Consider the following 118,353-nt stretch of genomic DNA (forward strand, 5'->3'; position numbering starts at 1 on the left):
CAAAATATCATTTATATTTAATTTTAATTTGATGAATTTCTGGATCTCAGTCCTAAATCCCTCTCTCGCAAGTCAATCCAATTTGTTTCAGAAGGAACTACTTTTGGGTAGGAAGATAATGATACTGTATACAATGAATAGATTAGTTTTGTCCAAATACAAACCATGCCATTCAGCCTAAGTTATGCACTTTTAAGAACCTTCAACTTCAAAGGAGAATTAAAAGCCGTCTAGACCACCTATGTCCTCCCATTTAAATTAATCAATTTACAAAGTCTTTTACTTGGACTCCTGATGATGAGAACATGAATTGATCAGCATACAGCATCCAGAAATGAATGATAGTGACACAGAGAGAACCCTGCTTAATGTGCAGGTCAATGTTGTATGTATGTATTTATTTAGAAGTATGTCTGGGGCTCCGTACCCAGTACACTATGCAAAGACATTGCAGACTTAAACTCTGCTCTTAAATACATCTCCATTTAGATAAGAACCTCTGGCCACATTAAGTAAAGTCCAGATACTATGCTCCTTACATAAACATACCTAATAATACTTGGCAGTTCTATCATGTTTTATAAGGGTTTCAAGCACTCGTATGCATCAACTGAGTCATCCTCACGAGAAGTCATGTTGCAGTGGGAGGGAGGGCTGTGAAACTGGTGATGCCTTGCCCAAGACCACCTCTCTGGCCTGCAGCAGAGGCAAATCAGAGACCAGACATTTCCACAACTTTTCCAGTCTTGTACAACAGCTTGAGAGGAAACCCCATTAAACTCAAGGGTGGTTTGAGAAAGGTTATCTAGGAACAGCAAAAACATCTTACAACCAAAAGCAACTTAAACAGCTAATCTTTCTGTTTCATTTCACTTTTCATGTAAGTTTTTATTTAAATAAACCATGCATCAATCAAAAGGCACTAAGGCAAATATTTAAAAAAAACACATTATTTTAAGATATGAACTTTGAAACAGACATATTCAAATTTCAGACCAAAAGATGGAGGTAATCTGTTAAGAACTGCTTTGTTAATGCAAATAAAAAGAAGTATGTAAAACATTCTGATTAAAGAAAATAATAAGATGTAAAATATTTTGATTAATGATTTTGCATGGCCACTGACCAACAATTCATTATTAGCAGCTGAATATTAAACTTTGTTAATAGCTACATCTGATCTTCTTTTCCAATAGTTTTGTGTAAGCTGATACATCATTCACGTCCACATTTTTTTATCTCCACAACTTTGTGGGATAGACTAAGGAGAAATACAGGCTAAATTTCAACAACATGTTAGATTAAAATAAAATGGGTGATTTAGATTCAGAAGCAAAAAGATGTTATAGACTGCAAGGGACCACATGACTTTTGCAATTTTTTGTTTGTTTGCTTCCAAATCAATGCTTAACCTTGTAGTTGATGGATTAAGTAGGTTGTGAAAATCTAATCATTGTCTCAACATATCAAGTGAACCAGGAATCACTATATGGTTATTTGAGCATTCTATATGAACAGTATGCAGTATGCAGCAGTATGTAGCAACTATATTGTAATAATCCAGGTTCAAGATTTTTTGTGCTGTATGAATGAAATCTATGACTGGCCCAAAATGATCATTGATTGGCAGGAGACATTACTTTGGGCCCTCAAATCTTAGTTACAGAAATTGGCTATTGCACATTGATTTGGAAATGAAATATTTGGGGTTTACTGTTGAACAGGATTTTAAAAAATCACTCATTTATTGTGTTCATGTATGTCACAAAAGGCTAAAATGAAGAGATTATTTGAGATTTGTTATAGGAGTCCAAGTATTATCTTAACATTTTGTGTGAACCAGGACATCACGTTATGTCACATTCAGGTTTATTTGTTTATGTGAGCGAGTATGATACCACAGCAAATATTTTTGTTAACTGGGATTAATGCTTAGTACATTGTGTGGCCTCAGCCACTGCTTTTGTGCTTTTGTATGTCAGTTGTTCCAATTGCATATGTTTTGTATTATAAAGGCTGAGTTTTGTTTCTGATTCATATAGAAATTCAATTCACATAGGAATATCTTCAGTACGGGGCTGACCCTCCACCATTCCCTAATTCCATGTTAGTGCAGTATAATGGATCATGTTTGGTGAAGGCTGCACTAGAGGTCAATGCAACATATGGATGTTTTATTCTCTATAGGTTCATTCTTTTTTCTTCTTTCTTTGACATGCACATTATATAAAACCTTTCCTTATCTGGTACCAACTTTTGCAAGAGGACAACCTATATCATATTCATTGATCACTCAGTACAGTAGAGTACATGTCATTATCATAAATAGATTATATTATTCCCACAAAAATCCTTCCCTTTTAATTCCTGCTGCCTTTATTTCCTACTCTTTTCTCTTTTGCTTTGGTTGTAATTTTAGATTGTAAGCTCTTTGGGACAGGAAAAAGTACTGTTCTGGTACTTGTGAACTAGATAGGGCTGTCAAAATTGTTTGCTTTATTTATTTATTTATTTAGATGGAGTTTCTGCCTGACTCCAGAAGGATTCTGGGTAGCTGACAATATCAAACAAACAAGATAAAAAACACAATACATTATAAATAAACAAGATAGCTTCCATCCGAACAATGCATTCAATGTACAAAGACTTATCTAAGGGGGTGGTGGGGGGAATGTGCCCTACCCCAAGGTCTGGGAGAAATATGTACATTTCTTGACTATACATTATGTGAACACTAAGCAGTAACTTTTCGTTGTCAGGGCACAGGAACTAATAAACCACTAGCAGTATATGAATTTTAGTAGTGGATAGATATATGTGGATTTTTGTCTCTTTTACTCTGCATAATTCCTTCCACAGATAATAACTTTTTCAGAAAGTGAAAATGGTGCTGGTAATTGTCTGTCTGTCTGCCTATCCATCCATCCATCCATCCATCCATGGTAGATCCTAGGCTAAAGAAAAAGGAGATCTGGACTATGCAGAATGTTGGTATAGGATTGCCAGGAAATCCACTGGATGACTTTGGATTAGGTATGACTGTCTTGAAACAGTCATGATAGATGTTACTTCTCTCTTAGCAATTTTAAATCCAGGAGTAGGCAACTCACATGTGCAACATAGTCCATTCCACTTTGCATCCCCGCCATTAAAATGTTGCTCCTTCCTATTTTGATTAAAATAGCTGAAATGTTGCTTTATTTTATTTTTGTGCTTGCCTTGCAGATTTTGATATATTAATCCCAAAGGCTTTCTTTAAATTAACTGACTTTTTACTATTCAGTATTATTTTCACTATTATTTTTAATAGGGAGAACAAATCAACAGTTTTATTGAGGCTGAAAGTCTCTACTTTACCTTCAGCAGGATATAAAGGTAATAATGAAATAAAGTAAAATAAATGAATATTACTATACCCAATAGATGTTATCAAACCAATTTTTCTAACGCTCATCACAAACTCTGCATTCTTTTAAAATCTGGGACAAGGACATATATTTTCTACATATGACAAGCCAATGCATATGGACTCCTTTCTACTATGGAAAGAAGCTGTCCATTTGAATGAGGAAGCAACATTTTCTTCAGCCTTTTAGGGAAATGGAATGGAATTGAATTGAATTGAATTGGAAATAGGCTGATCACATAGCAAGAAGAACTGATGGCAGATGGACCAAGGTAATCATAGAATGGATCCTGCTTGATAAAAAGTGTCCACAAAAGAGACCTAAAACAAGAGGGATCAACAGCACCAGCAAATTGTGGGCCCAATTGGCGAAAGAAAGTTCAGGACCATATTAGTTGGAAACATGAGGAAGAGGCGTTCATCCTATAGTAGATAGACAATGGCTAGAATGATGATGATTCAGAGAGCACAACCACCATCCCGCTTTTATTATGTGCAACATGTTCTTCAAGTCACCATGCTAAAATGACACATATTTTTAATCTTAGCAACCAAATTAGCAACCAACATCTTTCAGTTGAGTGGAATCCCCAAAGCAAGAAATCCAGGGCAAATTGAGCAAGAATGTGTGGGTTGCTAGCTGACCCTTGGATCTCAGAGTCAACAGAGGGGAGAGAAAATGCCATGGAGGATCTTGGAAAGGGCTTAAAAGGCTAGCTCACAAATATGATGCATTGCTACATGCTGTGATGAATTGTCAGAGCATTTGATTTCATGAATAAAAACAAATTGTCCCAAAAGTTCTGGCAAAATAAATTAGGAATAAAGAGGAATTTTGAGGGATGTGGGAATAGCAAACATGTGGAACAAAGACATTCAGCAGCCTGGACATAGTCCTGGGACATCTTTGCTACACGAATGCTAGGTTCTGATGTATCCTCAGCCTGAGTATTTTGGTTGGGAAGTCTGTCTGTTTCTATAAGCTCATCTGCCTCAAATAATCCAATTCCTCTGGATTCTCTCCTGCTTGGAAGTTCCAAATTCATTAAATTTGTGAGTAGCATGACTGATTCTGATGTACTCATTGACTAAGCGCACTTTATGTTTAAACCAATCATCATGGCCAAGGCCAGCCTGAGACCAAATGGCGCCCCAGCACAAAGGGTCTTTGGTAGTTCCCTTTCCATTTGTTCATTGTTTGTATAACTTGTTTATTTAATTTCATTTGTCATCCCTTGCACAACTTTGATGTGTCCCTGATTAGTTACATGCACACTTTTGGTGATAGGGCATCCGTTTTGCACGTCTTGTGCTTCATAAAGTTAATTTTAAAAGAAAAGAAAAAGAGCAACAATGCCAATCTCAACAACCACAAAAAAGATGTTAGTTTGGGACACTGAACAGAAAATTGAAAGCTAATGCTAATCCCACTTCCCTTAAACATGGCACATTCCAACTCCAATTATCCAGTTTTTGCTGAGAACCTTTGCTCTTACATGCAACCCTAATGACTGAACATAATTAATTGTTCGGTTATGTTAAATTAGGAGATGAGATATTAATGTTGAAATGAAATGCTCTTAGGGAACACTTAGGGCTATCAGATCTGTGTTGCAAAAATCCAGATAATCTTAGGAGGCAGCAAAGAGGTCAAGAAAACTCTATGCAACCATCTAGTAACCATTTGGAATTTTACAGCCCAGTTTTTACAGTCCTAGAAGCCTTACCTAATGAACTATTGACACATGTCAATGTGTGTCAGTTGTTGATAGAAATAGATTTGCTTACCAGTGTAAAGGTCTATTGGAATATAAGTGAGCATGTCAGTGGAAAAAAGTAAAGACCCTGCATCCTTCTGCATGAGTGCATATATTATTACAGATATGGATTTAGGGATCTTTCCAAACTTTCCTGTCACACAAAATGGCTATTTTGTTTTAATGTATTTATCCATTTACAGTATTTGTAGAATGTCTTAGTAATGGGACTCTGGGTTGTGAACAATAAAGTAGAAAAAAGGCAAAGACCAAATTAAAGAAAACAAGACAGAGATATGCATATCATGATGGAAGACACACAATCAGTCAGTTAGGGCCAAAGGCACAATGGAAAACAATATGTTAAATAATTTGCATAATGTACCTGGGGGGGGGTCATTTCCAGGCTGGGGGCATGTTTCTAAGGAGGCTGATACCTGACCCAAATCTGATGTACTGTGTTTGAAGGAAGGAGGCTTAGAAGGCACACATAAATGTTCAGACTAGGTGGCCAGAAATGATTTTGACCAGATAGCTATTACTTGTTTTCTTACAGCAGCCTATGCTGCCCATTGCAAAATGGCTAATTGCCAGTTGATTCCTCTCCCAGCTTGCTGAACCAAGCTCAACTTGAAGAGATGAAGTACAGCTTTATGGGTAATGGGGTCCATATTTATAAGCCTGTGTCTTAGGGCAAAATGTTTTCACATTTGGTGGAGTTGTAATGGAGACAAAACAGTAACACGGAAAATCTGCAAGGATCTGTTAGATGAGTTTCAAAAGTTGAAAGATGTGGCTATTCCAGAATTCCTCAAGTAACTTTCCTGAGAAATGTTGGATTACAATTTCCATCTCCTTCAACCATCATTACTAATGATATAAAACTTCAGAAGTCTAGTCTATTCTAATGACATTTTCTCCTAACAAAAACAATGAAATGAAGATACTTAGGAGCACTGAGTGATCTACAGTACCCAAAGAGAATGTCTTCCATCCTGAATTCCATCATTGATGATTACATCTCCTTAATGTCCTTTCTGATCAGACATATTCCATAACCTCATTTAAAAGAAAAAAAGATCATTGTATGCAACCAGCTGTGTGGAATGAAGTAATACAAATAAATTGTAATATATGGCTTTATTTTTTCCATAGCACAGAAAGAACCTTTTGGAAAGCCATAGCTTGCATCCTCTTTGAGTAGAGTGTCAAACAAGGCTACAAGTGGCTCCTAATTTGGTTGGGACTCTTAAGGCAACTCCAGAAATGTCATTAATTAACGTGACAGATATAGAACATTAATAAATGCATATGAAATAGTCAGCTTAGTTGTATGGAGGAAGCATACCAATTTTAGAATTATATTTAATTAAATTATATTCAAATTAGTTTTTCTTCTGCCACATCTACTTTTTGGATCAAAATGTTCATGCTGTTCAAAGGCTACATATTCCTGCCCCTGAAGATAATCTGCTACTAGAAGTATCCTGGTGGGCACAAGGTCAGAGCTAGTGATGGGTGGGATCAGAGCAATAAATTAAGGAGGTCATTCCTCCCTTTTCTTTCTCCCTCTTTCTTTCTCCCATGCTTACTATCCCTTCTTTCTCAAAGTCTCCTTTTTTCTGCTACCACTACCCTCTCTGGCTGGGTTTGCATACAATCTAGGCTAAAAAAAGGTTGACTAATTTGTGGTTTAGTGCATTGTACTGACCCACAAAGTAAATCATGGTTTATTTAATGAGTGAAGGAATATGACCCTCTCTTCCTCTTCCTCTGTCTTTCTCTCTATCCAATCTTTTGCCAAGCAATAGAGAGAACCCTCTTACTAAAGTTTTTCATTGACCACTTGTGAAAGTCAATGTCACAAAATCACTGAGTCATGGCACTTAAGATGGCATGGCACTTAAGATCTTCTTTATATTACACTGATCACTTAATATGGTACCTATTATAACCACTAGGTTTATTGTCCCCCTTATATTTATTATCGCTTTGTTTTTTCTCTTTTACATTTTTGAATCTCTCTTCTTCCTTGACCCAAACTGACCATCTGGAATGTTACTAAACAAAGAAATAGGCTCCAGTGCCTTCTTTTCTAAGAATGTCATTGGGCTCATATGAACCCTAAACAATAGTAGCTGGATGCCACGGCAGTAAGTCAGACAGGAGAGTCTCCAACTACCCAGAGAAAAAGAAAAAGGTGATGCCAGAAGGCCAGCTCCTGATAAGGGTCTGTTTTGCCTGTAAGGATGGGTATCTTTCGCCTGGTGAGTTTTAATGTTGCGTCTGCCTGTGAATCTCACCAAATTGTTTTGGAATTGTCTTTGATACAGATATGGGACTTTTGCATCCTTGAAAATGGCTTTCTTGCAGCTGGCACTTTGCAATCAGTAGGCAAACCTCCTCATGGCAGCCATTTTTTGAGATGTTTTTGACAATTTCACAACATTTTAAAGAAGTCCTTTGGCTCAGAATAATTGCAGTCCCACATACCAACTTTTCTCTAAATGTCATCTAAAATCTGACCTCCACCATTTTGCCTGTTACCTCCTGCTTTGTAGCAGTGGGTTCCAGAAGTTGTTTATAGCTCGGATCCAAATTTTATAGAACAGAATTTGCATAAAACTTCAGTTTGTTGATTAATTTATTGAATATATTTTGAGCATTTACATTTTGCAGGACAATCAATCAGGATCCAGGTTATGTTCACAGAACATGGTGTTAAAACAAAACAAAAACAAAAACACTACCAGTACTCACACAGAATACTACATTTGGTTAGTTTTAAAAAGTAATGTTTACCTAGCAGGCAATGTATAACATTTATGGTGAGTCTGTACAACGAGTTAAATTTGACTCATTGCTTGCAGTTTTCTCTTTATGGAAGCAGATGTAATTCCTCCTCCAGTTATCTCCTAATTAAAATCTCTATCTTTATGCTACTCATGTTAATAAATAAAGTGAGGTCCCAATTTGATGTTCTTCAGATGTTTCTGACTACAGTATATTTTCCATCATTCTTGATCCTTGGCCATGATAACTGGGCTGATGGGAATCATAATTAAAAATGGAAGGCACCAGGTTGGAGATGAATTAGAAGCTTTCTAACCAAGCTGCCCTTCCAGAGATAGCCTCCATCCAGAAGCAGAGATAAACCATACCAACCAAACTTATCTGATTGACTCAAGGAAGAGAGACCAAGGTCTATTCTTCAAGGATAGCTAGTGTAGGTAGTATTGCAGCACAGAACAATTAAATTGAGCTGACTTTGGGAGTTCTATGTTCAGCTTCCCTCAGTCATGTAACTTAGTGATTGAATTCTTAGTGTAATATCCTGTAAATCCAAATTAATAAAATATGCCCACCTACTGTATGCCACATACACACCATGGTTTACATACAATGGCTGAATGAAATTAGCCTAGTTCATTTCTCAGAATATGCTGGACCTCAAAATTATCAATTCCATTTCAGCCCAGTGTGACCCATTGTATGAATGTGATTAGTGAGTGAATCTGAGCCACCAGAGAGTTTCCATGAATAGAGGAGTTTCCTTCTTTCTTAAGTTCACCTTCCCATTCACAAATTGGAGAATGCAAATGGAGAGAAAGCAGAGCTGGGGGAATGCGGGGACAGAATGCTTTCATTTTTTTTTCTGACATAAGGAAAGCAATTACCAAAGCGAATTCAGAGTGTTGGCTGAAGCTGAGAAGGTGCAACTTCAAATCCCCCCACCTAGTCTTGAACCCCGCCAGTTGATTCTCAACTCAGTAGTCATTTCTTGTGGTAGTGAATATTATCTTGGGGGAAGGTAGGGATTGCAGCCACCAAAGCAATTGTGCAAAGTGGATTGGATCATATCACACTCCTAGCTGGATCAGGATTTTCAACAGGAGGAGAAGGGGATTTTTGTTTTGGTGACCATTAAATGTTTCTGACCTCAGAATAGTGGAAGCTGGTTTAGGCAGTTGGAGATTGAGGAGGCTGTACAAAAAAAGTTTAGGAGCTGCTTCATAGGGTTGCAGAAGGAATTAAATGAGAGGAAAGTTATGGATAGGCTGCTTTCAGAGCTTTGAAGGAAAGCCTGAAATATAAACAGAAGACAAGTTACTAACTTAAAGGGAGCCCTGTATGTTGTATCATCCAATCTTACTCCTCCTCTTTGATGCAGCATTTCCAAAACCGGCTATCCTGTCAGTGTGAAAACTCCAGCAAGAGAGAATTGACCATTGCCTTGTTAAACTGGACCTATTACAAAATTCCTGTTCTGAAGTTTCTCAGAACACTTCACCTAAATTTACTTTCCTTCCTTCCTTTAAATCCAGCAGTTCTATATGTCCAAATACATTTGCAAAATGGAGTTCGCTCCCGTGCACTTCTACCCACTTGATCATTTGATCACATGGATGAGTTTCTCCGCAACAGTAAGTCACCTGACCAAAACCTACAGTGATTTGAATTGCCCCTAAGTGCAGCCCTGTTTTGTAGAGCCTGCAGCTGTCAGTCTTCTAGTTGTGGACGTTCCTGCTCTTTCATCCTTCTCAGTAAATGAATCAGAAAAGGATTCCAGAGGGAAATCTGCATAGCAGCAGAACAACTCACTGCTAAAGATAGGTAACAACACCCCTGACGTGGAAGCAATAAAAGGTATGCATGGGATAATTAAGGGAAGGACCTCTCTTTCTGTAAGGCCTCCTGCTGCTCCTCTGACACGGAGCCTACTACCGACTACAGGCTGGGATACGGTGGCAGTGATGATGGCACTTGAGAAACACATCTGGAGGGTACCAAATCAGCAAAGGAAGCTGAGGCAGAAATAGTTAAAGCCCTACTCCTGTTGTTTGGGGGTATAAGTTGAAGCTGGGTTTCGCCCACTCTGAGCTTACAGCTGCACCTAGTTGCCCACAAACGTGCGTACCTAAGTTCTCTCTCTCTCTCTCTCTCTCTCTCTCTCGCTCTCCCTCTCTCTCCCCCCCAACATACCGTGCCTGTCTATACGCGTGTGCGTGTATGTATATGTGTATGTATACGTATATATCCCCCCACAGGAATGAAGCTTGGCGCCGGCTGATGGTGCAACAGATACCCTCGTTCCCCCCCTCCCCCGCAGCTCATCCCGTCCCTCGCCACGTGGTGTGGAGAGGCCAGTCACCAGGGTGGAGACAAGAAAGGAAGAGTTAGGGAAAGAGGGACGAAGCGGGGGGTGGGGGGGTTAGAGAAAGAGAAAAGCCGGAGAGGGAAAGCAAAGCGCCCCATCCGTGGCTGCCCAGGCTCAGAACAGCGGCGGTGGCGGCGGCGGCGTTAGCGGGACCGAGGCGGGCCAGGCAACTCACCGCCTCATCGTGCCCGCTTCCCGGGCGTCCAGGCAGGGCGGACTCGGCTCCGCGCCCGGGGCACCCAGGAGGCCTGGCCTGGGCGGGCGGGGGCGCTTTCCGCTCCCGGCGTCTCCGTGGCCTAGAGGTGGCGGCGGGCGGAGGCGCGGGCAGCCGAGCTCAGCCTCAGCGGCCAAAGCCGTCCGGGCGATTCTTTCCCTTCGTCGCGGCTGCTCCTGTTTCTCTGACAGGCGCCCTTCCAGGGTTCCGTCGGGGGCTCCGGCTAGGAAGAAGCCGAAGACGGCGAGCGGAGACGTTTGAAGCAGGTCGGTTTGGCTTTGCGGGCAACTTGAAGTGATTCTTGGCTCCTTTCTAGTTCCGGAACTCCAACGCACCTTTTCGTCACTGTGTTCCTTCTTTGCCCTTCCCGGCTCCCGGTGTTTGTCCGAGGTTATCGTCCGAGCAGCCCTTCCCCGGGAGAAATGTCGCAAGGCGGCTCCCCTCCCCAAGGTCGCGAGTGGGTTTTCTTGTCCGTTTCATTCCGGGCGCGCCCGCGGGAGTAAAGGAAACCCCGGTTGGAGCGAACCTCGCAGATGTTCTTGCCCAGGTTTTCCTCTCCCGGCCCCCGGCATCGCTCCTTCCTTCACTGCTGGGCACAGTAGTCTCTTCTGGGCACAGACATCTCGAAAACAGACCCTTTATCTACCAGCATAAGAAATCATAACGAATGTAGTTTTTTTAAAAAAGGATCGGGCGTAGTGTTCAACGTCCCTTTATTTATTGAACTTGAAAAATAATACTGCAATAATACTTTCTCGATAGTTTTGGCAATCTTCCTGGCGGGAATCCTATACTGTATTCCGGATTTTAGGTGTGCAAATTATTTTATTTGGTTTGAATAGCGTTAGTTGTTTTTGAAGCAGCGTTCACAATTCGATCAGAGGTAAAGAGGTTTTAAAATTCCGTGATCTCAGTTCGATTTCTATTTGCGCTAAATTGGTAAGAAGACATAGCGCCGAACTTTCTTTGGGTATTATTATTATTATTACCCTTGTTCCTTTTCTGTCATTGATTACTTCAAGTCTGCAAGATATTTTGAGATTTAAAAAATTGCTTGTCTTTCCTGTTTATCTTAGTTAAAAGGAGACCCGTCTATTGAGCTCCTGTCCATTTGTTTTTTTTTTCCTAAGAGAATGAAGGGGATTTCTCAGAGAAAATCTGCCGGGGCCTCATAGTATATTCTTTGGTTCAAAAAGAACAGAATTCTGGTTTTCAAAAGGAGTTGTGAAAAGATTAGAAACATTAAAAAAACAGGAGGAGAGATTACAAATATAGGCCTCCATTTTTTTATATTGCCCCTTTCAGAATGGGTGAATGTACTATGCCGTTTTATTATTATTATTATTCTATCATGTCCTTTCTTATTCTGTTGTGATTATTTTAAAACAGTATTGCGAAGTAATATATTATTTTAACCTGAGCAGGTAAAAATTGCCGGAGGGAAACAGTAGATCTGTTTCAACTATTTATTACAATCAGTTATTTCTTCTTGAAATAGTTTCAAATATTAACACAGTTTTCTCTTATTTCTCTTCAAATCTGCTTTGAAACTACATTAGTAAAATGGTTGCACACCTTCGTGTAAATATTTCTAGAAAATGATGGGTGGAAATAATGCTTTTGGGTGTAATTCGGGTATCTTTATGCTACTTTGATTTTACTTTTAAAATTATTAATTCTTCTTCTCTATTTACTTATAACAAAGAGATAATGAAATTAGTGTTAAGAGTTCATATTTGCATTCCTTAGATCTATATTTTGAATTAATTGAATCCATTATCCAGTAGAAATCACTTTCAAGTCCATTAATTTTGATGGGAAGATTAATACATATTAGGTAGGAAGTAGGTAAACGGTTGTGTAACTTAAAACCTGATCATCCTTTGGTGGATTGTGCCCGTATTCCAGGAGTAGTAACTACTTTATTGATATGTATGAAAGGTGCAAATGCTGTCTAGATACAACTATTCTGTTTTATAAAGTAGTATTTTACAAATGCTTTTCCAACTTCTCTTGAGCGATTGCTTTATAGGCATTTATGAGCCATTTAAGATTTGCTTGCTTATCATCAAATAATTTCACTGGGATATAAAAATAGACATATTTTCTCAAGTACATTAGTAATTGATATCAAGATGATTTTAAGGGATTTGGGTTAGGTGATATTTCACTGGAAATAAATTAAAACCTGCAGGGGAGGGGACACTAGCTTTTTCTAGTTTTGTCCTAGATGTCTTTCAACAGTTTTCTTTTACACTTCTTTTACATTTTGATTCTTTCTTTCTTTCTTTCTTTCTTTCTTTCTTTCTTTCTTTCTTTCTTTCTTTCTATGATTCTTTCTCCCTCCCTCCCTCCCTCCCTCCCTGTATATGACAGAATCTGATGAATATGGTTTTGCTTGAGGCATTGAAGAGTGGGATGGGATGGAAAAGGATGGGAGAGAGGGAAGAGAAGGAGGCAGTCTGAATTCACACTTAAAAATCCATAGCTGAAATACAGCTCTGCCCACATTTCACTTTTAGAAAAAGCGCCAAGCTCCTGTTGCATATTTGAGAGAAACAGTGAGAGAGGTTGGTAAGCCTGTTCTTCAAAACAGATCCCTTTCCATGGTAAAAATAGTGAGTCCTGCAGGTTGTGGTCTTAGGCCTGCTTCCCAGGGAGTAAGACTCATTAAATGCAGCAGGATCACCCTCAGTCTAGGCCTGCACAGGATAGCCCTATGAACAGAAAAGGGTGATTCTTTGTAGAGCGAAGCAACCCTTCGTCTCCTCTGCAATCCTTTATGGAGAGCACCCCTTCCCCCACACAAATGCTCCTGATGGTGAAAGAGTGTCCTCAACTTTAATGCTCTGTTCTTTGCTGTGAAATAGCTTCGCTTTCTAGGCAGTCTTGTCAGCTCAGGTTGTGTAATCTGTTCTTGTCTGCTGGGGTCTAGAAGACGATGGGGAAAGGAAAGATTTGGGGAAGGATGACAATATGCACTGGTTGGATATGATGCAACCTGGGGTCTCCAGAAGCATAGGTTTTAGTAGTTTAACTGGAACGTGCATTGGTGCATGTAGGAGACTGCTAGCCCCTGAATCTCACTCTGGCTTCCCTTGTTTGGTGAGTAGGAATTTTGTCCAAATCTACAATGTATGCATAGCTCAATCAGTTTCTTGATCATAGATCCTTTTTCAAAACCACGAGTTTGTCTTATAAAAAGGAAGTAATGAACAGAAATGTAACTTCTGAGACTCTTTGGCACTGAATGGCCAAAGTCTGTCTATACACATTTGATTTATAGGTCACCTGGTAGACATATTCCAGGTACATTTGAGTTTTTCTCTTGCACTTTCTCTCTCATTGGTTTGATCTCAAAACCATATTATATATGGATTGGCATAAGACCACACTAAAGCAGGATTAAGCATTTTATGATGTAGTGTGTTGTCAGAACTCAGCTGTTGTTTTAGCATGGTTATATAAAACAGGCAATTATATTAAGCAAATATTTGTTTTAGCATAGTATATATGTGAGCACACACATTTTGTTTTGTTAACCTGTATACTATATATTGTGTGAATGCAATCCATAAGGAACAATTTGTTTGCTTTAAAGTAGTATTTTAAAAATGGTTAAACTGGCTATAGCTGTTTGAAACTGCTATAGTTTTATATAAAACTGTCACACACTAGAGTAATTAGAAAACAGATCACAAATAGACTTTTATGGCTGATCAGGATGATGAGAATTGCACTTCGATACCTCCAGAGGACATACATTTTTTTGGGGGGGGGGGGGGATAGGATTTAAGTTAAGAATAGGCTTGAGATCTAATAGTTGTGTATTCACTAAGATTAGGGAGAAATTTTTAATATCCCTATAATGGCAGCTCTGATGGAAGGAAAACGTTGCCATTTTTTGTCCTATTTAGAAAATTCCACTTGGTGACAGTGGTATGTGTGAGTCTGTGTGTCTGTGTATACACGTGCATGCAATTAATGTATCCTTAAATGCAGACCAAGCCAATGCTTGCAAACAACACTCAATTCTTTCTATTCTTCATCATTTACTTAGAGTAGCCAGAGATCATTAAGTGCTAGGCAACAGTGTAGTCAACCATCATGGCCATATAGATTGTATGTCAGGAATGTTCTTGCCAAAATGCTAAATGCTAAAGTTTTGGGGATGTGCAGCTAAATGTATATTCAGCAAAGCATTTTTGTATTTTGTTAAACTAGGCCAGCCGCAATTTATGTTGGGGCATAAAAGTTTTCAAATAATTTATCAGGACAACTGGAAGGGCAAGTCTTGTTCTCATCTGGAAATGAACAAGCTCACTTTGTTCCTGCATGAACAGAAGTAAGAACAGCCTTCTCCAACCTGATGCTCTCTAGATATGAATATTGTTAATTGAATATTTGTTTAGTTGAAGTCCAACATATCTAGCAAGTTTCAAATTGGGAAAGGCTGTGCTGAAAGGCTACATTTCCTTCTGTTTTTGCAGGTGCAAACATTTCTTCCTATTCTGATATGTTTAGCTGTTTATGAATTCATTGGTGAAAACTTTTCATTGATATGTGTGTGTGTGAAAATTAATGCTGCTATGTGAATCCAGATCATGGTCAGTCTTAGTCCACTGGAACCTATATTTATGGTGTAAATTCCTGTATTTTGAATCTCTGATATATTTTCAAATTTTGAACTAAAAATATTTTTGAAGAAGGAAGCTCTACTGACCAATCATTTGTAGAATTTATTTCCATTATACTGACCTCCAGAAAGCATTGGGCTTCTGTGAATGTTTTTTATTCATGTAACCTAGGATTTTTGGGAGTTGTATTCCAACAAATCTGGAAGGCATCAAATGGGAAAAAACCCTAACAGTAGTATACACCTGACTTCACCATTACTCATCCCTATGCCCAACTTTTTTCATTTTCCTGCATGAATAAGATGTTACTATCACTCTTGCCTTTTGATTTTCTCTCCCTCCCTCTCTGCTTAGCAGGTAGAAAAATTGACCTTAGCTTAGAAGCTAATAAGGATTGGAGCTGATTAACTGCATGATTATGTCCGTGTAATCACTAAGATCTCAGCTCCTTTAAAATTCTGCTTCACATTTCCTGAATTCAGATACTGATTTTGAATCTCCTAATGTGATTTAATTAAATAATAGCCTTGAATTTAACTAAAACAAAAGGAGTAAGTTATCTGAAGGAAAAGGATTGATTTCAGAAGAGGCGTTTGGTTAAGGAATACAGATAGTCTCAGTTCATCTAGTAAAGTGTTCAAAGTTACAACGACATTGAAAAAAGTGACTTATGACTATTGCAGTTTGGCAGCTGACTCATATTTATGATGGTTGCAGCATCCCAGAGTCATGTGATCACCTTTTGTGACCTTCTGACAAGCAAAGTCAATGGGGAAGCCAGATTCACTTTGTTGCTAACTTAACAATTGCAGTAATTCATTTAACAGCTGGGGGAAGGAAGGTTGTAAAATGGGGCAAAATTCACTTAAGAAATGTCTCACTTAACAACAGAAATTTTGGGTTCAATTGTGGTTGAAAGGGAAGACTACCTGTATCTATTTTAAACATTGGTCTTCCCTAACCTTACTGAAAATACTTTTAATGGGGAGGTCTTTCTGCTTTCTGACTGCCTTTTCTCTTCTTCATTCTGTATACAATCTTATTTTATTTTTACCTCTGTTGTAGGTGTGAGCTGTGTGAAGATTCTACCATCCCTGATGACTCAAATAAGTCAGGAAACATCTAAAGTGGAACACAGGCAGTTCTGTTAGGGATTTTCTGGATTGGAAACCCCCTCGCTGGATCTGAGTTGAACTGCATGGTCCATCCTGCCCTTTGTGGAGGAAGGTGCCTTCATACTTGTCTTCAAACCTGGATCTCTGGAGATAACTTGTCTGTGTGATTGGGTTGCAAATCAAAGCCCAGTCTGCACCTTCAGAGATGTACCAGAGCTTAGCCATGGCAGCCAACCATGGCCCACCAGCATATGAAGGGACCAGTAGTTTTATGCACACCGCAGCTGCTGCTTCTCCTGTCTACATACCCACCACAAGGGTCACTACTATGATTCCCAGCCTGCCTTACCTCCAAGGGAGTGGTTCATCCCAGCAAGGCAGTCCAGTCTCCAGCCACTCCATTTGGACTCAGCCTGGAGCTGAGAGTGTTGCTTACAACCCTGGATCTTCTCATCCATCAGTATCCCCAAGGTTCTCCTTTGCTACCAGCACCCCCATCCCAGCAACTACTTCCAGAGAAGCATCTGCTTATAACAGTTCTCTTAGTATCTCGGCCAACAGCAGGGACCAATATGCTCGGAGTTTCAGTGGGTCCTATTCCAGTCCATATCCAGCAAGTTATATGACCCCAGAATTGGGCACCAGCTGGACTTCATCTCCATTTGATAGCCCCATGCTCCACAACCTTCAGAATCGGGGTACTCCAGGAGTTTCAAGGCATACTAACATAGGTAAGAATGAATCTTCTAAACTTTATTATGCCAAGAAAGGTAATATTATTTTCAGTCTGGGATGGATTGCATGATATTGATTAAATTTTAAAAGATAAAGAAAATGCTGGGCTGCTCATCAGTAAATTTAACAGTTGTATAGGTAATTATCAATAAAATGCATTTTTCACATTTTGTCAGTGAGGTAGTCTTTTGAGGATCCCTTTTTTCAGAAATTTCATGTGACAAGTCTTTTACTTCCTTCAGTGAGAATTAATTTAGCAGCTATCATAAACAAAATAACTCAGGGAGATAGTATCTACAATTTCTTCATCAGCTTTAGGAGACAGCAATATTGGTCCCAATAACATAAATATTAAATGTGTCTTTTAAAGGGAGACAAGTCCAAGAATCAACAGTATTGTGATGGAGCTGTATTTTAAAAAGTGCACCTGAGATTAATGACAGGGAAATTCTGTAACTTCCAATTCCACATAGTTCTTGTTTTTACCCTATTTATAATTTACTGCACTGGTATGTGACCTGCTTCCTATTAGCTTTATTCCTTTGCAATTGCAGTTCTGTCACATTAGGACTGGGAGGAAGTCCTTATGAATACATTGGGAATTGTTTCTGGTTATGTCTTCTTGTCCCCATGATCTTCCTCCATCCTATAATTCTGAACTGAAAAAGATCTGCTATTTACTTAGCTTAGGGTACAAGCAGCAAAAGTGTGGTGGCTTTGTTTATTACTTTGTATCATTTGATGCCAAAGGAAGGTGTTGGCTAACCTTTGAGGTCTTTGCAACATTAAGCAATTTTTAATCTACTATTAAAAATTGTATTGCATAAAAATCTTAACTTTAAAGCTTTAGTTCGTGTGGATTAAACAATTAAGGCTCAAAGTACTAACCTATACAGTATACTTTGTTAGCAGTACAAAGTTGCCGGTTATTTGGGGGAAGGCATATTCTTTGGGACAGTGTTTCTCAACCTTGGCAACTTTCAGATGTGTAGGCTTCAAATCCCAGAAGTCCCCAGCTAGCCAAGGTTGAGAAACACTATTTTGGAAGATAGGCAGAAGGGCGCTGCCTCTTGGGAGCAAAATTATTCCTAGACCACCCACTGCCTGTTCAGGTGTAAATAGGTTAAAGTGCTTCATGTTTATTTGCCTAGGAATCCTTTTTTTAGAAAAAATAAATAAATTAGAAATTATTATACGTACACATTCAGTAATAAATTTGTAACCTATGGACTGTTAGAAGCACGGCCATTCTAATCTCCCAGTCAGCCAGGCTCTGTGTGTTCCTTTAGCTTTTTTTTTCTTTGATCATCTGTAATGTTGATACCCAATAGTATGTTTTTCTGCCAAAATTTATTCCATTGATGTTTTAAAAACTGAATAGGATGTGTATGAGAATCTTCTTAGAAGAAGCTGGCCACAGGTATAGATATTCTAAGGAAAAATAAATTGAGAGTTTTGAGCAATCCATTACTTGGTATGATGTGCTTAGTATTTTGCAAGGGTGTGTGTATATATGTGTGTATATGTATATGTATATATATCACAAGATTTTGCCTCTATATATGTATATATATAGGTAATACCTGTGAAATCTTGTTGTAATCTAATTTCAACACTCTTTAGTTATGAGATGAGATTTTACTTTGGTTTCAGTTCAGAGTTATCAAGGTTTGCTTACTGATTAAACACAATTGTAGAGCAGAGGGAGTAAATGTAAATCTGAAATTTAAATTAGCCCATGGACAAGGACCAGGAAGGATATGCAAATTACAACACAGAGTTTTCAAACTGTGTTCTGCAGAAAGAGTAAGGGAGAAAAGGATAGTTCACTCAGATACAACCATGGTTGGCCAAGGAATAGTGGAAAAGGTGGGGCTTCTCGTCTGACATTCAAAACACTCACACAGTGTCACGTCACTCTGTGTGAGCCTGAGAGACAAACAGTGGCAGGGTGAAAATGATTACCACAGTTTTTCCCTGAGAAAATGCCTCAGCCATGCAGCTCTGGCCATCTTTTGGTGAATGCATAGGCTGCTTTCTGCAAAGTCATCCTGTCCCAGCTCTGCTTCCTTTCCCCCTTCCCTGAGAAAGGTGAAATGGAAGTTTTGGGGTGAATCTGTATGATTCAGATAACTTCAGTAAATACATATGTATATCTTGATTAGATTGAGCACAAGTTTGATTCATAAATTTGATTTTTTGATTAATTTGATTAATAAATAATTTTCATTTTATTGCCCATTTTCTGTCACTAGAGGTTTGCCCCTTGATTAGAATTTCAGGAAATTTATTTTTTAATTAACAGGATCCATAGCCTAAAAAATTTGAAAATCTCACAACACTACATAGTAAATTTTAGCATCTTTGTTGTATTTAATTAATATTAGTAGCTTGTTCACACTTTTGCTTTAATAGTGCAATACGGTTATTGTATAAAACACTTAAATCCTCCTGGACTTTCACTTTATAGATTTGCAATTTATTATCACTAAGGCCAAAAAATGAATCAATCATCATACTTTTTCATCTCTTTCCCTCCCTCCCTCTCTTCTGATTCAAGTATTTAGTAATGTTTCTGCTCCTATTCATAGAGAAGATGAGAGAGAGGGAAGTGAGGAGAAAGAAAAAGGAAGTTAGGATTTGTTTGATTAGGTTACCGTCCTATAAGGTAGAATTTCCCAGCCTTTCAGATGCATTGGACTTTGAATCCCATAATCCTCTTCCAACCTGTGGGCAGCAGAATGAGAAAGGCTTCTAGAAATATTTTCTTGTGATGATGCAGTCAATTTTCCTATTAGTTTCTTTTCTTCTGCTTTTCTTTTAAGAAGGTCAGGAGACAAGATAATTAACTGCCTTTCTGCTTTTTCAAAACATTATAATAACCCTAAGAGGTTGGTTAGAATAATTGGCTGTGGAATTCTGGGAGTTGAAGTCCACACGCCTTTAAATTGTCAAGGTTGAGAAACACTGGGTTAGATTGAAACAGAAATGGCTAAGGGTGGTTCAAGGTTAACCAAAGTTACTCATCATAAGGTGGAAAGTTGAATTTTAATTTCCTGAAATTGGCCTGTTATTCTGACCAGTAGATCACACTGGAATTTGATGTGAGTTCAGTTCAGCCATCCTTTGATGGATAGTTTTATGTACCTCTAAATCAATTTGCCTCAGTGATTTTTTTTTTCCATCCAGGCCCTCCTCTGGAAATGGAACAAAATTAAGGATCTAAAATTGGGACAAGATTATTATTGATTGGAGGCAATAATTCTAAAGGGTGGAGAGGAGTGAAAAATTGAGCTCTCATTTTCCTTGAGATTCTTTTGATCTTTACATAAGTCTGTTTTTACATGAATAAACAAATTGCATTAAACTTCTATTACATTTACCTTATCTTTTAAAAGATTTGATTCATTTAATTAAATTAATTTTCCTAAATATTTTAATTTTATTTTTCACCAGGAACAGGAATTAGAATGATTTATAGAATAGGTCAATATAAAATTGTATTTTTGAAATAAATACAGAAACAATCTGGCAGCTTAGTAAAACTCAGTATAAAGAAGCATAGATTGTCAGCAATTAAACCATACTGAAAGTTGCTTAAATCTACATGCTGGCATGCCTACTGGGGCAAGAAAAGATAATGTTGATAGGTGCCAAATGGACATCACAGTTGGCCTTTAAGGTGAACCCTTTGAAAGTACACATGCTGTAACTTGGGAAGGAGGGGGCAGGTCAGGGCTGGGTTTTCTTTGAATCTTCTCTCTCAATTAAATTTTTAGATAGTGGATTGGAGATTTTTACAGTTGTCTCTGAGTGAGACTAAACTACAATTTCAGCTTTTGGTCAGGTCGGTGTTATAAATGGTCTTTTAGAGATCAGAGCAGCACAATATTAGGTAGTGGGGAACATAAACATTGGGGGGGATGTATAATTAGTTCATTCCCTAATTAAGAAGCATCTGGTTGGCTTTCCCGGGGACAGGATGATGGTTTAGATAGGTCTTTGATTTGATCTAATATGCTGTTCTTTGTGTTCAGCGATTCTTGCCCAAAACTGCTGAAAGTGTTGAACTTAGATGAGTAGAAATCAAGGACTGCATTTAATGCAATGAAATTAAGTTCTGATGAGATTTGAGTTCAGAAACAACTGCAATAGGAAGAATCAATTAAGTTTTTCAATGGAAGATTTTCAAGAAATACTACAATTATAGGCTAAGTTGGAAAGTGAAAAAAAAAACATAAGACAAATCATTTCTATATTGCTACTAAGTAAACTACATAGCTGTGTCCACAAAATCACCAGGAATTGAACTTAATTTGAAAGAGATTTTTATTCCTTTTCACCTTACTATTGGTGTTCCTTGGTCTGTCTCTAATCAGTAGGCAATATCTGTGACTTTGTACTTTGCTGTGTGATATAGTAGGTCAAATTTTCCATTCACACCCAGCCAGGGACCTCTGAAAAAGAAAATTGTCTTTTTTTGTGACTGGGGCACTATATTGGTCTTCAAATGAGGCTGAGCTTTGCAAAAGTTACACACGTGTGTTTGTTTTTGCAAGCTGAGAAGAATAGGGAAATTTCTGTGGAAAAGCTTCCTTTTCTTCCTCACTTACACATATTTAAATGAAACACCAGGAGCCCCTGGGCAGGCAGGCAGAGGTGTAAATAAGATCATAGGCTTTTCTTCAGTAAGGATTTAAGGGGAAGAGAATAAAGATTAGGGGTTTGCTTTGTTTTTTGTATGGGAAGATTTAAATAGAATTTTGCAATTTTATGAATTATTTGCATTTTAAGAGATTTATCAGTGACAATGAGAACTTCATCTTGGATAGAATTTGGTCTCTCTCTCCACTTCATTATTAAGTCAGATTAAATTTGACATTATCTTTGTCAGATTTTTTAAAATAAGAATGAATCAGAATGTTAAGCTTCAGTTTCTATTAGTAGCACAATCTAAATCAGACCTGGGCATTTTAGGGTCTGTGGATCACTTCCAACCCATTGTCTGTCTCTGTCCAGCCTGAGGGGGGAGGGGGAGGGGCGGTCACGTTGGTGGGGTCCTCCACAACAGCCCCAATTTCTCATGTGGCTCTTTGGGAAAATTAATTGCCCACCCTGATCTAAATCCTGCTGAATGACCATGGAGACTTGGTCCATCTCACACAATCCCTTGATGCTGGAGTAATGGCTACATGATCTTGGATATCACTGTTCTCAGGTAGTACTCAGTTTACATGAATGGCTCTGACATCAGACCCCTGTGTACATTAGCAAAAGAAAAACAAAAACAAAAACAAAAAGGAGGTTAAAAAGAAATCTTAACATGAATAGCATTCAATAAGGAATTGAATTTGTTTCATGATGTTATCCTTTGTCTTGGAGATCTAATTATTGATCCCAGATGGTTTGTGAATCATGCAGTGACTAAAGGATGCATTTTGTATCCGCTAGAGCAGTGGTTCTCAACCTTTTTAATGCCGTGACCCCCAACCGGTCATAAGTCGAGGACTAAACAACTGGTTGTAAGTCGAGGACTAAACCGGTCGTAAGTCAAGGACTATCCAACCAGTCGTAAGTCGAGGACTTTCCCTGCCCGGGAGCGCCGCACATGCATGGTGCTGCCCTCTGCACCGGCCGAGGCGTAGCTGGCAAGCGGCAGAGACGGCGCAGGCCGACCACCGGCTGGGCCACCAGCTGGCCGAGCCCAAGGGAGGTAAAGCACCTGCCGGGCCCCACGCACGCCAGCAACCCTCCCTGCGTCTGCTGGCTTCCCACCTCCCACCCCTGGCCCTCTTTTACTTACATTTTTAGTAGTTGCTCAACAGGGAGGGGTGGAAACTTCCAGACAGCTCGCCTTCGCTGCAGACAACTTGCAGCACCCTTTGCAGAATGGGACTTTTGGCGGGCTCAGCAGGGCAGAGACAGCCTGGACAATTCCTATTGGCTTTGGAAAGCCAATAGAATTAGACTCTATTCAAGAGAGTCTATTCTATTGGCTTTCAAAAGCCAATAGAATAAAAGGGAGTAGCACAGCTAAGGAAAAGGGGGAAAAAATGGCGGACTGCATTGTTTGGTGACCCCCATGAAATGGTCGTTCGACCCCAAATGGGGTCCTGACCCACAGGTTGAAAATCGCTGCACTAGAGGTGCTGCCTTATTTTATTCCTCTTTTCCTGGCATTTCAAAGTAGGGTAAAAAAGGCCCAGTTCAGATCATGTACAGGTAGTCCTCAACCTACGACCACAATTGAGCCCAAAATTTATATTACTAAGTGAGAAATTTGTTAAAGAGAATTTTGCACCATTCTATGGCCATTCTTGTCACATTTGTTAAGTGAATCTGGTTTCCCCGTTGACTTTGCTTGGCAGAAGGTCCCAAAAGGTGATCACATGATCCCTGAACACTGCAACCATCATAAATGTGAGTCATTTGTCAAGCAGTTGAATGTAAATCATGTGACCATGGGGATGCTGAAATGGTCATAAGTGTGAAAAACTGGTCATAACTCACTTTTTTCAGTGTCGTTGTAACTTTTAACAGTCACTAAGTGTGTTGTAATTTGAGGACTACCTGCATATACTTTAGATCACGGTTGTCAAAATTGATCGTGTCACATGACGTATTGTGACATACCGCGATGTTCTTTGCCTTTGTGGAGCCAGGATGGGCGTGGTTTGCATGTGACGCATCCAGCCTGTGGGCCACCAATTTGATATCCCTGCTTTAGATCAATGTATGAATTTATTTCCACAAAACATTTAACATATAGAAGTGTGTCTTACAAAAACATGTGGTTCAAAAATTGTTAATTTTTAATCTTAATCCAAGTGCCTTTTGACTTGGATTTTACATTTTTAAAAATTTATTTATCATACAGATATTTAATATATATTGTAAACTGCCCAGAGTTGTTTAGGAGTTGGGCAATCCATAAAACAGACAAATAAATACAATACAGCCAATAAATTAATTGTTCCAAATACAATATCCCTCAGAGATTCCTACTCTTTATACTCTGTTCTGTATCCATAGATCCTCAGCACTACGTGCCCAGTTCTATTTTTGCTGGTTTGCAAACAAGTGGTTTTCCATATTACTTATGGTTGGAAATTGTTTCTTTTAGGAATGTTCAGCCTTGCAAATAATGTAAACAAAGCTCAATTGCTTTCTGTTGCAAATGTTCCCCCCCCCCCTTTTCTTTGCAGTTGCCAACTTTTTTAAACCTAATATGTGAAAACAAAACTGCACTAGAAGCAAACAATACAAAGCAAATCAAGGAGGATACAATATGTTATTTTAATGTTAAATCCATACATTTATACAAGACTGGTCCCATTGGAACATTCCATATAGTTGGAATTTGGCAGTGATTTTTCAAAATCCTTGTTCTTTTAAAAAGGACAGTAATTTATATATCTGAATCAGTAGTGATCTTTTTAAGCACAAGTTATATTCACTGAGCAGTATCAGTCTTCAGAATTATATTTGTGCATGAAGGACATATTTTTTTCTTACCTTGTAAAATGTATAGTTTCAAATTTGGCAGTAAATAGACCCTTCGCTATTCAAAATATTGTCAAACAATAGATTTTGAATGTCTTCTGGTTTGTGTGTGTATATTGCCAATTTTGCTTCGATGCTCTTTTTAAAAAACTGATGTATCAATTGTTTTCTTATATTGTTAATATGTATCAATGTGTAGTGTGTGTGTTTTGACTGCATTTAAGCAACTACAAATAATGGCATAATTAGCTAAATAGTTCCTTAATCCTATGCATCTGCCAAAGGAAAGGGTATAAGTTAATACTGCATTAGATTCATGCAGTGTAAATGAAAAGAAATTATATGTTAGTATTTTTAACTGTAGTAGCAATGACTGCAGGAATGAATAAAGCAAATATTTTTAATGTGAGAACAGTATCAGAGTGTTTTAAGTATATGAAAAGCTTGGATTGTATAATGTGCAAATCGCTACCTGTCTGTCTATATATCACTGGAAAAATGTGCTTTTTCAAATGTTATGATTTCCAAATTAAGAATTACCTCAGAACAGGGAAACAATTTTTTCCAGGTGAAGGACATGCTTTCCCAAAAATAATAGCTAGAGTGAAGATAAGATATATTCACTGATTTAAAAGATACTTTATTGAACATATATTTTAAAAAACATCTTGGACTTGTGGTGACTTCAGGTAGATTAGAATCACAAAAACAATCACAGTTTGTGGTTTCATTCTCCTTGAATTGCTATAAGCCTAGCTATATTTTTCAATCCCTAAGGCCTTCTACAACTGAGTCTCAAGATATTGCATGGAGCATGTCAACAGAGAAGACAGGAAGAATGAGAGACTGTAGCAGCTATGCTGAATGAAAGGTGCCAAGCACTTCTCCAAAGATTTCAGAAAGTCCAGTGCAGGAAATATGTGGAGAAAAATGCCTTCATTTAATATGTTGGTTTATTTTCTCCAAAATTGGTGTCTTAAGGCACCATGATGAAAATATAAATTAGTTTGCCAGTTCAACAGACAAATTTTGTAGCTACATATAAAAGGGCCTTGATGCCTGTTTGCAAATGTATAGAAAGGTTGGAAGAATTCCTCTATGTATGAAAGCTCTTTCTATACATATAAGATTAGTTATCCCAAAGGAAAATTGCCCCCTCTAACATAAACCCAACTCTCATCTGTAATGTAATGATATGATTAGCTTTTTCTTTTCCCTCCATGACTCTTTTTCTTTTTTGCATTTTTCCTTTTAATCAGTGTGCCCCAGTCTGGAGCTCTATAGTGTTGGACTATACTCCTATCATCCTCCAACAGCATGATTATTTGGGAGTTGTGGTCTAACACTTTTTTTAAAAAAACTTCATATTGGGAGTATACATGGAGATTCTCAATCATCCACATCATGGTTGTCCCAAAGGTGCGCTTTCAAAAGACAACTGGATTTTGTTTTTCTTTGAAAACATTTTGTTTCTCATCCAAGAAGCTTCTTCAATTCTGACTGAATTGGGAGGAGAGTTAGGAGATTGGGAGGAGGGAGTTGGTTTAAATTGGGGGCTTTTTTTCATTGTATTGGAAGAGCAAGAGCGTATATATAAGATTGAAAAATCTAACACTATACATGTTGGCTAACTAATTTATTTACTTCAAATCTGCACTTTCTGTTTTGCTGATTTATTGTTTTTCAAAAGACTGTTTTCATTTTCTAATTCATAACTTATTTCATTTTTAGAATGTAAGTAGCATGTTATATCTTCTGACTCATGTATCCTTCAGAACTCCATGGAATAAATTGATCCAATAGCATATCTAGAATCAGTGTATTAGAAACCTAGATCATTAGATGCCCAGAATTATTGTAAGGCAATGAGATGAAGGACTTTAAGAAACCAATGATATGTTGATAACATCTTAAATGGGTTACATTGATATGTATATGGAATGGTATGGAGAGTTATTCAAATACCTTGACCTTCTGGTAGGTGACTAAAGTTTGGAACAACTTGACTTCAGAAGTCAAGATCCTGAGCGCTGTGCCTTTCAAGGAAGATCATTAATCTGAGTCTGTTCAACAAGAGCAGTTTCTTAAAACAAAGAAGGAATTGCTGTAAATGTCTATCTGGTTCAGGCACTCTGCAGCACCAGAGCTGAGTTTAGTCACTTTAGTTTTCTGACCCATCTTTCCTGGAAATTTCAAGGTGCCTATATAGAATTTCTTAATTCAGTTTTATTCTGGCAATGAGAAGTTTTGAGATAGTTTGATTTGTCTGATAAATTATCCAGGCAGAATCTCTAAATCTCCCTGTTCCTTCTCCAATATACTCTTAATACCAACTAGCTTTCATAAATGTTCAAGAGCTTTTTAGTTACCCTCTTTTCATTCATTCATTTTCTGTTGCTGTTCAAGGCACACACATACTCCCCAGATTACCAGGCATTTCAAAATCATAGTTTAAAACTTAAGCTAAAAACAGGAGTTATAAATACAAGCATATACAACATACCCATTCCCCAGCAGTAACCTTACAGAGATAACATTAACAAAGAAGTCCACATGTTTTGTGGGAGTTAATATTATATTAATATTTTACAGGGAAAAATCTCCTTTGAGTTGAGAGTGTTTCCTTATGAATCAACCATTTGGGAACAATACCAAGTAGTTTGCCATTGCTTTCTTCAGATGCTTTGTGTGTCTCTGTGTGTGTGTTTTATCCTCATATAATCACAGATATACTGTAGTACTATGGCATAAAAAGTCATCAAATGTAGCTTCCATGGTAAGTTCCATGTTACCAAAGCAATTTAAGTGGGAGAGATTGGAAAGCTAGACAAGAGGTGACCTTCTCCTCAGGGCTTGAATATGTATGTGTGTGTGTGTGTGTATGGGGGTGTGGTGTGGTGTGTGTGTGTGTGTGTGTGTGTGTGTAACCATATTTTTGCTGTTTGTTAAGCAGACTCTCCCCTCTGCATTTCCCTGCACGTTTCTGCTCCTTTTACAATATTGGTGAACCCTAGCCATTCTACAAGCAGCAGGGGAGCAGTGGCTCCTGTAGCTTGTATTTCCATGGATTGTGACATTTATATGGCTTCAACCCTTTGCCATAAACCAGAAGACAATGGGAGGGATTTTGACACTGTGCTAATAGCAGGGTTTGATGTTAATGTGTTAATGAACAGTTGAACCCTTAAGCTTTATGGAACCAAAGGTGGACGTTTGAGATCAAGGTGCCAGCCAGATTTAATACTCAGGTGCCAACTGTTCTGAGTCCTGCTTCATTAGCATCCTTTCACCTAGGAGCCTTAAAAGTAAACTGCTAATGAGTACATAGTAAGTCTTCATCTGTAAAAAGAGAGAATGCTGGGACATCTATTCTTTCTTTTGTTGTATAAGTTATTTGAATAAATGGTTTAGTGGTGAAAAAAAGCATCTGTTACATCTTTAGTTTTATTTATAGTGACCTCAGCTTCAAGAGTTAAACCTTGATACTGAAATTAGATTTGGGAGGGGATAAATTCTACTGAGCTATAACTCAAACTAAATGTTGGAAATTGGCAACAGGAAACTAGACCTGATAGGTGGACCCATGCTGTGACCCAGTATACTCCTCTTGATAAAAAAATGGGAGGAGGTTCTCAGGTCAAATGAGCAGTGATCACTGCTGCTTATGGCAAAAATGTGCATCTATCTTAGGATAACAGGGGAAAAGATTCTTCACCCACCTTGATATACGACTATAGAGTTCCTCAATGTAAGAATGATAACTGCAGAAATCTTGTCATTTCATGCATGGAGATATTTTAGTCTATATGTGGATGTAGGGATGCAGCAAATTTAATGCCCCAAATAGGCAGATAGTAGAGATGTTTGCTGGCTGTGTGACAATGGAATTGAATGATGGAGAATAGGAATAACTTGTGTTCCTGAATTTTTTTGATACTTGAAAAATGATCATGTTAACCATCCTATATTTAGTCATGATTGCTGAATATAATGTTCTTGTTCAGGGGTAATATGTTTTTGAGTAGGAGAAGCCTGGGACCAACAGGGGGTGGCTCTTCCTTTGTGCCTTTTTTGTGATCCTCTTGGAATGTTTTGATAGATTCTGTCTAGATCCAGCAGGGCTTTTTTTTTTCTGTTCTTCAAGAAAGCAGACTCTGACTTGCAAATGGAAAGTCTTAATCTCAGTAGTTAAAGGGAGCTTCAGAATTTACACCTCCCAGCTAAGGAGCTTTTGTTAGTCTTTCCCCAGCCTTTTTAATTTCTCCAACTTCTACTCCCCAACCCCTTATTGAAAGATCTGCCTTTTCAATACTTTCTTTTTAGAAATTGCTTTTAAATGTTTTAAAACAGCATTCTAATTGAACTGGGTGTGGGAGCCTTTGAAATTACGTCAAAGGTACATTAACAGAATGAGCCATTTTAGGGAACATTATCAAAGAATTTAAAGAATATAAAGAATATGAGGGGAGGAGTAAATAAGAAGTTCCAGCACTTAAATTGAATGGTATCAACTATGCGCAGGCCAAGAGTCTCTTACTTGTTTGCATTCCACTACCACCGAGTTAGGCATGGTTCAATTGGGAGCACTGACTTTTACCTTCCTTAATCCATTCTTTCTTCATGTTGCTGTTGTCTCCTATTGGGGTTTTGTGCTTGGTATAAAATCTGGGTTGCAAAAATCTGGATAACTACTGACCATGTAGCAAAGAGATGGAGCCCCTGAACTGTTCTTCCATCCAGTGCTTGTCAGGATTTTTGCAGGCCAGATAGCATAGCCCTACTGAATAACTATCTAATACTTATCTAACACATAGAAACCAGGAGACCTTGAATTTTAGCTCTACCTTAGGCACAAAGCCACTGGATGACTTTGGACCAGTCATTTTCTCTCAGGCCTAGGAAGGAGGCAATGGCAAACCTCTTCTGAAAAACCTTCCCAGGAAAACTGCAGCAACTTCTCCAGGCAGCTTCCGAGAATCGGACACAATGGAAGGAGGGATCCCTAATGCTACCTACCGAAGCAAGTTTTTTCAAAGCTCAGTGGTAAGGGTGAGCCTAGTGGCATTGCCAGTTCTTGTGGACCCCAAAGTTGTTGTTTCCCTTGCCACCACTGCCCTCCTTCCCCACCCCAGGCCACCCTACCCCAGCTTCTGGAATGGAAAGCTATAGGGAAATCTGTCTGGCATGTTCACTGCCTTCGTTAAGGTGATTGGCTTAGACCTCCTTCTTTCATTAAGCAATTAGCTGTAATATTTAATTTTAACATTAATGTTGAAATACTAATACTTAATACTTTAATACTTAAATATTTGTATTAAACAAAACATGTACACATTATTTGAGATTATTACTATTGTTACTGATTATTGCTTAATACTTAGTATTAGGGTATTATTAGTATTATTAGTATAATATTAATACTATTGTCTACTGACCTGTAAACTTTTGTATTGGCTGTTATTTGAGATTATTACTGTTAGTGCTGCTTATTGCTTAACATTAGTATTACTGCAGTAGAATTAATATTGTTATCTGCTGACCTGTAAACTTTTATATTGGCTTTATTATTGGTTCCTATAAGTGGTTCTTAGTTTGTAAATTATTTGTAAATTACCCTCAGGAAGTTCTTCAGTTGAGTTGTATATAAATTAACTAATTTATAAATAAATCCATTAGCAGCAGTGAGATCCCCAATTAATTCAGTTTAATTGATTACCAATGAGCTAAAAGTAACAGCAAATGATACTAAATTTTTTAAGAAGCAGCAGCCCTCCAGGACTCAAAGGGCTTCCCAGACAAATGGCCAGTGAAGTTCACTGTAACTTCAGATATGACTGATATCCTTTGAAATGCATGCTAGGAACCAGGAAGGACAACTGATGGATACAGTGAATACAGTAGCTACATTAAGATATTGTGGGATATTGGAAACTTGATTCTATGTTTAGGATTGGAAACTGGGACATAATATTGGGATTACTTAGCTTGGTAGTAAGAGAAGTTTGAGAGTAAGAAGAAAGAGTATTAGATATGTTTAAACAGACAGACAGACAGACTTGGAAGGTGAACATTTTTCTTTGGAAGCTTTTAATGTGAGATGAAATAACCAGATCAGTTCTCTGATTGTATTCTTCCATGTCTGTGAAGTTTTGATTTAGCAAAGTTTAAAACACCCACACTGTATCTCCAAATATAGTGGGCATATAATTTTGAATTAGAGTGTTGAGGACTAACCATTTGAAATAAGTTGCTAGATGGCCATTAGTCTCCTCCATCCAGGCTTATCTTACATTCTTAGATTTTGCTTTGCTATAAGGTTTCTGCATATTGTAATATTTCTTGTATCAAATTAGCATTGCAGAAGATTTTATTACAAATCCCCATCCAGCCATAACCTTTTTCCAATGATCTTAGGTCAGTCACCATTTATCATTTAAAATTATCTATCAGAGTTTTGAGGATAGATCAGCTTTGAAAGAACTATAGGTTGCATGTAATTGCATGAAATTAAGACAGCAATCACAACAACCATACATAGCTGGCTCTGATTTACACAAATCCAGTGGCCTCCACATTTGCCAGGGCACAAATATTGAACCCACCCACTTGCCTGCTCTGCTTCTGGCATAGTAATTCATTTTATCTCCATTTCCAAAACATTGGCATACCAGTTTATACATGGCTAAGAATTATACTAAAATAGCTCTTAAAATGTGCAGAAGAGCCTTGGGGAAAATTGGCTAACAGTGAATATTTTTCACCCAGAATATCTGATGGTTTTGCAGGTAAAGACTCAGGGACCCCTTGATAGTGGGTAGGGGCATGATGAGAAATTTTAAAAAGTGTGATATGTTCTAAGCACATATAGTAATTGAAAAGTGAACTTGTGGATGGCTCATGCTAACTTCTACCCCTCCTCCATATATGCAAGAATTTGTGTATGTACGTGTGTCTGTCTGTGACTTCTATCCCCCTCCATATATATGCAAGAATGTGTGTGTATGTGTGTCTGTCTGTCTGAAACCATTCACAGAGATAAACAACTAAGTTGTCTTATGAAAAATCATTGATCAGTTTCTGAGAAATCCTGAAATTCCTTGTAACCACTATATAGCAGGGATGATCTGAAAAAGTTGGGTTCCACTATGCATAGTGTTTGATATTCAGGAAGCTAAATATTTGTCCTTACTTTGTTTTTTAATAGCCTTAGTTGTTGAAAAGGAAAGCACAATATGAAACATTTTTCAAATATAAAAGGTGATATATTATCTTGAAATCTTCAGCCAAAGGCCTATCTCCTTCAAAATATAACCTGCTTTTAATTGTGCAATTTCTAGAATTAGTCAGTTCTATTTCTTGCCATTTTCTCTTCCCATCAGTTATCTTTCTCCTCCTAAGCTATTGATTTTAGCCTTTTCTTATCATCTCTTCATTCAGTTTCTTGTTCCAAAACTGTAGTTCCTCTGTCCCTTAGCTTCCATTGAGCAAGGTAAGAGGGATCACTTGAGATTCAGGTTTATCTTGTATGTTTGCTCATTTATAAATCTTTTCCTTTCCATGTTATTTCTGCATCAGTCTTCTGATTGTCATAGCAATCAGCCAGCTATCAATCTTGGCCATTTATTACAATGAGATTTGAAGTGATCAATCCCATGTTTCACTGCTTTCCAACATTTTTTCTCCTCCCTCTCTCTCCATCTCAGCTGTTTTTCTTTCTTCTAAATTATTCAAATTTTGTCACTTCCAATCTGAGCCTTGATCAATAGACAAAGTTAATGATAATCACAAAATAAACTCTGAGGTTTCAAAGTTCATCAGGCTTCAGCCCCTCCCCCCCTATCCTGGGACCACGTCAGAGGCTTTCATTGATTGTTGTGGAGGGAGAGCAGGAGTTTGAACCTGGCCTCTCTCCTCTCAACAAACTGATCTGGATTCAAGACTGCTTCAATTCTCTTCCTTATCTGGAACTTTTTGCCTATCTTATAATGTCTGTTATTTTAGATAAAAAGCCCAATCAATTGATTTAGAAAGCAGGCAAGTTCTATTCCTCTCTGATAACTTTGCTCCCTGCTATTTTATCAGATAGGTCAGGGTTTTTGTATGACTCTGCTGAGTTTTGGAAATGACCTCTGCAGATATTTTATCAATGGCTGTTAAAAAATCTCTGGTCATGGTAGTGATGGTTGTAATAATGCTTTCTCCAAGAACTGTGACTTGTGTAATAGTTTCTGTCACATCCAGTTTTAGATTTTCAGCTCCAAATAGGCAGCAGAAATGATTTATACATGTATATATGCATGAGATCTTTTCATCACCTAATATAACTTTACACAACTGTGTTTTGCTTGGAGATCCTTTATGCAAGCTCAACAAGAGTGTTAAATGTATTGTGACTTACGATATTTCATGTGATTTTGGACAGTACTCATTCATTGCTATTTAAAGGAAGCAAAAGCTCTACACAAATAGAAAAGCCACAAGGTCTGCCTTAGAAAGAGTAAGAACTTTAGAAAAATACATGGACACCATGGACGGAAAGCATCATCTGTTTAAGAATTTTGAAGTATTTGTATGGTCTTTGCTCTCAAATAACCCAATAGTGGTTTCTCCCTTTCAAATGAGTTGGAAATAAACCACAAGTAATCTTTCACTTACAACCACAATGGAGTCCAAAATTTCCATTGCTAAGCTAGACAGTTGTTAAGTAAATTTTGCATCATTTTATAACCTTTCTTGCCATAGTTGTTAAGTGAATCACTGCAATTGTTAAGTTAGCAACACAGTTGTTAAATGAATCTGGTTTCCTCACTGACTTTGCTTGTCAGAAAGTCACAAATGACCCCGGGACACTGCAACTGTCATAAATAGGAGCCAGTTGCCAAGTAGCCAAATTTTGAGCATGTGACTGTGGGGATAATAATAACAGTAGTAAAGTTGGAAGGGACCTTGGAGGTCATCTAGTCCAACCCCCTGCTCAGGCAGGAAATCCTACACCATTTCGGACAAATGGCTGTCCAGTCTCTTCTTAAAAACTTCCAGTGTTGGAGCATTTACTGCTTCTGGAGGCAGGCTGTTCCACTGATTAATTGTTCTCACTGTCAGGAAGTTTCTCCTTAGTTCTAGGTTGCTTCTCTCCTTGATTAGTTTCCGCCCATTGCTTCTTGTCCTGCCTTCAGGTGCTTTGGAAAATAGCTTGATTCCCTCTTCTTTATGGCAGTCCCTGAGATATTGGAATACTGCTATCATGTCCCCCCTTGTCCTTCTCTTCGTTAAACTAGACATACCCAATTCTAGCAACTGTTCCTTATATGTTTTAGCCTCTAGTCCCCTAATCATCTTTGTTGCTCTTCTCTGTACTCTTTTTAGAGTCTCAACATCTTTTTTACATCGTGGTGACCAAAACTGGATGCAGTATTCCAAGTGTGGCCTTACCAAGGCATTGTAGAGTGGTATTAATACTTCACGTGATCTTGATTTTATCCCTCTGTTAATGCAGCCTAGCACTGTGTTGGCCTTTTTGGCAGCTGCAGCACACTACTGGCTCATATTTAGGTGATTGTCTACTAGGACTTCGAGGTCCCCCTCACAGTTACTACTATTGAGCATGGTGCCACCTATGCTGTACTTGTGCATTTGGTTTTTCTTGCCTAAATGTAGAACCTTGCTTTTTTCACCATTGAATTTAATTTTGTTAGTGCCCAGTGTTCAAGTCTGTCCAGATCCTTCTGTATCTTAAGCCTGTCTTCTGGAGTGTTGGCTATTCCTGCCAGCTTGGTGTCGTCTGCAAATTTGATGAGTTCCCTATCTATCCCTTCGTCCAAATCGTTGATGAAGATGTTGAAGAGCATTGGACCCAGAACAGAGCCCTGGGGCACCCCACTACACACTTCCCTCCATATAGATGCAGTTCCATTGATGACCATTCGCTGAGTACGGCCGATCAGCCAGCTACGGATCCATCTGGTGGTGATTCTGTCTACCCCACATTTTTCTATCTTATCAAGTAGTAGGTTGTGATCTACTTTATCAAATGCCTTACTGAAGTCCAAGTAAATTATGTCCACAGCATTCCTCTGATCCACTAATTTTGTCACTAGGTCAAAGAATGCAATAAGATTTGTCTGGCATGATCTATTTTTGACAAACCCATGTTGGCTTTTAGTAATGACTTTGGTTGCCTCTAGGTGTTCGTTGATTCGTTGTTTGATTATCTTTTCCAGGATCTTCCCAGGTATTGAGGTCAGGCTGATAGGTCTGTAATTTCCTGGATCCATTTTTTTTCCTTTTTTGAAGATGGGAACTACATCAGCTCTTTTCTAGTCCTCTGGTAGTTCCCCTGTGTTCCAGGATCTTTGAAAAATATAGTTCAGTGGTTCCGATATCACATCTGCCAGTTCCTTGAGAACCTTGGGGTGTAATCCATCTGGTCCTGGTGATTTGTACTCATCTAGGCTGGACAGATGTTGTAGTGGTTGTAAGTGTGAAGAATGGTCATAAGCCATTTTTTTCTAATCATGTTTTTTCAAAACATTGAATGGTCACTAAACAAATGCTTGTAAGTACCTGTATTCATAACATGCTTGAATTTATATAACAATTCTGTTTCTGTTGCTGTCAAAATGTTCCTACAATTGGAACATATCCATATCAATTTAAGACATCTGTTGGAATACCATGGGGTGATTGCTAGAGCCTCTGTGTCTATAAAAAAGGATTAGAAAATTTGAGAAAAGATCATATGTGAGGCTCTAGTGAAATCTCCACAAGAAGGAAAATCTCAAAATAAATGTATCATTGGCAATAGCAGCAAACAAGTATTGACTTCAAATGCTATTATAGGAATTAAAGTAATAATCATGTCAACAAGATTGAGCAAAACATCGGAAGAAGCAAAGGATGCCCATGGGCGATGGACATGCCAATTTATCTACCTTGAAGCACCTAATTGCATTTTTTTTCAAGCAACTAAATGTAAATAGTAAGAGAGCAATTTAAAATGTTAGGAGATAGGCAAGTTGAATTCCTCTGTAATATTGTGTTGCCCTTTCTCTGCAAGTCTTGTCTACATTCTAAAGTATAAAAATTATTTTATTATTTATTCTAAATCTTACACAGGAAATGCTCCAGAAGGCTGTCAGAGTTCATGGGCAGGCACAAGATGGATTTCCTTAAAAATGTTTTTTCCTCCCATTACAGGAAGTCAACAGGATATGTCTTTTGCCTAGATCTGTAAGACCTAGTTCTTTGACTGTGCATTGTAGGAAAATTTTTGCATATATTTGTATTTTGCTGTTGTCCACCATTTTGTAAAAGATGGAGATTTTTGCAACCATGATGCCTGCTTTAATGTAGTCAAGACAGCCAGATACTTGTTACCCCCAAAAAAGGGGACACAGATTTGTTAAATTCTTCAATACACTAATGTATATGCAGGTATTTAAATTTGAGTGAAATTCTGTACATTGTAGAATTGTAGGGATGAATTGGCTTAACCTTTTGCTATCCTTGATTTTTAACTGTGGGTGGGTGGCTTCAAAATCTTTCCTATGTCTTCAAACTAGATTTCAGCCAGTCTACCTTTCAAAAGGAGGATTGCTGTCTGAAGCATGAGATACCATCATTCTATTAATTACACTTCTAAATAAACATTAATTTGGACAAAATGTTCAGCACCAACCCCAAACAAACACACTGGGGAGTAAATTCCACTCCTTTCTCTAAATTGTATTAAATCTCAGATTATCTTAATGAACTCAAAAGGTACACTCAATCATTTTAGCTGCATATTTAAAAATAATACATGTAATGCAAATCTAAATATTGCAAATGGCAAATGCTAACCCCACAATCATTTTGTTTTGTTTTTTAATCTTAGGGCCTCATTTTAGATATTTCCTTTCTATTACACTAAACTTAGTTCATTCACTATAAGTAAACACCTATAGTGTCTTTAACTTCAGAACAACTGCTGTGAACCATGCCCATTAAGATTTTCCTAATTGTTTGGACAATTTAATTATAAAATGGAGAAAACTCATAAATTCTTCTTTTAAAATGGTGCTGGACTCGATGGAACTAATTACTGTCATCCACTGAGGCCATCAAATACACATACAGAGAGGGGGGGCAGGTAGGGAATGAGAGGTATCATATGATTGCAAGATATATGCAAAATGCCTCAAGAAATACTGGAATGTTCTTTACTAGAGATAATTAAACAGTGGCTAGACAATCATTTGAAGATACTTGCCTGAATGAAGATTGGATTAGATGACCTCAAAAAACTTTTCAAACTGAAATTCTGGGTTTTAATGGATGAGCATCCAATATATCTTTATGAGTGAGCAGTGCATACTAGAAGTAAACATGTGAACTATTCCTGATAAGATAGTCAAAGACAGGCCCTGCTGAAAATAATTATATTTGCTTTATACACAAAGGCTGAAGAGCCTTCCAGAAATGTTGCTATCAAAGAACTCTCACATATGGAGCCAGCTTCTCTCTTATTGCTCCTAAGCAGTGACTTTGATGGGCTTTGGCTTAGGGAGGGAATCACATTTGTTGCTGCTAGTTAAATTTCAACTGCTGAAGCCTCTGAACCATAGTCTGCGCTCTCAACCCCTACTATCCCCCTGCACCCTGCCCGATTGACTGGTAGGAATCTGGCCAAGGAGCTTTGCATAAGCAGTTGATTTGGATAAAGGGCTCCTCACTTGAAATGCTGTCCTACAGACTTTTCAGATGCTAGTCTCTTACTCAACCCACCCCCAGCCAAAGTCCCATGATTACATGATTGCATTGTTGCTTTCATCTATCTTTTTTCCACTCAGTGCAGTCAGAAGGACAAAGCTTAAAGGATGGCTTAAAATCTATTGACTTAGAAACTTAAAAGCATTCTTTAAATAATTAAAAAAAACCCTAATGATTTGAAAACCAGGCTGGAGACTTGTCGAATACCTATGTTGGAAATTAATGGATAATTGGTATGTGCTATTAACCTCTGTGAGATGAAGCTATAGCAGTTAAATATAGGTGCTCTCAATTAGAGCCAAAACAAATGAGATTCTCAAAATGTTAGTTGATAAATGTTTCAAATGAACCAGGAGCTTTTAAAAAGATTATCAAGATTCCAGAGTAGAGAAAGTATGAGTTTACCCAGTGAACCTGAAACTTTAAATTATTTATATTATATATATTATATATATATATATTATATTTCTTTTATGTATTCAAATAAGTTTATTTCATTTTTCCATTTATTTCATTTTTACATACTATTTATATTGAAAACAGTATCCTTATGCTGTAATTGTGCTATGTACTTAGAACAGTAATGGGATTTTTTTTTTCAGTAAATGAAACATCTACAAAATTATTTTCTAGATTTGTATTATTTCTGTCACAATAACAACTTCAATTATTCTTTAATATATATATGTATGCATGTATGTATGTATGTATGTATATATGTAGGTCTTTGGTGATTCGGGTTTTCTCCCGCGTAAAATTGGAAGTGTCTTGGCGACGTTTCGATGAAGTCCCATTCGTCATCTTCAGGCTGGTGTTTTCAGCTTCGTGCTTCGAGGAGCACGAAGCTGAAAACACCAGCCTGAAGATGATGAATGGGACTTCGGCGAAACGTCGCCCAGACACTTCCAGTTTTACGCGGGAGAAAACCCGAATAACCAAAGACCTACATACAAACACCTGCGAAAACCTCATATATATATATATATATATATATATATATATATATATATATATATATATATATATATAGTTTTTATACTTTAAAGCAATCCAAATAACTTTTTAAAATTTTATTTTCTTTATTTTTTTATTTCCTTGCTTCAGCTTCCTAGCTTTAAATGGAGATGCCACCTTTGAATTTTTAATGTTTCCAAAGCAAATCATAATAAAGATAGGTAAAATAAAATTTACATTCAGATCCTCCCTCCACATTTGCAAGATTTTGTAAGAGTTGCACTGGAAATGTTAGCAACACTTACAAATGGCCATATTGCCAACAAGCAAAGGCAGGGGTTTGCCTCAATAGCCTTTGGTGCTACTGTATAACCCAGGGGTTCTCAACCTTGGCAACTTTAAGACTTGTGGACTTCAAGCTGGCTGAGGAATTCTGGGAGTTGAAGTCCACAAGTCTTAAAGTTGCCAAGGTTGAGAACCCCTGGTATAACCATTGCATTGCAGAAAAATAATATTCTCCATCTTTTTCCTGCTCTCTATTAGCCTTCCAGGTTTTTGTAGCTCATAGAGAGAGCTATTTGGTCTAGTGCAGTGGTGGTGAACCTATGGCATGGGTGCCAGAGGCGGCACTCAGAGTCTTCTCTGTGGGCACGCGCACCATCGCCCCAGTCCTAGGCCTTCAGCTGGGTTTTATAAAACCTTTTCGCTTTAGGCCTCCGCCGCCGTGTGCAAAAAAAAAAAGGTTCAATCAGTCAATTTCAACTTCTCGCAGGGAAAAAAAAGATCTTGCAAAGTTGGAATTGATTGATTGAACTTTTAGTCCCACCCAGTCTGCCGTTACCACCGCAGCCATGCCCACCCAATGGGCCATGCCCACCCAATTCACCACACCCAGCCAATGGGCCACACCCACCCGGCACTTGACGATACATAAGTGGGTTTTGGATTGCAGTTTGGGCACTCAGTCTCTAAAAGGTTCGCCATCACTGGTCTAGTGGTTAAGGCACCAGGCTAGAAGCTAAGCAGACTGTTCTACTTCTAGTTCCGCCTTAGGCAGGAAATCTAGGTGGGTGACTTTCACTCTCTCTCACTCCAGCTAACCAAATAGAGTTGTTGTGAGGAGGAGGAAGTTCTGCTGGATATGTACACTGCCCTGAATTATTTGTTCAGATAGTAAAGGTGGGATACAAATAATTAAATAAATAACTCAGCAGTACTATCTAATGACAGATAAGTAGTTCTAATGATAGAACCTGGAATTTGTTTCCTTTCTATTTTGTTGCACAGACAGTGGAAAATGGGAACCATGAGGTTTTATTTTTTCCAATAAAGGGAAAATAAGAGGTGGAAGAAATATTAGGCATGTTCACCATTTTGAGCTATTTATAAAAATAATAAAGCAGAATAGATAGATAGATAGATAGATAGATAGATAGATAGATAGATAGATAGATAGATATAGTTGTATTATTTTGTCATTTGTGTTAACAATCTTTAGATATTTGCAAAACATAAGAAGTCTGATGGAACGGGCCAATGGCCACTTGTCCCAATTCTTTGTCTAATAATGATGCGTTCTGGAAGTTTGAGCATGGAACAACATTTTATTTCATTGTTGCTCCTTAGCAGTGGATACTTAAAGTGAATAAGTAGTATATAAATGTTTCTAAATAAATGTATAAACTCTAGATTTAGATACTTCCATCCAATCTAGAAGGTATTGATTGATAAGCCTCTCTTCAGTGAATTTGTCTTTTAAATTGGTAAATATCACTTAAAATGGCAACAAATGCTGACATTCAACTATATGATGTGTTATATTAATTCTCAATCTCCTTACACTTCATTTTAATGAATAGCCTTGAGTTCTAATTTTATTAGCCAAAGGGATAAACTTCTTTTTATTCAACTTTTCTCTGCTTCTAAGCAACCTTCATGTTAATCATAATCTGCTAACATTTTAAGCTGAAGGCACCCAGAAAGGACATCTGATACATAGACCTGGGGTGGGGAAGGCTATAATAGATAAAGAACTAGTTAAATCTGATGTAACTGTATTATCACAAACAACATTTCATAAATAAATAATAAAAAAACTTCACATACTGTTGCTTATGCCAAGGTTGTCATTCAAGGTCTTAATCACTGCTATTACATAATCTAAGTATCTGGTTACCTTAAATTGTCATTCAGTTTTCTTTACTAGATGCTGTCCAGATGTTTTGGCTTTCAGTTTCCACAATCCTCAAACAATTGTCAGTACAGGTCATAGAAGAGTGGAGCAGAAGTCCCATACAAATATAATGTAGCAGTGCAGCAAAAAACCAATGTTTTGGAGCTATCTCCAAAATCATGCATACAAGTTTATATACATATGTATCCTACACACAAAACCCATTTTTTTCTGCCCAGTACCATACTGCAATAAAAGATAGGAAAGGAGACTTAAGACTGAACAATATTGCAACTAAAAAGCCTTTTTGTTTTTTAAGAAAATATTTATTAACATTTACCATGCTTGACATTCAAATTAAAGCATATTGAACTTTTTTTTAAAAAAAAATGTTAACAATAACAATAACAACAACAATAATAATAAAGTTGGAAGGGACCTTGGAAGTCACCTAGTCCAACTCCCTGCTCAGGCAGGAAACCCTATACAATTTCAGACAAATGGCTGTCCAATCTCTTCTTAAAGACTTCCAGTGTTGGATTATTCACAGCTTCTGGAGGCAGGTTGTTCCACTGATTAATTGTTCTAACTGTCAGGAAGTTTCTCTTTAGTTCTATGTTGCTTCTCTCTTTGGTTAGTTTCCATCCGTTGTTTCTTGTCTTGCCTTCAGGTGCTTTGGGGAATAGCTTGACTCCCTCTTCTTTGTGGCAACCCCTGAGATATTGGAACACTGCTATCATGTCCCCTCTTGTCCTTCTCTTCATTAAACTAGACATATCCAATTCCAGCAACCGTTCCTTGTAAGTTTTAGCCTTCAGTCCCCTAATCATGTTTGTCGCTCTTCTCTGTAGAGTCTCTTCTTTTTCTAGAGTCTCAACATCTTTTTTACATCGTGGTGACCAAAACTGGATGCAGTATTCCAAGTGTGGCCTTACCAAGGCATAGTAAAGTGGTATTAACACTTCACGTGATCTTGATTCTATCACTCTATTAATGCAGCCTAGCACTGTGTTGGCTTTTTTGGCAGCTGCAGCACACTGCTGGCTCATATTTAAGTGATTGTCCACTCACAATTACTACTATTGAGTAAGGTACTATACCTGTGCATTTGGTTTTTCTTGCCTATATAATATAATTTATAAAATTTATACAGGATCCTATTTTGTATTAAATGGTCACTGACCTTAAAATCCTACAAGCTAGGCTCCAGCAGTATGTGGATCGAGAACTACCAGAAGTACAGGCAGGATTTCGAAGAGGCAGAGGAACTAGAGATCAAATTGCCAACATACGCTGGATCATGGAGAAAGCTAGGGAGTTCCAGAAAAACATCTACTTCTGCTTCATTGACTATGCTAAAGCCTTTGATTGTGTGGATCACAACAAATTGTGGCAAGTTCTTAAAGAGATGGGAGTACCAGACCATCTCATTTGTCTCTTGAGAAACCTATATGCGGATCAAGAAGCAACAGTGAGAACTGGACATGGAACCACTGATTGGTTCAAAATTGGAAAAGGAGTCCAGCAAGGCTGTATACTGTCACCCTGCCTATTTAACTTATATGCAGAGCACATCATGAGAAAGGCAGGGCTAGATGAATCAAAAGTTGGAATTAAGATTGCCGGGAGAAATATCAACAACCTCAGATATGCAGATGATCCCACTCTAATGGCAGAAAGTGAAGAGGAACTAAAGAGCCTCTTGATGCGGGTGAAGAAGGAGAGTGCAAAAGTTGGCTTGAAACTCAACATTAAGAAAACCAAAATCATGGCATCCGGTCCTCTCAATTCCTGGCAAATAGATGGGAAGAAATGGAGGTAGTGACTTATTTTATTTTTCTGGGCTCCAAGATCACCTCAGATGGGGACTGCAGCCAAGAAATTAAAAGACGCTTGCTCCTGGGGAGGAAAGCTATGGCAAATCTAGACAGCAGACTAAAAAGCAGAGACATCACCCTGCCAACAAAAGTGCGTATAGTCCAGGCCCTGGTTTTCCCAGTTGCAATGTATGGCTGTGAAAGTTGGACCATAAGAAAGGCTGAGCGCAAAAGAATTGAGGCCTTTGAACTATGGTGCTGGAGAAGACTCCTGCGAGTCCCTTGGACTGCAAGGCAATTCAAACCGGTCAGTCCTAGAAGAGATCAACCCCGACTGCTCTTTAGATGGCCAGATCCTGAAGTTGAAACTCAAATACTTTGGCCACCTAATGAGAAGGAAGGACTCACTGGAGAAGGGCCTAATGCTGGGAAAGATTGAGGGCAATAGAAGAAGAGGACGACAGAGAATGAGATGGCTGGATGGAGTCACTGAAGCAGTAGGTGTGAACTTAAATGGACTCCAGAAGACGGAAGAGGACAGGAAGACCTGGAGGAACATTGTCCATGGGGTCGCGATGGGTCGGACACGACTTCGCAATTAACAACAACAAAATTTTGTATTAAATGCAATTATATCCTGTTTTTAAGGGTGATATTTTTCTATCTAAATGCTGCACTTTAAATAGAAGAGAAATTTGATCAGTTGCTACAGGAGGAAGTTGCAGAATCTGGGTGCTGCTCCAGAGAAAATCATTCCCATGTTTTTATGATTAAGAAATTAACATTAAGATAAACTTTATTGTCATTTTTTTACTGTGAGCACACTGGCATACATTAAAAATGAAATTCTGTTCCCTGGTCTCAAAAGAAAATATATATCCATTCATACACATACATAACACACATATTCACATGCTATTTACATACATACATATATACCTACATCCATACATATATACCTACACGTGTGTGTGTGTGTGTGTATTTGTTTTCGTAGATCTTCACCGGTATAGGTATGCAGGTCTTGATGTATTCGGGTCTTTTCCCGCATAAGATTGAGAGTATCTTGGTAACGTTTCAACGAGGTCCCACTCATCATCTTCAGGCTGGGGTTTTCGGCTTCATGCTTGTGCGAGCAAAGTGTGATCGGAGCTGCCATCTCTCTATATATATTGGTGGGTGGGTGTGGTATGTTACTTCACAGCCTTCAGCCTTGGACATCACATCACAGAACTCAAGAGGCTACAACGCTAAAGCTCAGGATGTTACAACACAGCCAACCACCCAGGATGGTGCACCACAGAACTCAGGATATCACTACACTAGATCTCAGGATGTCATCACACAACCCATTACCCAGGTCGTTACAACACAAAAGACTAATGGGCACACAGCCAGCACAACTACTCAGGATGTTACAAAACAGCCAAACAATCCACAAACAATAACTCCCACACAGCCAACCAATCCACCTACAGCAACTAAGCCAGCACTCCACATACCCCCACCAATATATATAGAGAGACGGCAGCTCCGATCACACTTTGCTCGCACAAGCACGAAGCTGAAGACCCCAGCCTGAAGATGACGAGTGGGACCTCGAAACGTCACCAAGATACTCTCAATCTTACATGGGAAAAGATCGAATCACTGTCCATTTTGAATACATAGCAGAAAGAGGAAACTTGAGAGTTCACAAGGTTAATACTGTATGGAACAAAACTATGACTGAATCTGGATGTTCTGCTTCGGATACCACGAAGCCTACTCCCAGAAGGTAACAGGAAAACAGGTCATGAAAAGAATTGTTAAATTGTAGATGTATTTACAATTAATAATTGTCATTATTAAATGACAATTAATAATTGCCTTTTTAGCTGAAGTAGAAGCAAGAGGGAAAGAAACTTTAGGTATGGCAACATTGAAGGACTCAGGTTTCCTCCTTGCATTAATAGAGTTGTCCTTTCCTTTCTCATGGAAGATGCTCCTCATTCATCTTTGTAGAATTTCACATGATCAGTTTCAGTGTGGTACACTGATTTATCAAAGCCATCTCTTATCATAACAAATTGTTTCAGGAAACCTCTGCTCAGCAGGTGAAGGGCAGGGGGAGGAAAGAGGCTTTCTCTTGAGTTTTGTTTAGAGCCTCTAAGTGCCTGCCCAGCACACAGATTTGCCTTTGCAGAGGTGCTGCAGCAATCTGACAAGCTGCTTTGCAAACTCTAGGAATGTTGATATTAAATTTCCCTCTGCCTGTAAACAGAGCACTAGGACAGGATGACTGAGAACCCATTGCCATCTGGCAAGCTGCAGAATGAAGATGAAAGGAGCTGGGATGATAAAAGGAAAGCAAGATGGAAAGCTGATGGAACTGGCAGGTTATGCCAAACATATCTTGACTGGGTAACAGAGGGCAGCTTCTTATCCTACTTTGTTGGCTGGTCAGTGGAGTTCTATTTACAAATATAATTTGGTTTTACGTGGTACATGAAAGAGGGTATTTTTTTGCTGCTTAGGAAATAACGATGAGCAATACCTGGATGTACTAGAAAATGTTATAACAGTATGACCTGCTCCTGACTTTTTTTTTGCAAGATACTCAATTTATTCTATTCCACCCTCAAGAGTTTTCCATTTCCTCACAACAGGGAAACCTCTAATCACAATCACTATTGAGTGATGTTAACCCTTTAAGCCAGGGGTGTCAAACTGCCAGCCTGTGGGCCAGATACATCATGCGGAAGCCACGCCTACCCCATTGCTGGCAATGGCAAAACTCTTCTGATATGTTGCGCAAAATCACATGACGTCACAAGTTTTATATGTCTGCTTTAAGCTATCTTAATGAGAATTTGTATGATGATTTTGCCACAATACAGGCATTGGGTATTATTGTTGTATTTATTTGAGCAAGCTTAAGATGCCCAAGCCATGATCATCAAGGAATAAGCCTCAATGAACTGGATAGAATTGACTTCAGAATTGCAACACGTAGAAGCCTTCTGTTTTAACTATGCAAAGTTAGGCATTTCTATCTAGGGGTAACACTGACTGAATATATTTGGAGTTACTCTAGATAAATGAGAAGGAGCTACTGTTTAAAAGACTACCTACAATTTGTCATTTGATGATTTATAACCTAATACATTTTCCAAAAGTGAAGAATTGAACCACTACATCACCTCCAAGAACAATACAAACTAAATCCAGTTTCTTACATTTCTCTTTTCTGTGTTTGTGCTCTGGAGATTCCAATACTTGGAATGATTTCTCATTTTACCAAACAATCCTGAGAGGTAGGCTGGACTGAGATAATTGGGTTATTGTAAGTGTATACAATGTATTACATCAGATTTAAAAGCATGATGGTAGGGAAGGGGATTTTTGTTTCAGTTTTTTTTTCCAGAAATGCACATTTCTCTCTGTGTGTATTCCTTTCAGCAGTTATGATAAAATTGCTAGTACATTTTTGATTGTGATAAATATACCATGTTTCCTCAAAAATAAGACCCAACCAGAAAATAAGCCCTAGCATGATTTTTCAGGATGCTCATAATATAAGCCCTATCCCAAAAATAATACCCAGTTAAGATTGTCAGCTAGACGGACACATTTACTACTGTGTTTCCCTGAAAATAAGCTCTAAAATAAGATCCAGTCTTATTTTCAAGGAAACACAGGTAGCTTATTTTGAAAAGCAAATTCTTCTAACCCTTGTGACTGGGATGCCCAGCAACATACAAAACCAGCAACTATAGCTAGACATTTTAATTTGTGTCAGTCAGTCAGTCAATTTCTATGGCCGCCCATTCAGTCAATGACAATTAATTACTGGATGTACCTCTTGTGGTGCAGGATTTTTGCCATTTGTTTTCTTGTTACTTTAATCTGTAATTTTATTGTGTGTTTTACTGCACATTCATTGTCCTCAGTCTTTTAGATTGCAAATCTTATGCTGAGAGTTCAAGGGCATTGTAGTGTAGAAAGAACTTGTTTATGTTCAGGAGATTCAGGACTGTTTCTATTTAAGCTTCTATTAAAATGAAAGCATGTTTCTGGAAGAAACATAATTATGCACACAGAAGTATTCTTGAGTTAAGTCTCTAGGTACTCCAGATAGGACTAGGAAATCCTTAAGAGCAGAAGTGTAATTAGTCCTTGGTCCACTCTATTTAAAATCTAGTGTGGTTGTTCAATCAACAGAAATTGCATACTCCTACTGTATAACTATGGTCAGTTAGCTCCAGCAGATCTGACATTGATGTTCCAAAGGCCAGATTTCATATAAGGCAAGATCCTATGTCAAACAAGATTGACAGCCTAAACTACCATATATGTTTGGAGTGAATATAAATATCCCTTGAAGTGGACGAAAGGAATTTTTCAAAGGCATTATCAGAAATACATAAATCTTTCCTGAATGGGATGTAGTGGCTTGCTGACCTATTGTTCTGCCGCTGAGGCCTTTTGCTGCCTTAATAACTATTTCCTTTCCAAATTGCTGAGATGCCCACAGGAAAGAATCGGTGTCAAAAGGCCCCATAATGGCAGAATATAGAGCAGCTGCTGGAGGCAGAAAGCTGTAAATCAAGATGCTTTTAGCAGTTGTGCTCCACTGGGGCAATAGTTTAGCAACTTCTCAACATCCATTCCTTTAAGAGTTTTATTATTTATCACATTTGTATTCTATTTACTAAGGGCTCAAAGCAGCATTCATGAAGGTCTTCCTTCATTTTATCCTCCTGTCCCTCCTTTTATGTTCTTGCTGAGCTAGAATGACTGTCCTCAAATGTCCCAAGACACTTCATAATCAAATGGGGCTTGGATCTTTTTTTTTTTTTTGGTCCAAGTCTGATGTTTTAACCACTGCAGCTGCTGCCTGAATTGAACAATCTGTATTCAGGGTTATGTGCTGCAATACTTCAATGTCCACAAACTATTCCAAAAAGGAGAGGTGCTGGGCAAAACTGTTTAAAAAATGTTGGAAACTCTCTCGTGATGAATCCACCTTATGCAAGAAGTATCTCATAGCATGTGACTCTGGTAGTACCAGCAGGTATTACATCTTAATGTGTTTGGATCCTACACACTGGTGAAAGCCAATGTAGCAAAGAGGTTAAAGTGTTGGACTAAATGGTCCACTCAGAGGCCTTGGAAATTCCTGAGATGACTGTGGGCCAGTCTGTCACCCAATTGATGTTAACAGATTTGTGAGGATAACAGGGAAGTTCTCATGTAAACTATTTTGAACATCTAGAGAAAAATGGTGATATAATTGATACAAAACTAATAGAGTGGGCAGCTCTTGGAATGAGAGAACTCTTCAGGTATGTTGCTCAGAATCAGGTAGAACAGAAAAGTCCTTAGTGCAAAATTAGTATGTTTGCTTAAAAATGATGGTATGAGAGAAGAGAAATAGGGAACACTATTAGAGTGAACTAAATTAATAGCCCATGCAGACCAAAGTAATCTATTCCAAATGAAAGTAATTCTCTAGGGCAGTGGTTCTCAATCTTTTTAATGCCGCAACCCCCCAACTGGTCGTAAGTCGAGGACGACTCAACCGGTCGTAAGTTGAGGACTACTCAACTGGTGCAGCCCCGTTTGCAGAATGGGACTTTTGGCGGGCTCAGCAGGGTAGAGACAGCCTGGACAATTCCTATTGGCTTTGGAAAGCCAATAGAATTAGACTCTATTCAAGAGAGTCTCTTCTATTGGCTTTCAAAAGCCAATAGAATAAAAAGGAGTAGCACAGCTAAGGAAAAGGGGGAAAAAATGGCGGACTGCGTTGTTTGGCGACCCCCATGAAATGGTCGTTCGACCCCAAATGGGGTCCCGACCCACAGGTTGAGAACCACTGCTCTAGGGGGTTAGGCCAGCGGTTCTCAACCTATGGGTGGCGACCCCATTTGGGGTCGAACAACCATTTCACGGGGGTCACCGAACAACGCAGTCCGCCATTTTTTTCCCCTTTTCCTTAGCTGTGCTACTCCTTTTTATTCTATTGGCTTTTGAAAGCCAATAGAATAGACTCTCTTGAATAGAGTCTAATTCTATTGGCTTTCAAAAGCCAATAGGAATTGTCCAGGCTGTCTCTGCCCTGCTGAGCCCGCCAAAAGTCCCATTCTGCAAACAGTGCTGCAAGTTGTCTGCAGCGAAGGCGAGCTGTCTGGAAATTTCCACCCCTCCCTGCTGAGCAACTACTAAAAATGTAAGTAAAAGAGGGCCAGGGGTGGGAGGCCGGCGGGCGCAGGGAGGGTTGCTGGCGTGCGTGGGGCCCGGCAGGTCCCTTACCTCCCTTGGACTGGGCCAGCTGGTGGCCCAGCCAGTGGTCGGCCTGCTCCGTCTCTGCCGCTTGCCAGCTACGCCTCGGCCAGCGCAGGGGGCGGCACCATGCATGCGTGGTGCTCCTGGGCAGGGAAAGTCCTCGATTACAACTGGTTGGGTAGTCCTCGACTTACGAACAGTTGGGTAGTCCTCGACTTACAACCGGTTGGGGTCGCGGCATTAAAAAAAGGTTGAGAACCACTGGGTTAGGCAGATGTCTTTCCCAGACTAAAGAAAATGCCCAACTTTTTATGATACAGAATTTTTACAACCCATTTTCTTGTTACTTTAATCTGGAATTTTATTATATGTTTGTATTTATGTATTATGCATATGTCAGGTCAAAAGGTAGGCCAGATCATGAAGATGACTCCATAGGAAGACTGGAACTCTACTTCATTGAGATAGGCTACAGTAAGAGTGTCTTGCAAGTTAGCTTCTGTTTTTACCTATCCTTGGTTTGACTCAGGGAGGAAGCAGTTTGAGCCTTTTCCTAATATTATCTTTTTTCTGGGGCTTTAAGGAATGTCATTGTTTCTGTAACTGGCTTCTAAGTATTCCCTTCAAAGCCATCTCCATGGCTCTCTACTTCTATCCATCTTCTTCCATCTCACTCTCTTGGATTGCAATTCACTGCTGAAGGTTGAAGAGCATCACGTTATCAGAGGACCATTTTAATTTAATTGTTCAGGCTTGTTTCTGCTACTGCTAAATTTTATTAAAATGAAAATATGACTGAAGCTTTACTGACAGCCTTCAGAATGTAAATTTCAACAAGAATCATAACTATGCATGAAGAAGGGTTTACAACAGTTTCTACAAGAGTTGGGAAATCTTGTACAGCAGGAGAATATAACATAAGGCCTGCAAATATCTCTTTTATGGCTCACCTATAGTAATGTTTTCTAGATTTAGGGCATACCCCTATTATAGAACTACTTTCAGTTGGACTTAATAGTTATTTGATACTATGACAATACTATAATTTACATTTTTCTTTTCCATGCGTACATGTTTATATAAAGTTTCTACAAAATGATCTCACATAATTATAACATTAGCCATCTAGAGTATAATTCTTAAATATGAGCTGCAGATGCTGGTAATATTTGAAAACTGCTACTGTACCAGTCATACTTGATCCTCCATTGAATATGTTCTTTATACAGCCCTTCTTTGTGAAAGTACAAAGCACAATAGAAGTGCATCATCATGGTATTGCCAAAAAGTACAATCTGTCTCTCACAAAGTGTTGGGAATGGTTCTAAGAAGGTTTCCAAAAATTCCCTCTAAATTGCTATTTTTAATGTGAGATATATGGAAAATGATTAGAATCTTGTGAAATAACCATATGAAATGTGTTGAAACTAATTTTAATTAAATGTGAATTAAATCAAATTTAATCTCTTTCTTGGTCAATATCATTATTTGGGGTATGCCTCCCCCAATATCTTCAAATACAGGTTTGCATGAAGTTTGAAAAGTTTTACTCAAAGTAAAATTGCTAAAAAACCTTTAGTATGTAAAACTAATAGAAAATCAACAATTACCGTACAATACAATATGTGTCCAGCATGGCTGTGCATGTTTTTGGTATGCTGTAGAAATACTTATTTGAACCTCATATAAACAAAGCATCTTCCTATTTTAAAACCAATTAAGCTGAAAAAGGCAAAGCTATTTTATGAGTTATTTTAATAAGTTGTTTCCTTAAAGCAGCTGCATCTTTAAACAGATATATGCCAAAAACAATGTATGTTTAGTAAATATTAAAGAGATTATGTACTCTTTCAAGGTCCAAAGGCATTCTTCCAAATCATTACTGAAGTAATGCAAAATTAGCTTATTCCAACACACTCAGAAGATAAAAAGTTAGAGACTCTCCAAACCAAATGTTGTTTCTCAAAAAGCCTCCAGGCAGTTTTTCTAAGCTTTCCAGCTTCTGTCTGGCACAGCCAAGGTCTTCCAAAAAAATACATTGCTTATCTACCCAGGCCTGGACGTTATGTATATTCTGTCTCAATATTCCAACATTCAGCACAAACAGCCCTCTGTTCCTACATGATAAATCCCAGGCAGCCCCAGTGTGTACCACATATAAATTCAGGATAATGCAGACTACAAGGATGCCTCTCCCACCCATCTCTTGTTCTTTTCTGCCCTCCTCCAATTTTTACTTGGGATACTTCTCTTTCACTATTTCATATTTAAATTATTTGTGTTTTATAATCTCTGCTCCTAATTAAAAGACAAATTATGGACTTTGTGCTCTCTCTCTCTCTCTGTGTGGAGAGAGAGAGAGAAAGAGAGAGAGAATCTGAACCAATTTCAGTTGGTATTATTTAAAGTGCAGTTACATTTTGTCCTTCTCAGCAGTGAGACATTCCACATTTCATTTTCAATGGAACAGGGAGGAGGATTACAGCATCTTCACAATATTTGCTTTGTTTACAATTATGCAAGCTATATTTGGAGGCGAAGAGCTACCTATCTTCTATGGTTCCTCCTCCTTCGGAACAAAACCCCACAACTATAACAGATGGTACTGAATTTTTTGATCACAGTTCCCAACATTGTTCTTAATTTAGAAACAGCTGCTTGGGACATACTAGGGCTGGCACTCTACTTTGATCAGAGCAACTGGGGTATATGTATATGTGTGAGTTTTTCTGAAATCCTCTAAACTTCTACTAGACCTTCTGAAGGAAAATTCAGACTTCTATATTGTTTCTTTTTTCTCTTCGCAAGGTTAATAGCCTTATCCAAGGAGCATCCTTCTGATATCTGTGGAAGATTCAGTTTCCTCAGTATACAAATTCTTGCTTTTAAGAGCCCAAGGTCCTCTAAATATAATTAGTGCAGATGCTATAAAACAATATTTTTTAAAAAGGGCTTTGCTTCACAATATCAGCTAATGCCAAATGCAAATTATCTTCCTTTTCCTTTAGCAACATGTCTTTTTAATGGCATTCACCTATCACAGTACTGACTCCCCTTCCCCTCAAACACACAATAAATGCCTATTGGTGGGTGGTGTAGGACATTTACAATCACTGACTGGATGTATAACACTCTGAACTCAGCCACTGTAGTCAATTCAAAAAAATCATGACCAATCATCATACTCTAGTTCAGGGGTAGGCAACCTTGGCTCTTTTATGAGTTGTGGATTTCAACTCCCAGAATTCCTGAGCCAGCATGGCTCAGTTTGGAAACCTCTCCCTTTCCCCTCAGCATGGCTGGCTCAGGAATTCTGGGAGTTGAAGTCCACGAGTCATAAAAGAGCTAAGATTGCCTACCCCTGCTCTAGTTGAATCGAGTTGCTCAGTCAATTTTTTGATAATATCCTTTTTAGATAAAGTTGTTAACAAAATACAGATTCTAATATCAGCACTAAAATAGCTATGCTGGAGGAAATGAGCTGTGCTGACTCGCAGGATTTGGGAGGAATAATGTGCACAAACAGTCATAAATGAGAAATGAGGAGGAACAGTGGAGTCAAATCTCTGTTCTGCCACAAGTATTGCACCAGATGGGATTGTGATGTGCATAAATGTGTGTATATATAATTCTGGGCTAGCAATAATGCTGACGTTCTTTTAAAAATATCCTTTTTGTTAAAGATTTTGGTGAATTAAAATATCAAAGAATAAGACCAAGCTGCCTATCTCTTTATTTATCTCTTTAGGAGTTTTCTTACTTCTGCCATCCAAATCCCTCCATCAAAATAATTAAACAGATCTTAGTATAGGTGAGAGAAGAGAGAAAACAGTGAATAAATTCCGCAACCTGGTCCAGATGCAACTGAGCTATGTTTTGTCTGAGTGACAACTTCCTCAGAAATATAAAAGAGATAATGCCATATCAGACGAAGAGCTTTTCTTTAACCAGTTCAACTCTTGTGACATTCTGGAAATATCCATTAATTTTCTTCTGGCAATTCAGTAATGGCTTTCATTATTTCTTTGGGGTGTTTTTTTTAATGTCCCAATCTAATATACAGCCCTGGAAGTTTTCAGGGTATCTCTTATGAAGATGATCAAATCTAACCTTGCATATATTTTCAACGTGGGCCAAGCTTATCTAGGGGAGAGGTAGGTTAGATAAAAAAAGAGAATAAAATTGAATGAGTTTTTTTATTTTATTATTGCAATAAGCTAAGAAGGTAGGCTATGTGCAGAAAGAGTTAACTAGCCTACAATCACCCAGTATCAAGATTCATACAATATATTAATGTCTAAACTAAAACAAGTTTGGGCATTTGGTATTTGTGGGTCAGTTTGTTATGGAAATCCAGTCATTGTCCTAATAGGTTGTCTGAATCCAATTACTGTGTTTAGCAATACAGTATATTTTTATTATTATTGTTTAGGTTTGGGCATAATTTAATTATAGGAAACCTACAATTGTGTTTTCTATCAGGTTTACTGTGTTGTGTATGAATCCCTTGACCAATTTTCAGACTTCAATAAGAAGAGAGAAGCAGATCAGTTTATCTGCCACACATTCTAAGTACAACATATCTTTAAATAATTAATACATTCATCCAAGTCTTCCCTCTTTGTAGAAGTTACCAGCATAAATAATTGTTCTGGCATAGATTGAAATAAGATCTCCATCTACTGTTCAGTTTTAGGAACTACAGTAATAGTGAAGCCTTGCTTTGTGCCTTTCCCAACCTGATGGTTTCTGTTACATGCTTGGTTTAAACACTCTTAATGTCATAGCCAGCATGGCTACTGCTTAGGCTATCTGGAAATGATAGTTGTTATTCAACACATACAAATGTACAAAACTGTGCAAAGCTATTCCCTGTGTAGGCCACTTGCAGATTCCTAGTAGAAATAATTCATGAAATTGACATGTATTATCTTTTTATGTGAAATGTGGTAGAAAGGTTTTATCCTTTGAAAGACAAACCAAAAATATTTGAAATAAAAAAGTGGAGGTAACAACCTTCGGCTTTTTGCACCACCCTGGTAGACTAAGGAAGGGTATTCAAGTTTACTAAAGACTTGCGAAATGGCTACATGAAAAAATCCTTTGATGACTTACTTCATTTTGTTGCCTTGTGCCTACAGAGTTTTTTGATGATTATTCCGAAGGTCGGGAATGTGTCAACTGTGGTGCTATGTCCACCCCACTGTGGCGAAGAGATGGCACCGGCCACTATCTTTGTAATGCATGTGGACTCTACCACAAGATGAATGGCATTAACCGGCCACTGATCAAGCCCCAGAGGAGGCTGGTAAGGAATGTGATGCACACCTTCACAGGCTGTGAGAATCTCCTTTGTGATTCAGTCCCACCTGTCCACTATTAATATTGACCTGTAAAAAGCAAATTAGACAGAATTGCAACATTTATAAGGTTGTATATTATAACATAGTTTCGATATGGCTCTAAAGCTTATTCCTCCTTTTCCTCCGACACACAAGGAATTTGTCTCAAGTGCATAAGCTCTCAGTGTACATACAAACAACAAAATGATAAATCATAAATAATAAGATATAATAATAAATTATAAGATACCATAGGAGAAAGTAATAGGAAAGATGAGAAGGATAATAGCAATACAACCCCACTACATGAGTAAATACCCTTAGGTATAAGACAAATCTTAAGTGATTTAAATAGGCACCATTGATTTTTATTCCATCTTTTGCCCAGTTTAGTTTGTAAATTACTTCTTCAAGGCAGACTGAGAAAAGGATAGGTGATATCGTATCGCCTTGTTGTACACCTTGTTCTATGTTGATTTCCACTTAAAGATCATTAAGGCAAACTGTCACCATTATTTTTTCATATATTGATTGTAGTAAGTTTATGTAAGCAGTGTCTACACGGCTGGTTGGGCAATGCATTAATTATTGCTTGCTGGAATACTGAGTCAAACGCCTTTTTGTAGTCAGTGCTGTGGGAATTAAGTATTTAGCAAAGTATGGCATGGGGTAAAACTGTTTCTGTGTCTAGTTGTTTTGGCGTATTTTATAGCAAGTAATGATAATTAATTAAAAAAAAGATTGATAGATAAGACCACTAGTGAATTAATCAGTTATTCTTGCTTTGAACTCTTGTTCTCACACAGTCAGCCTCCCGTCGGATTGGACTCTCATGTGCAAACTGCCATACTTCTACAACCACATTGTGGCGCCGGAACGCCGAAGGAGAGCCAGTCTGCAATGCTTGTGGTTTATACATGAAGCTCCATGGGGTGAGAGGAGAAAACAAAGCATAACCTATCTATGGCAGCTTTCCCCAGTTTGAAAGTCACAGTGGATGGGAATTCTGAGAATACAAAAAACATCTGGAGGGCACCAGTTTGGGAAGACTGCTTTGTAAGAAATAGATCAAGCAGGTGGCATCAGGCTATTTCTCCCTGTGTATGGCTTCCTTTAATAAAGAGTGCAGAGAAACTGCCCCTTCTGGGCATTACTTTGAAGCCAAAGATGGGAGGGCAGAGGAGGAAAATGGTGAAAAAAATCCAATTGGGAGTTTATAGGTGTTGCACTCATAAATCTGGACGGTGTTTTTGAGGGAGGGCTGAATTTGGTCTTCAATAGAGATGTGCGCAAAGCAGTCCTTCTAGGACAGTGGTTCTCAACCTTTTTATACCGGTGACCCCGGTCATAAACACGCGGCGCGCATGTGCGGCAGTGCCCCTGTGCGGCGCACATGCACGGCGGTGCCCCATGCGCTGCCCCCTGCGCCACCCCATGCGCGGCGCACATGCACGGTGCCGCCCCCTGCGCCGGCTGAGGAAAAAAATGGCGGAAAAAATGACGGATCATGTTTTTGGCGACCCCCGTGAAATGGTCGTTCGACCCCAAATGGGGTCGCGACCCACAAGTTGAGAACCGCTGTTCTAGGACTTTTCATTCAGACAGAGTATTTTGATTTGGTTGTTGAAACAATTCAGAATACTTTGAAAGTTCTCATTTTCCAAAAGAACAAGAAGAATGTTAAGTTCTGCTATAGGAAACAGTGGAAACTGAAAACAGCTTTTGCCATCATCAATATCATCATCATCATCATCATCATCATTTTAGCCACTGTCTGTCCACAGCAAGATGAAGGCCTCTTCCACATATTTCCAACAAATATGGTCTCGAGCTTTCATTTGCCAATTGGGCCTGTTGTACTTGCTGATGTCGTTGAACCATCTTGTTTTAGATCTCTTTCATGGATGCTTTTTATCAAGTGGGATCCAATCTATGACGGCCTTGGTCCTCCTGCCATCAGTTTTTCTTGCTGTGTTATCAGCCCATTTCCATTTCAATTCTTTTACTCTCTTGATGATATTATATACTTTCGTTTGTTCTCTAATCCATGTGCGGGTCTTTCTATCTTGTCTTCTAATGCTGAGCATGTATCTTTCCATTGCTCTTTACGCCACACATAGTTTTTGTATCGATTGTGAGTTAGTGTCCATGTTTCACTGGCATATGTTACAGCAGGTACTGTATTTCCCCGAAAATAAGACCCACCTCTAAAATAAGTCCTAGCTTGATTTTTGAGGCTGGGCCTAATATAAGCCCTATCCCCAAAATAAGCCCTAGAATTGTGGTTGCCCGGGGGTGGGGGGCTGGATGTGGGCAGCTGGACATCGCTTGCATGGAACGTGAGTGAGCCTGGGTGGGGCTGAGGGGGAGGGACAGGAACTACCGAGTTTTGCATGGTACAAACAAGGTAGATCCCTGAATTAGACCCTTTCTAGTCAAGGAACAGTGTAAAAACTGAAACCACATTCACTGGTCACCTCAGAACAAATGGCTTTGGTGCAGTAACAGTATCTTCTACCTCGTTTTATACAATGCAAAATTCTGTAGTTTCTGTGCTCGGCCCCACCTTCCATCCTGGTCCTCCAGCAAGCCTGCTATCTGCCACCCCACCCGCAATGGCCCAGACTCCCCCCTGCACCTCTGCCTCCACCTGCAAAATAAGACACCGTGAAAATAAGCCCTAATCGGTCTTTTGGAGCAAAAATAAATATAAGACCCAGGCTTATTTTCGGGGAAACAAGGTAGCACACACTGATCGAAAACTTTTCGCTTCAGGCATAGGGGGAAGGTGTTCCTGAAAATTACACTTAGCTTGCTGAATGCCTGCCAACCACATTTAAGAAGCTGTTCAATTCCCTTTATTGTATCACTTTCCATTGAGATCCATTGGCCAAGGTATATGTAGTGGTCTAGTTATTCTCCAGATATATATTTTTTCTTTTTTTGGTGAATTTGTTAAACATAACCTGGTTCTTTTTCAGGTTTATTTTTAAGCCAAATGATTCTCCTACTTTGTGCAGTTCTTGTATGTGTCTTTATAGCTCTTCCAGGCCTTATAAGAAGAGAACAACATCATCTGCAAATCTTAAGTGATTTAAATAGGCACCATTTTATTTTTATTTCATCTTTTGCCCAGTCTAGTTTGTGAAATACTTTTTCAAGACAGGCTGAGAAAATGATATGTTATATTGTATCGCCTTGTTGTACACCTTGTTCTATGTTGATTTCCACTTAAAGATCATTAAGGCAAACTGTCACCATTGCTTTTTCATATATTGATTGAAATAAGTTTATGTAAAACAGTGTCTATGCCTTGTTTGAGCAATGCATTATTGCTTGCTCGAATACTGAGTCAAATGCCTTTTCATAGTCAATGAGGCATGCTGTAATCGTTGTGCCTTTCAATAACTTGCTGAACCTAAACCTGCTCTGCCTGCTCTTTTGTTGTGCATCATTTAATGTTCTGACTATTTTTTTTTTTTTTTTTTTTTTTGCTATTATCTTGGTGAAAACCTTTTGGATAACTGAAAGAAGACTTATTGGCAATAGTTCTTTAAATCATCTTGGGCCTCTTTCTTGCGTATATGAATCATTTCAGCATTTTCCCATGCATCAGGTATTTTTTTCTTCTCTGAGGTATTTTGATTATAGTTTTGCTAGTATCTTATGTAAACTGTGACTGCTAGCTTTCAGCATTTCAACCATAACACAGTCATTTCCTGAAGCTTTTCCATTTTTCATTGATTTTATGGCACTTGATACTTCCTCTACTAGGATATGTGGCATTTCCTCTTTCATGGGTGGTTACTTTTAAGTGATCTTGATCTTTGTATAGCTCTGAATAGAATTTTCCAATTATTTGTAACATTTCCTGTCTTGTTCTATGTACAGAACCATCTTCATGTTTTAATGCAAAAACCTTCTTTCTTGTATTTTTAACCTTGCATTTTGCTCTGTTAAGCCCCTTGTTTTCTTCAATTGCCTTTTTCACAAGCTTCACGTTAAACTGACATGTTTCTTCTTGGGTACATTATCTTATGGTCTTACAAAGTTCAACATACTCCAGTTTATTAGTGAAACTTTCTGTATTCTTCATTGTCCGTCATTTTTTTCATTAAATCAATAGTTTCATCAGAGATTTTTGACAGTACCAAGTGTTTTTCTGGTGGTGCTCTAGATGTAGCAGATTCAAGAATGTTTTTAACTATTTGTTCATTTTGGTCCGTAATGTTCATCTCTTCCAAATCTTGCAATAGAGCAAAGCAATTTTACAGATTAATCTCAAAATCGCTGTTCTCTTCAAACAGCTAATCACTCTTTATTTTTGTTTTTTGTGACATCTATATCATTTTCATATGCTCTTTTTCACAGTCACTTCCAATGTTAAAACAATTGGTGATAGTATAATTGCAAAATATGGTTTTATCACTTGATATGATGTAGACAATTTCACTCATGTACCCAGATGGACTCTTCCATGTTATTTTCTGCTAGCTTTTTTCTTTCTTTCTTTCTTTCTTTCTTTCTTTCTTTCTTTCTTTCTTTCTTTCTTTCTTTTTTTTACTGAAAATTTTTAAGGTTTTACAATAAAATACTCCACTCCTCCCGCCCCCCCATCACCCTCCCCCCTCCTTCCCAGAGCTGAATACAGGGTTAAAAAAAAAAGAAAGAAAAAAACAACAACAAAAAACATACAACTTAAATGAACATCAAACAATTATACATACATCCCAAAAACAAGATTTTAAATACTTTAACTCCAATACATAAAAACAAAAATTACCATTACCCTTAAACATAAGTTATTCAAAAGCTAAATAATACTTTCTAATCTCATATTTATTCTGTATAAAATTCACCCATCTTTTTCACAACAAAATATATCTCTCTTGCGATTGGTCTTTCAGATAAGCTGAAATTTTTGCCATTTCAGATAAATAAGAAACTTTAAGAAACCATTCTTCTAAAGTAGGCAAAAAGTCCTTCTTCCAATATTGCCCAATCAGCAACCTTGCCGCTGTAATTAAATTCAACATTAAAATAATCTCTTTGCCATCACAATCAACAATAATACCTAACAGAAACAATTGTGGTGTAAATTTTATCCTTCTATTAAAAATCTTTTGAATGTTCCACCAAATCTTGATCCAAAAAGCCTTTATATTTCTACATGACCACCAAATATAATAATACGTTGCATCCAAACAGCCACATCTCCAACATTTGGGCTGCACATTTGGATATATACAAGACATCTTTTGTGGATCAAGGTGCCACCTATAAAACATTTTGTAAAAAATTTCTCGTAAATTTTGAGCTTGAGTAAATTTGACATTCCTCACCCAAATCATCTCCCATGTATCTAATAAAATCGGCTCATCAAAATTTTGAGCCCATTTAACCATACAATCTTTAACTAATTCTGTTTCTGAATCCAATTCCACTTAAACACTATAAACTCTTTTTATATGAGTTCGACTTTGATCTTTAATTTGTTTCATCAAATTCACGTCTTCCCTAATAAAACCCACTTTTTGATCTATTCTCCACCTTTCTAATAATTGCCTATACTGGAACCAAGAATAATTAATATTTTCTTGCACTAATTCCTCCATAGATTTTAATTGCCAATTATTCCCTTCCCAATTAAGTAATTGTTTATAAGAAATGCTATTCATTTTCACTCCTTTCCTTATCCCTTCTATTGCGTGCCCTGGAATTCCCCACAACGGTATTCTAGAGTCTGATCTATAATATTTCTTCCAGACACGCAATAAAGCAATTCTTAAGATATGGGACTTGAAAACTCTATCCACCTTTTTATTATAAATTAAATACGCATGCCATCCAAATAATAGATCCCATCCCTCCAAAAAAAGTATATTTAAATTTGTTAAATTGATCCAATCACTAATCAATGTTAAAACCACCGCATCATAATACAATTTCAAATTCGGCACCTCTCGAACATCTTGTATAATTTTAAGCTTTACTCTTGGTTTTTTCCCCACCCAAATGAATTTATTGATACCCTTCTGCCATTCTTCTAAATTTGCCTCTTTCTTTAAAATAGGTATCATTTGAAACAAAAAAAGAAATTTTGGCAGAACGTTCATTTTAACTGCAGCAATTCTCCCTAACAAAGATAATTGCAATTTTTTCCAATCATTCAAATCCTTCTGTATTTTAAACCATAACATTTCATAATTATTTTTATACAATTTTACATTAGAATCAGTTATATAAACCCCCAAATATTTGACCTTTTTTACAATTTCAAAGCCCGTCAATTTAACCAACATCTCCTTATCCAAATTAGTCATATTTTTAGATAGTATTTTAGTTTTGTTATTATTATTAAATAATAATAACAATATTGTTATTATATTATTAAAACCGGAAACTTCTCCAAATTGGTTTATCAACTGTAACAACTCCAATACAGAATAAGTTGGTTGAGACAAGGTAATAACCAAATCATCTGCAAAGGCTCTTAATTTATAATCATTCTTATCAATCATTATTCCCTTTATTTTAGATGATTCACGAATTTTAATCAACAGAATTTCCAATGTTAAAACAAACAACAAAAGAGACAATGGACAACCCTGTCTTGTACCCTTTCCAATTTGAAAAACCTCAGATAAACCTCCATTAATTATAAGTTGTGCCGATTGTTTTTGATAAATGCCTCACAGAGCTTGCAAAATTTTATCTCCAAAATCCATCTCTTCAACCAACCTTAACATAAATTGCCAATTTAACTGATCAAAGGCTTTCTCAGCATCTAAAAAAATCAATCCTGCAGAAATCTGATTGTTTTTATCCAAATATTCTATTAAATTAATAATTTGTCTAACATTATTCTTCATATATCTCCCAGTTATAAAACCTGTTTGATCAGTGTGTATCACTTGATTCAATACTATCATAAGTCTATTAGCTAGAATTTTTGAAAAAATTTTATAATCTACATTCAGAAGAGATATAGATCTATAATTTTTAGGTAAAGTAAGATCTTGATCCTCTTTTGGAATCAGAGATATAAAAGCCCTTCCCCAAGATGGGAGAGTCTCTAAGCCCAATAATATATTATTAAAAAGTTCCCTTAAGGGCTCTATCATCTCCTCACTTAAAGTCTTATAATAAATTGATGTCAATCCATCGGTGCCAGGTGCTTTACCAGCTTTTAATTGTTTAATTGCCATAATACTTTCCTGTGAAGTAATCAATCCATTGATCTCATCTCTTTGATCATTTGATAACTTAGGAAAATGAGCATCTTGTAAATATTTATCTATATCTGAACTCTGTACCTTTTTACCCATATATAATTTTGTATAAAAATCTAAAAAAGATTTTCTAATCAATTCTTTCTGAAAAACCACTTTACCATTATAATTTATTTTATCTATAATTCTCAACCTCTGTTTCTTCCTTAATTGATAAGCCAACCACCTACCTGGCTTATTTGCATTACAAAATGTATTATGTTTCATATAAAGTAAATTAGTTGCAGCCTGATCAGCCATTAACATATTAAACTGTGTTTTAAGCAAATTTATAGAAGCCTTTACATTCTTATCCGAAGGATTCAAAATTAATGCTTTTTCTTTTCTTTTAATCTCATCTTCCAATTCTTTACATTTTTGCATCTGTTTTTGCCTATAAGCCTTATTCATTTGAATCAGAACCCCACGCATATAAGCCTTACTAGCATCCCAAACCAATGCCATTGAGGTTCCCTTATGCATATTTAATATAAAATATTCCTTTAAATACTCTCTAAGTTTCTGAACATTCGCCTCTTGTCTAAATAAATTTTCATTCAACCTCCAAGATCTTCTCTCCTCTTTCTCAGCAACCAATTCCATCCATACAGGACTATGATCTGTCAATGTCCTTGGAAAAATCTTTACATTTTTTACCCTGAAATATAAATCCGTTGTAGTAAAAAAAAAATCAATTCTTGAAAACAATTGGTGTCTGTCAGAAAAGAAAGTGAAGTCTCTCTCTTCCATATTACGTTCCCGCCAAATATCTCTCAATTCCAAATCATCTTTCAAATCAAAAAAAGCCTTAGGTAGTTTAGCTTGCTTGAAAGAAGTAGAAAGTCCTTTCTTATCTCTATGTGTATCCAAAACTCCATTCCAATCCCCCATCAAAATAACAGATCTATAATCCAATGAAATCAATTTTTGATGTAAAAATCTATAAAACTGTTCTTGTTGTTGGTTAGGAGCATACAAACCCACTATAAGCAGTTTCTTGCCATACATTCCCACTTCAATCATAACATATCTCCCTTGAGGATCAGAATCTATCAATACAGCTGACAAATTTTTCTTAACATAAATGACAACACCCCCTTTTTTCCTAGGGGCAGAAGATACAAAATGAGAACCCAATCGAGCATTAATCAAATATTTTTGATCCTTTAAAATAATATGGGTTTCCTGCAAACAAACAATATCATTATTATGTTGCTTCAAATAATGAAATATTTTCTTCCTTTTCTGGAGAATTGAGGCCATTAACATTCCAGGTCAGGAGCTTTGCCATCTCCTCCATCTATTGGCCTGGAGAAGACTGCTTGAAGATCTACCATCGAAGATTGGACCAATGAAGATCTCTTAGGTCTTGCTCCTCCCACAGGCTCAGAAGCAGATTCTTGTGTAACTTTGATTTCCTTCTTCTGCTGCTCCTTTTCTTTTCGTCTATGAGCTGCTCAGGTCATTCTCTGTTCTTTCATCTCAACAGACTGCTGTAACAACTCAGCCTGTAATTTTCCAGCTTTCATTGATACAGCATCTTCAGCCAACTGCTCTCCCTCCTTCACTTCCAGAGCTTTGAACATTAAAGGTGGTGATGAACGCGCTCCCAGGACCAAAATATAAAAGTCTCTTACCTTAGAAACAGTATTAAGTCTATAACGTGTCCCCGCGTGACTCACCACAATTCCAATTGGGATATCCCATCTGAATGGCATCTGTCGCTTTTTAAGTTCATCTGATAAAAAAGCAAAGTCCTTTCTTCTTCTTAAAATTTTGGATGGAATCTCCTTTAAAATTATAACATCCTGAGCAGCAATCTGGAATCTCTTGTTGTAAAATGCTTGTATAATTTCATTACGTAAAGATCTTTTTCCAAAATAAATCACCACATCTCTTGGCAAATTTCTCTGCTTTGCGATCCACGAATTGACTCTAAACATTTTTTCTATTTCTCTAAATATTTCCTCTGGATCCCTCTCCAAAATCACAGCAATATCATTTGCCACCATCTCTCTCAGGTTTTCTTGCATGTTTTCCCTCAAGCTCCTGATTCTTAAAGTGAACTCCATCTCTCTGTACTGAGACATAATAATTTCATCCTGTGAAGTTTCCACCATTTTTTCAACACTTTCAACCCTATCTTCCAATAAGTCCACTTTATCTGCAACATCCTCAATACGAGAATCCAACTTTTCAACAACAGAAGCAAGTCCTTTCAAAGCCAGTACTATGTCCTCCCTCAAGATTTTGTTTCTCTCTTCTAAAAGCTCCTTCATTTCTTCTCTAATTTGACATACAACGTTTCCCATAACATCTTGAATATCTTTTACCGTGAGTGGTGGTACAGATGGGGAGGGTGGTGGTGATCTAGGTTTAGGTTGTTGAGCTGGTAATATTGCCGGAGAAGAAACCACCTTAGGCACAGCAGAGATCGCTTGACGCTTCAAAGCCATTTTAAAAAAAAATTTTCTCCTTCTTAAAAAAAATCCGAAAGACCAAAAAAAGAAACAAAAAGAAAAAAGAAAAAACCCCTTTTCTATCCGTAAGAAGAAGAAAAATTCCTCCTCTTACAAACACCCAAAGTCCCAAAAGTTTCTGAAAAAATAAAGTAACAAAAGTCCTTTTACTTTCCTTGTGCGCACTTAAAAAAAAAAAGAGAGAAACCTCTCATCGCCATTTTACTTTCCCTCACTATAAGAAAAAAAAAAGAGTATAATTCTGTGGAGTTAAAGTCCAAATAAAACATAAAAATACAATCCACTGATCAGCTCTGTCCGCTTCAAAATCAACTCACCAGTTTACTTTAATTGCGGATGTGGGAGCGGCGTCTTGCTTTGTCCCAAAACAACAAGGGACAAAGGCATCCGAGAAGCGGAGAAAACCCTGGACTCCGTGGGAGCTCGCCCTTCACCCCAAAAAAATCACTTTGGGGTTTCAGAGGCTCTACCACTATCCAGGGTAAAAAAACTCACCTCTTTCCTTTTGCCCGGGAAATAAGTTTCAAACCACGGAACAGCTGATGTCTGCTGTCCTCGGCGGTTTTAACGCTGTCTCAGATGGACGGCTACAAAGTAGCTGCCATCGGCAACGCAGCGCCACCAGAAGCCCTGCTAGCTTTTTTCTTGTAAAAGGAGTTCATGATGTAAAGTTCCTATCTTTCAGCAAAATCTACTGAACTGTCACCTCTATTATCTTGTTCACCACTTCCATATGGATCAGTTGCTTTTTCTCCAGATATTGTTTTTCCTATTCTTGCATTAAAGTCACCCATTAGTATTTTGCATTGGCATTTTTCTTTGTCTTGAAGGTGGGTCACATCGTCATAAAATTCTTCGACCTCATCATCACTATAGCTTATTGTTGGCGCATAAGCTTGGATGATTGAAAGCTTGTATTGTTTGTTCAACTGAATGATGCATTGGGCTACTCTGTCTGATATACTTTCAAATTTTACCACCACTACTACTACAGTCTTTTAGCTTTTGGTTGATGAGAAAAACCACATCATCCATTTTCTGTACCTCTAGTGTAGAATAAATGCCCAGTCCTATCAAATTCAACTAAATTTTCACCTTTTTATCTTGTTTCATATAATCTAATAATACCTCAATGCATATTGTTGAGTTCAATCAGCAGTTCTTCTAGTCAAGCGTCCATTTTTATTGTTCAGATGTTGACTGTTCCTATCTCCAAAGTCCAAAGATAACCTGAGTTAACCGATATTTTTTTAGCACCCTCTGCCTTTGGGCAGGTCTTCTCGCTGTCATGGGCAATTGCCCTAGGACCTCCGGGGAATGAGGGCCATTTTTGAGGTTGTATTTGAATGTGGAAGGAATGGAACATAATCTGCCATGCTGGTCCAATATGGGCTGGCAGATGTGAAATCAACTTTTGCATGCTGCAAAAATAGATGAAGAAGTAGATTATGCTAACCATTATTTTCCAACCTGCAAAACAATTCCAAAAGAAATACTTCTTAAAAAAAATGTTTTAAATTTGTATTTGAATCAGTAAAGGTGGACTATAAGTTTTTGGCAGCCCATGAACAACAATAACCAAAAATATACTTCTATTTTTAGCCTGAAAGAGATTTCTTTATAATACACATGAGTACATTGCATACCTCACATTATGAATCTGACTTGCCTGTTACAAGGTAATAAAAATACAGTTTGCCAATTTGGTGTATTTTTGCAAACTGTCTTTAAGAAAATCTTTTGGACAGCACACAAGCTTTTTGCATTTGTTGTGTCAACATGTGGAAGCACAACACAAATCACAGTTAAGAAAACAATGAGCTACTCCCAGGATTTTGTACATTCAAAAACTGCAGGTTTTTCTAGGGGATTAATGTTGATCTCTATACATCTTCATAGGTTCCAAGACCTTTAGCTATGAGAAAAGAAGGGATCCAAACCAGGAAGCGTAAACCAAAGAACTTGAGCAAATCCAAGACATCAGCAGGCGAGTACAATTAGAAAAAACTTTCTTAGCTAATATGATCCATTTGTAATTTCAACTTAAGCATAACGTCTGCCAAAGTTGGAAAAAGTATTATTATATACCATAGTCAAATATGAGCATTCTGTGGTCCTTCAAATAAAACACATCACTATTCATTCTTTCATTCATTCCCCTTGGGTACCACCAATTCAAAATAGACTTTGTGACAATTTAAGAGAACAATCAACAAAACATCTATGTATAATCAAATACATATAAGTAATCCAAAGTGAAATAAAGTTGATGAGAACCAAGTATTTAATCAAGTGTTCTTTGGAATAATTCTACCTTGAATGAACCTTAGAAAGAATCTAGCCTGAATTCTAAGGTGAATTCTCCAAGAGTGCATTGCATAGGCCAATTCAGAGAGGAGAAGGGGATCCTGCAAGTACCTGGGCATCAACTCATGTAATTACCTAGGAGTTTAATGTCAATACATTCTGGCATGCTACAGCAAGGTTCTTGTGTTTTTCTCTGAAAAACCTTCCTGATGAAGATCCATTTGGCCTTTTTTTTATTTAACGTTCACTCTTATTATAGCAGCAACAGTAGCCAATACTTTAATTTTTGGCTAAAGTCTCAGGACAGATATAGTTCAACAATTTATCTCTCTCTCTTTTTCACCTCCCACCCTAGGATCAGCCACCAATGAAAGCCTTCCCACTGCCATTAGTTCAGCCACCTGCACCAGCACAACTACCACTACTACTGCTGAAGAAATGCGCCCCATCAAGACAGAACCAGGGATCTCATCTCATTATGGACACCCAAGCCCTATTCCTCAGGTGAAGCTTTTTATTATGCAAAAGAATAGTCACATTTTCTCGTTGCTTGTTGAGTCTATATTTGTATTCTGCCTTTCTATCAAGGAGTTGAAAGTCAGACACACATGGCTTTCTCCTTATTTTAATTTCTTAACAATCCTGTACTGAATTTAACAGAACAGAATTGAGTTAAAGCTTCAGCATTCCATGGCACGCTTGTTAATAAAACTCCTGCACCCACCTGCATACTATAAGCTTGTAAAGCAAAGGTTGCATAATTAGAGTCCTTTAACATTAAAGTAACTTTTCATATTCTGGATCTTTGCAGATATAAGACATTTCTCTCTAATGGAGAATACTGTGACTATATGATTTATATACATCCTCATGATATCCAGGAGTAATGGGCATTGGCCATTTCAAAAGCCCTCTTGTGCCTTCTTGGGGTTAAACTTGGGGCAAGAAACTCTTCAGTTGTTTTATTAATTGATTTATATTCCATCTTTTATCCAGAAGCAAAAGATAGCATATATAGCACATCTTACCTTAATTCTATCCACATCAACACCCTTCTAAGATTGAGTGGCAGATCCAAAGTGAGTTTCCAGGTTAAGGGTGGACTTGAACTTGAACCTGGGCAATTCTAATAAGCTTGGGTGACATGATAGCAATGTTCCAATATCTATGGAGCTGCCACAATAGATCAGCCTATGCTCCAAAGAACCTGAAGGCAGAACAACAAGAACTAAGGAGAAATTTCCAGACAATTAGAACAATTAATCAGTGAAACGATTTGCCTCCAGAGGTAATGGGTGCTCCAACCCTGGAGTCTTTTGAGGAGAGATTGGACAACCATTTGTCTGAAATAGTATAGGGTTTTCTGCTTGAGCAGGTTATTAGCTAGAAAACCTCCAACATCCCTCCCAACTCTGTTATTCTGTTATTCTGCTTCTAACACTTAAGGGAATTCAGGTAACCACCATGGCAGCCTTCTCCATTCTGAACTGACTGTCTTCCATATGTGGCAGATCATAATTCCTACGGTATTATCCGTATCCATAGGTTGCTGGGCTGGCAGGGGGAGTGTTGTCCCATTGTATCATGTTTGGTAAGCTGAGTGGAGTAGAAAGAAAGATTCTAAAACAGCTATCCTCAATTGAATGGCAGTGTGGCTGGGAATTCTGAAAGTTTACTGAATTTTAAATTTATTTAAACTATTTGTATGCTGCTGATGGCTCAAGACTGTTACAGAAATACAGCTGCAACAATAGAAATATAATTAAGATAAATCTAAAAGTATCATTACTTTAGATTTAGTTAGATAATGTTTAGACAATTATCACATTTTACAATAGGTAAAAGAAGTGGGACAGTTGAAACTGTTAAAAGACCTCAATAAACAAGTACATTTTTAGCCTCTTAAATTGTAAGGCTTCAGTTCCAGTGGCAACTTTTTTTAGCAGGGTGGAGGCTGCTACAAAGAAGGCAGAATTAACCATAGATCACAAACACACCTGCAATGAAATTGCAAAATATACCCTTTTGATAATTTAATAATTTAGGGCAAACTGTATAAGTGTATGTAATAGTTTGGTCCTAAGGCTTATATTGTGACCATTTTGAAGGGAAATGGAAGAAACAGAGCCACATAAAAAAATCAAATTAACAAACAAACAAAATAGGGGGGGGGGGAAACCTTATTTATAACTTTAAAAACCAAAATCCAGTCACCTCAGTATCTCATTAAACCCAGACTTCTTATCCACCCAGTCCACCTGTACAAAAGTGAGTGGTACCCATCACTCTAAAAAGCTTTTACTTTAGTCCAGTGGTCCCCAACCTTTCCGGCTTGGTGGACCAGCAAGGGAGAGTGAGAGGGGATGGTTCTGTGCAAGCAGCAGGTGCACACATGAGCGTGCACAATTCAATTTGCACAAGTAGCAGGCATCTCTGCCTGCCACTTGCTCAGATGGAGCTTTGCACAGAAGTGCTCGCCACTCACTGCACGCACATTCTCGCCTGCAGCTTGTGTGGCCTGGCTCTGAACTGGCTGTGGGCCGGGGTTGGGGACCCTTACTCTAGTCCAGGGGTAGGCAACCCAAAACACTCAAAGAGCCACTTGGACCCGTTTCCCACCAAAAACAAAACACTGGGAGCCGCAAAACCCTTTTGATATCTAAAATGAAGATAACACTGCATATATATCTTTTTTTACCTTTATTATAGGTGTGTGTATGTGTATGTGTGTGTGTGTGTGTATGTGTATATGTGTGTGTGTGTGTACACACACACACACACACACACATATACACATTAAAAATAAAAGTAAAAATATGACTCTTGGGAATATCCATACTATTAAAACAATGATCACCAAGAGAATGCTTTAAGAGAATAAAATTACATACACACAAAGGTAAAAAAAGGATATATGCAGTGTTATCTTCATTTTAGATGTCAAAAGGGTCTCTCTCTCTCCCTCCCTCTCTATCTGCCCTTGATCTGCCACTCCTCTTCCCCCACTCTCTCTCTCTCTCTCTCTCTCTCTTCTCCCCCCCCCCTATCTGCTGCTCACCTGGCAAGCTTCAAGCTGTTGTCCAACAACCTCCAGGGTAGGCAACCTGTCTCTTTTATGACTCATGGACTTCAACTCCCAGAATTCCTGAGTCAGCCTAGCTGGGCTAGCTAGCTCTCTCCTGCCCTTCCTGCTTCCTGCTTCCTTCAGAGACGCAGCAAAGGGAGGAGCTCCGCCCAGAAAGCTTTTCAGCTCCTCGGAGAACACTGTGAGTGCACTCTCTTTTACACACACACACACACACACACACACACACACACACACAGAGAGAGAGAGAGAGAGAGAGAGAAGCAGGGAAGTGCAATTGCCTCTCTCTGCAAAGGCAGAGGAGGCTGGGAGCCACAGGGGAAGGCTCAAAGAGCCGCATGCGGCTCCGGAGCCGCAGGTTGCCCACCTGTGCTCTAGTCCATTCATCCAACAATCTGGAGAATGGATTAAAGAGCCACTCTTCCAGTTATTCTATGCTATTAGCCTGGAACTGCCCAGGTATCCCTGCTATGAAGTTTGGTTTGCTGCCTACTCCATATTTCAGCTATATATCTTACCCAAAATTTCAGAGATTTCAAAACAAAATAATACAAATTTCTGGTGTGTTGTTTTTTTAATTCAGTTCTCCAATGTAGTAAAATTGTAGCCACAATATATCCTGAAAGATACCAGTTTTTGTTTATTTATTTATCAAATGTACTTGCCACCCATCTCATGGTTCAGTTTTTAAGAGTCTGCTACAGGCAAATGATAAAATAGCATTTTTCCCCCTTTCCCTTCCCCATTATTTATGTGTTTTTTCCTCTTTTCCTTCTGCCCACTAGACATTCTCTGTTGCGGCAATGTCTGGCCATGGACCTGTTCTTCACTCCACTATGTCTACTCTCAAGCTTTCCCCACAGGCTTACCAAGGAACCATCAACCAGTCTCCCCAGCCTAGTTCCAAGCAAGATTCCTGGAACAGCCTAGTCTTAGGGGAAACACATGGAGACATCATCACAGCTTAACAATCTTCTGCCTCTTCACCCCCTTCTAAGGGAGTTACCAAGCTTGGGACTCAAAGGCGATGGGCAACTGTCAAGCAATACTATTTGTTCTTTTTTTTTTTTCTTGTTTCTTTCTCCCATCTTTTGTTTTGTCTAGTTCTGGTCTTAGAAGAACCATTTCAAATTGCTTTGGCCTGTTCAATCAAAACTGCCAAGTTCTATTTTTAATAAATCCTCCAGAAAACTTGGACATCAACATTACATGTTTATACATAACTGATATACAGAAATGTAATATCAAGTAGTATATTTGTAAATGTGTGTGTGTATATGTGAAGGGTATGTATGAGCTTGAATGGAAATTTGTAACTGCAGCTTTCCACATGTTGTCTTCAGACATCTTTTGAAAAATGAAGGAATGTATAAGCCAGCCCATAAAAATAGAATGGAGGTTAAAAAAAGATAAAAAAAAAATAAAACAAAAACCAATATATAAGCCAGCAATATCCCTAAATTTTGCATTATGGGGATCAGTGGCTGGTGGCCTTTATGAAAGATCTGATTTCCTGACCTGGGATGTGATAGCTACCCATTTCATTGCTAATTCAAAGTCAGAAGAGAAGAACCAGCAGCATATGCAGAGAAGAATGGAAAATAGGCTAATTGCTGGCAAAAACTTGGATTTTGGTTCTCTATTTTCCATTTTGATTATAAAAAATATTCTTCCCAAAGACACTACTGACCAAAGTTTATTATTGATAGTAAGAAACTCAAATGAATATTCAAGGACAGTGACCCACAAGAATCTAGAAGAAAATGGAGGTGCTGCAAATTCTGCAATCACTGGTGAACTGAAGACTCCAGAGTTTTTTTAAAGTATAGAACAGAAGCAACAGGTTTTGTCTTCAAACATAGCTGCAGTCCAGTACGGCTGGTGGACTTTTGCAGGAATTTTGTGGATCCAGCAATTTTATGACTGCCAGTAGCACATTAGTGTTAATTTAATTACTTTTCTGTCAACTTGATTAACCCCCTTTCTTTGCTATTAATAAATCTATTTTTCCTTTCAAAGCAACCAACTCAGTGTTTTACCTATGTGTTTTCCAGTTGAAAGAAGGATTCTCTATGATTTATATACAATCTTAAGCACAGCTGGAATGAGTGACTATAGATTAGCAGGCACCCTTTTCAGAATATGGCAGGGGTAATGGGTAAGCAAATAATTTGAATTGAAGGTCTCCTTTCTGTCTAATATTAAGCATGGTGCCAGTACTAAATATCACTTAAAAGAGTTTATACTTATGATCAGGGTGAACATGACCCGGTGGTAGGATTGACACTTCTTTTCACTCAATCTCATTCATTTAATAGTCATTTTTATTTTTAATAGCTGTTTTGAATCTAGATGCTAATTCTCATTTTCACAATGCCTGGAAAAAATGATAGCACTATTCATATACAAGTGATGTGGTAGCTTAGAGGTGGTGTTCTCGTCTCACAATCAGGAGGTTGTGAGTTCGATCCTAGGTAGTGGCAGATATTTCTCTCTTTGAGAGCAAAGAGAAATCTTATGCTGCAAACTGGTAGGTGTCAGAAAGGATATCCAGCCAGTAAATGCTCAGCTCCATTCAGTCATCCCAATTCCACCCTGATGCAAAGGATTATAGGTCATTAAAAAAAGAGTACTGTAGTAATTCATGTGTTTTCACATTTGGATTGTCTTTATTAAATATTGGTGTTGAAAGACATTATCCTGTAATGAAATAATCAAACCACTGCAAAATATTGAATTCTGAAGCTCCTGTTCTGTTTAACAGAAACAAAGCTTTGTCTGTAATCATCAGTAAAATTGTAATGTTCACCCTCAGAACGTTTGTGATAGTTGTGAAGTATTTAGAACAGGGGTTCTCAACCTTGGCAACTTTAAGACTTGTGGACTTCAACTCTGGCTGAGGAATTCTGGGAGTTGAAGTCCACAAGTCTTAAAGTTGCCAAGGTTGAGAACCCCTGATTTAGAATGAGCAGCAATCAATGAATTTGGATAAAGTATGACACTTAGATCATAAATTACATGTAGAAGGTCCCTGATTTTATTCCAAGCATCTCAAATTTAAAAGCGAAGGGGATGATGGAAAAATTATGGATGGGGAATTTTGCTAAAACTTTCCTTGAATCTCTTTGGAAATTCTCACTCATCCAAGTTATGGTTGTCCCAAAGATGCTTTTTCAAAAGGCAACTGGACTTTGTTTTTCCTTGAAGACGTTTCACTTCTCATTCAAAGAAGCTTCTTCAGTTCTGAGGTTTTCTTAAAAATCTCTTTGCTACTATCTGGTGGATGTGTATATCTTCATGCCTAAATATGGGAGCCCTGGCTTGACTCAGATTTTGGGTATTCATTTTGATTATTTTCAGATTGCATTGCTTGTATACCAAAACTTGTTTAGAATGTCGCACATACCTCTTATAAATCTGAACATAAACTAAACATAGAATCCTAATTCATTCAGGGACTGAGAGTCCAACATGCAGGAAATGTAGACATTTCAGTCACGTGAGTCCCATCTGAAGTATTACCTTCCTGATTCAGGTTGATATCTCTGAAAATTAGAATCAGCTTAGCTTGCCTATCCTTGATTTTTATCTGGTGAAAGAAGCCACCAGTGTAGGGCATTTCTTAAATTCCTATTCTTTCTAAGATGTAGCTCATCTTGGATCAGTGCAACCTTGTAGGACATGTAAACATTTTTATTTTAAACTATCAATATAGTTTTACTGTGAAATGTTCACGTATACTACGCTCTGGCACTATTCTATTCCAAATGCACACACACATTCTATTTTTAATTGTCGAGTTGTAGTAACCGAGGCCCCAGCAATAGGGAGTAGAAGATAGCAACATTAGCATGAGCAGTTCTGTCTCTAAACCAGTGGTTCTCAACCTTTCTAATGCTGCGACCCCTTAATATAGTTCCTCATGTTGTGGTGACCCCCAACCATAAAAATGTTTTTGTTGCTACTTCATAACTGTAATTTTGCTACTGTTTTGAATCGTAATGTAAATATCTGATATGCAGGGTGTATTTTCATTGTTACAAATTGAACATAATTAAAGCATAGTGATTAATTACAAAACAATATAGCAATGCTCGCTGGAGAAGCTTACTCTTCCTTGCTCAAAAATGTTGGGAGGGAGGGAAGGAAGGAAGGAAGATTGAAGGGGAAAGGAAGGAGATGGAGATGGAAGGAGATTGAAGGGGGAAGGAAGGAGAGAAATTGAAGGGGAAGGGATGGAGATGGAAGGAAGGAAGGAAGATTGAAGGGGAAAGGAAGGAGATGGAGAAGGAAGGAGATTGAAGGGGAAGGAAAGAAGGAAGGAAGGAGAGGGAGATTGAAGGGGAAGGGATGGAGTTGGAGATTGAAGGAAGGAAGGAAGATTGAAGGGGAAAGGAAGGAGATGAAGAAAAAAGGGGATTGAAGGGGGAAGGAAGGAAGGAAGGAAGGATCTTTGGAGAGTCATGTTTTCCCAGATGGTAATGAACTACAACTCCCAGCATTCCCCACTCTTCCACAGTGCTTTTTAGGGCTGCTGGGGATGGTAGTCTGGAGCCCCCCATCCTCATCCCGGCACCTCTTGTCCTCTCCCAGCTGCCCCCCCGGGACCTGCCCGCCCCTCCAGCCTCCTGAGCGCCATCGCAGCGGTGGGATCATGGGAGCCCCTTTCCACGCTGCGCAGCCCTTAACCGCCAAACCCTTCCCCAACTTGTCACATGCGAGAGGGGCGTGGCCGGAGTGCCAGCTCCCACTCAGAAGGCGCCACTTCTCCCCTCCCGGCCAGTCCGGCTGGTCTCTGACGCACATGCGGGCATTGCTCTCTTCCCTGCCGCTTGGCCGCTTCTGAGGCCCGGAGCCCGGCGAGCCGGGAAGGAGCCGCTCCTGCCCGCCAGCCCCAGGGCCGCGCTGGGCGCCAGAGGGCCGAGGCGGCCTCCGACAGTGAGGGAGGTGGGCCAGGTGGCGCGGGGGAAGTTCAGGCATGGCATAGAGGGCAGCCAGGGGCAGAGCGCAGCTGGGCAACCAGGAGGCGCGAGGACCGGCTCGGTGCCACAGCTCAGCTCAGCCAGCAGCAACGGCGGCCCAGACCCAGCTCGGCCTGGTCACCCACGCAGCTGAGCCAGCCCAGGGCGGCATCGGGGACGTGTTTCAAGTCCCTGGGCTTGCCATGAGCTGGGAGGACACAGCCAGCAGCCGGCCGACGTCCGCATGGCCCCCAGGAGCACAGCCCGACTCCCGACAGTCAGCTGGGAGTTGGGTCAGCATCCAGGCATTGGTGGGGAACTGGCGGGGCCGCTACATATCACCCGGCTCTCAACAGCCAGCTGAGTCAGCCCCACGTGTGCCAGCTACCCTCCCAGCGCCCACCGCTACCCCGCTAGCCTTACCTTGGCCACCGCCCGTTCAGTGCGGCAGCAGGCAGGCCCAGGCGCTCCTGGGCAGCCATGGCAAGCAGCAGCAACGGCGCAGACCGACCACCAGCTGGGTCACCAGCTGGCCCAGCCCAAGGGAGGTAAGCCACTCACCGGGCCAGCTACCCTCCCAGCGCCCGCCGCTGCCCCGCTAGCCTCACCATAGATATCACCCATTCAGTGCGGCAGCAGGCAGGCCAGGCACTCCTGGGCGGCCCTCCCACCCCTGGCCCTCTTTTACTTACATTTAGTAGTTGCTCAGCAGGGAGGGGTGGAGACTTCCAGAAAGCTCGCCTTAGCTGCAGACAACTTGCAGCAACATTTCCCGACTGGGACTTTTGGCGGGCTCAGCAGGGCAGAGACAGCCTGGACAATTCCTATTGGCTTTTGAAAGCCAATAGAATTAGACTCTATTCAAGAGAGTCTGTTCTATTGGTGTTTGAAAGCCAATAGAATAAGAGGGAATAGCACAGTTCATGAAAAAGGGGGAAAAAAACCCAAAAAAAATATATGCCGGACTGCGTTTCATAAGGATTCTATGAGGAAAAACTCCAGGACTTTCACGATGCCTGTGAAATGGTCGTTCGACCCCAAAAGGGGTCGCGACCACAGGTTGAGAATCGCTGCTCTAAACAATATTTTCAGGATTGAATATTACATTGGTATCTAATAAACATACAAATTTCATTAAAACATACAGCTCAGCAATCCTTTCCAAACAGGATTGCCCAGTTTGCACATGCAATACACCTACATAAAGTTATCTTACTTTGTGCTAGCTTGTGCATAGAACTGATTTGGAGAAGGAAGGAGCAAGTGTACCTGTAAGATGCACAGTTTTATTTGTTTTCACTTTGAAACCCAGTACACACTGCAAGTTTCTGTAAACATTTCCCCAATGCTTGCCATGCTAGGAATAGGTGAGGTTAATAATCAGCACCTCTGTTTTCTACTTCTAGCTGACATTAGCAAGAATGAGGTCAATTGCACACACCTGAAATGTTCTTACTTTTGAGTCATCTGATGTCTCTGTTTTGTTCACAAAGCATCAATAAATTCCTACCGGGATATCTGAAGCTGATTTATTACAGAGTAACCCACAGAACGGAAAGCATTTAGCTTCTGAATAAAAATGTATAGGAGGTTGGTATTGGAGGTGAAACCTGTGGTTTGCTGTAACTAGTTCTGCCACTGTTTGTACTGCAAGAAATCTGAGTGTAATGTAAGAAGACATTGATCTATTCTTAACCTAATGACTAGTCCTTCAGATCTTCCAATGAGTTCATCTGTCTTGCTGCTGGGCTGTCCTTTTCTACCTTTCTGAGCATTAAAGCTTTTTCTATAATATGTCCAAAGTAGGATAATTTGAGCCTAGTAATTTGTGACTCTGAATAAGAACTTTGTGTAAATTTGTTTGATGGTCCTATTATTTTGTTGGCTATCCAGGGTTGTCTTAAGAGCCTTCTCCAGCATGAGCCTTTCAAATCTTGTGTGTTATTCTTTAAAGCAGCTTTAGTAAGGGTACATTGTACACATCCTGAAATCTTAAAAAAGAAAAAGCTTCCTGTGAGAAAAGAAAATCTCTGCAAGCTCATAAATAAGTTAGCATTATTTTTTAAAAATAAGTTTTGTCCTTTTTATGGAGAAAATATATTGCAAATCAGAAATTCTGCCTGATTTGCCAAATTTTTTGAAAAATAAAGGTTATCAAGCAAGAAAAAATGATACTCTCTGAGCTTGGTTGTTTTCCTGCAGACGTTTCATTACCCAAACTAGGTTTGTTTTTTCTTTTCAGCACTACAATTAAAATAAGGCATACTATATGACATAAATTTTAAAATATAAAATACAAGATTAATATATGTACAAGTTAAGCAGATCTTCTCCAGAAATTGATGTTGCCTAATATGAGTAATGAAAAGTCTGCAAGAAAACAACCAAGCTCAGAGAGCACCAAGGACCTCTTTATTTCCACCCTGAGCTACAAATATTCTCTTTATTGAAAAAGAATACTTTATTCTCTCACCGTGGCTACATTCGCGCAAACTGCAAAACTAACCAAAGTTAATGCTAACCACATTTTGCTTTTTGTGCAAATGTATTTGCACTTTGCCTCTTTTAGCGAGTTGTGACAACACAAAACGGTGCACGATTACACTGATTCCACCTATTCCTCGCTTTTTTCTCTCACAGTTCAAGGTAGCGAATGCAGAACCTGAAGGCGTAACGTAAGCGGCCTCCCGAGACTCTAACCCAGCCCCGATTAATTCACTCTTCACAGGGCAGGATGGGCTGCGCAGAGATCGATGGAGGGCAGTCGTTCGGTTCTCTGCTAAAAAGGTCTGCCGAGATAGTTCCTTTCAGAAGGAAAACGGACGAAGCGGGAGCAAGAAGTCCTGCTTGGAAATGAAAGAAGGCAGGAGGCGATCAGAAGCGAGGAAGTTTTGGTGGCTTCTGGTCCCACTACTTAAATTTTACAGAGGAAAATAACTGTTTTTTTTTTTTTAAATCATTGATTGTACCATTGCATTTTATTTTCTTCCGACTAGACGTGAGCGCGAGTGTCTTCGTTCTTTTATTACAACTTTCAGGAGCCTCCAGTTTAAGATGTATGTTTTTCGATTTCTGTTGCAGACGCATGTCTTCCCCTATAATGCTCCAAATATCTACTGTAAACTGAATACCGTTTGTATTTTCAATCTGCCCTTGGTTGATCAATAAAAAATTATGGTATCGAAAGCATGCAAATACCTATAAATAGTTGGCGACAAGCAACCCAGGATGGTCTGTATTAGGGGCTGGACACGTTTCTGTTAAACATGTTAAGAGCAACATCAAACCCCAGACATTTGCCATGTTTGGAGGTGGAGCGTGATACCATTCTTGTACAGGTAGTCCTCTACTTAATCACAATTGAGCCCAAAATTTGTTTTTAAGTGAGACATTTATTGAGTTTTGCCCCATTTTACGAACTTTCTTGACACAGTTGTTAAGTGAATCACTGCAGTTGGTAAGTCAGTAACCTGCTTGTTAAGTGAATCTGGCTTCCCCATTGACTTTGCTGGTTAGAAGGTCGCAAAAAGTGATCACATGACCTCACCACACTGCAGTGGTCATAAGTATGAACCTGTTGCCAAGCATCTGAATTTTGATAACATAAATATAGGGATGCTGTAAATATCATAACTGAAAAACTGTCATAAGTCACTTTTTTCAGTGCTGCTGTAATTTTGAATGGTCACTAAATGAACAGTTATAAGTTGAGGACTACCTGTACACTTAGTAAGAAAAAAAAGGTCTGATGAGGCTGCCACTGCTAAAGGTTAGCATATTAGTTATTAAGATATGTGGACTCCAACATGCAGGCTGGGGAATTCTGAGAAGTGAGGTCCATACAACTTAAGTTGCCAAGGTTGAGACACAATGAGTTAGACTATACTTCTCATAAAATATAATCTAAACAATGTGCAATGTGGAAAACTCCCAAAATATAACAGTTTGCTGTTCATTATGTTCTGGTATTTTCATTTTTACCCTCTTTAACAGTCTTTCCTGGCTGAATGTACTTTACTATATGTTAGAAAATAGAGAATTAATGAGAAAATGCCAGAAAAAAATGACATTTCTGCCTCCCCAATGGTCTCACTGAAATGTTTCAGATTTTTAAAAAATCACACAATTGTGTAGGTTAATTACAAGCTTAATCATACTTAAATTTTGATCAGTACAAATTAAAGGGGCTTATATTAGTCAAAGGAAATCCATAATAGGTTTTTAAAATAGGTTAATATTCTCTTATGTTAGAGACTGCCACTTTACTGCAAGTCTTAGTATATATTTGACATTGTTGTTCAGGCCAAAAGCTTGGAGGCCATCCTGGGAATAGCATTTTTAACCATTTTTCCCAACACTCTTTCAGCCTTGAACTTGATTGTCTGGAATCTCACAAACTCGGCTGTCCCCAGTTTTTGTGCTCTTGCAGCAATGCCAGAAGGACCCTCTGTAAAGAAGTTTCAGTTTCTGTGTTCTCCCTATGTAGGGAAGATGGTATCCAGGGTGGGAGGAAGCACTAGACAGATCAATCCGGATGATTTGAAAACACTGACACTGTGGGATATCCAAGTGAGTCTTGCTGTGTAATAAATATTTAACTCTTTTTTTTATAACAACCTTGGCTTATTTTGAATTAATGCTATTTTGCCAACATTATCATTGGTAAAATTTTATATAGTATATGACATCATTATTCTATACAGTAGAAAATATTACAGTCCGAGAAAGATATAGCTCTTTGCGCCAGGCAAATTATAGACTTGATTATTATCCCTGCACTTCATGTATGGTTTTTGGCAATTTGGCAATTGGCCAGCTTTTGGAGACTGCATCCCCCCAATTAAAAAAAAATATGTGATAACATTTTGATACCTGTGTACAAGATCTCATGTTGGTATATGTAAATGCCATCTTGCTTGTGCAAGATGCCAGATATTTCTGAAATGTAATTTAAAAACTAACACTTTGGGATGTCTAAGGCTGCCATGCAGGGTTGCTATGTACATTCTGCTGCTTCTGGCTGCCATGTTGCTGGCCTTAGGTTTAAGAAATCCTAAGAATTCCATTCTGGGCCTATTTTATGGGAGCTCTAATAGGTAAACTCTCCCATCCTGAATTTCTGCTTCATAGCTAAAGACTTGCCCAAATATTTCTGTTAGTAAGTTAACAGGCTCATCTGTTTCTCTCCCTTGTACTTTTATTAAACATTACAGAAGTCATATATTAAAAAAAAGACAAGAAGGTATAAAAAGGAAGGAGCACTGCCAGGGTTACTAACCTGGAGAAAATGAAATAGAATGAGATTTTTAAAATGACTTTTTTTCCAGGTCCATGGAAAGAACTTGTTTTTAGCTTTTGGCACCAAAGAGAAATTAATGCCCAGCCACGGCAACATGTCCTCGGATTTGTCTGAACAAAGACTGGAAATGCCTGGAAGCAGTTCCTTCCTCCAGGACCAGAAAGAAAATGAAGTTGAAGTGTGCACTCCTGAATGCTATCAACAACAAGAATCAGCAAGTTGGTTGGCATCTGATATGGATAATAATAATGGGCAGAGTTGGAAATGGCTCCGCTTCCACTTTGGTCTTTATGGAAGCCTGCGAGCCAATGAGTTTGCAAGGGCGAATAAAGCAAACAAAAGAGGCGACTGGAAAGATCCAATTCCCAGGTTAGCACTTTGAGGTTTACAAAAGAAGTTTTACCCTACTGTTATACAGGAAGTCCTTGAGTTACGACAGAAATTGAGCCTTGTAATTATGGTCATAAGTCGTGATGGTCATAAAGTGGCTTACTACATGACTGGACCTGATTTTACAATTCTTTTTGTGGTGGTCATTAAGCAAATGCCATGGTTGTTAAGCAAACCATTATTCACAATGGGGTGTCTTTTGCTGGAAATCAGAAGTAAACTCCAGTTTCCAGAAAAAACATCACATATTATGGTCACGTGACTAAGCAGTGCTGCTAATCGCTGTAAATGTGGGCCGATGTTATAATTTAAAAAACCGGTTGTAAGTAGCTTTTGGGAGGGAGGGTATGTCATAACATCAGACAATCACTAAATGTCTGGTTGTAAATCAACTATTCGCAGCTGGATTAGTTCCTCTGGAAACAACCCAACAGGGGTTCATATTTTTTTTATAAAGCAGAAACATATAAATGGGCCAAGAAGTGCATTTTATTTTAAATGGTACGCTGGGGCCAGGAAAAAAACCCCTAGATTTTCTTTGCATTTAGTCAATCAGTTAAATTTTAAGCTACTAAGAAATTAAGATTCTCCATCATGCATTTACTATTTTGCCTCTTCAGTCACATTAAAACCTACAATTTAAAAATGGTTTTGGGGATATTCTCGCAAGTTTTCAAGGTCATGTATGGCCCATGAAATTCAGGCTCAGCTCATCTGCTCTAAATTAATTCATTGTTTGTTTTCATTTTGGATATTTAGGCTGGTTCTACATTTTGATGCTGGGAGCTTTCTAGTATTTTATAACTGCCGCATTCAGCAATGCTCTTCTCCTAGCACTGATCCAGCAATTGATATCCTGAACCAGGAGTTTGACCGGGAGCGGGCTTTGAAGGTCCTTGCAAAAGATACTCCTGTGTGCTACATGCTCCTGAACCAAAGTTATTTCTCAGGAATAGGTAGGTTCAAAATAGATACCAAAATAATAAAAAAAATTACATACATGCTTAATATCTGGGATGTATAATTGGAATTGTTGCAAAATATGCAGAGGTTGTAATCTAGGAGGGCAGCAGAGACTATTCTGCTAAAGAAGATGGAATTTTGCACATGAATTGACTTAAAAAGAGATCTTTGACAACTATTTAAACATTACATTGAAGGCCAATAAAGGAATGGGGTCTGTAACACCCACATCTCTGCCATTTTAAAAATATGACAATTACATGTTTCATTTTTAAAAATTGTTTTACATCCAGAATAATGAATGAACTGCCAAAAAAGCCAACACAGTGCTAGGCTGCATTAACAGAGGGATAGAATCAAGATCACGTGAAGTATTAATACCACTTTACAATGCCTTGGCAAGGCCACACTTGGAATACTGCATCCAGTTTTGGTCACCACGATGTAAAAAAGATGTTGAGACTCTAGAAAGAGTACAGAGAAGAGCCACAAAGATTATTAGGGGACTGGAGGCTAAAACATATGAGGAACAGTTGCTGGAATTGGGTATGTCTAATTTAATGAAGAGAAGGACGAGGGGGGACATGATAGCTGTGTTCCAATATCTCAGGGGCTGCCACAAAGAAGAGGGAGTCAAGTTATTTTCCAAAGCTCCTGAAGGCAGGACAAGAAGCAACGGATGGAAACTAACCCAGGAGAAAAGCAACCTAGAACTAAGGAGAAACTTCCTGACAGTTAGAACAATTAACTAGTGGAACAACCTAATGGTCAGCAGAAAGATGGTCCTTGCAAGAAGGAGCAGAGGAGAAGAAAGAGAAATTGAGTACATGGGAAGTAGGTTTTTATACCCTCTCTAGCCTTGTTTGGAATAGTTTCCTGTTCCTGGGGCATGAACCTTGAGGCTATTTCTGAGTGCTTTTCTAGGCCTTGATACCTGTGGTTTAATCCTATTATCATATCCTGCTTCCCAGGTGATGGGGCTAATGATTCCTAGAGTTAGGGTGGGGCATGCAGATCTTTTCTTTGTCTTCTTGAGTGCTCTGCCTTCAATTCTCTGATGGTTTTACACCTGCATTTGTATGGGGCTAGCTCTTGCTTGGGGCAGAGAGATAGATTTGGGGCCAGGTTTGGTTTTTAAATGTCCTTTTGAGGAAAAATATATTTTTCTGCCTTTTTAATATTTCCTTCTCTGGGCTAACTTCCCTCACTAGTTTAACAAAGAGAAGGACGAGGGGGGACATGATAGTTGTGTTCCAATATCTTAGGGGCTGCCACAAAGAAGAGGGAGACAAGCTATTTTCCAAAGCACCTAAAGGCAGGACAAGAAGCAACGGGTGGAAACTAACCAAAGAGGGAAGCAACCTAGATCTAAGGAGAAACTTCCTGACAGTTAGAACAATTAACTAGTGGAACAACCTGCCTCCAGAAGCGGTGAATGCTCCAACACTGGAAGTTTTTAAGAAGAGACTGGACAGCCATTTGTCCGAAATGGTATAGGGTTACCTGCCTGAGCAGGGGGTTGAACTTGATGACCTCCAAGGACCCTTCCATCATCATCATCATCATCATTAATCTGATAACTATAAATTATAATCTGATAACTCTCAGTGGCTTACTGTAAAATTAAATCAACCATGGTACAATTAAAAGGAATTATAATTTCATAAAACCTCTAACAAAGATAACAAGAATGTGTGAAATCACATGATGCCTACTGCCTAAAATATTTTCTAACTGTCCTGCGGTTCCCTAAATAGCTGACAGCAATGTATGTTTTTATTGTGTCTATCTGTATATCTTCCTAAACTAACAATGAGAACAAAGAACATATTTATGTTACCCACTTGATATCCCATGAGATAGGACAAGCTAGACAGAATGACCGATACAAGATTAGCCATGAAGATTCATGACAAAGTTCAGATCTGAACCTGAATTTTCTAGTTTTCTAGTTTTAAGTTTTCACCTTGACCTACAGCAGTCTTTCTTAATATTTATAGTTCCTGTGATTCCCAACCACCCTGATAATTTGTTAGGAATTATAGGAATTGTTTTCCAAGATTCCTTTACGGACTCCAGTTTGGAAAGACTAATTCATAAGGATTACTTTTTTTCACTTTACTTTCTTTACGGGCTCTCCAATGTTTAATTTCTCCTGAATTCTTCTCTCCTCCAGGAAATATCATTAAGAATGAGGCTCTGTATCTAGCAAGGATTCATCCGCTGTCCCTTGGCTCCTCTTTAGAATCCACAGATCTCAAATCTTTGCTTGATCATGTTGTTCAGTTCAGCTTGGCATGGCTCCACAACCAGCTGGGAAGACAGAGATTGCGGCTACAGATTTACATGAAAGATAAATGCCCCAAAGGGCATGAGGTAAAGAAGGCAACATTTGGACCACCAGATGGGTTGAAAAGACTTACCTGGTGGTGTCCACAATGCCAGCCTCAAGTGCCACCTGAAGAGATGGATATGCCTCTTGTACAAAGCACCTGATTTGCACAATCTCTTTGGTTGTGTGATTTCAAGAGTTAACATGGAAACCAGGGAACAGGTTTATGATTCAACAGAGAACTTGCAAGCGTAGGTACCTCTTAAAGGGATTTAAGATTTACAATTACATACTGTGTATTGAGTTACTTGAATCATCACTTTCCACAGTCCAAGTAATAGCTGGATATTTGTGGTTAATAAAAATGATGCAAGATCTGCAAATGCAACATCCAAGATGAAGCTTGCTACCAATGATGAAGCTATTTGGAAGGAGAGGAATGGTTCCTGTCCACCTACAATGTCAGGAATACTCTCTATGCTTGGACCAAGCTTGTCTTGGATTTATACAAGGTCAAACATTTTTTTCAGATTCTCATTCCAATATTCCTTTATTATAGGAATGATTCACATTAAAATAATTCTTTATAATTACCATTGTAATTACATACTCTGTATCATATTTACTTTTCTGAGGTAGGATTAAGAATCAAGATTATGCAAATGAGTTTTGATTTGTAAATGAGGAATCCAGTTTATAATTGACCTAAAATATTCGTATGTCATTAAAACAAAGACATGGGATTTGGCTGTGAGCGATAGGAAGATTCAACCCTATTCTAGAATTTGAATGTGTTTAATATTAAGATTAAACAAACCAAAGATTTGAAGTTACTAATAACAGAGATGGTATTTTAAAAGCTCCACTTTCTCAATTACTCAATATATATCTTGATATAGTAGGGAGAAGAGGCTTAGAATCTGGCTTATTTGAAACCTGAAAGCTGTCTTCTACATTGGAACTCCTGAATTTCATTAAAATATGGCTTGTGGGTTTGAATGAAATGTTTCTTGTGCTGATTTTTACATGATTGGGGTAGTGAAAGTAGAGCAACAAATGGTTTCTAACAAAGTTTGCCATATCTCATGAGATTAATTTCAAATTATTTGGGGAAAAGTACTTAACACTTCAAATAATTTCAAACTGGTATTTGTTTGTCCCTTTTTGTGTTCATCATCACTTAAACAAGAATTGAGAATGAAGCATTTAATTTTGACCAGAAATATTATTTTTGACAGATTTTTATTCTCTTGTCTGATACTATGGAATTTTAAATCATAAAACATAACCTAGTAAGATTTGTCAATTTTCAAAAAATTACAGTGTTTTGCTTTTATATTGGCACCTGCCATTAGTGTGCAGGAAGACTATTAGTCTCAAGCAAAGATTGAATCAAAATAGTAATTTAGAAGTCAGACCCCATGTTTAGAAGTTTGCTGAAGAAAATAATGGGATGGAAAACCAGGAGTATTTTGTAAATATATTAGATGTTCAGTGGTAAGAACAATTGGAGAGGCTGAAAAGAACCCCTGTTTCTTAATTTTTATTATGTATTTCCTATCCCTTTGTCTATACCCCGTTTCTTGTAGGAGCTTAGGGTATTCATGCAACAATACATATTTTGGTACTGGTTGCTCTTGTTCTGCTTTTCACCATGGCTTCACTAGAAGAAGTTTCAAACAGATGACAACATTGACCCTGTTATGGGATTGGAAACTAAATAGTATTAGGTCTGGTTAACATCTGAATGGGACACTATCAGAGAATCACAGGGATCCATACTAGACATGGATGTTATAAAAAAAAATCCAGGGAGAAAATAATGGCAAATCACTTTCTTATGGTTGCCAAGAACATTATATGATGTGTGCACAAAATCACGAGGAATCTTTTTGTCGTTACACAAATGTTACACAAGGCCTGGCAACAGACAAATGCAGAAATTGGGAAGAACCCTGTCTCGTTCTAGTATTTCACTGGTAAGGAAAATGCTACAGTTTCATACTTCTGGTCTCTTCATTTACTGCAGCCATAGTAGGCAAACATTTGACCTCTGTTTTGTTTTTGGCTAAGAAGTAAACAGAATTTTGGGGAATGATGGAATGGGCTGAATTTGGCCACTGGGTTAAAAAAAAAAAAGTCTACAAAGAAATGTAGAACCTGTTGCTATCTCCCATGTAGAGGTCAAATGGTTTGGAGAAGGGGAATTTGTGAGTGAGGCTATTAGGATGTAAGTAAATCTTTAAAGGTGCTGTCTGGCGGAATGAACTGATATTAGGCAATTCAAACATTTTTTTAGGAAAAAGATTTTTCTGTGAAATCAAGATGCCCTTTCTAGTGGGCATCTAGTGAAAGTCTTTTCAATGACTACAAAAGAGCTGTTATAATCTGCCTAATTTTGTGTTTCTGCCAAACACAAGAACTTGAGGAACAGAGGCTCTACATAAAGTTTATTTTTCTTGACAATTTTATTTTTTTCTCTAAATGTTCAGTGGTAAGAATTGGATGTATGAAGGAAATTCTAAATAGCTCTTTGAAATTGGCAAAGGGACAACATAACCAGCTTCCAGAGGTAGAGATAAAATGAAGGTTGTCTGCAATTGGATTCACACATTGCATTAAGCTGTGCTTAGCTATAATGTATTGTATGATGTTGGAGTCATTGGGTTATCTGGCCTGTTAGGCTGAGTCATCAGCTGCAGTAGGCCAAGGTATGAGGAAGTCAAAAGTGAAAAAACAAGTTTGTGCCTTGCGGTGCAAGGGAATGTTGTTTTGGTGTTTGTTAGTGCCGTGTGCAACAGCTGTATAGTAGCGTGTGCAAAACAAAGTTAGCACGTGTAATATGCTAATATGCTGTGTCATAACAAATGTGATTGGTGTAAGGTGGTCACCAGGTGCCTATAAACCCGCCTTCTGATAACACAATAAAAGGGATGCTTCGTCTTTGTTCGAGGCTCCCATCCCGAGGAAACCACGTGTACGTGTCTGTTCTTCAACACCCATGGGAGACCGCTGGGCGCGAGAAAACCCACAAATGGTGACCCCGACGTGATTCAAGTTTCTGAGCACGTCTCTTGGTACTGCAACTCAGGGCCGGTCGTCAGGATAGACGAAGCACCCTCCCAAAATATTACGTCTCTTGGTACCCTCTTACTCACTCAGCGGAAGAGCTTACTGCAACTCAGGGCCGGTCGTCAGAGCTAGACGAAGCACCCTCCCAAAACATTACTGTGAGTATGGGGACAGGATTCTCTAAGCCTCAGGTTGCGACCTCCCAGAACTTAGGGAATTGACCAAATCATCAATAATTGTTTTGAAAAACAATGGGAAAGATTTGCTGCTTCCCACTAAAAGGGATTTGATCCTTCTCTTAAAATATGTATATCTAAATTGCCTTGCATAGCCCGAAGGAGGATCCCTAAAAATGTCTGTGTGGGTTAAATTAGGAAAGTATTTTCATGAATGACCAGGATGTGTAAAACTGTGACTGTTAACTGTTTCAAATCCAAAGGAAAAAGAATTTTAAAGTCTGCTAGAAATTCTGCTTAAAATAAGCCACAAAAAGGAAAAAACCCACTCTGTTTGTCTGGCCAACAAACAGAGTGAAGAAAAAGAATTGTGTTTGTTTGTTTGTATTCCTCCTTCTCTCTGTGTGTCTATCTACAAGAGCCTTTTGAAACTCAAGTCTGCTTGTGTGGGGAAATAACTTTTTAAAGTTACTTTTCATATCCTAAAACTTACTGGTGAAACTACTATGAAACTTTTCTGAAACAAATAAGCATTTTCTAATCTCTAAAACTATGTGGTCTATTTTAGAATAAATGTTCTCCTACCCTTGGCAAGTTGCACACCTTAAAATTTAGGCTTTTAAAATTATTTGGAGTTTTCAGCATTTTCAAACTGCCTGCAAGCTACCCCCCTTCCAATTCTATTTCTGTCCTTTGTTCTCCATACCTTTTGTCTGCCTCTCCTGGTAGAGTCCGTCCAGAAAGGGGGGGGGAGACCTTGTTCTTGTATCTTTCAGCCCTGAAACCCTCTCCCAAGCCTTTGGAAGCAGAACACACAGACCCAGATGCTGCCTCCATCCATTTGAGCCATGGAATTGAGTTTGAATCCAGCCATCCACTGAAAAGCCACCATGCATCTTCCCAAGTCCTACCATTTCCCCAGATGCCTGTGAGAGCTGCAGAAGGAAGGTGGTGCCATGCGAAGCCTCAGAAGAGAAAATTAAGACTGTGGGGGGAGGGTGGAAACTCATTGTAAACTTTTCTTTCTTGCCCCATTTGTATTGTAACAAGCCGGTTGAATGTATTAATGGAGAGATGGGAATATGTGGCAGAACAAGTACTGAACACCTTGGACTTCTATCTGGTGGGAGGGAAAACTTTTCCAGAATGTTTGTATTGCCTGTTTTGTAGAAATAGCTGCATATGCGCACACACACACACACACACACCATTCAGAATCATACTTGAGTCCCCTCCACCTACCTTTAGTAAAGTTCCCCCCAGGCTGATTTTTGCTCTATTGCACCAAAGCTTTGTGGGACCAACTTCCAACAGATTCCAAGGGGGAGGGAACTAGGCCCCCTCAGGTGATTTGCAATTCATATGCCCTGACTAAGGAAGCAACAGGGAAAATCCCAAACTTCAGCCCTGAATATTTTGCACTGTTGAGCTCAGATTTGAATTCCTAGAACTCATTACGTGCAATTTAAAGAAAATTTAATAGACTGGCATATTGGACATTACAAACCTGGATGCACTGAATTAAGAGCTAAGGCAGGAAACAACCCTTGAAATTGGGCAGCCAGTGGTCATGTACTAAGGAAAACCATGGCTGTGAAGAATTTTGGGAGGTATGCAAACCTGACTGGAAGCTAAAGGTGACATCCAACATTTGAAAATGATTGGCACAGAATATTGGATACTATAAATTTCTTTTCCACCTAACAAAATTTTGCCCTGACTTTTAGAACTTTATGGGTGCAAGCTCCCCTTTTGGGAGCCACTAAAGGGATCTTTTTCTGCTGCCTCCATTGATGGAAGTTAGCCCCCCCAGAAGGAAATATTAAAAAGGGCAGAAAAATATATTTTTCCTCAAAAGGACTTTTTAAAACCAAACCTGGCCCCAAATCTATCTCTCTGCCCCAAGCAAGAGCTAGGCCCATACAAATGCAAATGTAACACCATCAGAAAGTTGAAGCCAGAGCAATCAAGAAGACAAAAGAGAAGATCTGCATACCCCACCCAAACTCTAGGAGTCAGCCCCATCACCTGGGAAGCAGGATATGATAATAGAATTAAACCACAGATATCAAGGCCTAGACAAATACTCAGAAACAGCCTCAAGGTTCATGCCACAGGAACAGGAAACTATTCCAAACAAGGCTAGAGGGGGTATCCCCCCATGTGCTCTCTCTCTCTCTCTCTGCCCTTCTCTCTCCTCTGCAATTTCCTGAAGAACCATCTTTCTGCAATAAACTGTAATCTTCAGGAACTGTCACCCACCAACAGGTCAATTTAGTAACTACACCTATCACTGCAGTTCAGCAACCCCTGCTAACCAAACCAGCCTTCACTTTGCCAAGCGACACTGAGGATGACTTCCTATAAAGCGCAACCTCCTTATTTTAAATAAAACAGAAAAGTAGGAGATGTTGGAGTCATTGGGTTATCTGGCCTGTTAGGCTGAGTCATCAGCTGCAGTAGGCCAAGGTATGAGGAAGTCAAAAGTGAAAAAACAAGTTTGTGCCGTGCGGTGCAAGGGAATGTTGTTTTGGTGTTTGTTAGTGCCGTGTGCAACAGCTGTATAGTAGCGTGTGCAAAACAAAGTTAGCACGTGTAATATGCTAATATGCTGTGTCATAACAAATGTGGTTGGTGTAAGGTGGTCACCAGGTGCCTATAAACCCGCCTTCTGATAACACAATAAAAGGGATGCTTCGTCTTTGTTCGAGGCTCCCATCCCGAGGAAACCACGTGTACGTGTCTGTTCTTCAACACCCATGGGAGACCGCTGGGCGCGAGAAAACCCACAGTATGAACCACAGTTGTTTAGGTTCATAAAATATTGTCCACAAGCTAGAAAACCACATTATAGTTTAGGGCAGGGGTCCCCAATCCCAGTCCATGGATCGGCACTGGGCCACGGCATGCCAGAAACTGGGCCACACAAACAAGCGAAGCCTCATCTGTGGGGTGCAGATAGCATGCAAAATCACGCTCCCCTTCAGTCCATGGGAAAACCTGGTGCCCAAAAGGTTGGGACCTGTAGTTTAGGGTAAATCCAATCTGTTTTATCTTAATCAGCACCTCATACCTTTGCTACAAGATGATATTGTAGAGCACTATCTGTTTTTGCATCCTTATAAAAGTGATGCCCTCAACAGCCTGGTATAGTCTGAATTGAGGAAGGATTTTACTAGAGGGGAAATCTATTGTGGGCTCTAATGGAGAACAACAACAGAATGTCACTGAAACCAATTAATGGAAATCAGCAACGGAAAATGTTTTGTTTCCCCTTCTAAGCCTCTTTCATAACTACTTATGAAATCTAAAGTGAAATATTTTAGTGTTACTGGAAACATATTCCTTGTAGATATGAGGTAAAGAATGTAGCCTAGCAGGTCCTATTATCCATTTGCTCTACTAACTTGTGGCCAATCAAGTACCTATAATCCAGCAGTTCCCAACCTTTTCTATACCCCACACCCCTAGAAAGCTTCTGATATATTCTCGCATCCCTTACAAAAGTAATACCTACTTATGCATATACACTATAATTTTGAAACTTCTAAACCCAAGTTTTCGCACCCCCTGGAATATCATCTCACACCCCTGGTTGGGAACCCCTGCTATAAGCAATTGTAACCATGGCAAGAAACAGCTTCTGAGAAATGTTTGTAAAATAAATAGACAGTAAATTGCCATGTGATAAAGTATATTAAATTTTAATTACTTTTTTTTAAGCAGATCAATGGCTGAGTTTGCTTGTATGTGAGGGTGAGTCCATCTCTACCATTCTCAAACATCAGGCTTGCTAAAAATTATAGGCCAACTGATCTGGAGTACACCAAACTGGAGACCTCAAGTAGCAAAATTAAAAACAAGGGTGTGGATGGCAAAATGGGTTTAATGTATGCTAAGTCATATAGTGCATGTTTATAAATAATAGTAACTGATAACTGAATAACAAGTCTTGATTAAAACAAATGGCTTAGTGAGATTTCTGTCTGAGTTCCATAGAATTTATTCCCAAGGGGGGAAAAATACATTATTTATCCACTTATTCCAGGAACATTAGAGTCAGATGGTATTTCTACTTTTTCATCTACTTGCATAGGATTGGCATTGCCTTTTAACGCAGTATTGAGGGTTGTTTGAATATGGAGCAGATAGGCCAATTTTTGCATTCCTTTAGCATACTTACAATGTTCTGTTCCTTAAGTTTTTCCTTCATCAAAGTGTCATCAGAACATTTGAGGTGATTGCTACTTTGCCCAGTAATTTTAATTGTAATTTCTATTCTTCTAATGTTTCTCATTATATATTCCACTTGTAAGTTAAATAAATGAGGTGCCAGTAATCAATCTTTCATTATAGAGAAAATCTAGGCAGTTGCTAGGAGTCCAAAGTGAATACAGAGAAAAGCAACAAAAATGATTAGGGGACTGGAGGCTAAAACAAAAAGAACGGTTGCTGGAACTGGATATGTCGACTCTAGTTTAATGAAGAGAAAAACTATGGGTGACATGATAGCAGTGTTCCAATATCTCGGGTTGCCACAAAGAGGGAGTCATGCCATTCTCCAAAGCACCTGAAAGCAGGACATGAAGCAATGAATGGAAACTAATCAAAGAGAGAAGCAACCTAGAACTAAGGAGAAATTTCCTGACAGTTAGAACAATTAATCAGTGGAACAACCTGCCTCCAGAAGTTGTGAATGCTCCAATACTGGAAATTTTTAAGAGACTGGACAACCATTTGTCTGAAATGGTATTGGGTTTCCTGCCTGAGCAGGGGGTTGGACTAGAAAACCTCCAAGGTCCCTTCCACTCTATTATTATTATTATTATTATTATTATTATTATTATTATTCATTGCATAGTCAGCCAGATGTTCAGACTGGATTTGGCATTTTTGTCTACCTATCAAGTCCTTCCCAAGGACCTGGGATAGGCAGATATGGATGTTTGATGGTATTACAGATATTGTGGCAGGATGGAAGCAGTTCCTAGTAAGGCTGCCTTTTGCAATTGACTAATGGCAAATTTGTCAATGCCAATGGTGTTCAAGTGGTGCTTTAGTTGTTTTGGGATTGCACCCAAGGTGCGTATTACTATTGGTATTATTACTGTTGTTGTAATCTTGAACCACTTAGTTGCTCTAGATTCCATTCTGCAACTTCTTTCTGGCCATTATACAAATTCTTTAGTTGACAGATGAGGTGGCTTGGTACATCCACATTTGAGGTCTATGCACAAGTAAAAATGATACAGGGAAAAAACCCTTTGTGGAATGATCTTGCTGCTTTGATTTTCCAATTGATGTTTGCAATATGAAAACCTGCCTCTTCTGAAGGCTCGTGTATCTGGAAATTCTTGTTCCATGTACTATGTAAATCTGGATTGCAAAACCTTGAGCTTTATCTTACGAACTGCATCCAGTTTTGGTCACCACGATGTAAAAAAGACTCTAGAAAGAGTACAGAGAAGAGCAACAAAGATGATTAGGGTACTGGAGGCTAAAACATATAAGGAACGGTTGCTGGAATTGGATATGTCTATAAGTCTTCATCCTGGTTCATCCAAGCCGGGAATAAATAAGCAAAATGGCGAAGGTTACAGTTTATTGGAGAAGCAGAAAGATGGTCCTTGCAAGAAGGAGCAGAGGAGAAGAAAGAGAAATTGAGTACATGGGCAGTAGGTTTTTATACCCTCTCTAGCCTTGTTTGGAATAGTTTCCTGTTCCTGGGGCATGAACCTTGAGGCTATTTCTGAGTGCTTTTCTAGGCCTTGATATCTGTGGTTTAATCCTATTATGATATCCTGCTTCCCAGGTGATGGGGCTAATGACTCCTAGAGTTAGGGAGGGGCATGCAGATCTTTTCTTTGTCTTCTTGAGTGCTCTGCCTTCAATTCTCTGATGGTTTTACATCTGCATTTGTATGGGGCTAGCTCTTGCTTGGGGCAGAGAGATAGATTTGGGGCCAGGTTTGGTTTTTAAAAGTCCTTTTGAGGAAAAATATATTTTTCTGCCTTTTTAATATTTCCTTCTCTGGGCTAACTTCCCTCACTAATTTAACAAAGAGAAGGACGAGGGGGGACATGATAGCTGTGTTCCAATATCTCAGGGGCTGCCACAAAGAAGAGGGAGACAAGCTATTTTCCAAAGCACCTAAAGGCAGGACAAGAAGCAACGGGTGGAAACTAACCAAAGAGGGAAGCAACCTAGAACTAAGGAGAAACTTCCTGACAGTTAGAACAATTAACTAGTGGAACAACCTGCCTCCAGAAGCGGTGAATGCTCCAACACTGGAAGTTTTTAAGAAGAGACTGGACAGCCATTTGTCTGAAATGGTATATGTTTTCCTGCCTGAGCAGGGGGTTGGACTAGATGACCTCCAAGGTCTCTTCCAACTTTATCATTATTATTATTATTACCTTGAGGTATAATTGCTATTACTACAACAGCAACCAAACCGGACTTGTAAGGATGACACCTCTTGAGGTCTTCCTTGCACAAAGAAAAGGTCGTCCAGCACCTTTAAGAAACCCGGCGATTCGAAATCAATCCTGCCATTTTACCTCGCCTATGGCCGAAAATTGACCAACCAAGAGAAAGCGACGGATCGTCACGCCAGCCCGGAATGGTCTAATTGGCTGCCCTCTTCCTGGTGCGAGAACCGCGCGGCTACTCAGCTTCCTATCAACCTACCGAATCAGGGGTGCTGTCTGCTGATTGGTTGCTGCTAGGGAAGTAACGCAGGCAGAGAGGCAACCAAGTGGAACCGGTGTGGGTTGGAAGATGCCTTTGGGTTGAATCATCCCCACGGCCGGAGAAGTGGAATAGAATTGCAGGTGGCGTGTAGTGGAGGGGGGAATTACCTCGCTGCTGAAAACCCCTAGGCGGGGAAAGAGAAGCAGGGTGAATCGAGAAGCAGGTATATGAAGAGAGAGAGAGAGAGAGAGAGAGGAATAAATTGAGCGGGGACGGAGACGTCAAAAATTAGAAGTGGGGTGAGAGGAAGGAATTACTGGAAAAGCAAAGGCAGTTAGAAAAAAAAAAAAGGTTAGGATAAGGGAGAAGGAATCTTCTGCTTCCTGCCTTGTCAGGTCGACGCAGAAATCAATGGAGCTGCTAAAGAAATGGCTCGGTCACCCAGAGGAGATCTACAATCTGGTGAAGTTTAAAATGGGTGGATACAAGACAGTGATGCCCAAGATGGACCAAGTGAGTGGGGCTTCTTGTTAAATATTTTATCCCTTTGGTTATTTTTTTTCTTTTGTTTTCTACTGTGGCACAAGAACAAGAGATTTTCTTTTTTTAATGGATAAGACAGATAGAGAAAAGAAAAAATAAAGCAGAATGATAATGGATTATAAATAGTTGCATGAGAAGGGAAACAACCCTGCCCTCTCAAGCAGATAATACTGGGAGAAAATGAGATAATGAAAATGCTTTCAAATGCAGTATGAATATATTGATTTGGAATGTTATTTTAGGTGGGTTTAGCGCAGGTTCCCAATCAGGGGTGTGAGACTATATTCCAAGGGGTGCGAAAACTTGGGTTTAGAAGTTTCAAAATTATAGTGTATATGCATAATTTGTTGTCATTATTTTGAACTTTTGTAAGGGGTGCGAGAATATATCAGAAGTATTCTAGGGGTGCGGGGTATAATAGAATCACTGAAATAAATATAAACACATCATTATCTGCAACAAGGTATAGACAATGTCACCTGTTTATAAACACTTTATAAATAAGGAAATAAAATTTGTGAAAATTTTGCCATAAAATATTGATTTCATTGGTTATTTATTAGGTGATATGATTAGATTTTTGTATTCTTGAATTATTCTTATCAAAAGTTCAGTTGTTTGTCAATATCTTTCAAAGCATATTTAATGGGAAACAAATATTAGACCACTTTGTTTATCTTTGGGGAGTTTGTGTGTGTCTGCCTTCCTAAGAATTATACGATATTTTAAGTTTGGTTCCCAATGTAATTTTTATTTTTGCTAAAAAAAAGTAGCTAAAGGGAAGCAAGAATAAAAGCCATGGAAGAAAATAAGATCTAATTTTTGTCTGATTCACCCATGTCGCCGATTAAAGCTCTGGTTAAGCACCCAATGATGAAATCCAGAAGAAGAAATAAATGTAGTTTTAAAAATGAAAGTTTATTAAATAATTAGTGGTGGCTGTTGTTATTGGTCTACTATGTGTTTCTCTATTTAGATCCAAGGAAATGACACATTACAGAAAATTAGAGGATCCTGATAAAGTACTGACTGATATTTGTTTACTGAGTTTTTCTCCCTAGATGACTTGAGGAAGCCAAAACAATAACAGAAACTTTAGATTTGCAAAGCAATTATAGTATACATTATAGTTTCTGTGGAATACAATTTATGCCATTTATCATTTTTAGTAATGAAACGTCTGCAAGAAAACAACCAACCTCAGAGACCATCTAAAACCCCATAGTTCAATCCTGAGCTACAAATATTCTCTTCTGTCAGTATTGTAGGAAAGTTAGTGGGTTTATGTTTGTTTTCAGATTCAGCAACTATACTGTTGCTAGGAAAAAGTGGCCAAGGAAATAGGAAGATAACAATAGGATGTTCACTTCACAGCCATGTTCAGACAGTACACTTCTTACTTTTCCTGAGTTACTTAATCTGCTGATCACAGGAAAACCAACCAAGGTCAAGGTTAACCATGCTTAGCATGTTGTAGAAATGCATTTGCTTGGCTTTGTTAAGCATGTTATGGCAACCTCTTGTGTCAGCAGTACTTGGATAATGGTGTGCCAGGGGACCCAGTGAGTGCTTGGGTGCTAGCATAAAATCATAAGAGTGTATGAGTTGGGAGCAATAGGCCTTTTAGTACAACCTCTGCTCAGTACAGGAATCTATTGAGCTGTCCATTAGCTGACTATCCAGATCCAATTTGAAAATCTCCAAGGAAAAGTCCATCATTGTTTTCAGGTAAACCATTCCATGGCTTAACTGTCAGGTGTCCTGAAAATTCCTCCCAAAATCAGTGGTGATATTCTTTAATTTCAATAGATTACATTTTATTCTTTTGTCAGTTTCAACAAAAAACAGCTCATCTCCTTGCGCACAACAACCTTTTAGATTATTTAGCTGTATGCAATGAAATTTCATTTTAATATATTAGTGTACATTTAAAATGACAATAAAATTATTATTCTACTCTATTCCTGTATATCCTAGTATGCCTCTACAAACAGTTCAAGGATGATGGTTTTGTCATAGGCTTGCTCAGGGGTTTTTCAGACTTGGCCCTTTTATGACTTGTGGACTTCAACTCCCAGAATTCCTCAGCCAGGCACAATTCACAAGCATTATGGACGGCACAGTTCACAAACTGCTAAGATAGGTTTGTTTTATTCATCGTTGAAAAGGCCATCGTGGCTAAGTGGCTTCACACCCCACATCAAGTAACGTGAACAAAGCATATGGTTTAGCATGTGTAATTCCGGCATTCATCATAAGGCCTGGCAGTGTGGTTGGCAAACCGTGCTTTATGATAAAAACCTTGCTTGTTGGATTTATTCAATAAAAAATATTACGGTATTCAGTAAGCCTATATGTGGTGTGAACTCAATAGGCAGTAAGGTTTCTTTCCCCGACATGGAGGTTCTTTGGATTTAGCGGAATTTTCCCCAAAAGGAATGGATAAAAGCGCGTTTCGAGCTTTCCCTCCCGATGTGCTTATACGGCATTCGCTCCAGTTATCTGGAAGGCGGCCCGATCTCTGCAGATCCTTCGCGGCACTTCCCTTCGCCCTGCCTGGTGGGTGGGGCCTGTGCCCTAGGAGAAGAAAACAAACATTCCGAATGTAAAAGGGGGGCGGTGGGCGTGTCTCGCTTCGGTGGCGCCCCGGAACCACTTCAATGCCCCGTAGCACCAAGCTCGGGGGCCCTGCGAGGGGCGTGGGGGGGGGCAGCCAGTTAGCCGTGCGCCTTTCCGGCCTTGAATGTGTTTTCCATGGCCAGTTGCAGCTCCAAAGCCGCCACGTCCCTTTTCAAACGCACCTTGGCCTTTTCTCCGCCGCGTGCAGGTGGCGGTGGGTCGAGTTCCTGCTGGACTGGCAGTGGCCGGTTGCGGACCTGCGGCGGCACCCCTCGGCTCCCGCAGCGCTCGCGGCCTCGCTTCCTGATTGCTCAGGCTGCCCCTCCGCCTGTGCTCCTTTTGCAGGACTCGCTCAGCGACAGCCTCCGGATATGTTACAAGTACTTGAACCAAACCAGCCGGAGCTTCGCCGCGGTCATCCAAGCTCTGGACGGGGACTTGCGGTGAGTTTTTGTGATTCCTATTTTCTTATTTACCAACGTGATACTGAGGATCTCATCACTTATAATCCCCGGCTGGGGAGGAAAACTAAACCAGCTGCAGTTTTGAAAACGACCTAAAAGGTTTAACTGTAATTGGGAAGGACTGCTCCAGCAAAAAGCGAAACATCTACTTTTTACAAGATCGGACCATTCTGATTTGTACCAGCTTTGTTTTTGCTAACTGGTGTTGGCTTAGCTTCAACTGGAGATGCTAGAGCTTTTGCCTAGGATAGGAGTCAGAAACATAAGCTATATGCATCCCCTGAAGTTAGCTCTGGCTGTAGTTATTATCCATCGACTTAAGCTTTCCCACTACTGTATGCTGTAAAATAAATTAGTTTATCATCTCTCCCATGACCTTACACAGAAGAAGAAAAGCCTTTTAGAATTTTGGGACCTCCACCGATTTGCATCATCAACTGCAACCTTTGGGTGCTCAAAAAGTAGTCAATGGACTACAGTCCACCTTTTCCCAATTCTTTTAAATTGTGAATGCTTATATAAAACTCATAAAAAGCAAATTCAGGGTTATTACTGTGATGTTCACATTTTATTATAATACTATATTATATAGTATATGCAATATCCTACCGTTGTATTTATTACAGTTTATGATTCACAGAACTTTAAAGAAAGGTTTCATTGCAGAGGCTACAATTCTTTTAGTGTACAGTCTATTAGAAATGGGAGTAGGTGAAGTCAACAGTTAACAGGATCAGAGTCAAATACTAGCAGGCTGTTTCCTTGTTTTCTTTCATACCTTTTGCATTGACCTGGAAGAATATGCTTCTTATTATTAATCCTTTGTGGGTGCCTGGAAAAATACGATTCAACTATCACAAACAGGGCAAATTTCTTTTCTCTTTCCTCTGGCATCTAAGTCACAAACAATCCTTTTCCTTTTCTCTGTAGCCATGCAGTGTGCATCTTCTATTTGGTTCTCCGAGCTCTGGATACTGTGGAAGATGACATGACTATCAGTCTTGAAGCTAAGATCCCCATGTTACACAATTTTCACTCCTATTTATATCAGCCAGACTGGAAATTTATGGACAGCAAAGAGAAGGACAGACAGGTGCTGGAAGACTTTCCAACGGTGAGTGGTGCCTCTCCAAATTTCATGCATTTATGCAGTTAAGGTATAAAGAGGCTCTCTTCCCTGACTTTAGTAAGTAAGAGGGAGGGGATCAGTCTCTTAAAATCAGATATATTAACATTTGTTTGGAAGTTCCCAGTCCTAAAAGATACAGAGGTGCTGTTTCAGAAAAATTGAAATTAGGACAGTCCACTACATAGTTGCCTTTTATGTAGAATTGCATTATATGGCACTCTATTAGATGTGTGAGGAACTGTTGCAACCCTTCCTTCACATAGATTCAGTAAGTTCACATGTATTGAGGATGTATTTCACATTAATGTGGAGCAGAGTTGATAATCTGTTGTAGAGTAAGTAAGTGGCCTCTACATAGTTTTTTGGTGGTTAGCAGGATTCTACTTAGAAATTCTATGGCAAATTACAAGCATTGCTTATGGATTTCAAGCCAAATTTTGGTAGAAAACAACAACAAAATGCATTCGATCTTTGGATAGACACAATACAAATTAAACTTAACTTAAGGTCTTTCCCAAAATATGTCTTCATATTTATGTGTCATCATTTCTATTATTCCTGAAAAATCATTTTAAAAATCTGGTCCTTGGCTGCAAAAGAATTATCCATAAGAATTTACAAGAGACAGATATTTCATCATAGGGCTGAGGTTGATATTTGTACCATTAGTGTTGTAGGGTTATCAGTTGAAAAGTAAATAGGATAAATTTATGAAGAATTGGGCTAGCAGTGGTTTTAATCTAAAGGTTATTGCCAGCCTCAGAATCCTAGGTAAATGTTAAATTATAACTGCTAGGAGGCAACAGTTGAAGTACATGTTTGTACTTAGGAGATTCCTGAATATTTGTGGCTGGTTGCTAGATGGGCTTTTAGCCTGATGCTGCCAGTTTCTTACTTTCATGGCAAACTGCCAAAAACATGCTGTGTAGATGTGTTCTGTGTAAATTAAACTCTGACACTCATTTAATCTTCAAAATAATTGTTCTTTTAAATAACTGTAGCCTTTTAGAAGCTATTTAAGCTTTGTATGTGTTGCGCTTAAGAGGAAAGGAAGTAACAATTAAGGAATAGCTTTCAAATAGTTAAGTATCCTTGCTAATGAAGTTTGCAGAACTAATTATATAGCTAAGAAAAATCACATAGCATTTGGCCATTATTTCTTTGGAAGTAATACAGTCTGCTTTAAACGTGAGTGCATTGATTTTGGTCCTCCTGGATAGAAATAACTTGCCCAAGTATCTTTTTCTAAGGATATTTCCAGTATTGCTCATACATATGACATTTGATTGTTGGTAAATTCAAGATTAAAGGACTGCTGAAATCATATTTTTAAGTTTACATGCATGGAACCTGAAATGTGCTAGCACTCTTGAGCTCCTTATCAATTCAGAAGTTTTTTTGGGGGGGGGGGCAGGAAGAGACACATGTATCATTTCTTATGATCCTGTTTCTGTTCTTGCCTTTAGATTTCCCTGGAGTTTCGGAATTTGGCAAAAGTCTATCAAGATGTGATTGCTGACATTTGTCACAAGATGGGCCTTGGTATGGCAGAGTTTTTGGAAAAGAAGGTGAATTCTAACGAACAGTGGGATAAGGTGAGCGAGTTGGGGAGGTATGAATTCTAGCAAGTATGTTAGCTATAACCATTAAGCTTACAGTACAGAGACCCTCAAAATCTTATATTCAATGAGGCTTTTAATGTATAATGCCCATCAGCATGGGGACAGAATATTTAAGAAGAAACAATAAAAGTGAATAGCTTCTATACATAAGGGAAAAGCAGCACTCAGACTGATATTAGGGATGTTTCTTTAGCTCAGAGGAGATGATCCCTGCAGTTTAGGTGTCTTGGAACTGGAGCTGGTCTTTGATGTGGATTTCATTTGCTCATAACCGTAAGTCTGGCATAAAGAACTTTCATCACTCAAGATCTGTCGCAGACTTTGAGTAACATATCATAACCTCATGCTCTTAAAGTGAACAGGCCTAATACTTGTATTGGCAAGGTTCTGGGGTTTTAAAGGCTGAACTTTTGGCCCTTAAACTCATTCCAAAAGAACCCCATTTGTAACAGTGGCTATAAAATGTTCCTAGCAATTTACATTGCTTTTTTCTTTCTTTCATGATATATATTGCTTTAGCAAAAGTAATTCAATAAAAGAAATTGTGAAGTTCAGTAGCTGCAGCTTTTATGGATTGAACTAGATTTTTCAAAACATCTTAATAAAGCTCTGAATGTTCCAATCTATAGTATTGCCACTACGTTGCTGGCCTGGTGGGAATTGGCCTCTCCCGTCTCTTCTCTGCCTCAGAATTAGAAGATCCTGTTATCGGTCAAGACGTAGAACTGGCCAACTCCATGGGACTCTTTCTGCAGAAAACCAACATCATTAGGGATTATCTGGAGGACCAATTTGAAGGCAGAGAATTCTGGCCCAAAGAGGTAAAAGAAAAGAGTATGATAGATGTGAGAAAGAGATCTTAACTCAGTGGTATGAATGTGTACAGCATGCAAAAGCTGCTAGGTTCCATGCTGATCATTGCTGTTTAATTGATGTAGAATGTGCGGGCAACCTTTCTGCCCAAGGATCCTATGAAGTGATAGCTTGAGGCTGCATATATCTGCACATAAGGTGGTCTCATTCTTATCTAAGATGTTCCAATTGTCCCCATGTTTGATGGAGTAAGATTGAATTCTGTCTCTTGCAATCAGAACTAAGAGCTGAGATGGCGCAGCAGTTAGAGTGCAGTACTGCAGGCCACTTTAGCTGACTGTGTTCAGCAGGTCAGCGGTTCAAATCTCACCGGCTCAAGGTTGACTCAGCCTTCCATCCTTCCGGGGTAGGTAAAATGAGGACCCAGATTGTTGGGGGCAATGTAAATATGTATATATATATATATATATATATATATATATATATATATATATATATATATACACACACACATACACATTGCTTACTGGTGTACACTGCTTAGAGACTGCTTGCACTTAAAGCGGTATATAAGTCTCATAAATAAATAATACTTCCCTATTGTTAATTGCAGCAGGGAAATATCCTCTGTCTCTTTATAACTGTTATTACTGCTGTTTTTGTTATTAAGTTATGGCTGCTAATAGCTATATTATGGATATATTGACTGCTGCTTTGACAGTTTGATAGATCATAGAGCCTTCTCTGGCACTCACAAAGGTCAGAGAAACCTTTTTCAGAAGCTGCTCTGGCAGCCACTTTGTGCAAACTCAGTGATTGATCATAATGGTCTCCTAACACCTCACAGAATGGCTACTAATCTAGATGGTCCTTGACTTATGACCATTTGTTTAGTCACTGATTGAAATTATAATGGTGCTGAATGAAGGGAGTTACAGCAGTTATGGCCATTGCAACATCCCTGAGGTCACTTTATTAAAATTTGGGCACTTGGCAGCACACCTGCCCTTATGACTATAAGTACTGTAATTTCATCCTCCCCACACCCTATTTCTCCCCCACATCTCAACTGTTTCAGGTGGGCCACCAGTGCTTGCTAAGCTGCCACGGTCCTGGAGTCTCAGCCTTCTTAGTAGCTGCTACTCCCTGTCCCCATGGCTGGAAGTCCACACATTTTAAAATTGGTGAAATTGTGAAACATTGACTTAGAGCAGCAGTCGCCAACCTTTCTGGCTCTGCAGATTGGTAGCTGTGGCGGGGGAGGGGATGATTTTTCATGTGCATGTGCCGCTTGCACAAATGTAGCTTTGCGTAGTTGCTTACCACTTGCATGTTCAGGTTCCCAATGGGATACAGACCAGGGATTGGGGACCCTTGACTTAAAGCATGCAAGCTTTAGAGGATAAACAAAAGAGTAACTTTGCTCTTGGGTTGAGCATAACATTTTGTGCACAGTTGAGTCGAATAGCTAATTAGACAAAACAAGGATAGTTTTGCATTGCTCTGATCTAATCATGTACTTTACATAATGCTGGGACATTGTTGGAAATCTTCATTGCTAGTTAGTAGCATCAGTGATATGCTCAAACACCCTTCATAACAAGACATATTGGATAAGCGTAATCCCTATGAAAACTAACAAATCTCAGCTGCTCGGTAACAATTTCTTTGACATTCTGCAAAAGTGGCTTCAACAACCTTGACCTCTTGGTGTTCCTAGGTTTGGAGCAAGTATGTAAAGAAGCTATCAGATCTGTCTAAGCCAGAGAACATTGACAAAGCCGTCCAGTGTATGAATGAGCTCATTACCAACGCCCTACATCATGTTCCTGATGTCTTGACATATTTGTCCCGCTTGAAGAATCAAAGTGTGTTCAATTTCTGTGCTATTCCACAGGTAAATTGAATTGTCTTTTTTCTTTTTGTTCACTTATTACAGGGGTGTCAAATTGGCGGCCCGTGGTCCGGATGCGTCACGTGAAGGCCACATCCACCCCGGCTTAAGTGACGTGATAAAATTTGACACCTGTGACTTATTACATTTACATCCTGCCAAATCTATCAAGGACTCCTGGCAGTTCGCAATTAACAAAGCAACAATAGTTCAAAAACATACTTAAAATATTCACAGTAAATAAAGTAATAATGAGTAGGAGTAATAGTAAAATTAATTACTAAATGCCTTCTGTAATAGCTGTCTTAACCATCTTCTGGATCATCAATAAAAAAGGGGACCAGTCTCATATTCAAATGAGTGAGCCCCGTTCAACAACGCCTCCTAGAATGCCAGATGAAGCCCAACCTGGCAGATCTTAAAAAGCTTTGAACTTCAAACTTAGTTTATGTATTTTGAATGAGGGATTGCTAGAAAGGATAGGGTTGTAGGCTGAGAAATATCCTGGAAAAAGGTAGTAAATAATTTTACTCTGATAAACATAAATGAAGTAGATGATGAGCTTGTTGTTCATCACTGGATTAGAAGACTAATTAAAGACTATTTTAAAATAATCTTGGATAACATGAGATTCATCATGTGATGGGTATCCATTGTTATAGCAGTATGATAAACCATTAGTTTATTTATTGGTCATAGTCTAAAATAATGAAAAAGGATGGAAAAATGCATCGGGTATACATTTTTGAGTGACACTTGTAGATAGTCTTTTCTGCTTTTCACTATTCTTGGGATTACCTTTGTAAAACTAAGTTAACTAAAAATAGTTGCTGTGTATACAAAACTTTGTATGGTATAATATAACACTTGGTTCATGTAATTTGTTAAGAAAGTTGCTAGATTCCTAAAACATGCTGAAAAAACCCTTTTTTTGCCTTACTTAGGAAGTGATATCAAAACATCCGGAAAGACTTTTATGGACTTTTGGTTTGTTGTAAGAAGGTACATTCCTCTTGAGGCACTTGATGATGCCCTGTCCATGCTGGCCCAAGTTCCCTGTCCAGGAACACAGCATTCCTTTCTGTAGGTTGAACATCTGGGCCATTTATCATTAGTTCACTGTTCTTTTGCCATGAGTATTCTGTGTGTGTATGTATATCGAGAGCCAGTTTGTTTTAATGGTTAAGGCATCAGGCTAGAAACCAGGAGACTGAGTTCTACTCCCACCTTAGGCACAAAGTCAGCTGGATGACCTTGGGCCAATAATTTTTTCTCAGTCTTAGGAAAGAGATTGTAGCAAAACAATTCTGAAAAACTTTGCCTAGAAAATTGCAGGGACTTGTCCAGGCAATCTCCAACAACTAGACACAACTGAACAGAAGGAAAAAAAAAATATTTACCACATTTATATAGCTGTCCTTCTAACATATGTGACATTCTAGACTATTTTATAAAACTCAAAACCTTCGAGCAGCATACTGATCTTTATAAATTATTTTTTAAAAAATAGCTCTGTGTTTTTCTTTGGCGTCTGCTTGTGTACAAATACACAAATACCTGCTGCTCTTAATTATAAGCCCTTTATCCTCTTTCCTGCCCAGGTGATGGCTATAGCCACCTTGGCAGCCTGCTACAACAACCAACAGATCTTCAAAGGTGTGGTGAAGATTCGAAAGGGACAAGCAGTCACATTGATGATGGATGCTACTAACATAGAGGCTGTCAAAACCATCATGTACCAATATATGGAAGAGGTGAGTTTGAAGAGCCTAGATATTCAGTTCCTGACGTAAATGCCTTTTAGTGGGAGAAGTTTCTTGAGTTAGCAAGAAACATGTATGGCAATCATCAGGATCTGTCTTTTCACTTTGAAGCTCTGTGAAGTGGGAAAGCAAATTTTGCACAGCATGATGTAAAACTTAGGAGATTGGATTTGGTCTAGGACAGGTATGTCAAACTTGCGACATCACGTGACGTCACGTGATGTACTGCGACTTTTCCCCCATTGCCAGTAATTGGATGGGCGTGGTTTCAGTATGATGCATCCGGCCCATGGGCCAGCAGTTTGATATGCCTGGTCTAGGATGATCTGGCTTTGATATTCAGATGGCTGGTTTTGCATAACATGCTGAAACTGAATTTAAGGTAGGGGAAGTTAAGTCTTGTGTTCACATAACATGAGGTAAACAACATGGTTGTAAATGGAAATTCTAGCACTCATAGTTGCTGTCATTAAGCAAATCACTCAGGTCATTAAGCAAAAAGGTCCTGTGGTCGCCATTTGTGACCTCCTGCTAGCTTCCTCACTGACTGCTTGTAAGAAGCTGCAAAAAAAGGTTGCAAATGGCGATTATGTGATTGCGGGGACTCTGCCACCAATATGAGGACTCCTCAGAGCCACCATTGATTTAGCACCATTATATGAATAGAGCTGACAAATAGTCATTAAGTAAGGCCCATCTGTTGGGCTATTCCATATATTTGCTGCTATGAATTTCTTCAAAGGAAAACAAACTAAAATGTGTAATATTTTAGTATATATGAGATTTGGAAAAGTCATTGAGCAAAAAGGACTGAACTGGTATAATGAAGTCCTCTCTCCCCTGAATCCCCTCCATGCTATCTGTTCATTCCTTCTATATGCAGCTTCTCTTTTTTTTTTCACTAGCTAAGAAGAAGAGAAAAAGAAAGAAAGGAATGGAAAAGGGTTGCTGTTTTCTCATGGGAATTGTTTGTAAGGAAGAGGGAGGGGAGTGACTGTTTCACAGACATGTAATGGAAACATAGCAAAAGCTCGGGCTTGACAAAAAAACCTACAGAGTACCACAAATCCACAGAGCCCTGTGTATAGGCTTGTTTAACAACTGCTCTTTCTTTCTTCATCTAATAGTGCAATTTCTTTTTCCTCTCTTGTACAAAATTACAAATATGCCAAGCTCTTCCTATGGAAACCCAAAATGGGGCTCTAATGATGATCTAAAAAGCCCAAACTTAATATTTATTGCAGATTAGATTGTGAGATGGCACCAACTGCCAGAGAGTCAAACAATCCATAAATGTATTTTTAGTAGAAAAGCCACATGGAATCGTTCCATCAATCTGTGATGTGTTATTTATGACAATTATATTTGAAGTCTTACTAAAATTCCTACTTCTTTTAACTTACCAATTAGTCTGTTTTATCTGTGGTTTCTATTATCTTTCTGTAGCTATGTTATTTTAAATGATTTCTTTCTCTCACTAGATCTACCAGAAGGTCCCAAGTACAGACCCTTCCTCTGCCAAAACTCAACAGATTGTCAACACTGTCCAATCCATGAGCTTACCCAGTGGTACTCTGGTCTCCCAGACCCATTATTCACCTCTCTATTTTTCTTGCATTATGATTTTGGCTGCATTGAGCTGGCAGTATCTGAACACTGTCTCAAAAGCAGCAGAGGAATATGTGCACACTGGTGAGAACTGAGGGTGGAGCTGTCTTGTGCTGCGTTTGGAAGGGGAATATTTTGAAATGGGAGAACTTTTTGGAGTCCCAGGAATGTAAGGAACAAGACTGTGAATGTTTCTTTGCAAGCTGATTGAACTGGAAGCCTTCATTTGAAAGCATCTGCTGCTGGTTTTGAAGCGTCTGACAAAGAGTTTCCCATGGAGACATTTACTTTTTTTCCAGCTAAACTAGCTACAGCCAGTTTTGTTTGAGTCTTACTTAATATTTTCTTTTCTGCAGTTTGATCTGCGTTTGTTTTTGATGTAGGATGTTTTTAAACTCTGATGTTTCAAAGTCTTTGTGAATTTTGACAGTAAAAATGTGGTGATAAAACCACTCCTCTATGTCCTGCTGTAATTCAGGCACTGCATTTTCTGTTCAAAAAATTTCCAAAGCCTGTACTGTCTTAAGTTGCACTAATTTAGGAATTTCTCCTTACATTAACTTTGGAGATAGATATTTGTCTTATTACATGGTTGTCATTTTTTCTTTCCATAAATGTTATTGTGCCTCTTGGAAAGGCTTCTGTATTGTAATATGCAAGGGATTTGGGGAGCCAATAGAGGAAAGTTGTATAAATCTTTGAGAGGACAAAACTGTGGCATCATTTACAGTAAAGCTGCCCACTCCTGAAGCAAAGATTGGCACTGAGAATCAGTATACTTTTAACAACTTTTGTAGCCTTGGAGAACTTCAAGTTCTAGTCTGGGATAACATGCAAAGTAGGGCTGTGAGAATTTTAGAAGATGCAGGCCAGAGATCCTCCCAATATCTTTACATAGCTGTTTCCTTTTGCAGATTCACCTCAGGTATCTGCCCAAGCACGTGTCCTACAATTTTGTTTTGTTAGTTCTCCCAGTAATCTGTTGTCTCCATGCAAACACTAAAGCACTATCCCAAAGAAGCCCAAGAAGGGTGCTTTACAAAGCATCTATTCAAATGCTTTAAAATGAGATTCATAAAGTTAAATCTCAAAAATGAAGAAATCAATCTAGAAAAGTATATGTCCTTGGCAATGAAGTAATAGTTATGTGGACTGACGTGGAGCTTTTACAAGTTCTGATAATAGACTCCAAGTTGAGCTCTACTCCTGGTGTCACTGGAATGTATGCATTTGCTTTCTTGGCAACAAACTCAATTTGGTTTACTACTGCCTTCTAGAATGGTTGACTTCCTAATCTAAAGCCCCAGTATTTCCAAGTGGTCTGACTTAATAGCCAGCCAAGATCAACCCTACTTAGCATTTTGAAGATCACCCATCTGCTGTGGAATTAACATGGAGTTCTTGTTTTCTCTGCAACCTGAGGCCCTGATTATATGAAGGGGGATCACTTGAGAATTTTCTTGACTTATAAATGCAGGTTAGAGGGACTATTGTAATGGCCTTCAGCAATTGATATTTAAAGCCATTTCTTGGATATAGTGAATAACTTTCAGAACACATTCTGGAAGCTTTGTTCTGTGCAACTTGACAAGACACTAAACAGCTCCCCAACCTATGGGCTATGGCCCACTACTGGGCCGTGGCCTCTTGGCTGCCAGGCCGCGTGAATAGCTGGGTGCATATGTGTGTGCTCACCCCCCATGCCACTGTTGCCACGAGTGTTCTGCAGGCTGTAGCAGTGCTGCTAGTATCACATGGGCGGCGGTGTTGCCACAAAGCTTGCATAGAGGTGCAGCGCTGCAAGTGGCAGGTGGGTAGTGGTGTGCCACACGCAGATGGTGGTATTGCCACAAACTTCGTGTGGGCAATGACAGCGCTGCAAGCAGCAGGTTGACCAGTTGGCAGAGGTGGTGGCACGAGCCATGTGCTGGGGTGGGATCGCTGCGGGCCATGGCATGATCCTTGTGCGGGGGTGGTGGCATGAACCTCGCGCTTGGATGGCGTTGCGGATTGAGGCATGAACCTCACACTGGTGGTAGCATTGCCACAAACCTGGCAGCGGCGGCGCCATAAGCCTCACACAGATTCCGCTGTCACTGAGAGCCTCACGCGCATATGCGCAGTCCCATTTGCATGGTGCACCTGTTTGTGCGCATGTGTGGCCACATTCACGTTTGTGCATGCCACCTAAGGCTCCTGCCCCTCCCTCTCCCACCAAGCTGCCAATCTAAAAAGGTTGGTGACCCCTGGGCTAAAAAGTAAACAAGTTGGACTGGATTTTTGCAAATAATTCTGAGCTAGATAGCATCACAGTTTACTGAACCTCTTAACAGTGTATATTTCAGTCTATTTTGCACCCTTTGAAGCACAGCAATGAGCCACAAAAGCATAAGAATAGACCATGGAAGGCAAAATTTTGTTCTGCCCTAAACTGAAGCAATGCTTCATGGTGGATAATCTTTGAGTCATGAACTGTGGTGGTCTCCCATGGAAAATGAGACACGCACGCAGGTATCTAGGGATGGGAGCCCAGAGCTGACTCCAACACCCTCTTTTATTGTTACTATAGTTTTTACATCACACAGCGTAAGCAAAAGATGTATATAGGGGTGGTTACAATGTATCAAATAACAGACACTATCCATATGCAAGGCTATGCAGGTGTTCTTATCAGACTCTGTCCAAATGGTTGATGAATGTATCCTGTGTCTGGAGCAGTCCGTTTGTTATCTCAAGGACTTTGTGGGAGCATGCCCATGGACATATTTGTGCAATTAATCCCACATCTCCTGCTTTTGTGTTTTTTTAATGTCACTCACTTCCAGTTCCAGAAGGGATCTTGATTCACTAATTAAGGCGTCCTTCCTAGTGGAGGGCGTAACATTTTTGCACATTTGCAGGAGGGAGGGAATACATTGAATTCAACAACATAGCTGTCGGGCCGTGGTGAAATCGTCTACAGAGCTTACCTGCGGCAGCGAGGCATCCACTCTCCGGTACGGCGTCTGGTCGGCCCGACATCCATCTGATGGGCGCGCATGCGCCGGAGTCGCGCTCCGACCGACCGACAGCCAGCTGGCTGGCGCGCATGCGCAGAAGCCGGCCCGACGATCAGATGAGACAGCCGGAGCCGCGCATGCGTGGAGGACACCTTAAGCAAGCCAACGCATGCGCGGTTGATAGAAACCGCGGATCTTGCAAGGACGCTGTTGAGAAGCCGATAGAAGGCTGCCGAAGCATTGGGAAGCGGCCGGAGCATCGGGAAGCGTTAGGTCAGCGTGATGCAGCAACTTTTAGGGCGTTGGGCGGTCCGGAGGTGGGTGGTGGCGCATGGGCGGTGACGGGTGTGGGCTAGGCGGGGTTCTAGTAAATTGTATAAAGAGGCTCAGGGTTCACAGTATGTCAGTGCTGACTTTATTTCGTTTATTAATCTGCAATAAACTGGATGTTCTCCGTTCCTGACGAGGTGGTTCTTGATTCGGTTGGGTGTGTCAAAGACGGGGTAACAGTAAGTCAGCACTCCCTCTTAAGCTCCTTTGTTGGATTTACCGTGGAGCTGACTAAAGGCAGCATGGCCGAAGGGGTGCAGGATGCCGAGTTGTTGGAGGATATCCTTGAACAGACAGAAGACCCGGGCTCGTCTGTGGATCCAGGGGCAGCGATGGAGCGACCGGTCGTTCGCCCAAAGGAGAAAAGTATTCCATCGGTGGAGGATGTGGATCCTGGGATTAAGCAGAGGCCGGCAGTAACCGAAGCGGCTGGATGGGGACTGAGTTCCACATTCCAACGTATGGATACCGAGCGTTGGTCTATGCCGGGCGACAGAGACCCTGTTGTGGGCTGGAGGGAAAGGAGAGTGGTCAGCGACGAGGGGGGTGATTGGAGCTACTCCACCACCCCGGGACAGTATACCCTTGATGTATTAAAGGCTAGGTTTGGGGAGCCAGGGTTCCTTCCCAGACAGGGGGTGGCCTCCCACCGCCCTGTCGATTCACCTGGATTCCGTCTGGCTAGCCCACAGTTGAGGGGTCAACAGCACAGTTGGAGCAAGGGGGACATGGAGGTGTGAGAACGGGACCCATAGCTGCCACCCAGGCCACCCCTGTTTCCCTGCCCTTGGGACCTGGGGATCTTGGCCGACATTCGGCTATCACGGGGGCTCAGCATGGTGGTCAGCCAGCTGTAGCGTGGCCCACAGGTATACCATGGACCCCTCCGGCGATTGGGATTATCTTTGACGGGGATCCGGACAAATTGGCCATGTTCTTAGGGCATGTGTTGAACCATTTGGATCGCTTTGCAGGCCATTACTCCTCCCAATGGGCCATGGTGGTAGCGGTAACCGCCAGTCTGCAAGGTGAGGCGGCTTCCTGGGCAGCTGACCTGTTTGGAGAGCATGCCAGTGAGCTGGCCGACATAGGTTCTTTTCTGGAGGCCTTGAGGATGCGGTTCGAGGATCCTGCCAGGGCTCAGAGAGCGGAAGCAGAGATAGTGACCCTGAGACAGGGAGGTAGGCCGGTGAGAGAGTTCATTAGGGACTTCCAGCGGGTGGCAGGCCGATTACGATCCTGGCCTGAGAAATTGCTGGTACATCACTTCAGGCATGGACTCGATGTGGAACTCCGTCAGGCTTGTTTGGTGAGAGGGGTGCCACCTCGCCTATCCGATTGGTACAAGACAGTGACCGAACTCTATGCAGGGTTACAGGAGATGGGACCGGGAGCATTCGTCTCCCTTCCGGCATCCACTCGGCAAGCAGCCAGTAAGCCGAGGCCGTTGGGAGTACCAGCTCAACCAGTTCCACCCGGGGCACCAAGAGGGACATTTCGCTGTTTTAGGTGCAATAAACCGGGTCACAGGGTGGCCCAGTGTCCAAATTCACCTGGACGGGGATCAACTTCGGGACAGTCTGCTTTGGAGACAAGAAGGCAGGAGGTCACTCCGTTTCAAGGAAAAGATCAATTGAGGGCTTTGCAGGATGAAAGCAGCACCCCCTATAGGGCTGTACCGGTAGTGGCGGTCTCCACCCCGGAGGTAGTGCCTGAGAAGTATGATCCGGAAGATCCGGAACAGGATCCCATGGTAAGTAATCCGGTGGTACCATTCACCATACCAATTTGCCTGAGGGATTGTAAGTCTGGACAACGCATAGAGTGTCAAGCGTTGATAGATTCGGGTTGTACCCGGTGTTTGATCGGTAGGAAAGTGGCGGATGCGTTGGGGCTTCGATTGGTCAAATTGTCTCGACCCATCAATTTTGAACAGGTGGATGGATCCTTGCTAGGTGGGGCACCGGTATTTCATGTAACAGAACCGGTACGCCTAGAGATGCAGGAGCATTGGGAGTTGCTGCGTTTTATTGTAATCCCCTCGATGACCGAGGACGTGATCTTGGGGTTGGCCTGGCTTGACAAATGGCAACCGGTTATCTGGTGGGCAGGGGGATATCGCCGTATGAGATTAGTGGTAGGTCCCCGGCCTCCAGGCACTGAGGGGGAGGAACCACAGATACAATTACAACCCGTTAAACCACGGGTCAAGGAAAGGATCAAGGTAGCGGTAGAAGCCAGTGGAAACACACGGTTATTTCCTGTAGAGTATGAGGATTTAAAGGACGTGTTTAGCGAGCAGGAGTGTAATGCGTTGCCGCCACACCGTCCTACCGACTGTGCTATAGATATCATACCGGGGGCAAAGCTGCCAAAACCCCGGATGTACCCCATGTCTCCCAAGGAGTTGGAGGAACTGCGAAGGTATATTGATAAAAACTTGGAGCGTGGGTTTATACAGCCAGCCCGATCACGGATTGCGGCTCCGGTGATATTTCAAGGGAAAAAAGATGGTGGATTACGGCTTTGCGTAGATTTTAGGGGGTTGAATGCGGTAAGCACTGAAAATATGTACCCATTACCCTTGCTGAAGGACATGCTATCTCATTTATCCCAAGGGAGGGTGTTTACTAAGCTTGATTTAAGGGAAGCATACTATCGCATCCGAATAAAACCGGGGGATGAGTGGAAGACCGCATTTAATTGCCCTTTAGGGAGCTTCCAGTTCACTGTCATGCCATTTGGCCTAAAAGGAGCGCCTGCAGTATTCATGCAGACCATTAACGCGGTGTTGCATGAACATTTATATCGTGGGGTGTTAGTCTACCTGGACGATATTTTGATATATTCTAAGACCATGGCGGAACATATACGATTGGTTAGAGAGGTATTACACAAACTCCTCCAGGCCCAGTTGTTCGTGAAGCTCTCGAAATGCGAGTTTCACAAAACCTGTATTGAATATTTGGGGTACAAGATATCAGCCGCGGGAATAGAAATGGATCCGGAAAAGGTGAAAGTAGTACTTGGGTGGCAGGCGCCTCGGACGAGACGCCAGTTGCAGAGCTTTCTGGGGTTCGCGAATTTTTACAGGCAGTTCGTTCCTAATTTTGCACGGGTGGCTTTGCCACTCACGGAATTGTTGAAAACGCGGAACTCCCCAGTAAAGACACGGCCTAGTCAACCGTTAGCGTGGTCCAGGGAAAGTCAAGCTGCCTTTGAACATTTAAAGGCATTGTTTGCCAAGGAGCCCATTTTATTACATCCAGATCCCGATAAACAGTACATTGTCCAGGCAGATGCGAGTGATGTGGCGGTGGGGGCTGTATTGTTACAACGAAACCCTAAGGGCGAGCTACAGCCCTGCGCTTATACCTCGCGCAAGTTATCAGAAACTGAAAGGAGATGGGCTATATGGGAGAAGGAGGCCTTTGCTATTAAATGGGCTTTAGTAACATGGCGGCACCTTCTGGAGGGGGCTAGACATGAGATCGAGATATGGACGGACCATAAAAATTTGGCTGTATTGCAATCGCCCCGACGTCTAGCCCCTAAACATGTGAGATGGGCGCAATACTTTCAACGGTTCGCTTTCCGGCTTAAATATGTCCCTCGGGGCCGTATCTTCTTGGCGGACGCTTTATCTAGGTTGCCTCAGTACGAGAGTCAAAGGGAAGAAATAATACAGGCTATATTGCCACCATATACCCAGGGAGTGGGTAGGCTAAGTTCCCGTCCTAATTTCGGCAATTTTGAATCAGAGTTGAGGGCGGCAATACCCCAGGATTCGTGGTTTCGGAGCCACCGTGCCCTGTTCACCCAGAGAGATGGCTTAGTATGGTTCGGAGGGAAGCTATATGTTCCACTTGTATTGCGATCTAGGGTTCTTCAGAGATGTCACGATTCACAGCTAGCGGGACATTTTGGGTTCGTCAAGACGTTACACCTGACTAGGCGCCAATTTTGGTGGCCTACTTTAAGAAAAGATGTCGAACACTATGTAAAAGCATATTCCGTGTGTGCTACCTGTAAAACCCAGCCAGGAAGGCCAGTGGGACATTTACAGCCGGTGGCGGACCCTGAGCATCCATGGCAAGATATCGCCATGGATTTTATCGTAGAGTTGCCAAGTAGTAGAGGACATACAGTTATTTGGACGGTAATCGATCTGTTCTCAAAACAGGCACATTTTGTTCCATGTAGAAGGTTGCCAACTGCCCAGAAATTGGCCTACATGTTTCTGACACATACATACCGGATCCATGGAGCCCCTCGGCGAATAATATCTGACCGGGGGGTTCAATTTACGGCAAAGTTCTGGAAAGGCTTTACCGCATTGCTGGGGATGTCACAGGGGCTCAGTACTGCATACCATCCTGCCACCAATGGAGCCGCTGAGCGGGCAAACGCAGCTGTCGAGAGGTATTTGAGGAGTTATGTGTCCTATCAGCAGGCTAATTGGGCAGACCTCCTGGTGTTTGCAGAAGTGGCATATAATAACGCAGTACATACCAGTACAGGGTTTGCGCCCTTTAAGGTGGTCTCAGGGAAGGATTTCGTTCCCATACCTGAGTGTCGGGATTTGGAAGCACAACCATATCTGCCACAGGAGTGGGTCCAATGGGTATCAGGAGCATGGACGGCCGCAAAAACGGCGTTAGTGGAATATGGACGAAAGATGAAGATGCAAGCAGACAAAAGACGACAGCCCTGCAAACCATTCATGGTGGGCCAGCTAGTGTATCTGTCCACCAAGTATCTGAAATTGAGAATCCCGTGTAAAAAACTGGGACCCAAATATATTGGCCCGTTTAAAATTGTAAAGATTATTAATCCGGTAACCGTACAATTGCAGTTACCCCGGTTGCTGGGAAAGGTACACCCAGTGTTTCATTGTAGTTTGCTCAAACCGGTCCATATGTACCGAAAGGGCACTAAACCAGGCCCTATTGGTGATGGGCATTATGAGGTACAGGAAATACTCGACTCTCGTATTCAGAGAGGCGAATTGTATTATTTGATTAAGTGGAAGGGCTACCCGTTAGCAGACGCTACATGGGTATGGGTAGACGATGTGCGGGCTCCTAGACTAGTTAACCAATTTCATGTGGAAAACCCTGGGAAGCCGAAACCGTGAGGGTCAGCGGGGGCTGGACAAGGAGGGGTAAAGATACCGGTATAACACATCTGTTTGTTTTCTCAGGGGGAGCCTTGGTGAAAGGGGGGCAGTATGTCGGCCCGTGGTGAAATCGTCTACAGAGCTTACCTGCGGCAGCGAGGCATCCACTCTCCAGTACGGCGTCTGGTCGGCCTGACATCCATCTGATGGGCGCGCATGCGCCGGAGTCGCGCTCCGACCGACAGCCAGCTGGCTGGCGCGCATGCGCAGAAGCCGGCCCAACGATCAGATGAGACAGCCGGAGCCGCGCATGCGTGGAGGACACCTTAAGCAAGCCAACGCATGCGCGGTTGATAGAAACCGCGGATCTTGCAAGGACGCTGTTGAGAAGCCGATAGAAGGCTGCCGAAGCATCGGGAAGCGGCCGGAGCGTCGGGAAGCGTTAGGTCAGCGTGATGCAGCAACTTTTAGGGCATTGGGCGGTCCGGAGGTGGGTGGTGGCGCATGGGCGGTGACAGGGGTGTGGCTAGGCGGGGTTCTAGTAAATTGTATAAAGAGGCTCAGGGTTCACAGTATGTCAGTGCTGACTTTATTTCGTTTATTAATCTGCAATAAACTGGATGTTCTCCGTTCCTGACGAGGTGGTTCTTGATTCGGTTGGGTGTGTCAAAGACGGGGTAATACAATTAATATCAAAATGGTTACTATAATAGAAATCAAAGATCGTAGCCAGGATCCATCCGGTAGCCAGGACCAAAGGGCACCCCAGATATCCACGGTGCCTGATCCATCACTGCGTAAAGGATTATTTTGTAGCATAAATTCCATTTTCCTTGCTGTAGCAGAAATATTAGGTTGAAAATCATGTATATACATACAATGAGAATGAATTAAGGCACATACACCGCCTTTTGCTGCTAAAATAATATCTAAAGCATACCGATTTTGCAAAACTACTTCCCTTATTTCCCCCATTTCTTGATTAATCATTTTAATGCTGTTGATTGTTTCATTAAACATATGAACAGTCCAATTATTAAGCAAATGAAGGTCCCTATAGTTCATGGCAACTCCTAGATTGGGTAGTATTCCTCTGCTGATTTGAGTCTCTAAACTACCACCCAATGTTAGGGGTGGATCCGAGAAACCAGTATCACGTTTGTTCCGCAGGCGTCCATCAGGGAGATGAGGCAAGGCATATACAGCAGGGGTCAAAAGGCCCAGTGTACAGGTGCCTTTCCAATCCTTAGGCACCTGGCGATAGGCTCTACGGCCACATAGTAGCCACATATCGGGTAACTCATAATAACCCTGGTGAGACTCATTAGCAAATGTTATTATGGATTCCATGTCAAGGCAAGCCATGTAGGTACTGATGTTTGTCCATTGATTGCTTCGATAAGTGTCATTTATCTTAGTAAGGTTGCTTTTGATGGATTTGCATCTCTTTGCTGAATTCCATATAATAACTTGTTGACAATTACTATAAGTTCCCAAATAAATGGCAGTACGGAATAGTCCTGTGCTATAAAAACAAAATCTGGCAGGTTCCATTATATGAGCGCCCACAGCATATGTCATATTCAATGTCTCTGTAGTTATGTCCCACAGCTGCTTCCATCCTGTTTCATTGAACGGAATGGCATGGAAAATAAGGCCACCACGACTGTCACCAGGAATTTGCATGCAAATCCAACAGTTCGTGACGTTAAGTGTAAGAGCAGTGCGCCTGGCATCCCGTACAAAAGCATTAAAAGCCCACAGTCCCTGATCCTCATATGCCTGGCTGAGGTGGTATTCTTTGAGCCATATAAGGACGAACACAACGAGCTGGAGTCCAAATGATCTCGCCATGATCGTCTATTGCAGCGTAGCCTCGACCCCAGGTAATGAGGGAGGCAGGCCCTTTCCAGGTGGGATCAGGCAAACGTCGATAGTATACCTGGGGGCGTGAAGAATCTGTGGGAGAAGCAGAAAAATGCCTGCTTGCGGCAGTTGAGCCAGGGGTGCCAGAAACATTCAAAAAGTTTAAGGTAAAAAGTACAAGATTAATGGGTGAAGGAGGCATTATTAGTCTTCCAGAGTTAACTTCGCATTAAATTGAAAGAGTAAGTCTCTGCCCCATAAATTTGTGTGAAGAGGGAGGACGACAGGTTTAAATTTAGCAGAAATGCCTTTTGTGATTCGTTGTGCAGTAAGCCAATTTTTACTGGAGCTTGCTTGTTGAAGTCCTCCCACTCCCCTGACTGCTGGTGAGGATTCGAGGAGCCAGTTAGAGGGCCATTCAGCTGTTCTTATGACTGAGACATCCGCACCAGAGTCTACAAGACCAGAGAAGAGAATGCCATTGATTAAAAAAGGCATCACCAGTTTTTGGGGAGTAATTTGCTTTGTTAGTGCCAATAAATCAGAGGAAGAATTCCCAGAGTGAGGTGCATATGCAGCCTCTGAAATGGATGGTGCTGCACGTGGTAATTAGCTGCAGACCCTTTGTTAGTTTCCCTGATTGGACTGAGAGGAACAGCACTGATTGGCCCAATGAAAACCCTTTTTACATTTTGGGCACGCAGTTTTGGGCTTGGCTCCGGGGATGGCAGCGGGTCGAGCCGCGCCGCCTCCTGGGGCTCTGCATTGTTTTTTAAAATGACCAGGTTTTTTACAATTGAAGCAAGAGCCTTGGGGTTGATTCCCCTTTTGGATTGCAGCTGCAAGAGTGTCCATTAGAAAAGCATTGGTTCCCACAATGCGGCAGGCTTTAAGAAAGTCTGCTAGGGTGGCCGTGGGACTGGGAACAAGTGGTTTAAGAATGGACTGGCAGTCTGCATTTGCATGTTCATAAGCCAATTTTATGAGGATTTCATTTGCTGCATCTCTGTTTGAAATTTGACGCTCAATGGCAACTTGCAGGCGATTCACAAAGTCTGCATAAGATTCAGTTGCAGTTTGGCGAATGGCAGAAAAAGATTGAATCGGGGTGCCAGACTCATCAACACGAGCCATGGCAGAAAGAACACAAGTATTAATAATTGGAAATGCAAAGGGAGTAAAAGTTTGAGCCTGAGCATTAAGGGTAGCAAAATTGCCTTCTCCGAAGAGTTGTTCTGCTGTCCATTGTGAACCTGGGTGATTAGCTCTGTTTTGTGCCTCTCTTTTATATTCAGATTCAAAAACTACGTATTGCGTTCCGTTAAGAAGCATGCGGAACAGATCTTTCCAATCTTGAGGCAACATTCGATATGCACTAGCAATTGAATGTATCAGTCCTCTAGTATAGGGACTGGTTATGCCATAATCTTTTGTAGCCTTTTTCAATTCTCGGATCATAGCCAAGGGAAGTGCTTCCCAATCAACTACTATGCCTGCTGCAGTCTGTTGGTAAGTAACAGGGAACAACTCTGTCTCGGATAGTTCAGAAACGCTTAAATCACCATTGTTTAAAGCCTTTTGAAAAGCACCACGGATGATTCCGGGCCGGGAGACAGGCGGCAACGTGGCAGGAACAGGAGAGGCTGTTTGTTGTTTATCAGGATCCATAAAATTTGCAGGGGCAGAAGGAGGGTTAAAACCAGCTCCAGGGGGTAAGGGAGTGGCCAACATAACAGACGGATTTTTATACGGTGGAGGGTCTAATAAAGGCTGATGAGGCGAGTCAGCATGGGTTTGAATCAAGGTATAGGCAATTTTCCAAAGGCACAAAATCCCTGGGGGGGGGTCTTGGAGACTGATGGAGGACGGTACCAATTTTCCTCCATGTATCTACTTTTAAAGATCCAGACTCCGGAGAGGATGAGCAGTTAGCCCATACGTAAGCAAGCAATTTAATAGCCTCAGATTTAAAAAGGTGACGGGTTAATTTCTGTTCCTGATCAGTAAGATATTTTTTCCTGCCAAGTAGCCTCAGCTCTTCCACATGCTGCTTTTGAGCGTGAGACATTCCACCCCCCATACTTACGAAGAGGAGTCAGTTGCCAGCAACTTCATCGGGTGCACCAAGCCTATTCCAGGCGATAAGTAAAAGGTCAGCAGGGACGTATCCCTCAGTGGATCACGTCAGGGTCACCAGATGTGGTGGTCTCCCATGGAAAATGAGACACGCACGCAGGTATCTCGGGATGGGAGCCCAGAGCTGACTCCAACACCCTCTTTTATTGTTACTATAGTTTTTACATCACACAGCGTAAGCAAAAGATGTATATAGGGGTAGTTACAATGTATCAAATAATAGACACTCTCCATATGCAAGGCTATGCAGGTGTTCTTATCAGACTCTGTCCAAATGGTTAATCAATGTATCCTGTGTCTGGAGCAGTCCGTTTGTTATCTCAAGGACTTTGTGGGAGCATGCCCATGGACATATTTGTGCAATTAATCCCACAATGAACCATAGAGAATTTTGAAGAATGATTCTAGGCAGCTAGGCACTTTCAAGAAGGAACGTGACTATCTATCTATCTATCTATCTATCTATCTATCTCTCTCTCTCTCTCTCTCTCTCTCTCTCTGCAATTCCTGGGTGTTTTTTTTAAAAGTACCTGAAAGCAATTTAAGGCATGTAAACTAAACCCAAAACTAATATAAATTATTCTAATCCCA

At 39.8% G+C, this 118,353-nt stretch overlaps 3 protein-coding genes across 9 annotated transcripts; all 3 read left to right on the forward strand.

Annotated features, from left to right (window-relative positions):
• The first annotated feature begins 8,364 nt into the window (after positions 1-8,364).
• Positions 8,365-70,997, forward strand: GATA4 (GATA binding protein 4). 3 transcript variants are annotated; one of them, XM_039366053.1, is made up of 7 exons: positions 8,365-9,810; positions 16,238-17,018; positions 53,628-53,794; positions 54,635-54,760; positions 65,479-65,566; positions 66,242-66,390; positions 69,757-70,997. In XM_039366053.1, the coding sequence occupies exons 2-7, from the start codon at positions 16,493-16,495 to the stop codon at positions 69,937-69,939; spliced, it is 1,239 nt and encodes a 412-aa protein (XP_039221987.1). In that variant the 5' UTR covers positions 8,365-9,810; positions 16,238-16,492; the 3' UTR covers positions 69,940-70,997. The 3 variants fall into 3 exon arrangements, with proteins under 3 accessions (XP_039221987.1, XP_039221995.1, XP_039221977.1); XM_039366061.1 differs by lacking the exon at positions 8,365-9,810 and adding an exon at positions 9,896-10,073; XM_039366043.1 differs by lacking the exon at positions 8,365-9,810 and adding an exon at positions 10,366-10,801.
• A 5,557-nt stretch (positions 70,998-76,554) lies between these two features.
• Positions 76,555-85,655, forward strand: NEIL2 (nei like DNA glycosylase 2). Of its 3 annotated transcripts, none has more exons than XM_039366076.1 (5): positions 76,555-76,988; positions 78,299-78,501; positions 79,260-79,600; positions 80,381-80,577; positions 82,761-85,655. In XM_039366076.1, exons 2-5 carry the CDS (start codon positions 78,364-78,366, stop codon positions 83,078-83,080), a joined length of 996 nt encoding a protein of 331 aa, XP_039222010.1. In that variant the 5' UTR covers positions 76,555-76,988; positions 78,299-78,363; the 3' UTR covers positions 83,081-85,655. The 3 variants fall into 3 exon arrangements, with proteins under 3 accessions (XP_039222010.1, XP_039222019.1, XP_039222028.1); XM_039366085.1 differs by having other exon boundaries at positions 78,419-78,501; XM_039366094.1 differs by lacking the exon at positions 78,299-78,501.
• Positions 85,656-92,925: 7,270 nt separating this feature from the next.
• Positions 92,926-106,024, forward strand: FDFT1 (farnesyl-diphosphate farnesyltransferase 1). 3 transcript variants are annotated; one of them, XM_039366121.1, is made up of 8 exons: positions 92,926-93,370; positions 96,365-96,462; positions 97,414-97,597; positions 99,079-99,207; positions 99,864-100,055; positions 101,768-101,944; positions 103,543-103,695; positions 105,186-105,407. In XM_039366121.1, exons 1-8 carry the CDS (start codon positions 93,269-93,271, stop codon positions 105,405-105,407), a joined length of 1,257 nt encoding a protein of 418 aa, XP_039222055.1. In that variant the 5' UTR covers positions 92,926-93,268. The 3 variants fall into 3 exon arrangements, with proteins under 3 accessions (XP_039222055.1, XP_039222040.1, XP_039222049.1); XM_039366106.1 differs by lacking the exon at positions 92,926-93,370 and having other exon boundaries at positions 96,070-96,462; positions 105,186-106,024; XM_039366115.1 differs by lacking the exon at positions 92,926-93,370 and having other exon boundaries at positions 96,071-96,462; positions 99,079-99,180; positions 105,186-106,024.
• The last annotated feature ends 12,329 nt before the right edge of the window (positions 106,025-118,353 follow it).

Source organism: Crotalus tigris, unplaced genomic scaffold, assembly GCF_016545835.1.
Source record: "Crotalus tigris isolate CLP2741 ecotype Arizona unplaced genomic scaffold, ASM1654583v1 scf7180000017598.18339901613:2243638, whole genome shotgun sequence".
NCBI lineage: Eukaryota > Metazoa > Chordata > Lepidosauria > Squamata > Viperidae > Crotalus > Crotalus tigris.

What these genes read in the sequence shown, in the direction of transcription:
- GATA4 (XM_039366053.1), top strand. Translation starts at nt 16,493, where the DNA reads ATGTACCAGAGCTTAGCCATGGCAGCCAACCATGGCCCACCAGCATAT. An exon ending in TTCAAGGCATACTAACATAG is followed by an intron (nt 17,019 to 53,627) that starts GTAAGAATGAAT and finishes TTGTGCCTACAG; the next exon opens with AGTTTTTTGATGATTATTCC. An exon ending in TATACATGAAGCTCCATGGG is followed by an intron (nt 54,761 to 65,478) that starts GTGAGAGGAGAA and finishes ACATCTTCATAG; the next exon opens with GTTCCAAGACCTTTAGCTAT.
- NEIL2 (XM_039366076.1), top strand. Translation starts at nt 78,364, where the DNA reads ATGCCAGAAGGACCCTCTGTAAAGAAGTTTCAGTTTCTGTGTTCTCCC. An exon ending in TGACACTGTGGGATATCCAA is followed by an intron (nt 78,502 to 79,259) that starts GTGAGTCTTGCT and finishes CTTTTTTTCCAG; the next exon opens with GTCCATGGAAAGAACTTGTT. An exon ending in AAGTTATTTCTCAGGAATAG is followed by an intron (nt 80,578 to 82,760) that starts GTAGGTTCAAAA and finishes TCTCTCCTCCAG; the next exon opens with GAAATATCATTAAGAATGAG.
- FDFT1 (XM_039366106.1), top strand. Translation starts at nt 96,155, where the DNA reads ATGGCCAGTTGCAGCTCCAAAGCCGCCACGTCCCTTTTCAAACGCACC. An exon ending in GCTCTGGACGGGGACTTGCG is followed by an intron (nt 96,463 to 97,413) that starts GTGAGTTTTTGT and finishes TTTTCTCTGTAG; the next exon opens with CCATGCAGTGTGCATCTTCT. An exon ending in TGTACCAATATATGGAAGAG is followed by an intron (nt 103,696 to 105,185) that starts GTGAGTTTGAAG and finishes TTCTCTCACTAG; the next exon opens with ATCTACCAGAAGGTCCCAAG.